This window comes from Strix uralensis, chromosome 17 (genome assembly GCF_047716275.1).
Source record: "Strix uralensis isolate ZFMK-TIS-50842 chromosome 17, bStrUra1, whole genome shotgun sequence".
In the NCBI taxonomy this organism is placed as follows: domain Eukaryota; kingdom Metazoa; phylum Chordata; class Aves; order Strigiformes; family Strigidae; genus Strix; species Strix uralensis.
Genome location: NC_133988.1, coordinates 14,615,101 through 14,722,760, shown reverse-complemented (window position 1 = coordinate 14,722,760; position 107,660 = coordinate 14,615,101). Strand labels below are relative to the sequence as shown.

Below are 107,660 nucleotides of genomic sequence, written 5' to 3'. Positions count from 1 at the left end.
TTTTTGGACTGATGCCCGATCTGGAGAAAAGGTGCCACTAAGGACAAGAGGTATGTCTTAAGCACGTATTGGCTAATGAAATAGGTGCCTAGTGTTGTAAAAGCAATTGTATGTGTCATATATATTAACTACCTAAGGATAAATTCTTCATGTCTTCCCATCACGCTTCTTATCCGCTAGCTAACATCGGCTAAATCTGCCTTCCACTCAGGAGTACACATTCCAAAGTAAAATATTCCACACGTGGAATTTTAGAATTAATTATTCCCAAATAACTTGTGTAGAGAAGCCCAAGGGTACAGCTCAGTTAATGTATTTTACACATGCTTACTGCCAAGTTAGAGGGCTTTACAACTTCACAAGAAATCTTTTCCTTTCAGGAACTGTTTGGAGAAACTTTTCCAATTGTAGTATCCTGTAATGAATGTCTGAATAACTCCAGGTTGCAAACTGAAGTAAAACAGATTGTAGCAGACTGGTGAATAGGTTAAGAAGCAGAAAAGACATGTTACTTTTTGCCGCAACTGAATCATGAAGAAAAATGCAAAAGAGAAAAATCCACTTCCATCTGCTTAAGGCTCAACCCTTATTTTTAGGTTAGTTCTACCGTAGTGATTTTGTCTTGCAAACTCTTTCATGTAAGACATGAAATAATGTCGAGTTACTGGTGTGCCAGCTATGGTATCCAGTAGTTACTGAATATAAACCCAAGTGTTTGCGTTCTCCAAGTCTTTGCCTCAGGAATATCTTTAAACATAATAGTCTCTGCCTGTTGGCTTGCTTTCTCATGGGGAGGGTGACAGAACATTTTGTGTTCTCTTATCTTCAATAGCAATGAAACAGGAGGAGCTCCACAATGCGAAACCAAATCTACTGCTATTAATACAACATCCCAGCCACAGAGAAGAGATTTGTTTATTTACCAAAGCTAGAGATGCCTCTCTGACCTTTCCAGAGCTTGTGTGCTTTAGCTGGGAATAGATTCCTCAGAACTGGGTGCTCTTTTTAAAAATATACAGTAAAAAACATACACACACACCCCCGAAACAGAGCCCAGGCTGTATCCCAAATTGCATGAAATGACACACAGCTTTGAATAGTTAGAATAAGTCTAACTAGGGCACAGTCCATATTCAGTTTTGATTACTTTGCTAGTGCACAGAGATCAGTCAGCTTTCCAAAGCCCACTCGCCTTTCTTACTGCCACTCAGTGACACATTTAGCTGACTATAACCATACATGGGCCCACTTTCTGTCTGAGGCCTAACATCTCTCTGCAGCCTAAGAAACCTGTCAGTATAGATTTTTTCTTCCTTGCATAATTAAAAGGAGCTTCAGACCGTAAGGTATTTGGTTTAAAAAAAAAAAAAATTGAGATTGTCTTCTCTTCTGGAACTCACCCTGCTTTACCTGTGCTTTAAACCAGTGAAAATCATTACATACACAAATCAAAATTTGTTTATTTTTCAGTGGTAATCACTCAACAATATATAAAAGGAAAACAATAGTTATGCCAGCTCCTCCTCCAACTACAACAGAAGGCAGCACACAGTCCTAGGAAGACCCAGTCTTATCTGACAGCTGTCAGATAAGCTCTGAGCACGCTTGCTTAACTGAGCCCTCCAAAGACCAAGGCTATAGCTGGTGTTCTGAAATCTCAGTCTGGGTTTAAGGCGCTGCAGTTGATTCCCTGCTCCTGCTGTCCCTGCCCCTGTGCAGCTGTGTCACCCCTCAGTCATGGTGGCACCAGTGCTCTTGCAGCAGAATCCCAAGCCACATCACAGAGCTCTTCACCCGAAAAGTAATGCAGGGAAAAAAGTTCAGCCAGTCTCGTTCAGCATTCAGTTCACAGCGGGACTGACCTGTCTGTGAGCTGTAGTGGTAACATTGCTTGTAGGGCTGAACACTGAATCTACCTAGTTAAAATCAGCTTTTTCTTTCCTGGATAACTTTCCAGTGCCTGTACCAATACAATGAGGGAGGATACAGGGATGGAGACCGGCAGCAAGGTGGGAGCATGACTTCTTTTGGCAAAAGTAACAGATTTGGGGCAGCTTAAGTTGTTATTTGAACTATGTATTATGTCAAAGTTTTGTTTTAATTATCATATTACTTATTGTTTTCTAGACTTTACATACAGGGTCCTGTGGTTTGACGATGCCAGTCACCTGTAGAATTAGAAATAAAAGCCAAGAGTCCAAAATAACTGTCTTTTCTCTATAACCATTGGACAATATTTTCTATAAATAAAATCTTCCAAATATTATTCTCAATACAGCAGCTTGGAAGGCCAAAAAACTGTCTTTCATTACTCTAGAAACTACTTCACACCTTTGAAGGAACTGGTTTAGCAGTGATGCATCCCTTCATGCTCTGACCAACTTCACACTTCATTTTTTATCGAAATCTAAGTAACAGGCTTTGGGGACCTTGTCTGTATTCCTTCCTACTCAAGTCTGTTCCCATCTGCCTGATCCCCTCAGTGACTTTAGAATACTTCTTTTGTGTTACCAGAACTACTGCTGCTTCCCAGTCAAACTTCCCACACTGGTCTCTAAAACTGCACTCCCTACTTTTGCATGTTCAGTTTCTGTATCTGCAAGTGCATGAATAAGTGCTTGTTTTTATGCACAAAATTTACTATGACCATTTTTACAATTTGTGTTCAGGCAGACAACTCTGTACACATAGACAAGCTCTGTCTCCATGGAAAACTGCCAAAAAGCATCCGATCCTGGTAATTAGGGGAAGGCTTTGTGAGGAACCTGTGGAAAGAGGTCCCTCACCCCACCTGATCTGCAGCTGGGGTTTCTCCCTGGCAGTTGAGACCGGTGATGTGAGAGGTTAGGTGAGAGCGGGAGCAGATTCCTGTGGGGCTTCACCAGACAAATTCTGATCTAGCAAAAGGTTGCTACAGCAACTCTGAGACTCCTGAGATACAGAAATTATTGTAATGGCTGCTGAAATGCCTCCCTACTGCTCTGAGACAGGATAAGGAAAATCCTTCCCTTTGATACAGAACAGTTACCCACTGCCACACTTTTTCCATCAGCTCTACACAAGCCCCAGGTTTCCTGAACTCAGGAACTGATGGCTGCCTTTCCCTCCAAAGCAAGATGTAGTTCCTCATTTGCAGGTAATGCAAACATTGAAATAATAAACCTAAACACCACACAACAAGGACTACAGTTCCAGCACTTTTCTCCCATGGAGACAGCAAGAGAAAAAACAAATCATATGACAAAAGTTAATATACTGCTGAGTGGGCTGAACAGAATATAGAAACCTGTACAAAGCCAAAATATCTATTTTCCAGACTAGAGTTTGTGGTTTTCAAAAACCACATAGATACAAAAAAACATAAACAAAGCAAAAGGGGACAAAACCCCTCATAGCTTCTCAATGACTGTCCAGTAGTTTTTTGGCTGCCTCCAGCCTGCGCATGTTTTCCTCTGGCATCTGGCCCACTCACAGTTCGTTCAGTCCACTGGACTACGTAATGAATACCAGACAGAGATGATGCTTTAGACAGAACGGGAACACTTGTGACCTAAACAGGTCCTGAATCTAGAATGGGGTGGACTGAGGATAATCAGGGCATAGAAACAGCAAATATCAGTGTACGCCATAAGTGGATAAACTTTCTCGAAATTGCTCCCATTTCCCTCCTTTTCACTTTTCAGCAACCCAGTTTGCTCTCGAAGCCAAAGATGAAAACAGCAGAATCAATTGTCTGAAATAGTACCTGTGCTTACCTGAAATAACTGGATGGCTTTTAAAATTATTTCTTTAAAAAAGAAGTCACAACTTTTGTACAGCTGCTCAATTTAAACCCGAGCATTGCATTTCGGCCACAACAAAAAGGATCAAATCCCTCTGGGTATAAATCCAGCAAAATCGATACAGTTACCTCCTGGCTGAATTTGGCCCAACATGCCTAGAACATCCTTTGGGATTGTTCAGTTCAAAGTATTGCACTAATTCAATCTCCCACAGTTGCCAAATGCTGTAATGTTCGATGTCAGCATGCGGCATTTTAGATTTTTTGACACAAGCTTGGTCTTTTGTTAATAGAGTATTTCTTTGGTTTCTTACCTTTTGCCAGGGCTATGAGCTTTTGGATTAACTCTGAAAACCTTAAGAACAAACTATGCTTTCAGTACGTCAAAATAGCTTGCTCAAGTCAGAGAAAATTTTTGTTTTACTTCCCTCAGTTTTGTGTCTACTGTGAAGATGATTCTCAGAGATCAAGAAAAGCATATAATGTTTAAAACAAAACATTCGTTAACTAAGGATTTCCTGTATTTTTCTGCTTTCTTATTTATACTGTGTCCTGGACCTTGTGAAATCACTGTTTAACTTCCAGTATTATTTATGGAAGCCAGCCTGTTGCTGTTTCCAGATCTTACAGAGAACTTTCAGTTTGCAGTTTCAGTACCAGGTGCATAGTCCTGGCTTAAATTAATCAACTAAAAAGTAACACACAGTAAGTACTTTACCTTCTCATACTCTGTCTCAATCTTCACAGGTAGGATTTTTCTGCCTCTAAGCTGTGTCATTAGGGTGAGGATCCTGAGTCCTGAAAGCTCCTCTTCTGCGACAGTTTGGGACTGTATGGCCTTTTCAGTGCAGCAGAGGTGAATACTAGTTTTGGAGCATTTCTGTTGTGCACAAAGAGAGATCTGAAATATTAGCCTCTCAGTTATCAATACGAAAGACTAAGTGCCTAAGCATGGAAATAGATTTTAGGAAATGAATCATTTTTATGAGGCTTTGCATGCTGCTGCTATTGATCAAAACTCTTCAATCCATGATAGAAAGAAGTAGACAAGGAATAATGATTTACCACACTGAGTCCAACTTCTGTGCTGTCGGTGTGACTACTCTGACTTACAACCATGGTGAAAAAAACAGCTTAAAGTGTAACCCTCCTCAGCATATGGGCCCTGGATTTACATGCTGTAGCATTACACGCTACCATTCACAGCTGCATAAACCAAGTGCAAAGTAGTTTTAAAATGTTAGCAAATGAGAAACCAATGTTTTACATTCATTTTGCACGAATAGAAATGACCATGTATATGGTACAAGGCAGTACAGAAACAGGTCGATTAAGTTTCCGTGCCTGCTGTCTAAGCAAGGCTGTTAATGGTTGCACAACACGGAGCATTAAGGAAAAGGATGAGAGACAGCAATAATAAGTAACTTATTTAAAACTGTTCACGTGCTCCCTTACCTTCCAGTCCTCTTGTCTGACACCTATAGCTTTATGTCACGTGACAGACATGGCTTCATTGCTCAGACTTCAACATCACACCAACATCAGCTGTAGCTGCTCAGGAGTCTCCTAGGATGACAGATAAAGGTTACAATCTGAGGATAACCCATCTGGATGTTAGTAGGATGGAATATGATCGTTTTCAAATGCTTTTTTGAAAACCTGGGGAAATACATCCCAAAAGTCTTTATTTAAAAGAGAAAGTATTAAGACTGCCAAATCAAGCACGCACTGAAATTAGAAAATTTTAGGATTAGATAAAGAAGCCAGGAAGCATGTAATTAAAGATTACTTTAGGGCATATTCATGGAAAGGCAACCTTTATTCTGGCATTTTCTAACTTCAGTGTGCTTGCAAATTATTCATATTTTGGCAAAGATTTTGTATATGTAAAATGTATATATTATATATAGAACTGAATTAATCTCTGATATATTTTTGCCTCATAAATACAGTTTCCTGTTTCCATGCTAGAATCTACAGCATTAACATATTCAGATGCCAGTTACTGGATTTATTCACTTCTTGATAACCCAAAGGCTGAGCCTGGACGTGCTCAGCCTCTCCAAATTTCAGTCTTATCTAACATTTTTTCTAAGCCACACGGATAAATTATCTCAATGTCCTGAGGTAAAGTGATTCTCTCGTCCAGGGGCTCTGAATTGCTCCAATATTATTTTTTTGTGCTTCATCTGTCATACATTTATGAGCTCAAGCGTTAAAACTGATGAACAGAAAATTTTTTCTCTATTTCACTAATTCAGTTTTTCAAAAACATATGATGCTGGACGAAGAATTTCTAAACAAAAGAAGTAGCTTTAAAAACACTGCTTTAACAAGAGTGTGGCCAGTTTATTTCAGTGTGCCACAACCCACAGAAAGAAAGACCAACACAGTGAATCTGAAAATAATCTTCATGTAGAATTAGAAAAGTGGAAGAAAGGCTGGAGAGGGAGACACTCTAATTCATCTTCTTGCAAATTATATAAGAATGTGACATATTCATATGCATTTGAACAGATTATTTTGTTCTCCAGAAGAAAGCAAAGAAAATTTTCCTATAAATCTTTTCCTGTAAATTTTTGAAAAATCCTTTGAGTTAATAAATTATAAAAGACAAAGAAAACATATTTAACTTCTATTGCATTCAAATTTTGAATTTGCACACAGTTCGTTTTCATTCATGTCCTCTTTCTGTAATATAAATGTTCTGCACAAGCAGCGAAACTGCTCTTCGTTGCTCTGTAACTGCTCAGTATCTCAAAGCCCTTTAAGTGGAAGTAAGTTTCTCCGAGTATTACGCAAACACTTCAGTCCCATTTAATTCAGTGAAAACTGAGGCACACAGAGTCAGGCATTGAGGCTTCTGTTAAATCTGATAGCAGAGCACAGAGCCTTCAGTATTCCATCTGCACACACATTCCTTAGCCTTCTTCCTTCTTTCCTGCGTATGTACACTTACAGGGAAAAAAAAAAAGGCAGACACTTCACTAAGCATCCTCTGACATGCTTAGAGAACTGATGTGTCCACGGACCACAGAAAACCTGTATTCAAGATGCCAAGAACACTAAACATGTTAGAATCAGGAAATCCTGGTTGCCTCCATTAAGAGGGTAGTGAAAGATAATTGGGTACGTTTGCTGTTTGTTACTCAAATATAACTTCCTTACGACAATACACATTACTTCATCTGCAAAGGTCAACAAATTACTCTTTAGTTCCTTCCAAATGCCTGCACAGTGAACTTTGCCATTTTTAATACACATTTCTCGGCAAAGAACTGGCGGTACAGGTTTGAGGCTTAGAATGCCTCTCAACCTGAAAACACCTTTCACTGCAATGTATTTCTAACACTACCCATGCAGCTTTGTAACTGTCAGGCCCAAGCAGAGACTTCCCTGTAGTGTTCATCCACAATTTGCACAGAACCTAGCACAAGCTAATCACATGAGGAGTTCACTTATCGATTTTTTTGAATCTTCTTGCAATATAAATGATTAGCCAATGTGTTGAACCTGAAACACAAATGCAAAGATTTGGACTTAGGAAAACTGAGATATGCTGTCATCTGAAGTGTGACCATGGTTAACAGCAGTTTGGATGAGTAACTTACTGTGTGTTGGCAATTGCCTCGCTTAAAAAAAGAGGACCTAAGGTGGAAATATTGCAGGTCAACAGCTTGTCAAAGCTGCATATATGCACAGAGAATGGTATGAATGAACACAGTCCTAATTTAGTGAGCTAAACTACACAGCTGCTGACTCCCCTTTTCACCATGTGGTGCCCACTGAAACCAGGCGTGTTTGTAGGGATTCTCAACACAGCCCCCAGGTTTGGGGGTTATATTCTGAACCAGTGTGGATAGTTTGAATAGCACTAGAAATCTCCATGCAGAACCAGGACAGCAGGGTTTAACTTAGCAGGTAGTGGAATGCACAAGCACAGCACAGAGACAAGACTGGGGAATTAGGCTGCTGGCAAGTAGCAGCTGAAAGCTGATTGAATACAACAGATTGGGCTTTCATACTGGACAGATAGGCAGCAGCTATTTAAATGAAGTATTAACAATTTTGCTCTTAATTATTTCCAAACCTTCCTGCTAATGCAGACTCAGTATGACATGTATTTTGGCCTCAATTAATTATTTGCTCTTTCCGTATGAATCCACTTAAAAGAAAGCTGAATGGTTTGTTGAGAATTTCTGCCTATTTAAAATCATTCTTTTAAGTGCTTGGCTTCTTTCTTCAAACAGCTGTCATGGAAGTAACTGAATATATACCTCACAAAAACGTTCACTTTCTCCATTTCAAGCGGAATTTCTTTCTGAAATGACACTGCCCCACAAGCCAACAAATGGTCATCATTCTGGCCCAGTGGCAGGTGGGAGGCCATGAAACTCCAGTGCTAAAAGTGGAAACTTTATGCCTTCAGAAAAGGGAGATTCCTATCTTGTCAGTTAGGTATCATTTACTTTTTGGTCTGGGAGGATCTGAGATTGTGGCATTTCTATGTATAGTACAGCTTTTTCTAGAATTTTCTGAAAGTACATTACTTACAAGTTTTATTTCAGATACTTACATAGTTAGTCATGTGAAAGCCACAACAGCTGGTTTACACCTCAAAGAATAAACAATTACTAATAAAAATGTCAAACCTCTCCCAAACATCTCTGAAATAAGAGAATGACCTTCCAAAATATGTTTCAGCCGACTGTTTTAATGCAGCTGCTTCCAAAAGTGAGCCCCTGAGCTTTGTTTTCATATCTGTATTTTCTATATATCCTCCTTGCCACTCTCTTTGTATAAAGTACCTGGGATCTCTCATCAATACTAATCCAACATGGATCCAGGGTAGACACACAATAGCACTTGTGACAAATAGGACAGAATGTACTATATGACATTTATTCAGCTTGTGAGAGGACAGACGCATAAAGATTATATAGCAGCATAAAGTAAAAAAAGGTTCATGTAGACAACACATGATCTAGCGTAAAGACTGCTGACTGGCACAGAGCCAACCCATCAAAAAATCTGATACATATTTTTACTGTCACGGTGAATTTATAGCCTGAGATTTTTATATTTCCTTCATAAAAAAACCCTTCAAAGTCTGCTTTGTATTTCATCATGCTCAGGAAAGGAAGAATGTCCTCTCACCAAACTGAAGTGAGAATTAATTTAACCGAGCCTCTTCCCTAATCAGAATAATTGAATTGATTCTTCTTTGAGCCAAAACAGCAAAAAAGTAAACTACTGGTATTGCTTTGGTTTACCATGGTCTTCAGGCCTCTTTTTGGGATGATTCAGAAGGAATTAAAATGTACAGAAACAGTAACAAACGACAATCTCATATGTGTCAACCAGGATCAAACAAAAGGATTAACTGAAAAGTCACGGTTTCAGGTGGTGACCACAGCTTTGCAAGCAAAAATTGTAAACGTATAAGAGATAAGGGATTTAATCAAAAAGTTGGACATAGAATTTAGCAACAGTTGAGATGCGTTGCATAAATCCCTAGCCACGCTGAAAGATACAGGTCTTTCTCTTTCTCATCAGCCAAGATGTCTGTGCAGAAAGAAGAAACACAGAAGCAACAGAAGTTGTTAATGGCTCCACCATATCATACTCAGCACAAAGTGGCTATAAAACACCCAATTTTAGTATTTTGAGGCCTTAAGAGGTGTCACAATGTAGAACCACCCTGAACTTATCTCAACAAACAGGATATTGAATGCTCCAAGTTTTCTTATGGATGATGAGCATCCAGAGGCTTTGACAGAATACCTGTCAGATTACCACGGCTCAGTGAGTGCGGACATTTTGAAAAAAGTGGTACTTGCCTCTAAAGGTCTGTCTAAGCAGTGGAGATCTTCCAGCTTTGCAGAACAGCGTGGAGTTCTGCACAGCAAATATGAATTAGCAAATCCGCTTATCCCTTCCTACAGTTGTCATAAACAGGTGCTACATTAATACAGGCCAGAAACAATTCGTGTCTTTACAATTCTCAATGAGATTTTCATTCGTCTTTTCTTCTTGGTCTTTTCTGTGACATTCGAAATGTGAAAATTCTTGTATATGCAAGGTAATCAAGTTCACATTTGGGAATGGTACATGAATTCAACATACTGCCCTGAGGCTCAGACCTGAAGGAATTTCAACTGTGCAGAGATGGAATATGTGAAGACAGAAATGTGAGGAACATGGCAACGTTGCTATCTGTGAGAATAGATGGGCATTATTGGATTGATAAAAATAGCATGGGGAGGTAGAGGTGCATGTAAAATTATATCATAATATCATAACGATAGTGCTTCACACTGCTTTTGCACAGGTATAAAGAGCTACACAAGCATTGTTGTTGTTCAATGCTGCCAGAAAGTCCCCAGATGAAGGCAGCACCAACCAGTATGACTGAGCCAATGTGGGGTAGCAACAATTCTTACTGTATTCTTTCAGTGATTGCCACAAGATTTCTGGCTGCCACACCTAAATTATTCCTGGAGTACCTGGTGCTCCTCCTCCACCTCCTGCATGGCTGATTGAAGCTACATCCTGGCCCAAATAGTGCAGCTAGTCTCAACAAGTACAGTAAACAGTCCAAAGCATTCCTGGCACAGTGAAGCAGAAGTGAGCAACAATTGTCTTTTAGCAGCTGCTATCCAAAAGAGACAGAATATCTTTTCCAGTTATGAATTCTGGATAAAAGTTATGAACTCCAGATAGACAGTTTGTGCTGTACCTTCCATTTCAGCTACAGATGTGAAACGGATTCTTGAATTTGCAGTCAGAACAAGGTAGGACAATGTCTCTAATGCTTTCTCTTTGCAGAGAGTGGAAAAGAAAATCAGTTTTCTCCACAGTGCAGTGAGTTTTAATCCGAGCTTCATTTCACTACTCCGTTGAAGGCAACGTTACACAAATGTGTCCAAAAAGCACAATTTGATACTGTATGTTTTTCACATTTTCTGTGCTATAAACAAGAAAATTTCATTTTTTCATTCTATTTAATCATCCTTTCATACCTCATATTTATCTCTTTGTCTGCATATCACTATATTGTCTTTGAATGTTGTTGCTAAATGCCATTGTTTTTATTTTACAAATAGGGCACAGAAGGACAAAACGCTTATCCACGTGGGCCAGTGTTAGAGCTAGAACTGTGAGGTTTTTTAATTCTAACCCACTATTTGTTAACAAAAAATTCAGAAGCTTCATCTACTATGCACTTGAATTTAAAACATTGTTTTGCCCAGTTCAGAGATACTGTATTATGTCTCCAGCTGGCTTTTTCTTAGAGCTATACAGCTGGAGTACAAAAGTGTTCTGAAATGTCCCAACTGAATTTCAAATGAATATAAGAAATAGGCAAGGATATGCATGATACATGCAGAATATGTATCTAGGGAAATCACAGAAGATCTAGTTTCCACTAGTTGGTTATACATAAATTATTTAGGCAATCTTAGTAAGCCTGTTGATTTGCTGGAGGCAAAGATATCTATTCTGGGTGTACTTAGGGTCAGGATTAACTCATGAAACTTGGATGGCATTGCCCATGAAACAGCTAGAATAATTTCAGCAGCCTCATTCAAAAATTAGGTAGTCTTCTTTTTTTTATAATTTTTAATTTTTTATTTTCAATTTTTTTAGTTTTCCTTAACAAAGAGGACAAGATTTTTGAAAATCATGTGATGAATGTCTTACAAAACTACGCTAGAAACTATTTAGGGTGACTGGAGAAGAAACAGGACTGGGAGCCAGGAGACTATTTCTATTTCTAGTTCTGCCATAGACTGTGTGACTATGACTTTGAACCTCAGCTCCCATTTTTGTGAAACAGGGATGATAATACTTACTGTTTCCTCAGGGATATTGTATAACATAATTTTCATTAAGGTTTGCGAAATGCTTGAGATCCTTCAACCTGCAAAAGCAAATTATTAATCAAGTAACAGTAATCACAGTATCAGCACTACTACTACTATTATTAATAATAATAATGTTTGTTAATGTTATTAATATTAAATTACATGCTCAACAGCATTGTTCTTATAAAAAGCCCAACATGCATGTAGCTCGCTTCTAGGAACAAGAATGCTGCCGGCTTAGTTTCAACATGGGAGTGGAAAAGAATTCTTGAAGTTCTTCATCTGAGCAATTGTAGGTGGTAAAAATTAATATCTTTTCAATGATGCTTTGTGACATAGGAGCAGAAGCAGCTTTAAGAGCTTAACAGTATTTTTAAAATATGACTCAGGAGGGGTTTTCTTTTTCTAACAGAACTGGGGAAAAACCATACCAGAACACCCAGGAGTTAAACAATCTTTTAGAAACCCAGAACCTTAAAATAGAACAAGTATTGTAGGTCAGGATAATTTGAGTTCACATGCAACACCACTGACATACAAGAAATCTATGCATAAACAACAGGGAAAATCAGATCTCTTATACTGGCAGCCTTGAGCTCTGACAGATTAATCGTAAGAATTTTTGTTCTGTGAATGACCGAAAACTACCACAGGCAATTTGGGAGGTTAAAGCGCCTTTGAAAATCTATCATTTTTGTGAATTGTATTGAATGGTAGAAATGAGGTGAGGAAGCAGAAACATGGAAGATCAATATAGCATTTATTCCACTAAAGAAAAATGTGTTCAGATTTGGTTAGAGTCACATTAATAGAGAATGAAGGCAGCCCAGCAGTTTTTCTTTTCCTCCTGAACAGCCCATGTTAGGAAACAGGTGTGAAGACCTTAAGAAAGGTAGGGGAAGGTGACAGACACAGTGTAATTGCACCCATTAATCTTACCACTGAAATATTGCTTTTTTAAAAACAAAACTCATGTGGATTGTAGGTTACACAGGTTTCTGATTGTTCAGACTGCAAGAATTTAACTGGTAAACCAAACAGAGCATTTGGTTTCAATTCCTCATTTTGTCTTATTTCATGAGAGAGAAAAAAATTCAACACAAAAGAATTTTATATTACATAGAATTTCCAAAATTCTATTTAATATACCACATAACCAATCAGAGAGCTTGTCTAATGGTGTACAATAACTTTACCAATGTCTGAGAACTGAAGTGTGTTACTTCACTATGTTGCTAAGATCTATCTATGAGTTTGGAGTAAATCCTCCACAAGAAACACAGAAAGTAACTTCAGCTTGTGTCATATCACAGAATGTCACAAGTCTAATAAGTGGTAGTCATGTGCCATTAGTCCCAAACAATGGCAAAAAATGAAGTAATCTCCATGACTAAGAAAAGCTTTTCAATCTTACATTACTGCTACTCACCTACATGGAGTGCATCTGCATGTCTTCCTTTCAATCTTGAAAAGTCAGAGAGAGTGTGGCTTTTCACTGTGATTCAGTAAATATATGAGATATGGTATGATCACAGCTATGACATCCCAATTAGCCATCAACTGGTTACCGATATAAAATGTAGGGCAATTTTACAACACCTTACAAACAACAAACTCTGCCATTTTATAAATATTGTGCCTGGCCACACAGCCCCCTACAAGCTTGGTAGTATGGCTAGCCCCTTCTACAGAGAGAAAAATTGAGATCCAGAAGCACACAAGGGATATTTACACAAGAAAAAATGAAGCTAGCTGCCAAATTAATCAGAATTAGACCTTAATTAGATGGAAAATTCAGGTCAGGATGAGATAAGAATTCAAATCTCCTGGGCACCGGCTAGTGCTTTATTTCTAAAGATGTGTGTTTTTAAGACAGCAGTCAAGCTGATTTCCCTTTAAGAGAAAAGACTTGGCCATCAAATAAGGATAAATTATTTTTTCAGATATGCATGATGGATCTTGGTTCTGATACAATGTTGCTCTCTCCCATACTTCTAGATCTCCTATTGACATCAGCATGGGATAGACAGAAAGATTTTTCCAAACAGGGAAATGGAGATTATTGTAGCAAATACTCTAATGGAGTCTTCGGTGACAAACCAAGTGACTATCAATAGGATACAGAAATGAAAGAATAAATCTACCAAGCCAAAGTGTGATCTCTTATAGTTACTGTCATTGAGATCAGACCATCACTCGCTGTCTCTTTTACACTACCAAGGCAGCAAGCAGCTGCTTGTGCAGGAACAGCGATCCAGTTCTAGAAATCTCCCAGCAGCAACACTACCCTTTGTATTCACAGTCTCTCAGTCTCAGCGGAAGTCAGATTCTACCTGCTGCTGATAGAGGCACACACATTGCCTAGGAATAACAGTTATTCAGAATAAACTCAGATTATCTTAATGATCAAAATTCAAACTAATATTTTATCACTGATTTTTCTACTGGGTTTGTTTCATCTCAGTATTTTTTGCATTTTGCTGTTTAAGCTATAAGCTTCTTAAAGGGGAAGAGGGGAAAAAAAACCCTTGACATAATACCATGAAATCAAAGAGCAAGCTGACTGGAAAAAAGAGTTCCTATATTTAAACTGCATTATCCTATGACAGAACTGCAGTTTTAAAACCTTTCCACTTTGATACAGCACTTTTGCAGTATTTTAATATGTCTTAGTAGATTTCAAGTGGCTGAAACATTTTAATAACCATAATTTAAGAGGAATAAAATAGTACTGTAGGAGGAAGAAACAATGCCCCCATTTGTCACTCATGAAGACTTGTATTTGAAATCAGCTGGAGTAATAAGAGCAATGAGTTTGGTGGTCTCAACCTAAGCCCCGTTAGGCAACTAGCCAGTCTGCAAAAATCATGACATAATTTGGCACAGTTAAGCAGAATAATATAACTTTGTCTATGACCACTGAAACGAGATCCAGGCCTGAAATAGGAAGGCTATTGCAGGTCAGCATTCAGGTGTATTGGCTCAACAAACTGGCATTTTGTGTAGTGCCCTTCTGTGCTGCATTTAGCTCCAGTATTAATCTTCTTTGAAAATGGAGCTACAAAACATATGTTTTTGTGTACAGCAAGAGACAATTCACATTACGACAGTAACTCTACTGTGAATCTGCTTTGCAGCAATAGGGATGACTTAATGTTATTGCAATTTGAAGGAAAGCATCCTGCAGTCCTCTCTCAGGCCAAATTCCCATTTACTTCAATTAGTAAGCATTACAGGAACCATTTTAATGCTGCTGCCTGATGTGTTGGCTGCTTCTTCTAATATATTACAGCGAAAAAAAGAGAGTAGGCCAAATGTATGAATGGTATACTTCCATTATGTGAATGGAATTTCACCAAGGCCAAAGCTGGCCCATTTTGTCGTGTTTCTTTCCAAGGTAGTGCTCTAAGGGGTGCCACTCTAAAAACGAACTGCAACTTCACTTCGCAGCAGCAAAATAAATTGGTTTCCTTCTTCCTTGAAGATGGAGAATATAAAGCTATCTGTACCTGTTGGAAGTATTAATCACCCGGAAGCTTTCATGGGCTTTTTAAGGCAGAACTGAAGTGCTGTCATTCTGATTTGGGTCAAGATAACCATCTTCTTTAAGAAACAAGACAAATTTCATAGGAAACTTTATGAATCCTTGCATAGTGATAGGAAATAACACTGATTTCAATCCACAATTCTAAATCTGTATCATACCAAGTGATGCCAAAATTAGCAGGTACTGCTTCTGGTGCAGTATCTACATGGGTATTTGTAGTTCATTCTGTACTATGCTGTCTAGACCATTGTATCTGCATATGTTTTTCAAATGTGCATCTGTCAGAAGATCTTTAATGATTTGGAGGGTAGCACCTGCAAAGAAATCCTCACTGGTCAGCTAGCATCGGTCTTGCACATCTGTGGAAAGACAGAGAAGCAATCATGAAGGAAATGCAGTTTATTCTGCTCTGGAAGAGAAAGACCTGTAGAACAGTTCTCAACTCAGTCATTCTTCTCTCAAAATTCACTGAGCCATAACAGAACACAGGACAGAAATAAAAACAGGCAGAAGACTGCTTTCAGGTTCTGTTCTAGATTTTATGTAGGGTCTATGTTCAAAAGGTAGGAAAAAAAGGGAAGAATCAAGGCCTCTATTTGTAGTGGATGAAAGAGAAACAATGGAAGTGGAGTTGTCAAACTGTAGCTGAATGAGTGAATCCCAGAGAATGCCAAGAGTTCGCCAGGTTCACTAGAATGCAAACTCTGTTAGCTTTCCTAGCAGTATTTCTGCCTGTTAACAAGTTAGACTGAAAGGGCACCATATCTACTTTATTATACACTCTGCCAAGCTCTAATTGTACATGCTATGGTTCTGGTATGCTTAAAATAATTTTCCATAAGCCTTTTTGGAAACAGGCACAAAAAGGAAACCAACAATGACATACAAAGTATATCACAGGGAGAAATAATATGAAATATGACCTGGGTTTCTTTCTAATACCAGTTGATTTTGAAAATTGCCACTGATGCTTAATTGTATTGCTCTTTTACATTTTAAAAGTAATACTTAAAAATAGCGAGCAAATGAAATGCAGGACTTTCAAGTCCTTTACAGGTGCCCTTGTATATGAAGGCTAGTAAAATATGCTTGGGTGTAAAAACATTGCTGTGGTATTTTTACAAAAAGCTTACATATAATGCAGGCTGTGTCAACGTGGCAGAAGGGAGGAAACTACTCCTATAGATGTACTGTGCTGTTAGTGAAATATGTTAATTCAAGGAGCTGGCATTATTCCGTACATGATGATTGTCAAAATTATGTATTTTTTAATGTTGCATATGCACATAATATGGGGGCTGGCACTGAGTCTATCATGCAGAGGTGTCTGAACACAGAGGTGCATACGTACATACTTGTGTGTTAAGAGGATACTGAAAACTTAGGTGTGGGTTAGGTGGGCCTGTGACAGGCATCGATCAGCAGTTTTTCTGGCATTGAGTGCATATTTTCAAATATATTCTTTTGTAAGTATTCATTTCAGATGCATGTGCACCTTGTGACTTCAGTTATGTTTTGGGGATGATGGGATCGTGCTCATACAATATAAAGAAAAGTATTAAAACTAGGTAAGAAACAGTAAACTATATAAACCATATAAAACTGTCATGTTGACATTTTTTACCTCTGTAACAGTCAGAGTATGTCTATATGTGTGCAGTGTGGTGGTATGAGAAGCAACATAACTGGATTCAAGCAACATTTGGCCATGCTGATTAATCCTGATGATAAGGAAGATAAAATTAATACGGGCAAGGCATGGAATAAGTAATTGTTACGCCTGAACTAGACCATCAGATCTAACTTGTGGATTTTTATTCAGAACTGCCCTCTCAAGTGTAGACACGCTGTCAAGTTATCCTTCTCTGGACGTTGGCGACAGAGGAGTCTCTTGGGGCAGTTGTACTATTGCTAGAAAGGATATAGGGCCACACATACCTTGGAACATTGTAATTTTACATTGGCTGTCCCCTCTCGTTACTCCTTTTGCTAATAGAGAGGTAAGACTAAGATATTTTCCTTTGAGATCAGACATACAGTTTCTTACAGTGTGGTACTGTGGGTGGCTTGTAAGAGCGATGGATATGCAGATTGTATGTAGGATCTGTATTTATGTAAGCCAGCACACATGTAGAGATCAGCTTTTATATTTGCACACACATATACAAGCACATCGCTCGGCACCGAGTGTTTTTAAGGGAAGGTATTTATATTGTGTACTGAATTGCTTGCTGTGTTGTGTATGCATTGCAGGTGTCATTAATGTCAGCTGGTGCTGATCGCAGTTTGTGTTGTGTTCATTGAAGTTTCTGTGAATTACAGGGTGGGATGGCTAAATCAGTCGGTTTTTGTGTTCTATATTGGTTTGCGAGTCTGTGTCAGTTATCGAGATACCGTGCCGAGGAAAGCTGGCATCTCACACCACACACGCTGCTGAAATCACACTGTGCAGTTTATACCTCCTTACGTTATCTCTGTGCAAGCCCGGGCTGAGGGTGCGTGTCACGGTTCTGCTGGCGGGACAGCGGGCGACGGCGGCGGCGGGAATCAGGGAAGTTGTGCACAAGACACGGCTCAGGGTCAGCGCAGGCCTCGTCAGCGCAGGGGCAGGACCTCCGGGCAACGAACCCCCTCGGTGCTGGCGAGGAGGGACACGGCCCTCACGCCTCTCTCTGGCGCGCTCATGGCTGGATGAGGCTCCTGTCGCGACAGAAGCGAGGGCAGCCCCACACTCACCCTTCGGCTGGATGAGGCTCCTGTCGCGACAGAAGTCAGGGCAGCTCCCACAGGCAGGCTGACATTCCTGTCACGACATGCGCCGGGGCAGCGCCGCGCCGAGCCGCCTGTCGCGACAGGGCGGGCGGCGGGCAGTTTCCCCTCAGCCGGCGCGCGCGCGCTGCCGCCCGGGCGAGCCCCGCTGCCCCTCAGCCACCGCCAGGCGCGGGTTGAGGCCGGGACAGCGGGCGGCCGCGGCGGTTCACGCCGGGGCAGGGAAACGGGGGGGCGGGAAAGCGGCCACCCCACCTGCGGGCCTCTCCCACTGCGGAGCGGAAGCGCCGCCGCCGCCGCCGCCGCCGCCGCATGAGGCCTGCATCACCCGCCTCCCCCGCCGCCGCCGCCGCCGCCTCCTCCGAGCCGAGGGCGGGCGGGCGGCCGCGCTGCGCAGGGGCCGCGCCAGGCGCCGCCGCCACCGCCTCAGGGCCGCGGGCGGGGCCGCGCCTTCCCCCCGCCCCGCACCGCGCGCCCCGCCAATGAGCGGCGTCCACATGCCGCGGCGGCGAGAGGGGCCCGGGCGGCCCGGCTGCCATAAGTTACATTAGAGCAGCCGCCGCCGGTGCGCGACCGGAGCGAGCGGGAGGCAGCGGCGGGGCCGGGCGAGCTCAAGCCGTGAGGGCGACAGCGGCCTGGGCCGGCGAGGGGAGGATCGCGCTGCTAGAGCGGGGGGGGGAGGGAGGGCGATTCCGACCCTTCCCGGCGGAGGCGAGGCGGACGGCGGGGCAACTGCGCCTTTTTCTCCCCCCCCGCCGCCTCTGGAGGCGAGCGGAGTGAGGCGTGCCGTTATCGCCCTCCGCGGGGGCGGCTCGGAGCCTGGGGAGGCGAACGGAGAGGCCGCTCGGCCAGCTGGACGCGGCCCGTCCCCGCGCAGGCACCCGCCGAGCCCCCCGCACGCCCTCCCGCGCCCCTCCGGCGACAGCGGCTCCGGAGGCCCGCGCCTCTCTCCTCCCTCAGCTGCCCGCCCGGGGCCGGGGGGCGCCTGAAGCCCCGCTCATCCCCGGCTCGGCTCCCTCGGAGGGCGTGTGGGGTGGGAGGGGGGCGGGGGCTTTTTTTTTTTTTCTTTTGGTCGGCTTTCCCTTTTTTTTTTTTTTTTAATTTTTAATTTTTTTTTTTCCTCCCCCTCTTGCCTCCTTCGGGAAGAGCGAGGCGCTGAGGTGGGCTCGGGGGTTCCTCTCTGTTGCGGGAGGGGGTCTATGGTGATAGCACGGGAGCGGTGGGGGAGACAGCGAGGGGCTGAGGAGGGGGCTCGCCGCCGCGCCCGCCGCCGCTGAGGAGGAGGAGGAAAAGGCGAGGCACCATTTGCTGCTCCCTGCCCCAGCCATGGAGAACGCGCACACAAAGACTGTGGAGGAAGTTTTGGCTTATTTCGGCGTCAACGAAAGCACCGGGCTCAGCTTGGAGCAAGTCAAGAAGCTGAAGGAGAAATGGGGCTCCAACGGTAGGTGAAGCGGCCCCACGCCGCCCGCCCCCTCCGCCGCGGGGATGCTGTCGCTGGCCCTCGTCGTCTTCCCCCCCCTGCTCCCTTTTCCACCCCTTTCTCTTCTTCGCTCATCCTTCTCGGGGCCCTGTTTCGAGGCCTAACGTGTGTGTATTTGCAAAGCCGGCATCTCTTACAGGACCCGGAATAGGAGCGAGGGAGAGAAGATGGCTGACTTGAACTCCACCTCGTGGGTTTCTTTCATACCCCAAGCTCACAGGGCTGCTTTGGGAAGGAGGATGTCACCTCCGTTTCCTTTCACCTTAAGGGTGGGAAATCTTCTTCTATTCTGAAATGAAGCGCTGTGGGTTGTTTTTCTTTTTTTTTTGTCCGTCTTGACCTTCATTTTTCCCTGCTTTTCAGTGCCTTTCTGTCCCTTATTTTACATTCTTCTCTCGAGTTGGGGCACAGAATTCAGCCGATAAGGTGTTTCTTTTTTTTAATCCTTATTGCTTGGCCTTCCTAGCCCCTTTTGAACTCCCGTGCCGTTGTGTAAAAATGAAAAGCTATGAGAAGATTATACGGTGGTGTTTTTTTAGCTTTAACACTGCTTTTGTGCCTCTTGAATTACTAAATCCAGTTGCGGGGAAATGAAAAGGAGAGCAGAAATAAGAAAATATCCTTAAAATGGAGGAAAGAATTTGAAATATTTTGAACCAAGTTTGGTGGTTTGGTTTTTTTAAGTGAATGTGAAGGAAAATCTTTGTCAGAAAGCGTTTGAAAAGCATTTTGAGCCTTTGACCCTTTGTGTGCAGCAGCAGCAGAAGTCCCACAGCTGGCTGGAGTGATGACTTGGCTGAATTATAACCCTTAGCACATTCCGGCTAACCTGTATGTGTCTTAAAATGCAAAACTATCGGGCCTATTCAGATGCTCTGATGAAAAGAGCCACCTTAACAGGGCTTTCCGTATGTCTGTCAAATCCAACCCAGTTGAGTGTGCAATTCAGGAACAGTATCTGGTGGATGCCTTACAATGCGCTAATGTGTTTCTTCAATGATTTCTTTTCTTTGACATGCTTCCCGGAAAAATCTTCCGCTGACAGAGTTACCGGCTGAGGAAGGTAAGCATGTCCATCAAATCTTCTGCTAATTCTTGTTGATAATTCATCTTCTTTTTAAATGTACATAACTAAATGACTTTGTTACATATTGCAGGAAAAACCTTACTCGAGCTTGTGATTGAACAATTTGAAGACTTACTAGTTAGAATTTTGTTGCTGGCAGCTTGCATATCTTTTGTAAGTATTTCTTTTTTTTTTTATTCCGTAGGCTTCTGTATCGCCAAATGACAGATGTTCCAGTGTATAGGAACTGTACATACTGCAATTGTTTTTCTCAAAAGCTAGAAGTATAAGATGCAAAGTAAATCGCTGTCGTTTAAATTAGTTGTCTTCTGAAGAGGTTTCTATATGCTAGAGAACAAAATTTCACGGAATCTTTCATTGCATGAGTCATAAGTACGTAACTACACTAGACAAGTATTTTTTAAAGTGCTGCTCATTCAGCCCAGTTTGCTTATTTGAGGTGGGATTTCCCAATGCTTTTGTTGGCTTTGAAGACTAACCTTGAGTAAGTGTTTAACTAGACATTCTTCTTGCCTTTGAGTTAATCGTTATCAAGCTCAATGTATAATCATTGGAAGACATTTTTGGATGCAATGCAGACTGTAAATAGAATTTACATGGCGAATATTCCAGTTGCCTTCCCTTCCTGATAATAGCAAGGTGACAGTTGTTGCTTTTGACAGTGACAAGAATGATGACGGCTGTGATGGCACCATTGTTGACCAAATTTGGTAACTGACCTTTGGATAGTCTAGTCATTAAATGGACATCTTGCTTTGCATATAGGATTAAAACAATGAGAACACTTTAAACTTAATTTTTTTTTTTAAAAGCATGTTTAGGCATTTTTACTTAATGTGTGTAAAGGGTATGTACTTGCTGGAAAACTGAGCAAAGGCTAAGTATAGAAGAAAGATGAAGGCTGTATGTCTTGAGGAGCCGGACAACAGAAAAAAAAGTGTGCAGAATATTAAATTGTTTAGGTAGGAGTAAAAGTTTATAGTAGACTTTGCCCTGGAGTTGTAATTAACTACTTTAAAAAAAAAAAAAAATTAAATGCTGCAGCTCTTGGGGGGGAGTGGAAATTGTGGTGACTCTTTAGCTAAGGGCAGCTAATTAGGATGGCCAGAGGAGAATGTGCTCTGAAGCTGTTCTGTTTGATGGGGGAAGGGTTGCCCTGTTGTGGCTGCTGCAATATATACTGTGTTGCTGATCCTCCACCAAGAGAGGCTTCAGCTAGCCCCACACTGACCCTGTTCAAAGTGCTCTGGGTTTTGGTATGCATATGCCCTTACCAGCTGAGCAGTGATTGGCGGCATTGATCTTGACCACAGAGACAAATGTGCTTTACTCTTCTACTTCCTCAGGAGAAAATCAGGCTGGCTATAGAAAATTGAATAAACAGGTCATTCAGAAGCTTTTTTTCCCCTCTTCTTTCCCATTTTCCCCTCCCAGAGGGTGAGAAGGGGATGTATTTTTGTTCCTGGAAAGTCAGGAGTGTTTCTCTCATCTCATGAGATAAACGGCAGTACAGAAGTTTGTTAACCTTTCATGTCAACGTACATGATTTATTTTTATTGTAACCAAATAAGTGAAAAATCAAATTCACCAAACTTTAAGGTTCATTGTATATCTAAGTATGATGCCAGACTGACAGGAGGTCATAGAACATACACTGCCAAGCCTTCTTTGAAAACTTGATTAGTAACTGGATTCAGTTTCTTTTTTCAGTATGCTTAATTTTCCTATCTAATTAAGAGGAGACGGTAGTCTAATGGAGTGTGGGATAGATCTGGGTTCTCTGTTTCTGTGCATCTGTCATGGTATGTGACCTTGGGCTACTGCTCTGCTTTTTCTGTCTCCTATTTAAGTTATGGATACCCACTATAAATTGATGTTAGTAGTAAAGATTTTATCTTTTTGATGAAATATAAAAGAAAAAAAATATAATTTTGGTACTTTAAAAGCACTTCCCCTTTGTGTTTGTTTCTGGCTTTTTTTGTTGCTCAGAAGGTGATCATCTGTTGTCTGTTTTTCTTAGGTTTTAACACTTTTTTTTTTGTGATGAAAGCATATTAGAGGCTTTTGTAGCAACTGTAAAGAACTGTTGAGTATGTTGATGTAAAGACTGTATTGCTGCAAAAATTGGATGTAATTAACATCACCTAAATTCTGGTGTTCTTTACCAGCTGTACAATGTCAATTTAAAAAAAAAAATATTGGAGATTCAGGTATGAGAGAGAGGATCTCGAGGTATATAGATAATTCTGTGTCATGGAAGCTTTTCTGGTGATTGTGTTGTGATCATAAATCATATTAGGTTCTTACTGTTATGACTGACTGCACAGAAACAGCCACCTTTAACATTGAGATCTGCATTAGATTTTTGTGCAGAAACATCCCCTTTTGCATACAGTATAAACTTCTGTGTTCAGAGTGCCTTTTGTGTCCTCTACTCCCACACCTCCTGTCAGGTATGTGTCAGTAAAATAAATCAGACTAACAGCTGAATCTGTGTCACCCTAGCTGATTGTGGGGGTCATATGCTGCCTGGTTTTTGGCTGTAGATACTATGTCCTACATTCCGAGTTGGAATTGCTGTTACAGATGTGCCTAGTTAGTAAAAGCCTTAAGTATGACTTTTAAAGAGAAACCATAGAACTAATTTCTGATGGTGAGTAAATGGATCTACGTATGGGCTTGGACCATGTCTTGGTGTTCTGTTAAATGTGTGAAGCCTATGCAGAAATAAACTTGTAGAGTGTATCTCAGCAGTTCAGGGGCCTTCACAGCCTGACTTCTAGGTGCAAGTAAGAGGATCTTTAATTTTCCATGAACTAGTGCTTTTAATTCTTGCTAATTGTGTAACATGTACACAGATCTACAGTACTTACATAAAAGAACATCTTGCTTTGCTGTATAATGACTGTGACAAGTTGCAAGACGTTAACTGTACATCTGACGTAGAATAATTCTTTGTTAAAGTATATAGGCTTTAATCAGTGATGTATGCTTAACTATGCAGTCTTATCTTTGCATCACACTTAATAGTGAATTTTCTTCTACAAGATGCAGCACAGACTATAAACTCTACCAAAATCTAACTATTAATACAGCATCCTAAGAGCACTTCCTGCCCGCCCCCCCTTATTTCTTTGATTCCTAAGCTGCCTTAGAAGTGAATGTTCTGAGAATGTTTTCTAATAGCAGATATCCATGTTTGGATTAATATATTGTGATTTAGTCCAGAGATGATTGTAGCCTGTAAATTACCATGAGTATAACCTAATCTGTGTTAAATGGTGAGCAAAGTTACTCTTGGAGGAAATAAGATGTGCCAGTAAAAAATGTTGCAGGCTTTGCCCTGAAATCACTCCAAAAGGTACCTGTTAAGGTCAGTAGCAATGAGTATGTGGTACAAGATAAGGATTGCTGTAGAACACTACACCGACATGCTTTTAGCTAAACTTGGATTACTCAATAGCACCTGAGATACCAACTGATGGGTAGGGGTGATAAAAGCGTGAGAAGTAATTGTGGTTCCATTTTACTTTGTAGAAATTAAACTGTGAGTGCTATATATCTTTTTTTCTCCCCCTTATAGCTACACTAAACACAGGAATGCGTTTATTTTCAGAAATAGAGAGTGGCGTATCTGATGGGTGCTTACTATCTGCTAACCCAGTAAAATTCTTACTTTTGTACTTATATGTGTGGTCAAGATCTTTGGTTTTTCGGTTTGGGTTTTTTTCTGCTCTCTCCTTGGGTAGCAAACAAAAATCTCTACTGAATAATGGAACGAAAATTGGAGTTTTTTCTGTAGTGTTTCCTGGTGTTCAGTATAACTGACATGGAACAAGTGTATCGGGACTACTGAAATAGTTTGCATCTGCTTAATTTTTATTGAAAAGAAAAATCACTAAAAGAAGGTTTTCTGAGAGTACTCTGTCCAAAATACACTAAATCTTAATTCCCAGTATCCTGTGAGAAGAAAGCTCTCTTAAAGGCAGTCCATAGTTTTACATGACCTTCTTTAATTAGTTCAGGCTTCTTTTTGTTAGGATGAGATCTTACTCTCCCAGTTTGCTTCTAAGTTTCCATTGTTGAAATGAAAAACAAACAAAAAACCTTGTTAGGTTGCTGACAACAAACTGTTTGCTTTCCCTCTGTTAGTGGTAAGCAGGTATAGCCTGCTGGGCAACAGAATTCTAGCTTGAAACTTCCATTCTTTAATTCTGCTTTTGTTACTTAATGATAGTCATCTGAAACAACTTGCCTCCGTAATTTACCTGACAATTCGGAGATATTTAATTTGTAGAAATGCAAAAAGCTGTAAGGACTCTTCTGTTCTTCTGGCTGTTTTCATCAGTAGTCACCTCATTGCTGGCTGATTTCTGCATTGTACATCTGCCCCCTTTTTACAAATAACCATGAAAACTAAGTGCTATTTGCCTGTCATTGTGTTTTTTTTGGCTTAGTGTCCTGCAGGTCCACCCCATTACGCTTTGATCAAAGTAGACTTCTGCAAGCCATAGCTCTAGCAGCCCTAAAGCAAATATGCTGAATGAAAGTTGTCCTTTAAGCTGCTTATGTTGATGATATGGGACTTCTATGTCTTGCTATTGCTTTCCCTTATGTTTTCAGACTTGCATTTCTCTTGAGCAATTTTTTTTTTTTTTTCCCCCCTCTTTTAAGCTTCTTAAATACATGTTAACTTTACTTGACCGTACTGCCTGAACAGTACGTTGGAGATCAGTGACCTGGAAATTAAGCTGTTCTACATGTGAGTCTTAAAGTGATTAGGGCTGAAATATGGTGGGACCCTTCTGAGTAGTAGTCAATAAAAGATGTCTCATTGTAAACCTCTCCAGGATTTTAAAAGTGTGGAAACTTTTCTAGTGGAAACTTTTTGACAAGGACTCAATGCCTTGGACAAGAATTGTCTAGTCTCTACCAGGCTTCAGCATATGATCTGTTGTTACTAAAACCCCTTAGTTAAATACTTGTATTCCTTGTTCTACTTTCTCTTCAGTTTTTACTGTGGGTTTTCTTTTACTTCAGGCTACTATCAAATAATAAACCTGATCTGTTACAGCAATGTGTGGATCACAAGTATCCTAAATGGAGTGTTAATACAGCTGCAGTCTGCTATAACAAAACCAAAAGCTCACAATGTATTCTGTTACTTACATGTCTGTATTTACTAAAACGTTCTAGAACTAGATCTTAGATCGTTCCACTATTAGTAATTATATGGAAACTTTTGGGGGGAGTAATGTGTGTTGCTGGCTTCCAGAATTAACTAGATAATTCATTTTAATCTGGTCAGATTGATAATTTTGCCTAAAAACCAACAGTGAAGATCTAAAACATCAGCTCTGTACTGTCAGGATCTCCAATCTGAATTCATCTGCTCTTTTTTGAAATAATGGCTTATTGAAAGAAAAGATCCCTTGAAAATTTAATTTTGGTTCTCCTTGACATACTTGCATCTTGCTGTCCCTGTAGCTACTTCCCTTACCTCTTAGAGTTGCAGGCTTTCCCAATGTTATTTTACAACACACGTGGTCTTCAATCTGAAAAGATTATGGTTTAGCATTGCGTAAAGCAGATGTTGGTTTTTCTTCGAGTTAACCTCGTAGGTGCCTGCTCTGTTAAAGAACATCACAAAATGATTGAATTTACTTGCTTTGTTGGAAGCAAAATGGGCTCTACAGAATTCCAATAAAGAAAGGAAGAAACATACTAAGCAGCTTCTCTAATGGCAGTGTGTGACCTTGTATATGCTAAGAAAACTGGAAATGCACTATTAGCCTTTTCTGTAGCTCTATGGGAGGCAACAGTGCTGGTGCAGAGTGAAAGCTGTCCATGTTAGAAGGGGTAATGCATGAAGTGAAGACTACAGAGTAGACTGTATGACTGCTCTAGCAGGTCAAACGGCAGAAGTTGTTACTGGGGATTGGAGATTAGTGGTGTGGGAGGAGGGAAGAAATTCCAAGAGGTAGAGAGCATAAGAGATCCTAACTAAATCTCTTCTCCAGAGGGATTACACAGACCCTCCAAGTGTTGCGTTGCCAGTTGGAACATTTCAGTGTTATTAATCATAACCTAGATCTTAGAAGTTTATCCTCTGTAATAAAAATTTGTTGTTGCATTGTATTTGCTTGACAGTCCGTTTTCTGCTTGAGGCTTTCATGCTGCTTCTCCTTCCTTTTAACATCCTGGAGTGTTTCACAATTGAGCAATAGCTCTGAGCAGCATGTTGGTGGAATTATGGCGCTTGCTTTAGTAACGGCTTGCTCGCTGCAGTCTTCTAGTGATTCAGAGTGCTGTTGCCTGACTACCAGCCCTAATTATCTCAACACGTTGTTCCTATTTACTGTCACTTTCCAGGCTTCCTGTTGCTCAACATGTTGACGAAAAAGCTCTTCCTCTCTGGTCATGTTAGCTTGACTTTTCTTCAGTAACTACAGAACTCTGCAGAGGCCCTGACACATCCCCATTCAAGTCAAGTGAATGGCAGAAGCCTAAAACTAGAGTGTAATTCTAAAGCAAATTAATTAAAATAAAATCTATGTGGAGCCTTTTATGCAAGTCCTCAATTTGATTTACTTTTTAAAATCCAGTTTTGAGTTTTATTAGCTACTCAGCTCAGAATTCAACTTCAGGTGTAACTATACAATTCACTTAGATGCTTCAATAAGACACTACTTGAACACTATTAAAAGACACTATTTAAATACAAGTAGTGTCTTATTTTTCATATCAACTCACGGAAGACTTGTAAAGCTGTTTTCAATTGTGTGTCTCAGTTATTGGTAAGGAACAATTAACTTGGTTAAAATTCAGATTCAGGCAAAGTTTTAGTGTTCTAAGGAGTCAAACTAATCTTCGTGCTGTTTTATACAGTAATGAAAAAAATTTTTGAACTTCACTGTTGTAGCTGTTGTCACAACTTCTGCTTTCGTTTGTGAAGCAAAAGTAGCAATATGTTTCCCAAATAAACAGCTTGCTCCTTTAAAAGAAGAGCAGCCCTGGAAATGAACTTTGTACTACTTTAGTAAAGATTCTTTTTCTCCTTTTCCATTGCATATTGCCAACTCATTCATGAACTGCAAAACTACACTGTGGAAGAGTGAGGGGTTTCCAAAATTGCTGAAGTCTAAGCAGTTGAACCTCAAGCTGAATCTTACTGGATCTTAAGTTTGCGAGGGATCTGTGTAAATCAGTTAGTAATTTAAATCGTTGTGTTTCTCTTACAGGTCCTGGCCTGGTTTGAAGAAGGTGAAGAAACAATCACAGCGTTTGTAGAGCCTTTTGTAATCTTACTTATATTAGTAGCCAATGCAATTGTGGGAGTGTGGCAGGTATGCAGATATTCTTACATCATCAAATCAGAAATGTTTTGGGTTTTTTTGGTTTAAGAGGAAGGACTGTACAGTGTATTGTCAGGTGCTTCATACAATGCAAGTAATATGTGTTGCTAACTTCAGATTTCTGAGAGTCAACATACCATAAAACTTCTGGAAAGAAAGTGTTGACTTAAAGGTAAAATGAAAGTGTTAGAAGTGTTGCCAAAAAGGCAAAGTGTCCATCAGTGTGTTTGGCCACACACTGGTGAACACATGAACTAGGCAGTCCAGAATGAAGGCCTGAATTCAGGAAATAAATCAAATCTTGCAAAGCTAAGAAACAAACAGTTGGATCAGCTTGCAAAAAAAAAAAAGTAGTTTTGTCCCAACTAAGGAGCAAAGGATGGAACTCTTGTAATCTAGTTTCTTGTCTGTTTCCTCTTGAGACAAATGCTATGTTTTAGTACTTTTATTAATACATTTAATAATGTATTAATTTTTTCTATTCAATTACCATATACTTACTAAGTGTACATCTAAAGACTGCATGTCTGTCAAAAGGCAGAAGTTTCTTCTGAAAACATCTAAATACCATGATACTTCTCCTACGTGATCAGCTGTGAGATTAATTACATGGCTTTTTATAAATCATGTCAGCAGTAATATCAGTAACATATTCTAACACTTCTTGAGATGCTAAAACAAAATTGTTCCTATAAATTTAGCTTACTAATTTGATCACTTCAGACAAGGCATGTTTTATTAGAAATGTTTTTCTGCAGATAAAAAGTACGCTAGGATTTTTAGAGCAATTTAAGTTCTTTGTAAGGTTGGTTTTGTTTGGTGTTTTTAAAGGGATATTGTTAGTGTGACATAATTACTTGCTATTTTAGCATGTTAGGTTTCACGCTTAAAAAAAAGAGCAAGCATGTCCAAAATAACAACAAAAATTAAAAGGAGGAGCCCTGGTAACAGGTTAAAACAAGTTAGAGAGGAGCCTACACACTGGAAGCCACCAGAAGTGACACTGAGTGACACTGCTGCACATTCCTGTGCTCTGCTTTGTGCTAGCCCAAGTAAGCTGGCTGAAGACTAACCATCAAAAAACTCAGTCTTTAGCAGTACCCAGCTTGCTGTGCAACCTCCAGAGCTGGTGTGGAGGGAGGAGGTAATGTCGATCGAGGGATGACAGTATTGCCCCCTTAAGTGTCATTTTCTATGCAAATCTTCATAAAGCAATTGTGCAATAATTAATCTTTAACTTGAAACTTTGAGTTACAATTCTGCACAGAGTAATTTTAAGCATGAAATGTAAGGTATCTGTATACTTGAGGGTTTTCTTGTGTAGTTGTATAACCTGTTGTAGGGAATAACCAATTTTTTCAGACATAATAGTGTGCAAAGAATACCTATATATGTATCTTTCTACATGCAGTGAACTTCATTGTGAAACAATTGCTGTACAGTTTAAATGACTCATTCCCTTATTTTAATGGGCATGGAAAATAAGTCACAGTACATAGTCTCCACCCATAAATGTATCTGTTTCTACAGGTACTAGATGTGAGCAACTGAGTCATTGCCTTAGCTCTGCCCTCCTCAGCCTTTCCTCTTGCATGTACTTTTCCCAAAGGGCCATCTGCTAATACTCCAGTGGTTGGCAAGACAATCTAACTACCATAACTTCAAGCAAACTGGGAACAAAAAGATACAGTCTGACACACTGAGCTAGCTGTCCTAGCTGAATCATGTTTAATTCTTTCTTATTTCTCCTTTTTGAAGGAAAAGTTCTGGTTAAGTGGGATTTAGACATTTGTGGTACTTTCTTTCGTACCTTTAAGGTTTTGCCTAATGTTAAGTCTTAGTTAATCCACAGAAAAGCAATATTGGCATTATTATGCTGAGGAGCAGGATTAATTTACGTAGTGGAATATGAGGCTAATATTAATTATAGGTTCATGGGTCTGTGCTGGTATCTCCGCACTGCCTGGCACTGAGCTGTGCTGTGTAAACATTAGGGCTTCAAGGTAGATTTGGTAATGCTGGTTTTCAGCTGCATTATGTGGAAGTACCTAGTACCTCAGCCTTTGATTTTTCTGCAGATTAGGTTTCTGCTTTGATGCATGCAGGAGGAAGCTGTTATTATCTGGAAAGGCTGGTATATATTTGAAGGGCAGGGATTCTAAAACCTATGTGCACCCTTAACCATTGTCTAGAACCATCAGGACTGTGGCGTTTGTACTTGTCAATAGGCTGGAAAATGGAAAATAAGTTACTTCTCCAAGAGCTAGAGAAGGAGTACTGATAAGTCGTTGATTTCTTATGTTGTCCTTTATCTAGGTGGCATCACAATGTTGATATTGATCTCTGGTAGTGCTTAGCTGAGAGAACTGCACTTGAGATAGGAAAGCTATTGTGCTACTCAGTGGAAATAAAAAGGTTGTCATGTGTGGGGATTCATCTAAGTTTGTGAACTGTTAAGAGATTCTGGGGAAGTTTCTAGTCTGCTTTAATTTCACTTTAGTGTGACTTGATTTGCTGAAATGAAGCTGATAATAGGCTGTTTGAACTTTTGTCTTAATTTGACCCTTGATTTCTATCAGTAAGCAAAATTCAGTAGTGCTAGCCCACTCCAGTCTGAGTCTAATCTGCTCCAGCTGGTAAGGTACAACTGAGACAAGATTATATCCATGAGTCTTAATTCTGCTTAGTGCTCTTTTTATGTCAAAAAGTATCCATGTGTTATAGAACTGTGTGGCCTCCCCATAACAAGAGTGGATATTCTTGATGGGAAATGCTGCAGGGTTTGAATAAAGAACTTCTAGGTTCTAAGTGCCCACTATATCTGAATTATGTTGTAATGATTTCCAGTCAGCAACCTCATAAGGGGAGGGGTCACATAACTTTCTGTATTAATGTAGCTGAGCTGAGTCAGTAGTATTTGTATGATAATGCATTTGAAAAAGCGGATCTGACATATTTTTCCTTGAGGGCTTTTAAAATTACACATTTTTGCTGCCTTTTAGGAAAGAAATGCTGAAAATGCTATTGAAGCTCTTAAAGAATATGAACCAGAAATGGGCAAAGTATATCGACAAGACCGAAAAAGTGTACAGAGGATTAAAGCAAGAGACATTGTCCCAGGTGATATTGTAGAAGTGGCAGGTAAGACCCATTTACATGTACATACATGTATTAGTATATTATTGTAAAATTGTTGTGGGGGCCTTGTCTTAATGATTTGAGGCCCTGGGGAGAGGTTTTCAAAGACGCCTGAGTATGTGCTTCACTTACGAACAATCTTGCTTCTGTTCATGTGTAATTACCTTAAATGTACATTTGCACTGAGGGGATTGTTTTTCAAATGGCCTCTTAGTTTAATTGGTAGGTCTAAAAGCAAAGCATCTTAATTGGAGTACAGGTTTTAACACTTGTCATGACTCAAATTTTATTTTCTAAAGTCTGCTTTCAGAGTGTCTTAACTTGCTTGTTTTATATCACAAAATACTCTTTTCCTTGCTTTTAAATGTGTTCAGTTTCCTTAGGTTCTGGAATGCAGAGATTTTTTTTTTTGTCATGCTCTGTTCTTTAAGAAAAGTAATTTCATCTGAAGGTTTTTCCAACTCTTGTAGTAGCAGTGCCTTTCAACTCCTCTTCACAAATGTCTTCCTCTGCCCTCTCAGCTAGTATGACTGGCATGTGACATCATTGTTTTCTCATCTTTCACAATTGCTTATTGCTGTACAGGAGACTACAAGTAGATAACTATACGCAGCAGAGCTTCCTATTTCTTCAGTCTAAGCATTTGAAGTACCAGTTTTAAGAGTGGTCTTCTGCATCAAGTTTCCTAAAAACTTAATTTGCCCTAAAAGGTTATCTTTATTTGAAAGGAGTGCAAGAACAGAAGTATCATGTACTTAAGCTAAAACTCCTTCATTTTGGTGCTAATGCCATACCAACAATTTTTTCTCTAAACTGGACTTGTCAGTGACTTTAATGTTTCCTCTTCCTTCCCAGATAGAACTAGGTAGTTCTTGTTAAGTGTCAGGAGTGATTGCGTACTCGTGTTTTGTAGGTCATTATCAACTGTTAACTGAGGGCTTGTTCCTTTGGGAACAATTCAGCGTGTACATCAAACTTGCTTTCCACTAGGGTCACTTTGCTTTTAGAGGTGGTAGCCGTCTCAAGAGGAGATAAATATATACCCTTAAACTTCACTATCCTCCTATTTTAATTAGCAGGCAGAGAGAGTATGCACTCAGAATGAAGTTGGTGTTGGCTGCCTGCCCAGCTTTCATTCCTTGAGAAACTTTAACATTCGCTGAGCCCTGTCTCAAGCCTCCGTTTTGTGCATAGGATGATTCAGCTGCATCAGCCCTTGGCTAGGGTAATTCAGAGCATGAATCTCGTGAAGATTGAAGCTAGTTTCCTCTTCGCATCTGTTGGTGAAGAACAAGTACAAATACAAAGTGCTGGTAGCTGAAATAAAGGGTGAATTATGATACCTTGTCACTTACTCTGCTGTTTTGACTCACTATTACTGCACTGTACAGTCAAATCTGAGTTCTGCAATGAGATTTTATTTCAGCAGCTGACGTTTTCTGCGTCCTTTTGAGGCAAACAGAACTGTATAAATTACAGATTCTGCAGTAGATGTCTAGTCTAAATCCTTATCCTGTTTTTAAATGTCAGCAATAGAATGGTAGTTTTGGAAGCAGTTTATATCATGGGAATACATTGGGGTTGTGTGTTTTGGTACTTTAAAGCAGTATTGGTAGAATTGCAAGTTGATGACTATGTATTTAGTTCTGGTTTGGGGTATCTCACTAAGGAAAAATGCTGGATTTTGCAGCTCTGCCAGGTGTCTAGAGCGCAGAAAATTTTCCGCTTGATTCTTTGCTATTTTGGAAGAGGTAGAGACTGCGTTTTCATCTTAACAGAAAAAGACAAAGCTAAATTTGTATGTGAAACACTTGGGCGATGTGTGAGCTTTTATGTACCTTGCTGTATATTGTCAGTATCAATAAAATCAATTACTTGTGCCATCTCTTTAAAAGGCTTGTGACTGAATAAGAGAAACGAATTGGAGCTAAACCACTGAGTAGCATACCTGTAACACTAGGCCGTCTTTAACCTAGTAGCATATTTTTCATAGGGTTGCTATTGCATTATTTAAAATCTGCTTCTAGAACAGTGATGGTCCAACATGTGTAGAACTAATTTATTTTTTTTTTGGAAGGATAGACTTAAAAACTACTATGCTCATGTAGAGAAACAAGAATTATCCAACTTCTATGACTGTTCTTTAAGACAGGTGGTCTAGCTGATTGATTGTCTGTAGAAGCTCGTGCTGGTTAAAGTACTTAAACTGGTGGGTGAAATAGTCCCGAGCTAGTCTTAAGCACTCATCATGTTGTTCTTATGTTGGCAAATAGAATCAACTGCAGCTTCAAGCGACACTAACTATGTGTAAGTCCTGTGGATGCTTAATACAGAAATAAGTGCTTCAGTGTGATATGAACTTTGATACTGAAACAATTAAATTCTAACTTGTAGATAAACAATGATGAAATTTTAATTGTAATCAAACTCAGAAAAGCTACTGAGCAAGTAGAGAAGAGCAATACACTATGTACCAGCGTTAGTGTCAAGACCTGGAGGTGAGACAGACTGTGTGCATGCCTGTGCCTCAAGTGTAAGAGTACTGCGATGGCCTTTGACATGGTGTTTGCAAAAAGATGACCATGTAGGGAAGTGACAGAGCACTTCATACTAGGATACATATCTGAGTTTAGAATTCTAGGCAAAGTGCCAGTGACATTTGTGTGTCCAGGCAAATATCTTTCAACCGAGTGGCATAAATAACCAGGTGATAGGTTTCTCCCCTATGCTGATACCTAATTTTGAACAACTTTTCTACAGGTCTTCCATTACAAAATAGTTGTTTTTAATGCTATAACAGCTTTGTTAATTTGAAGTAGCTATATGTGGGTCTGACACAGAGATAATTCTTCGTTGTAGGAATTAGCAGATTGGTATTGCAGTTCAGGGGAAGTGGGGGAATATATTTGCCTCTTTACATTGCAAGAGTTCCCTGAGAATAAGTAACATTGAACCATTACTTTCCAAAGTAATCTGGTATTTTCAGTAGTTTTGAACCCATTAAAGATAATCTGATCACCTTAGTGTAACCCAAAGACAATACAATAATGGTTTATACTATTACTTTTTATTCTGGCTCCTTAGGCTATTTGTAGAGTTTGACTGTGTTTGTTATATAGACTATTGAGTCTGCCTTGCGGCCTTCTAAAATAAAACTCCTGGAAGATATTTCTCTAATTGATCTGTCAAAGGAAATGGATGCTGGTTGATTTGACTAGAAGGAATAAGAGGAAACTGGAGGTCTGCATTGTCACCTTACAGTAAATATGGAGTAACCTGAATTAGATTATCCCTGACATGGTGGATAACCTACTGTCTTAGATGTCTCTCGGGGATCAGTGTGTGCACAGATACTGCAGAACACTTGATGAGCAATTACTGGTCCTTATGCCTGGTAGCTAACAAATGCAACATAAATGCTACACTAAAATTTTGCAGGTGTACTAGCAGACACCGTAGTCCATGTTTGCTCAGAGACTGTGCAGACATGAATTTCTTAACTGTATATGTTAGGAGGGCTTTCTTCCATGTCCAGCAGAGATGGTAGAAAAGATACTGTAGAATCAACAGGAACTCTCTGGGATGAAGTTGGGGTTACAGGTTTGGGATCTATACCTTAAACTTGCTTGCGGACTTCTGGTGGGCATAGTTCTCAGAACTGTGGTGTGTAAGGGTTACTGAGCTACACTGTTTGTTTCTTAGAATTGATGAACTGAAAAAAAAATCCAGATGCTGTCCTCAAATGGCTTTTCAGTTTGCCTGTCTTAAAAAGGATTATCGTGCTGCTATGAAAGCTTAAGTTTATTGGAGGATGCACTCTAAATTTCGAACTCGGGGTTATCTTAGTAGATGAAAGATGTCCTTTGTTTCAGCTGACAGGTTTTTTTGCCTTGGTTAAAGTAACATTTTAAAGAGAAACTTAAACCAACATGGCCTTAGTTCTTAGAAGTTTTGTATGAGGTCCAGTCTGACAAATTGGGATAAACTGGTTGCAAATCATTTAGTTTTAAAGAAGCACATTTGGGAACAGAAAGGAGCTTTGTTCATTTCCGTTGTATTTTCCTGTCTAAAACGTTCTATTTTAAATACTGCATATCTGACTTTCTGTAATTCAATAAATGAATGTTCATTAGTTGCAATCTGTAAATGACAAAACTGGAGTCACAGTAGTTCCTCTTTTCCCTGAAGTGCTGAATGATGGTTCTTGTGATCCATTATATCTCTTAAGTACTCAACTGCTTAAAAATATACACAGAGTTCCCAGAAGCTGTTGCTTATTAAATTAGTCTGTATTCCAGAAGACTTAGTTTTAAGTTTATACCTGGCATGAAGTATGCAAGAACTACTTTGAGACTTTTAATTCTAACTGCAGAGCACTTTAAGACTCTTCCTAAAGCATAGATGTCTTATAATTAAGGGAAGATAAGTTTTGTGGTGAGGAAGATTGGGAAGGAATATTAAGGTGAATTACATCAAACTCCAGTATGGTTATGAAGAGCTACAAGTTCTCCCCGATAGTATAAGCAACAAACATTGATGTTGCAGCAGATCTTACTCCAAAACATCTGGGTCCTTGTGCCTGTGTTCCTTTCCGAATAACTAGAATTGATTTTTTTAGACTCAGTGCTAGAGATGCAGGTTTACTTTTTTTGGAAAAATGTTCAGATTGGGAAAAAAAAATGAAAAGGATGGAGTAAGACTTAAGTCTAGATGGGTGATCTACTGGAGGCTATCTTAAAAGCATACTGCTGAGAGCATCTCTTGATATGGAAAAAAGCTGACTGCAATATTTTGGGCTTTTTTTCTTACCCTAGTGCAAATTGTTGAGTTTGGTTTTTAAAGATTAAGCACTTATTTTGCTTTTTCCATATTTTTTCGTGTTCAAAAAGCAGTATTTTATGGAAGTAAGAACAGTGGTTAATAAATACACATACAAGTAGTGCATAAATCCTGTGAGCTTCAGTGAGCATTTTGGCTGTCAAACTCTAACACATCAGAGGCAGTTTTGAGATAACCGGACGCAGTCCAAACTCCATTCCATACTCCACTGAAGTCTGGAGTTATGTGAAGTTCAAGTCAGGGCACAGCTAAACTTGTGTCACTTTCAACACACATTTGAAAACTTACAAAACACATCTCCCTTTTTTTTTTCCCCCCCAATTCTTGTAGCACTTTCCTCCTGAGTTGCCAGACTGTTAAGTAAAAATAGAGAAACTAATTCTGTTCTATTGTTTGAATTCAGAACATATCTGATGTTCTATACTCTGATTAGAACCGATACTACAGTGGGGCTTTATTATAAGCACAAATAGTACTGAACAAAATGCTTGAACATCAAGATAAGGTTCTGTTAACACGGTATCACCCTGGCAAAGCAAACATTTTTTTAAGGCTAAGGAAAAATTGTACTTGGAGCTGTGCTGCACTTTCAGAATTCTTACTGTTGTGTTACCCAAATGCAGCCTAACTTGGAAACAGGACTTCAGCTTTGGTGTGAAGATGTCATTGTTTTCTACCTGATCTGGCAAAAGTTGAAGCTTAACTTACTGATTTGTTCCTTCTGCTATTAGATATTTATATAGGCTGATCATAAGAGTTTTCAGTCTAGAAGAGAGTGCTATGAATAGATCCACTGATTAAAAGCTAAAGCTAGACAAATTCAGAGCAGAAATAAGTGCAGACTTACAGGCAGGGTACCTGTCCATTGGCACATCTTATTTAATGTTCTGGTGCCCTCTTCAGAGATGACAAGAAGTATGTTTTTACAGAAGGAGAAGAAATAAAATAGAAATATTTCAAGTCTTTATGTACTGTTTAATACAGTATATCAATTTTTCTAAATATAACCCTCAGTTCCAGCTTTAAAATATTTTAATCCCAGAAAGCTAAGCTTTTACTGTCTTTTTGCTTTTCATTTATAAGAATGCAATACCTGTAAGTCTTTTGTTTGAAATCTTTTTACCTTCTACCTCTAACAGTTCTTAGGTTAGGATAATTACACTTCTGTATATACTGCGCAGTAAGGCATGGATATTCCTGTCTGTTCAGAATGCAGAATGGCATATGAGAGAAGGCTAGTTCATGAACATTGTCTGATCTGTAGCATGCATCATAAATGCAAAGAATGAATGTATGCAAATGTAGTTTGTCATCTTGGAAGTAAAACAAATGCTGTTTCACTAGTATGGTTAAAACTTGAATGGACCAGTGCTATTACAATCTTTGTCTTGTTGGAAAATAAATCTATCTTACTGTTTTGGAGTGGAAACTCAGGTTTAAAATGTTTCATAGTCACTCTTGTAATTTTGACAATTTGACACTCTTGGCCTTGTATGAAAGTGTAGATGGACTCAGTAATCTTCCTGTTCTGTAGAACTTCTGATTTTAGGTAGCATTTTATTATACCCTCTTCAGGAAGTGTTAAATACTTAAAACCTGTTACTACGGAAGAAAAATTAAGTTTCTGATGGTCTAAGGAAATCAAACACAATAGGAAGACGAGATTGTATGCATGCAAGGGGGGAAGAGGAGCTAAGCTGAGCTCGTGTTAAGGAAGTTTTATATAAAAACCCAATTGTGCTACAACAGCTGTACTTCTAAATAGAAACAGTCCATTCTGTTCAGGTCTAATTTTTAACTATTACTGTCCCCCAGCAGAAACAATACTCAGTTCTGGTTGATCAAAGTACATAGCATCCCGTATGTGTTATTTTAAGCCTACTTATTTCAATTCTTAAACCTTAAGGTGATACCCATACTTCATAATAGGAAGTTTCAGTTGCCTCACTTTGTAAGTGAATATTCACACAGTGGTGTGTCCTCTAACTTAGAGGATAAAACTTTATTTTTGGGCAAGAGAGGGGACTTTGAAATAACTGAACTTTTAAAAGGCCGAAGATCTCATTAGGACACATGGTTTAAATAACTGTACCTGTAATATCTAGTGTTGAAACAGTTAAAGAAAATAGTTGCTAACTCTCAACGGTTTTTGACAAAAGAATTAATACTTAGTATTCAGTCCATGCATAGTGTATATTGAATCAGAGATGTTTTAATAGCAGTGTAGTAGGTTATATTTGCTGAATTTGATAGTATTTTTACCCTAGCCTGAAAGTAGAGCATCCTAATAAAGTGGGAGAAAGACCATAGTGTGTTAAAAATCAGAATACATGGAATGTGTCAACAATGAACCTTAATCTATTAAGACACTTAGAAGGGAGGAAAAGACACAGTTTTACACTTTGGGGTTTTTTTTGTCCTCCCTATTTGGTGTTTTATGGAAGTTGTTTTGGGGATGGTTTTACTCACTTTCAGAAACTGTTGTTTGTGTTCCCAAATTATTCAACTATATGTTAAAATAGTATCCCAGTTCTTTGGAATTTGCCTAAAAAAGTTACAAGATTGGACAGCAGTGGCAGAATAGTTTAGAGCTGTACTGATAATCTTTATTGCAAAAGTCCAGTTCCAACCCCAACCTGCTGATAGCAAATATAGGTTGACACTAGCTTTGGTTAATGATAAACATGAATAAGAAAGTGTTAGGTACGTGTTGTGTGTGAACAACTATTCCTACTTCTACAGGAAAAATTACTTTTGTTTACTGTGATCACTTAGATGACCTTTTTGAAAAGAGATCACTTTCTCTGCTAAGAAGATGAATTGTTCTTGTAACACACGAACATAAAAAGGAAGCAAAACTTTTCACTTTTTATAATGTACCTGTCTGTAAAGCTCCTCTTAGCAAGTCTTCAGTTGTGGGGGAGGGATTAGAGCAGTTAAGATTGCTGATACTGATGTTTAAAGTACACATTTAAAGTAGTAGTTCTGTTTTGAGGACTCTTGTATATCCTAGTGACTTTTGGGGTGTAAAGTTAATATTGTTTCCTGAGCAATATTAACTTTATTAATTGTCACCAACAATTTTGATTGGAAGATCTAGAATATCATTTGAGACTTGAAAGATAAGTACAGTCCTGTTGTAGTCTAAAGTTCTTTGTTGATACCCAGATGTAGCTAAAGGTATAACAGGGACTGAAATCCACAGAGCTTTAATAGTTTATTTTCCCTCCAGCTTCATTGTTCATAGAATATGTGCCCCATCACTTCTGCTCATCTTCCTGACTGCTTAATCCACAGGCTGATCTAGCCTGCAACATGCTAATAGTGTATTTTGGCTGTAGAGGTTTCCCAGTGAGTGTCTCAAACCATATTCTGACAGAATTCTGAAGTTTGTGTTTGGTATGATTGCTATCTTAGAAGCTGCTAAAGTGCAAGGGATATCAGTGCTCAAATGAAATACCGAAATGAGTTGATCATCTCAGTCTAGGACTTGGTCACCAACAAGTATTAAATTGGGACTAACATTCCTTAATACATTATATATTTGGAGTCGGTTTGGAGACTTGACTTGTTTTGTCTTTCAAGGTAACTTTGCAAATTGAGTAGAGTCGTCTGTATGCTGGTTTGTCCTTTAAAGACTTTTGTTCGTGAGGAAGCTCCTTCATGGGGAGCTTGCAAAAATTTCTGCAAGTGCACACCTGTTTTATTTGATGTGTTCTGTTGGTAAGTAGGGTTGCACTGTGCTTAAAATCGAACATATATGTAAGTGACTGTATGTATACAGTGGAAGTTGACCTATCACATTGGCACGACACTGGGAGGAGTAAGATAAAATGTGGGGAGCTTTGAACTTGAGAAGAAAGGCTAGTGTGCTAGGTATAATTGGCGGGAACCTTGGCAAGATAGCATTGCTCGTTACTTATAGGTAGCTGAAGAACCCAGTATTTTCAGATATTGTCTCTATTTTCAGTGAAAGCATATGGCTTGTTTAAAACAATTGACATAAATTTTAAATTCATATCACAACTAAATACTGCTCCAGTTTCTATCAAGAAGTGAAAATTGTAAATTGTCTGCTTCGGTATAGACTCATGCACAGTTAAATAAAATGGATTTTTTTTTTTTGACCCCCTTATAGGGACCAGATTGTTTTTAAACAGATTCCCTTATTGTGTGCTGAGGCTCAGTATTAAAATTCTAAAACAGTATTCTGTGTATGAATAAAAGGATTCTATGAATAAAGCTGTAATGATTTGAACCAAACCCTACTCTCGCCGTTCCAAGCAGCAGTCAGTTTTATAGTTAGAAGGGCTGTTTTAATCAGTAGTTAAGTATTTGACTGCACTATGCTTTAAGAAAATGTATCTGGGCAGTTTTGAAAGCAGCTTACTTGATTTCTTCAGAGCTGTTGTAGAAATCAAGTGACTATTTAGGTTTAAAAACTTTGGTTAAAATATCAGATGAAAATACTCCTGCAGCTGACTTGCTATTTTAGATGTAAAACTATGGGATTATATCCGTAGGCTGTAGCAGCTCTGTACTGAGCAACACAAATACATACTTACCTTCTAATTTCTTGTCGTCTTTCAAGCCTTGGGTAATACTTTCACTGGTTCTGTGGACTGAAATGTAATTGAATTTAAATAGCTGCCCCCCCCCCCCGCCCCCAACCAACCAACAAAAAACCCTCCCAGTTTTTTTCCTGTGTTAACAGTATATGGAAAAAAGCCTTCTACTGGTAGATGAGATCTGCACTAGACTGCTCACTAAAAATTTCCTGTGGGTTCCTATCTATCACAGGATGATTTCCTATTTATATTCAGTTTCAGTATGCTCATGAAAGTATATTCAAGACTATAAATGACTTAGTGTCATAGCGTTACTTTGCAAAGAGATGATTAAAATAATTCTGTAATTGACCCCAATGTACAGCTTTCCTGGCTGTAGGAAATGCCTTAAATATTTTACTGCAGCCTTCTCAAACTGAGATGGTGAGTGAATAATGTGTCTTATCTTAAATTGTTGAGATAAACTTAGAAAGCTGCAGTGTCATAATAAATTTAACACTTCAGTTCTGGTGATTCAGGCAATTGATAATGATAGTAGTAGTTTTCATGGAAATAGTGGTGCTTGAGTATCAATAGTCTCCTAGAGCGGGAGTCTCCTAGTACTTTAGACCTTGTGAATATTATGTCTGAGTTTGAACAACTTAGAGCTGTTCAGAAGAAGTAGGTTGGAAAATTACTGGTAAACTTTGCCATATGTTCTGTCCAGTTATTTGAACGTTTTAAGATTATTTTTTTAACAGCTTCTTTTTTGTGTTATGGAGTGATTAAGTCTTTAACGGTGTTGTCAAATGTGGTAGTGTATTTGAGTTGGCTGTAACTTTCCAGCTGCTTTAAGTACTTTGAAAATGTTTCTGCAGAGTGACAGGCGTTACACCACATGGCACTGAGGTATTAGCCTGTTGTTCAGTGATATCTGAAAACCAGCTGCTACTATATGTCTGCATATAAACCTCCTCACGACATCAGGAGAGCATATTGAATAGTTTTGCCATTTTTGGCCTAGGTCACCGTTTGTCTAAAGCTATTTTCTCTTGCTGCTCAAGGGCATTGTGGCTTAAATTAGTTTTCACATGCTATAATAATACAAAAAGGGAATTTGTGGCTATTTATTGGATTCCTTCATATACATATGCTTACAAAAACACATGTCTAAGTCTACAAGCAAAACTACATGGTCTTTTGCTGATGTTAATGGTTGGGGTTTCTTTGACCTTATAAAAAGTCACATGGTGCAAGTTTACTTAGTGTTTGAAGTAGTACTTAATTCTCCTCTTCAACATTTTGTTCCACAGTTTTCCTGTGTGAGTAGTTGTATGTTCTAAGGCTGTAACACCACTTTGGAGTTTCTCATGGTATTATTTGTCTGTGTGCATTATTGCTGTTAGTTGCATAAGCAGTTCCTGCAGGAATTGCAGCTTGTTTTAATTTTACTGCAGGGACATAGAGTCCATCTACTGAGAAGATCAGCTCTTTTTAGCTAGTCATTCTTCCATCTTTGTTTCTTTGCATTATTTTATAATAAAAAGGAAGTTGATGCTTGAAAACTTGCAGTGCTAAATTACGTTAGGAATGTTTTATTATATGCAGTCGTGTTGACATGCAGAATGTAGACACCCCCCCCCCATACGAGTCAGAAATGTGACTCTCATTAGTATCCTTAGCAAGTTAATTTGCATGCAGCCATTTATTTGCAGTTGTCACAAAATGGTGGAGCTTTGTTTCATTTCTTAAAAACTAGGAAAAGCTAGATAAGTAGGAAGGTGGAAAAATTAAGTCTGGGGTGATAGAGATGCTGGAGCTAAACTGGCCACACAGCTCTGGCAAGTGACTTCATTACTCTCTGCCATCTTTAGAAGCGGGCTGTTATCTTGTACCATTTGCTGCCTTGGTGTCTCAGACACTTGCCAGTGGAGTTTTGTTTATGGGTTGCTTTTGGGTGGGTTTTTTTCCCTCCACTGTTGTCTTCTGCAAAATAGAAATATATATGACAAGATAAACATAGCATAGAGTCCTGTGAAAATTTTAAGTGGGATAGGGGTTGTGGTATATTTAATAGAGCAGCATTACTGAAAAATAAAGCTAGTGTATGGTCTGAAATTAACTTCCATCCCTGAAACATCTGGCAGTATTCAAAGTATAACATTAAAAGAGCAGATCTGCAGAAGCATGTTATTCTCACAATTGGTGCCAAAGAAAAGGAAAGTACAACTTCTTCTAGTTTCTAAATAAATAAATGTGAATAACATTCTGATCGTTGGAGAGAAGACTGACTTCGGGCATAGAGAAAACAACCAGAAGACTTTCCAGGACAGTTGTTCTGAAAAAGAGACTTGATTCACCTTAGCTACGGGTTTTGATTATTTATAAATACTTACTCTGAAATTGATGTATTTCTCTTGAGAATGTTTTCCCTTTGCTGTCAAGTGGTAGTCATGTGATTGGAAAAGCAATCCAGTGATTTACAACTTCTTTCTTTGAGGTTAGGTGGGAGTAAAGACCTTGAAGGCACATCTAAATTGCTGAAGTATATTGGATACTCAAAAAATTGGAGTATTGCAAACCATGAAAGCAATAATAAGCTGTTAGTAATCTCAGTCATCTGACAGTTCCTGGGAAATCGTTTCCCTGGATGATAGAGGTAATATATGCCTGGTTAGAAATCTCTCAAATGACAAAATTCTAACTTTGTCTTGTTAATTCCTTTGTAGTTGGAGACAAGGTTCCTGCTGATATAAGAATTACTTCTATCAAATCTACAACTCTAAGGGTAGACCAGTCAATTCTCACAGGTATAATTTCTGTGAATTTTGGATAATTATGTGCATAATTGAAAGTGCCTTTTCACTGTTTGTTTAGAATAATCCGTTGGAAACAAGCCCGTAGCTATTCAAATACTATGTTGCATTCAAGTGCAGTAAATTTCTGATGTAGTCACTTAACTGCTAGAGTGGCTGAATGTATTGCTTCATCATTGACGTTACATGTTCGCTTAAGTAGAATGAACATTCTTACTGAGACTTGTAATGCTTTTTTGGTCTTCCTTCCCCCTGCCCCCCCCAAGAGACTCACACTAGTAATTTGTGGGAAACTAAAATAAAAAATTAAGAATTTCTGTTCCCGTTCATGCAGTCTTCTAGGTTTGAACATCTTGTCACTGCTCAAATATGGAAGTATGGAAATCTTACTAAATGTCTTCTGTAACAGTTACCCATTTTCTCTCACGAGAGAGTAAGTTTTGAAATAAAAGCAGCTTTTAAACTGCTGTTACTAAAGACTCAGTACACTAAAACCTTATTTGCTGAAATTCTGTGCACACACATTCATGTGTTTTCTGGTACCGGCTCTCAAGTGCAAGAGCTATATTTAGAGCACTTTCCAGATTTGTTGAAAACAAAACAAAGTAGCAGTACTTCTGAATATAGGAAAGAAGCTAGGAACCAACCAAGCATGGTATAACGGTTTTCTCTCAGCTGAAACAGAGATCTGTCTGCCTGTTTTGGTAGCATAAATTAATGTTAACTAGCCCTGAATTTTAAAATGGTAAAGTATTCACAAGAAACCTATTTTTGATCCTCAAATCTGTCTTGAAACAGGCCCCAAAGTTTCTCAGTACAGATCCTGAATAGCACAGAACTAATCAAGCTTACTTATGTTTAGCATAAGAAAATGTAGGCACTCCATGTTTGTCAAGGTATCAGAACTAAGTAGAAGAAATAATCCACCAGAAGTCTATATAAAGGGAATAATTCCTTGCCTTTATTTAAATAACAGAACTATTTCTTTAAATAAAACCTTTTCTGTTTTCAGTCTACTTTAAGTTGATGCTTGAGTCTCCTAACTAATAAAGTAGGACTGAAGTCTAAGATGCTACTTAGCAAAGCTTTTAAAAGTAGGAAGCTTTGCCTCTCTTGTGCTTACAAAAACCAGTGTGCTCTCAGCTTCAGTCACTGAGTTATCACCTTGTGAAATCTGAGGAAGTAATTAACATTGCCTTTTATAGAAAAGAAACCTTTCTATACCTGTGTGACGTGTTTATAGAAATTGATATATTTAAGGTCTCTATGGAAGAGTTCTCTGAAGGCTTCCAAATAAAGGAGTTAACTAGCAGATGGATGTGTGACACTTAATTTTTTTTTTTTTAAGGTCTGCCAGTATAACTGTTATGTATACCATCACAGATGTATAACTATGGTAACATCTAATTATTTAAATGAGAACATACCTCTTACAGTGCATAGAAAACAGAAATGCTCATTACTGCATGAGAAGCGCACAAAATACCTAATTCATGCAGTAGATCTTGCTACATTAGAAGGAGGAATGGGGTACAAGCTGCTTATTTGACTACTTTTCATGTTCCTTAGAAGACATGGTGTATGCTTCATTAATTCTAACTATATAAATTGTTCACTTAAATCCTTTCCTATTTTTATTAAAAGCCAGCCATTCAATTTTTTTGGTCAGCTGAAATATTTCCTGTTTCACATAAGCAATTAAATCATTTGAGGAAAGATGTTTGACATATTAAAAAAATTTTAGGGCTCAGGATGATAATATTTTGATTCCCTGCAGGACTCCAGATGATACATGTATTTCTTTTTAAAATTATTATCTTTATTTTAGGTGAATCTGTGTCTGTTATTAAGCACACTGATCCTGTGCCTGATCCTCGTGCTGTAAACCAAGACAAGAAGAACATGCTTTTTTCTGTAAGTTATTTGTTCTAAAATTTTCAAAACTTTTATAAAATAATATTAAGGCTGATAAACAAAAATGTGCAGAACTTCAGGCCTTCACCTAAAAGCTGTATTAATTCTTTACTGTATTCTCTATACGCATCTGTATGCGTGTCTCCATGTAAATGGAACTAAATGAATTAAAAATTAGAATTAGCTTTTAATAAAAGCTGTCCTCAGGGAAGATGCTTGTTGAAACCAGTTTATATGAGAAAACTAGGTTTTGTCCTTCACAAGAAAGTCTTGAAGGCTGTAGCATGTGCACTCTTAAAGTGCTTCTACTCTACTTTTCTAAAGTAATAGTTCTTAAGACTGATAAGAGTGCCCACACAAATTGTGGTATTGTGTGGCTAAAATTGAGAACTAGCTTTCTATATAGGAATGAAACAGTTTATTCAAATTTGTTTAAAGGAAGCATTGAATGCCTTTCAGTTAGCAAAATAACAATTCTCTTATTGTTGGTAGGCTCCTTGTAGAAAATCTGTTTTTCTCATGTTAAGTATGTTCCCACAGGGAGCCCCACAGAACACATCTATTACTCATAGTAAATAACATCAAATCTGGCAAAATATAATCCTAATTAAAAAGAAAGGAAAAACACACTTAAGGTTCCAGTTGAAATACATACTGCTTGCTCAGCAGCTGAATTTGACTGTGCTGCTTATAATAGATCAATACTGATTCATTTTGAGCCCAGAATGAATCAGTAAGCAGAAATTCTACACTGGAATAATCTCTTGTAGGTACTGGGGGAATGTCATTCTCTTCCTCTGTACCTTTTTCCATATCCTAGCTGAGACACAGTTTGGAATTGTTTAAGGTGGTTTTTCTTAAGTTTAAAAACAAACCAAAACCAAACCAAACAACAACAAAAAACCCACAAACACAAAAAATCCACCACCAGAACCTGTTCACAGATTGACTACAATGTTTCTCTTCCCTTTTCTTTATTTACATTAGGGTACTAATATTGCTGCTGGTAAAGCTATGGGAGTGGTTATTGCAACAGGAGTAAACACTGAAATTGGCAAAATTCGTGACGAGATGGTGGCTACTGAGCAAGAGAGAACCCCACTCCAACAGAAACTGGATGAGTTTGGAGAGCAGCTGTCTAAAGTCATCTCGCTTATCTGCATTGCTGTTTGGATAATAAACATTGGTCACTTCAATGATCCAGTTCACGGTGGCTCCTGGATTCGAGGTGCTATCTATTACTTTAAAATTGCTGTTGCTCTTGCTGTTGCTGCTATTCCCGAGGGTCTGCCTGCTGTCATTACCACCTGCTTGGCTCTTGGAACCCGGAGAATGGCCAAGAAGAACGCTATTGTTAGAAGTCTTCCCTCTGTGGAAACCTTGGGTTGCACCTCAGTTATCTGTTCTGACAAGACTGGTACTCTGACCACAAATCAGATGTCAGTCTGCAGGGTATGTTGAACTAGCTGCTTCTATTTTTCTTTTTCTCCTCAGCCACTCTGTTTGACTAGTCAGCATTGCTTGAATTCTTTTGGTTGTGAGTCTTTTGGTTCTCATATCATCAAAATCTTGCTTTATTTTCCTAAGATAAGCTTCCACTTTTAATTCAGTTTTCCACTGTGTAGTGTTTAAGGCTTTTATCTCTTCCCTTATTTAGACATGGCCAAAAATAGCTGTACCAGCACTTGATGGAAGAGAAAGTTGTTTGCAAGCAGCTTTCCATTGACCTGTCTGTAAGCCATTCACTCTACTGGTAGTTACTTAGTATGATTTATACCCTGTTTCAAAAGGTAGGATAGTTACACTGTAGAAGCAGGGTGTGTGTAAGTGTAAAACTCTTGCCTGTTTAATTTAGCAACCTCACAATGGTGGAGAAACATAGCAATGAGAAGAAGGTAGATGATTTACTACAAGTAACTTGGATAGTCTAAGGTATTTTCACTACTGAGTGGTTCCACCTCTATTTGGTTATCTTATCTTCAGTGGCTTTTATTGGTCTGTAGATCACCGTAGTGTTTTCAATGTGCCATACTGTATGACTAATCTGGCAACTTGGAGGTGTAGCTGACCCTGTCACCAGCATTGCCAGGATCATCTTCCATGTGTGGCCTGTTTTTAGGTGAGCATAAGTTACGTGCCCCTGCTCCCTTCCCCCCAGTATTCTTTCTAGTGTTGATTAATTTGAGACTCTTATAGCTAGTCACTTAACATGATGCATGTTCAGTTCCCAGTACTCTGTGCTTCCCATATGCTTGATATTGTGTGCAGGAATTTTATGGATAAAACATTAAGTTCTTCTGTTTAATAATTGTAGATGTTCAGTGGCATAGCAACTCTATGACATCACATGTTCAGAGTCATTACATTGGGTTAGAATTCCAAATGTGTAAATGTTGAGCACTGCACACCAGTGGCAAAAGTTTGTAAGCCTAAACACTTCATTCTCATGTGATTGATGGCTTTTTCTTTCTAAATGGTGGTTGACTTGTTCTACTTCCTTATGTATTGTAGTATTTATACCTAAGAGACACAAAGCAGCTGCTCATCAGTATTCCAGAGGAGGTTACTTGCAGTAGAGTTGCATAACTGCCCTAGTCTTTGCAGGGATTTTTTTCATCATGCAGATGCCAAAAGCAGAAGGCTTCCTGGTTAACTCATCATTTAAGTTGTGTTTATTTAAAAGCTTAAAATGCTCTACTCCTTATACTTAGAGGGCTAAATGTTTTTAGATCTTGTGCAGTACAACTTGGTTCCTTGTTAACCTCTGACAGCTACAGAATAACCTTCATTTAAAGTTTTTAGCAAAAATGTAGCAAAATCCTAGTAACTGTAAGCAATATGCTTGTTCTTGGTTTCACTCAGAGATTGCTTAGCCTTTTAAGGCGGCTGGTTTACAACAGTATTTCCACTTGTAGTTTTAATTTTTGTAAGTAGCAACTTCAGAGTGTCCAAAGGAACCCTATACTAAAATGCTTCAGTCAGAAACGATACTGCTTTAGGAGGAGACTTGAGGGATTGTTTTAATGTCTTCCTGTGGTATCTTCCTCTGAGAATGCACTTACTCTGCTTTGGGGGCTTTTAATTTATCAGCTTGTGTAGCTTTTTGATTTTTAAAATCACTTTGAAGATTATAGAGTCTCCAGACTGATGCAGATCAGTTGTGGAACACCTAATTGATAGACTGTATTTTATGAAGACGCCTAAAATACAAGGCAGCACAATGAGGGGAAGGTAACACGTTGCTAAAACGTGGTTTGTCAAAACGGCTTATACTAACCAATGGGTAAGAAGTTCCATTAAGATACACTATCAATTAGTGAGAAATTATTTTTTTTTTCTACTACCACTCCAGCAAGAGTATGACAGCTTCAGACACTATGTTTATCTCCATCTTCCCAGATGTGGTTCTGCAACAATCCTAGAAAGGAAACAAAGACTGAGATGCAGGTGTCTTATGGGGTACAACTGCATGCTTCAAATTGGTGTCTTCAATTGAAAATAACATTTCAGCCTGTGCTAGAAGGGCACTTGAGCTGTCCGAATGTGTTTAAGCTATCAGTGTACTGGATTGTGAAGTGACTTATAACTAAAAAGCCAGGACAGGAAACACTTTCACTTAGTGGCTGGTATTAAGGGAAGCTGGCCATAGTCTGGCTCTTGCCTAAAACATCACCTCTTAGATCTAGAAGCTTCTCCTATTTGTAGATGCTTTTATTTTTACTTTGGCAAGAATTGTCCATTTCCAAGCTGCCCTATGCTGCTTTTCATTGGAACTGCTTTTTCAAACATATACATGAGAATTAATTTGAGTCTGAAGCCTAGGAGGAGCTTGGGTATCGTCAGGATTGTCAGGTGAATGTGAGAGTAGTCTTCACTGCTGGAGTTAACTGTACATAGTTGATGTGTTTTTCAACTCTTTGATGTACTTGTGCAACAATTCAGTTTTCAGGTGAGGTCTCTTAAGCAAAAGTGCTGTTTTCTGTACTTGGTGCTTCAGTGTATGGAGCTGTTCAAACACACATGGGATCGAAGTGCAGAGTATCGTATCTGGTTTTCTCCAGCTTGTTTATTCAACCTGAACTTGCCTCTTGTACCTGCTTGCTTAAGGCCTGTTTAAATCTCTTGCATTAATTATTGTTCAAAGGTAGTAACACTTCTAACTCTAATTTCAGATGTTTGTCCTGGACAGAGTAGAAGGAGATAGCTGTTCTCTGAATGAATTTACTGTAACTGGTTCAACATATGCTCCCATGGGAGAAGTGTAAGTGTTCTGTTGAAGTTAAATATTTGTCTGTTTATGCATTGACTATTACTTTAGGCTTGAACAGTGATGCATGTAATAATAGTGATTGTTAGTAAACGAAAGCTCAGCCAGTGAGAATGCACACTGAAGGGCTAAGGGGACAGTAATTAATAGTAAAAATGTTAAATTCTAGAAAAGTAAACCTTCATGAAACTTAACAGAGTCTTCAGTATTGCAATGTTCCTTTGATAATCTAAAAATAAATTAGGGGTAGGTTGAGAGGATTTATTTTACTGTAATCTTACTGGACTGACACAAGCTATCACAGTGCTTCAAAATGGGGTTTACTTTTTTATTTTTAAAAAAACTGCATAAATCTGAACAGGTGAGCCTCTGTTAATCTGTGAATTCAATGCTTCCAGTTCCCCTGGTAGGAGATTTTTTTTTTTAAAGCATCTTATGAATGTGTTGAAGTTAATTTTTAAATTAACAAATTTACTGTAAATTCCTGTCCCCCACCCTCAGTAATTTATTTGATTTAAATAGATGTATGTGTTTGTCTCAGCCTTTGGTATTTGAGCTGGTGTGAAGCCCACTCCCTTAGGAAAGGAATGGTATGTTCTGTTTACTTGCAGTTGCAAGTCTTTACTAGTGGGATAGGTGGTTCATCTTGACAACTTCAAGTTCTGCTTCTAGGAGAGCCCCTTCTTACTGGATTGTTACAGCTCCTTTTATTTGGCCAGTTTTTTGTGGTTTTTATCACTTCAGTTTTACTTGCAGAATAGAATTCTGCTATGTATGAAACAATTAAGATTCAGTTATTGTAAACATCTCAACCTTGTGGAGTTTCACATGCATGCCTCTGACTCCATACAATCTTCACCAATCTCAATAGTGATTATCTCGGTTTAATTTTCATAGCAGTTAAGACCATGGTGTTCTCAGCAGCTGGAAATCTTAATTTTCCAATTCTCTTGTTTCAAAGCTAATTGCTGTCAAAAGCTTATGCTTTCATTTCAGGAGACAGCATTTACTTAGACAAGGTCACATTCTAGATCTTGTAAAGCACCCAGCTATTATGCTTTAGCTGGTCTCGCAAGAGCTCTAGATAAACAAAATAATAAAATATAGTGTGGTGGCAGATGTTGAGTATAATAAGACAGTCATCGATGTATGTTAATGTTCTATTTTTACTTGCTGAAATTGGGGAAATGTGAACAAACATGCATTCAGGTACGTGAAGAACATTCCGCAAATGGGAAATTACCATAGAAAGGCATAAGGAGCATAAGGAAACAAATAGCTAAATTCTCAAACCTTTAGGGCAGATTTATTTCTGCATTTATGGACAGCTTTTTTTAAATGGGTGGCTTTGTAAGGATTTTAAGATGACTGACTTCAGCTTGGATTGCAAACTGTCACTGGAAACAAAGTTTGATGGGGACCTTAAGAGGCAGTGTAGTCCATGGCACTGCCCCAAAGCAGGACCTGCTCTAGATAGGAACCGTGCCTGACAGGTGTTTCTTTGTACTTCAGATTCTGTTGTCTTCCACAGCTTTGTAGGCAGCCTACTCTATTTCATAACCATTAAGCATTTTTGCAAAAAATCAATAATTTTTTACGTCTTAAAGTATTTTATACCTAACTTTCCCCTAAGATGCATTCAGAATATAAAATTATAAATATTTCTTACTGAAAACCTAAAATTTCCTACTGACTGATTGCCCAGGGGTGTTAGGAGGTTGTCAAACAGTTTGGAGTAGTTTTGTTGGGTCTTAGCACGTACAGTGTGCGTGCTTACTTGCAAATGGAGAGCATAAAGCTAACAATAATTAAGAACTGTGGCAAAACCCAGCAGATTGCATTTGACTTTCAAATTAGTTCATCTTGAGCTAATTGAGAAGCCTGAAGTTTAAGAAAAAAAACCCACCTTTATCCAGAACTGACCCTAGCAGCTTAGACTCCATGCACACTTGCCATTCTTCAGAAATAGTTGATGAGGAACACACAGGCAAGGGTTCAAAAAACCAAACAGACAAACAAAAAAACCCACCAAAAAACACCCTGGTATAACAAGTTGTGGATATTCAGATATGTTCATTTTCAAGTTCAGAACAGATGAAAACAGGAAGTATTACCTGTGATCGATGAGGTGACAAACTGGGAGCTGCTGGGAAGTTGAAAGAGTTGAGAGTTTAAAGCCACTGCTTATGGTTGTAGAATTATATGCAACATGAAACTTTAAAAACATACTTGTGTTTTTAAAATGCATTTTGTTCACATGCTGTGTTATACAACACTGGAATTTGTTTGCAGTACTACAAGAGACTGAACAAAAGCTTACATAATCGGACATGTCGTAGTCGGCGTTACGAATTCTAATGGAGTAGTGAGCCACGTCTTCCTACCACTAGACCTTTTTCCCCTCTCTGAGAGCTTTAATGAAAGATGTTATACATGAGTTATGTCTTGCTAATCTTGATAGAGGGGAAAATAACAATATTGGACACTGTCTTGGTTCTTTTATGCTTACTCTAGAAGTATGGTAATGTTGCAGAAAATGAATTAATTTACTATCTATTTCTAAAAGAAGTTGCTTCTTATTTGTGATGTCTAAATGGTGCATTACTTCAGGAAAATTACCTTTCCTCTTTCTAAAGACTTCAGATATTCATCATTTATTGTATACGACTACGAGAAAAGAATATTTCTTCCCTAGTGGAATTTGTTTTGTGAAATGACTTAGGTTTTCATTAGTTTAGGAGGTTTACATATAGTACAGATTATTTTTTAAGAAATTAGAGGCCAGATCTGCTTTTATACCTGCCCAGTGCACGCATCTTGTGCGTGGCAGTAAATCTGCAGAATATGCAGCAAGGCTGAGGAAGCTAAACTCCTAAGGTATCCAACAATATCCCTCTCCTACTTAGAACTCCCTTCCAAGTCCTGTGCATGCTCTAATGCTGCTTTCATATGCCTCTTCACGGAGCTCATTACTTCTCTTCTGTGTTGCTGTATGATTGTCACTGGGGGAAATGAGGTTTTGTAATTGAGGTAGTGATTTCATTGATAATCATGTCATTCTGTTCATGACTCTTTGATCTGAACTTCAGAACTCGCCTTTATCAAACCTGCTCTTGTCAACAATTCCTGATTCTGTAGTTCCAAGTCCATAACTAATAAACATTGTACTAAACGGAAGTACGGTAAAGGGATTAAAGAAGGGGAAAAGGTGAGATGCTAATACTAAATAACTAACTTCAATCTCCCCCTTTCTTCCTTTGGAAAGGCATAAAGATGACAAACTTATTAAATGTAGCCAGTATGATGGCCTTGTGGAACTTGCAACGATCTGTGCGCTCTGTAATGATTCCTCTTTGGATTACAATGAAGTAAGTACATATCCTAGAACAGAGGAGCGTGTGAGAAAGAGGATAAATGTTTGTTCTCATCTGTCTGTGTAATACCTTTCAGTGGTAAATCCTCTTCTAGTCAAGGGGGAGAGTATTTTGGTCTTAAATATTAGTGCTGGGAATGACTTGTGTGTTGAACACAGAGAGCTAAAGCCAGGCAGCAAGTGTACTCTGGGACTTGGAGATCTCCTGGTGTGTAGAATGCACTGCTACTTTCTTGCTTTGACTCACTTTCTATAGGTTGCTGCATCTCGTAATGACTTAAATGCTTGATGATAAAGTACTGCCATTCTTCTCTGGTCTGGAGAGTAAAGGCTTAAAATTTCCTACAAATCATACTCTCCAAAGCTGCTTTTTGAAAATAGTTTTGCTTGTTTCATAAGCCATAGTAAGTCTTGCTAAGCTTTTTTTCCATTGTGAAACAAACTTTTTTCTCTGGTAGTTTCCAGGTGAAGTTTAAAGTTAACTTCTGTGGTTTTGTTTGCTTTGTGTTAACTAAAGGCTAAGGGAGTATATGAAAAAGTTGGTGAAGCCACAGAAACGGCGCTTACCTGTCTGGTTGAAAAGATGAATGTATTTGACACAGACTTGAAAGGACTTTCTAGAATTGAACGTGCAAATGCTTGCAACTCGGTCAGTATTCTTTATCTGGAATTCATTGGGGAGTGAGTTTTGTGGTACGTATTATCTAAATGCATTTTTATGCTATTGTGTTTTTATTAGGTGATAAAACAACTCATGAAGAAAGAATTCACTCTGGAATTCTCAAGAGACAGAAAGTCTATGTCTGTCTATTGTACACCGAACAAACCAAGCCGCACATCCATGAGTAAGATGTTTGTTAAGGTCAGTTCCTCACTTGAGAAAGTGTAGTTATGGAACGGCTGCAAAGGTAGCACAATACTAAATGGCACAACTGACTGCAGCTTGAAGAGGAAGGAAGGACTTTGTAATTTGAGCAAATGTTGTAATGGGAAAAGATTTATTAAGCTAAATTACTACTTTTTTTTTTTTGGCCTCTGCAGGGTGCTCCTGAAGGTGTCATTGACAGATGTACACATGTCCGTGTTGGAAATGCTAAAATACCATTAACCTCAGGAATTAAGCAGAAAATAATGTCTGTCATTAGAGAGTGGGGAACTGGTAGAGATACGTTGCGTTGCTTGGCTCTGGCAACCCATGACAATCCACCCAGAAAAGAGGAAATGAATCTTGAGGACTCCTCAAATTTCATTAACTATGAGGTAAGTTTAGTAAAACATCCTTTTAATGCTTTTCCCTCTCCCAAACTGGAGAACAGTGACTCCTTATGTTTGATTATTTCCTGAGGAAGTTACGTCCAAGAATTATCTGTTTCTGGGTATTTTTGATGTTGGACACAATAGCTGACCACATGTGTGGAGGAAATGCTCAGTTTAAGAAGAGACTATACATGTCTGAAGAAACTGTGTTCTTAATGGCTGGTATACATGCTGCTACTTGGCTAAAAAAGTATAAAAAATCAGTTAAACAGCTAATTGTATTATTTTATGTGTATACATAAGGTCCTCAGGATCACAACACCTTCAACTGTTCTCAGAGGCTGACTTTGAAAAATACTGCAAAAATTGCATTGTGGTTTCAGCTTTAAAGGTTTTCAGTTTGATGTTGCTCAACTGCAAGACCTCTTTGGGGATTTTGTGATGAACCATACCCACCATTTTGTGCTCTGAGAGTCAAGTTCACTTCTCTGCCTCCATACAGTCAGCTGCAAAAGCTTGGTCCATGATTATCATCTTAGCTACTCCGTAGTCTTCCAATGAAATCTGTATCTGGGATTTAGAGGGGGGAAATGACAACAGTTGTGTGAGTTTTTGGCTTGTGCTCTGTGCTCCTGGCACTGATTACAAAAAAGAAAGACTTGACTGCTTGTAGGTTGAGTTGCAAGGCTGACAACTAGAGCACATTTTATCTAATAAAACGAGTGCATTTGAAGCAAGATATCTTTGGAAAGGTAGGATCCCATTTCAGAGTGTGGTGATGCTTTGGGAATTAACTGTGTCCTCCCATATGGTCGTCATGTAGATGGTACTGTGTGGCATTGCGATTCCAAAAGCATGAAATTCTTACTTACATCCTCTTACTTGTTGTGGGTATAGATCTGACCTTTCAGTTCTTCTCCAGCTGTCTGAATTCAGTGTCGGAGCTAGACTGCTGTGAAGACTTAGTATGGTGAAACAGATAACCTCTCTGAAGTAATCCTTTCAGGAAGAAAAAACCTGACATAAGAGCAAATATATCAGTCATAATACACTGGTTTGACCAAATGACAGGATGTCTTAAGTGCTCAATGTAGGGCCACAGACTATTGTGAACAAGGAGTAAAGACAAATGTCACTACACTGAAAGACACTTCGCATGCAAGCAGTGTGACTTTTGCTAATGATGAGAACTCTACAGGATCTTGCACTAAAACTTGGTGCTGTCTTGTTTCAGACCAACTTGACCTTTGTTGGCTGCGTGGGCATGCTGGATCCCCCAAGAATTGAAGTAGCTTCATCTATAAAGCTGTGCAAACAAGCTGGTATTAGAGTTATTATGATTACTGGTGATAATAAAGGCACAGCAGTAGCTATTTGCCGTCGCATCGGTATCTTTGTGGAAGATGAAGATGTTTCTACAAAAGCCTTTACTGGTCGTGAATTTGATGAACTCTCCCTTGCTGCCCAAAGAGATGCTTGCCACCATGCCCGTTGCTTTGCTCGCGTAGAGCCTTCCCACAAATCTAAAATTGTTGAGTTTCTTCAGTCTTTTGATGAGATTACAGCTATGGTAAGTAATTGAACTTTTACTTGGTTTGAAGGGATGCATTGTGTTTAAACCCAAGTTATGCCTTTTCAGACTAATGTCTCATTCTGTAAAACACTTGCTTCCACATTTCCCTGAACTTAAAGCCTCAGAATAGTTCTGTACTTACGTGATTTTTTTTTTTTTTTTTTTTTTAAAGATTCAAAACCATACCCAGTGCAAAATTCCTTTCTGGTCCTATATGTAAGTGCCCAGTCTGATTTTTTTTTTTTTTTTTTTTTTTTAACTTCAAATTCTTGTTTTAGACTGGTGATGGTGTCAATGATGCCCCTGCATTGAAGAAAGCAGAAATTGGAATTGCTATGGGTTCTGGTACTGCAGTGGCTAAAACTGCTTCTGAAATGGTTTTAGCAGATGACAATTTCTCAACTATTGTAGCTGCTGTGGAAGAAGGACGTGCAATTTATAACAACATGAAACAGTTCATCCGTTATTTGATCTCCTCCAATGTTGGAGAAGTTGTTTGGTAGGTTTAAAATGTTGGTTTGGGGTTTTTTTCTTTGAACTAGAGTAGTGATGATGGAGTCTTTTGTTAGTTATTTATTTACTTCCAGTATTTCTCACTAAAACCAGAGAAACAGGTTCTCCAGGTAATTGATCACTGTGATTATGCAGAAGTCTGCATACTTCTAGCCTAGTCTTTATTGGAGAATATTAGCATGCCACAAAACATTCACACTGCATTGTATGTAATATTCTAGCTCAGTAGGTGGCTAAAATTATTTCCCTATTCTAGAGAATTATTCTAATCATAGAAATAAAAACCTTATATTACAAGATGTGGTATTTCAAATAACTTAGGCACAGAGACAACTTAGATGTTTGTTTAACCTCAAGTTACAGAAGAATGTGTCTTCTGTATCTTTGGAAGGAATGGTGACCCAGTGCCACAGAATGCATTTTTGGTAACAGTGTAAATATTGATCTCCTAACAGTTGCTTATATCAAAGCATACTTTCTCCGAGTGGAATATAACACAGCAGTTGTCTTGCCTTGTTTCTTGTAAACTTTAAAGCTGTCCTTCATATGGCTCTTGCTGCAGCCCCTGCTTCTGTTCTATTTATTTACACAGGCTTGGGGCCATGAAAATTACATGCTCATTAAATTTTTGTGGGGACTAACAGTAATCTAGATAAATGAAGCTTAGTCATTTGAGCTAAAACACTGTTACGTCTGCAAAAGTTCTAGTGTCTTTTACAAAGTGGCTTGCAAGGCTTTACTTGTCAGTATAGGTAAATATACACATACATGCATAGAGTGGGGAAAAAATGAGGGTAAAGCAGAAACTTCAATTCCTGAACTTACCAGGAGATGATAATGCTTCAAGACTTACGTATAAGTGGTTAGAAGTGTTTGCTCTTGGATATGTTTTCAGTTTTATGAATGTTGAATATTCAGCTTGTGATATTAAATGGATAGCTCTGTACAAGAGAACAGAAGTGATGCTACAGGCTTAGGCTTAAGCGTTAAAAGGAATTATTTACATGCACAAGAATAAGCTTGTAATTGGTGGGTTTTTTTATAGTATCTTCTTGACTGCTGCCCTGGGTTTTCCTGAAGCTCTAATTCCTGTCCAACTGTTATGGGTAAACCTTGTGACGGATGGTCTCCCTGCTACTGCTCTGGGCTTTAATCCTCCTGATCTTGATATCATGAATAAGCCACCACGCAACCCTAAAGAGCCACTGATCAGTGGATGGCTCTTCTTCCGTTACCTAGCTATTGGATGTAAGTAGTAATAGCTCTTTTTTTTTTTAAGAACTTAGGCAGGTAACTTTTTTTTTGAGATCCACTTGAAAGCAGTTTGTCTAATCTCCTTGTATGCTGAAATCTTGAAAGCTAGCAATAGATGTTCTGTGGAACTGGTGCTATTTCTTTATTTTGTTCTGAGATTCACACCTTGTTCTGCACATTTGCAGGCAGTGCTGTGATAGGAACAGTGAAGTTGTGATTATTTTTTTTTTTTTCCCCATTGGTAGCAACTGAGACACCAAAAGCCCTAAATGTTTTACATCAGTATGACATTCACCACTTCATTAGAATCTTTTGATTCTGACAACTAGGAAACCATTAGAAATTTTAACTACTACTGCCAGTATGCAGTTATAGTGTAAGTACAGACACACTGGGTTCTGGGAGGAAAAAAAGACAAATTGCAGGCTGATTACTCCAAAGTGATACTGTTGTTTGCCTTAAGTTCTAGCTATTGGCTTCCATAAGCAGATACTAGAATCTGTCTCAAAGTACAGTACTTAATGGTTATTTAACTTACAACTGGTTGAGCAGATTTCTTGCACAGGAGATAGATAAATTGCAGTCTATTTTTTTTTTTTTTTACAGTACTGGAGGTCTTGAGGTAGAAGTTTAAAGTGTGGCAAGTGAGATCTTCTCTTGCCTACAGTTCACAGCACTAAAAAATGCACTTTGTTTTCTTCAAGGTTATGTTGGCGCTGCCACAGTGGGTGCTGCTGCTTGGTGGTTTATTGCTGCTGATGGTGGTCCAAGAGTTACCTTTTATCAGCTGGTATTTGCTCGGCTTAATATCTTTGGGGGGGAGAGGGGGAGGTACATGCTTCTTTCATATTGCTACTTGAAATGACTGTAGAAAAACAGTAGGTTACAGAAATGTATATAATGAGATGGTTTTGGACTCGTTACTGTAAAACTTGATCATGATTAATTAGTCTTAATATAAAGGTTAAAGGTGGGATACCTGAGCTTCTAAACAATTTGAAGGACTGATTGTTGGAAGTAAGACTAATGGGGATTTTTCTGATGCTGGCAAAAGTTTAAAACCAGCACTTAAAGGAGCCATATTAGAGAGTTTTGTTTTCATAATACTCACTGCTTAGTTCATAACTGCCTTTTTTACATTTTAAAAGTTAACAAGCTGTGGAAGTGAGTTCACATTGTTCTGTTCTAGAGCCATTTTCTGCAGTGCAAGGAGGACAATCCAGACTTCTCTGGTGTCGACTGTGTGGTTTTTGAGTCTCCATATCCAATGACAATGGCCCTGTCTGTACTTGTCACCATAGAGATGTGCAATGCTCTCAACAGGTTCGTATGTCCAAACAGGAAGGCAAAGTTTCTGCCCAGCTTATCCAAAATCCTACTTTTTGTGCAATTTGATTCTTAGTGCATGGACAGCTCAACTAATGAAGAATGAGTCATATTTCCTTTCTGAACCCTGGCAGTGCAAACAAAATGACTCTCTTAGATAACGTTTGAGATCTCTTATCATAAGGTATATTTTTAAGACTGTCAATTCACTCTGGTATTGTACTAAGCATGAGCAACTGAAATATTTTCCGTTATTTCTAATCTGAGCTTAATCAATCAGATTATCCCTCCTATGTTGGTATAAAGTGATATCAAGGAGAACTAAAATAAGAATGCTGAAGATATGGAAAATTGTTTTTCTTGCCCTAAGGGAGTGTGGGTTTAGCCAATTAATATTAGATTATAAATGGAAACTACTAAATAGCACAATGTCAAGGGTATTTTTCTTCAAATAGCTTAGAGGTCAGTTAATTTAAAAACAAATAAACTTTAAATACAAGTGTACTGCGGTAGTCCTACATAGTAAGATACTGCTCTACATCTGGTGTTCTGGATCTCGGCCTCTCCTGCAGCACAGCCCAAATGCAGATTGAATCTGAAGAGCAGAACTGAAGAACAAGTGTTAGGAAGGTGCAAGTACTTGACCCTCTGTGATCTTCAGAGGTGGGTGCCCTGGGTCCCCAGGCATACGACCGACTGGGGAGGATTCTGTTTTGTGCTGCCATGCCTGTCTGCCCCTTACCCCTCCCAGGCAGAGGATGTTGGGGTCTTAGCAAAAAAGGCAGACTAGATCAGGAACGAGCAGAACACATAAAAGCTTTCAAAAATAGACTTCAAGGTAGTTTAAAGCTGCAACATACGTATAAACCATCTCTTGGTATCCTCTTTCCTTCGTGACTGGGATAACTGTGGCTTGCGGTGCTGCTTTTCTTCCCAGCTAGTTTTCTGACTTACGGAATTTCCTATTGGTGTCTTATGTACTCACGAACCATGTTTCTGTTGCAGTCTGTCAGAAAATCAGTCCTTGATGAGGATGCCCCCGTGGGAAAATATCTGGCTGGTGGGCGCTATTTGCTTGTCCATGTCACTCCACTTCCTTATCCTTTATGTGGAACCGCTACCAGTAAGTGTCTGCATCTTACACCCATCCCTGAGCTTGGAGATAGAGCAAAAGCTTGTCTAGAGCTTAAGGCAAGGGATGGAGGGGAAGAACAGATGTAATGCTTGGCTCTTCTTTCAGATTATCTTCCAGATCACGCCTTTGAATGTGACGCAATGGCTGATGGTATTGAAAATCTCACTACCTGTCATTCTGCTGGATGAAACACTTAAATATGTGGCCCGTAACTACCTGGAACCTGGTAAAGATAGTGTGCGGCCTGCCACCAAACCATGTTCTTTGTCAGCATGCACCGAAGGAGTTTCCTGGCCGTTTGTGTTCATTACTATGCCCTTGGTTATCTGGCTTTACAGCACAGACACTAACTTTAGTGATATGTTCTGGTCTTGACTGACATGGTGACAAGTTTTACATTCAAAGAAAAAGTTTAACTTAATTTTTTTATTGTTTAGAGCAACTGTCTATTTCTGCTGAATTTTCACATGAACATATTTGCCGGTGATGGAGGTTTCATAATCTAGATTTTGGTTTTTTGCTTTTTCTGACTTCAGTGGGGGCAATATATTCCTCTTTTATACACAGTTAAAGTGTCCATTGACATGTACAGAGAACTAACACTATTTTATGCAAATATTTTTTTGTAGATGAAAAGCATGTACAGTGTTCTGTTCAATAGTCTATTCATCGTGTAAAAAAAAAAAAGTAAAATTTTTTTTGAGCCAGCGGACACTATCAAACTAAATTGGCAGCAGATTTTAGGGAATGAATGTGTGTCGTCTAAAACTAAAAAAGCATGTAACTGTTTGTCTTCTGCATGATCATCCAAACTTAATTTGTCATAAAGTCAGGTTTTATTCATAAACAGAACTTTCTGCACTGGGTAGAGAGTACTGCTACCTCAGTCAGGATTTCTTCTTGGTTTCCCCTCTTCCTGTTCCTTCATTCTCGGTTCTTGACTGTCCTTGTTTACACCAGTTTCTGTATGAGGTATGCCTAATCTTGCTCGTGCAGAAAATACCATTCCAGGTGCAGCCTGCTGGGGTTCTTCCATACTCTCAACACACATAGGGTTGTTTTTTTAAGATTATTTATTTGTCTATTGTATTTTATTGTAACAGACCTTATTTTGCCAGTGTTGCCCATTATGCAGGGATAGGGAGAGCTACTTCTGTCTACTTCAGTGTAAACTAAGCCTTTTTAACAAACACCGTCTGTTTTAATTCAAAAGAGGGCTTAAGTTGGGTTTTAATACCTTATTTACATGTGTCAGAGCCTTTCTTTTTTTCTTCTCCCCTGCCCCTAAAATCAAAATTTGTAATGAGACCTGGAAAAATAACTTGCACTGCATAGCTAGAAATTGGATTTCCTACACTTAGGGCACTAATGATCAGTTGTATACATGGAGTTACTCTGCTGGCCTGTTGTTAGCCTGACTTGAAGTAACAAGCTCGTGTGTGTTTTTTGTAAAATCTGTAAATAGCACATGACCAAATTGAACATATTGTATAGAACTATTTTTATTTTAATGTGGCACTAACCACCTTCATTATTACGGTAAATGTTAAAGCATGTTTTCAAATTCAGTCCTGTATCAACAACGTGTAAGTCATTAACAGTCCTAACTGTGGTGTTTTTCTCCAATGCCTTCCAACTTTCATCGACTAAAGTGAGTATTTCTCTTCCATTTCACCATGCCAGTGGTGACTTGCTGTAAAATAGCATATGCTGTATACATGTTGAAGAATAAATAGTAATTTCCTTCATTCCCATGCTGTGTTTTGTCAAACTCTGCTGTGCTACATTATTATCACCACTTTAGACTCTTTGTTTTGTGGTCTGAAGCTCAAATTACCGATTTCAAAGGCAAAGCACTTGCTTTTGGTTTAGTGTATTTTAGGTCTTGTTTTGTAGCACCCAGGAGCCTTAGCGCCCCAAGATCTTACAGCTTTTGGTCTTAAGTTTGAGATAAAAGTGGACAAATATGTAACTTAAGCCAGCGACAGCTATTCACATGAATGTTTAGTGTCCAAAACGCTCTGGTACTTGTGGTCAGGTGCTGGTTTACTCCAAAGCTTTTTCCTGCTCTGAAATAGGGGATGCCCCTCTGAGCTGACTAGGGTCTCTGGTATCTGCAGTGCTCAAAGTGCAGGAGCTCCTCTTTGCAAAAACAGCTTATTAGCTTATTGTTTCCAGTAAGTGGAAGCACCTTGTACAGTGGTCATAGGAAAAGAGAAAAGAAGTCTCAGCTTAACAGGATGATCTTTGAGAATTGTACCGGGGTCAGTATGTCTTTGTAGAGTAGCAGGTGCTGTGTTATCTTGTGCTGCCTCAGTCTGCTTTAATAACCAAATTCAAACAGCTTCCTGATTCCTCATAGAGGAAAATGATAGTTAAAAGCTATGTTCTCTTGGTGGCAGCTGGAATCCAGTGAGCACGGATAATTCTCTAGGTTTCAAGCTTTCAAATATAGATGCTAACCTCAAAATGCACAGACCCTATCTGAAATTCCCCTGCACTGTGAATACTTGCTGTTTATACAGACTTTGACTTGTCCAAGTCGATGTTGAAGTGACTCAGAGGAGCTGGACCTGATGATGTAGTAGTTGTGTTGCCAAACTGTAAGCATTTAAATCCTGTTGAATGCCTCTTTTAGTGTGGAAGAACCTGTCTTTGCCAAACTAAGGTTCTGCATACCACAAAACCAACGGCCAGTGCCAGCCATTTGCTGTATCAATAATAAATGAGCAATATGAGACTTGTCCCTGCTTCTTCAAACAGAAAAATAATAGGTCATGTGACTTAGGATTTCTCGAGATCAATGTGCAAGTATGTTATTTGTCAGAAACAAATTCTAGCAGGTTAGTTCTGTGTGCTCCCAACATTACTGACAGATGTTTTCCAGGGCAGGAATGCCACTGAGTCTTTGAACACCGGTTCTCTGTGAACCTCCAGAGCACCACGTCGGTGGGCTTTTTAAAACCACCTAGCTGACTGTCGCCATGAACACTTCGGCTTCTTTTACAATCCTATTTCTGTCTATTGTGCCAAATAATCCTGCTATACACCCCCTTTTTCCCTGTCTCTAAGAAGCTGAAGGGGAAAATGGCTGTTAATAAGTAGAATTCAGTCTTCAACAACTTCTTTGTTGGATCTCTGTCTGTGTTGAAGACGAATCTTACTGCTTGTCATGGATTTCCATACTGAGAGCTCGCTCGTACCGCATGTCTCGGGGACACTTGCGTTAGGGCCTGGTGTTCCCTGGTGTTTGCCTTTGAAAGCTGAGTGACTGGTGGGGAAAGGGAGCAGCATTCACCCCGCCAGGCTCCTGGGGTTACGGCAACAGTCAGGCTTTTGTAAGGTGCTCCTAAAGAGCCCAAGCAATCTTCGTATACCTTCTTTTTCTTTTATTTCTCCCAGTCTTGCTGTCCAAATTTTCCTGTAGAAATGGAGCAATAGGGTTCCCTAAGATCAGCACTTACTTACCTCGGGTTCCATGGCAGCTGTTGCTATGCTTTCGGTACTTCTGTTTTCCGAGTGTTGCCACTCCATGGCAAATCCCAGCCTTGTGTGGTCTGGACTGGCCAAATGATAAGACCTACCATGAGCTTCTTCCTAGGCAGCAGAGCACCCTGCCCTGAAATCACAGCTGCGAGCTTCCGCGTGATCTTGGAGCTGGAGTGCTGTGGATCTGGTCTTAACCCTTCTGAGTTGAGTGGCTGTGGGAGATGGCTCGAGTGTGCTTCTGGCATTAAGAATAGCACGAGGCAGCTGATGGCTTGGCTTTTCAGTTACAGAAATTATAGAAATACAGTGCAAGGTTAGTAACACACTGCAGGAACATGTGTTAACTAAAATGCTTATCCTTAATTGGGAGATCCTGTCATTGTTTAGCTATCAGTCCTTTCATCTAGAGAAGCCAAGAATGGAGGACTTCTCAATTCAGAATAGACTTACTTGCCAACATCTCAAAGTTGAAACTCTCACTTAAGTTCTTTATTATCTATGTATTTTCTTCTCAACCTCCCTCACTGTACTAGGGTCATCTGGGGATAGAAATAGCTTACTCCTATTTTAATGTGTTAACCCTGGGGGTATATAAATGGAAGCACTTATTTAAGCAGAAATGAAGTTACCCAGGCTTTATCACCCACCCCATTTTTAGAAAATAACTATATTTTTTATTTCCCTTTGCTCTCATCTCGCTGAGCTTTTTCATCTCCGCTGTTTTCTGGATTCCTTAGTGTCCCCACACATTGCTACTTGTTTTCTAGTGTGAGAGGTGTGTGTAAGAGTCGCATCAAGGATGTGATTGATGCTACCTTACGCTAGGAACACCAGGAAGGACATTGGCTTATCCTGGGAGACCAGTGGGGTTTGGTGTGAGAGCAGCTCCTCCTGCATTCAGTGTTCTGTAGCCTGGTCCAAATCAGAGCAAAGAAAATGGTCAGGCAGCTGCAGTCCTACGTCAAATATTTAGACAAGGGCTTTTATCTTCATAGTGCCTCAGGCCCTCTCTGCTTTCAAATGTGAGTGATTCAAAGTACTGTCTGTGAGCTACACAACGAGCTGCTCCTTTTTGCTGGCATCTAAGCAATAAAAATAGTTCATACTTGGTTTCCCAAAATATTATTGCAAATAAGTATGAAAGAGGCTGCAGAAAAATATATACCAGTCTGTCAAAATGCTTAGGAGCTTATGTTTGTAGGGAGACTGTTTTGGAGAAGGCTAATGGTCAGAAAATGAGTTTTTAATCTGATGATAAAATGCAGTACAGCAGTCCTCTGTCGCTGCTCCAAGAGCACAGCCGATGCACAGAATATACATGGTAAACAGCTTAAAGATGGTTGAATTTGCTGAGATGAAGGGAGGTAAAACTGATACAAGGTTGTCTGTCTCTTGCACCTGTCTTGTTTACTTTTTTGCACTTCTAACCATTAACTGTTTCCCTAATCTCTGCTAATTACATCCTTAATTACATTAATATGCATTTTCAAATCTTAGCAGGAGAGCCTAAATTTTATAGTGTTTGAAGCAGTGTTTTGAAGAGCCACCATCAAGTTCTAGGGAATCAGAGTACACTGTTTGTCTCTCCTGGTCGCAAGGCTAACCTTACGCTGTATTTTAGGGGTAAAGTACAGTAGTAGCTTTATTATGTTGTACTCTACCCTTTGCCTATGCATTAATCTGTGTAGTTTAATGACTTCTTCAAAGCTTCCCTACTGCTTCCCAGAATAAGCGGCATAACTTGGAAAAGGGACATTGTTAGGTCACTTTGGGGCCAAACTTGCAATATAATGCTTATAACTTGAGCTCAAACTGTGTAGTACGGAACTTGAAAGTAACAATTATGAATAAGTGAGGCTTAGCTTTTGCCTTTCTCTGCCTGACTAGTGGCAACAGACATCTAAACATGTCTTAATTCTTTTTCACTGCAGTCCTCTGTAGGAAGCGCTGGCTTTGCTGATGCTAAAGGGAGCTCTGCTGCATTCAGAAGAGCTGAGCCATAATCCAGAGGGTTCTGGGCTTTTAAGAACAAAGTAACCTGAGAGTGTCCCTTCAATGACAGAGCAGCCAGTTATCAAACTTAACATTTCTTTCTTCTGTCACTGTTGATCTTAGTCTTGCTTGTATAATGATACTTAGCATTCATCCTTTCATTAACTGATGCCTTTTCTTTCTTTCCTTTTCAGCAATACTGGAGTAATCGCTTCCTAAACAATTTTGCAGAAATGTAAGGTTGTTTTGTTGCGTGCATGTGTTTTTAGCAACACATCTACCAAAACTTCTGCATGTATCATGTGTAAAGATTCTTTGCTTTCCCTAAAACAAAACTCATTGTGTTCTCTGTGGAAGAAATGTGTGGTACCATTAGGACTTCATTATACAGATGTACAAACGTGCAATATAGCTTACCGACTCGGAAACTCTCTCCAGAGAAGTTTGGTTTCTGTGCTGCATGGAGAAGAGTTTGTTTATCCTTGAACAAGAATTGTGGAGCTATCAGCCAATTTTCCATATTTCTGTATGTAAAATGTCAGTTTATACAATGTACAATATCAAACTAATGCATGCCTTCGGTTGTAGACAAATCTTTCTCTGTATGGTATCATCCCAACATACTCCTCTCTAACAGCTTATGTACAATGCTATGCTATTTATAAAATTCATTGAAAAGATTACAGATGAATGTTAAAACTGTAAGCCTCCAGTTCATAACTTTGGAATTTTTTTATCATGTGTGCAAATCAACCTCTTTTGCACTGTAACGTAACTTATTTAAATCTAAGGCAGTAAGACAGATGTTGGTGCAATACAAAATATTGTGATGCATTTATCTAAAAAGCAAGGACCGACTTAGCCAGTTACCACGACTGCATGTATGACCTTTAGAAGTTGTAAATAAGATCAGTTGTCTATTTACATGCTGACAGTACGAAGCATCACACCTAGTTTCATTTGTATCAGGTAAATAAATTTATTCTACAATACATACTTGGCGTGTTATTTTATGCACTTTGTTTTCTGCAGGTACATGCGTACATACTTCAGCGCTCTCTTATATTAATGCCAGGATGACACTTATTAGCACCAACACCATTGCAATCTTTCCTCCTAGAACTATGCAGATGCCAGCTGCTCCTCCGGCAGTATCGACCTCCTCGCGGGTGTGATTTCCTCTGTCCAGGGGCTTGTGTGTGTGTTTAAGGGACACTGTCAAGTACTTTGATCACTCAATTTTTTTAAAATGCTCCATTGTTTGTAAAATCCCTCTGAGAAACTTAAAATAAACATTTCTTTCCCAACTACATCTTTATTATTTTTTTGTCCTTTTCTATTTTCTAAATTGCCCCAACCTGAAATAGTCAGGTCTCTTCCCCCTTCTGTGGGCAGAAGGAAGATTAACCAGCTCTGTGTGCTGCTCCCACTTACAGCTTATCCCAGGCCCCACACCAGGGGCTGCCAGCATCTGTGTTAAGTGTTAGGCAAGACTAAAGCACTCCAAGGGTAAAACCTGCATTTTCCAAGTGTCCTGTACTGCTCTGCTCCAAAGCCCATAAGCTTTGTTTGGAGTAAGAGGAGGGGGAGCCTCTCTCCGTACCCAACTTCAGTGCCATGTTTTGAATTCAGCATCGTGCCTCTTAACCTCCGGCCCGTGATAGCAGCACACTGCTTGCAAACAGCGTTATCCAAATGAGGTGACACGTCTGAGCCCCTTCAAACACAGCAGTGTGAGGTTTAAAAATACTAGAGTTGGATTCCACTGTTCAGCTGAACTATAGGATGCGTTTATACGTGGGGCTGAACCGCTTGTGTCTGCTTCCTACTATGGTAGTGTTGTTCTAAGCAAGCTGAGCTCTGCTCCTAACCTCTGGGCTGAGGCTGTCAGAACCCAGTTCAGCACTCAGCTGTTATCTACAACTGCAGCTCTTCCCGCTGGCTTATTTATAGCCTGGCTCCAGCCCACGCCAACAGCACTGTCACCAAACCTTCCAGCGGCTCCACTGTGGCCAGCGCAGGCAGAGCCAGCACCCAAGGCAGGGGCAGGTGTCCCGTTAACGCTCTCCACAGACACCTCAGCTAAATGACTAAAGTCATTTGTCCAGAACACAGTGGAAAAAAACTGTCCCATTAGCACCTCTTCCCTTGTCATAACCTCTTGCCTTGCTTTAAGTAGGAAGAAACAACAGAAGGCAGCTGAAGTCCAGTTTCTCAGACCTACACCCTCAGGTGTTATCCCAACACCTCTGTGTGAAAGTTACTCCTGCTGATCTGCTGCCCCTTTTTTCCAACTTGCAGAAATTCCTGTCACCAACACTGGTACCAAATGTAAAGATTAGTGACGCTGGAAAGTCATTATTCAGACAAACGGCTCTCGCTCCCAGTCTGCACTGCTGTCATGGCGAGTTACATTCCACGGATGGTTTCAGCATCTCTGCATTCAGACAGCGCCTCGCTGGTGAGCAAACTGAGACCAAACTCATAACTTATTTTTAAACGTTTCTTTAAATTATGATCTGCAAGCTTAACTCATAACTAGTCACCCAAATGAACTGCAAGCGGCACTTTGGAGTGCAGCCATATGAAGAAAATGTGATGCTCAGCGGGTTGCTAGGTACTCGAGTGCAAGAGTATGTGGTAAGAGATGCTGAGATAAACAGCTTCATCTTCCCCCTCCTCCTCCTCTCGCTGCAAACCCCTGGCTCTAGAGCATTCCATGGATGAGCCCACTGACAGCCATAGAACAAGGAAACAGGTCCCCATAGCTCAAGTTATAGACATATTATAGCAAACTAAATACACAGGGCAGAAAATAGCCCTGGTTTTGCACTGAGGTGAATTTATGTATGATTAGAACCCGCGTCCACCCCCAGGAGGGTGGGCGAGAAATGAGAAAAGCCTCCCCAGGGGGGAGATGGCAAATTTTCTTTGCAACCTCAGCTAGGAAAAAGCCACAGGAAAAGTCACAGGACTGGAGAGGAAAGACCAGCACTCCACCCTCTGCTCAGTTTGCAGAGCGCTGAGCACCTGAAGAGATCTTCTAAAATATTCCATCGCAGCAATTTAACCACATGGAAGAGCAGAGAAGCCTTCAGACATCAGTTTAGCAGGCTCAGTTTGCCTAATCGGCTCGAGCCTCTGCTATTTGTTTAAATAGAGACAGTGGGATATCCCCTTATAGCTGAATGTATAAGGATTATCTATCCCCTTATAACGGAGAATCTCTAAGGGTTATCCCCTTCCCCTCCTAGAGCAGCCAGCAGGGACTGTGTGGGGTGATGGGAGCACCTGGACACTTCCATGTGAATTGGTGCTTTTATCATAAACCTGACACAGGATTTTCCTGACATCACCAACGTTAAGAGAAGAGGTAAAAGGTACCAGGCTGGCTCCTGAGGCACAGCAAAGAGAAAGGGCCCATTTTACATGTGCAGGTCCAGGAGGCCAAGGAAGCAGCTGAGAGGCGGGGAGCTTTCAGCACGCGCGGTGTGAGCTGCCCTTCACCCGTCACTCAGCCCAAAGGGACTTGGCGGCTCTGAACAGTGGTCAGCCCCCAACAACCACTTGGTGTGTCCCATTCAGCCTCTCCTGGAGGCAGAGAGGATACCAGAATTAAAGTTCAGAAACAACAAGAAACTCCCCAAACCCAGTAAGCCCAGGCTGCTACAAACCCCCTGCTATTTATGCAGGGGGCAGAGTCAATTTTTCCTACAGAGGCAGGCAAGGAACACTGCTTTACTGCTGGGGTAAGATAACATCAGTGGCTAACACCAAGCTGCAACCAGCTCACACCTTCGTAACAAAGTCGCACAGCTCCAGCGTACAGTGATTGCAAAACACCGAGCGTTTCGATCTTGCTGCTGCCCCGCGTGCAGCGAGCCAGGACACCCCAGACAGAAGTCGTGACTTAAAAGAAGTTTCTCTTGTCATTGCCCTTTGCTGTGACTTAAGCACAAACGCAGACCTTCGGTTCAGTATGAGACTGACCTGCAACAGGCAAACCACGGGCAGGGAAGCTCCCACCACCCCTTAACTCAACAAATGTGCGTCCTTTCCTCCTCCTAGAAGAACAACCTCACTGTCCAGAGTAACAACGATTCATGGTGGAGCTCTTCGGCTGTCCAAGGGTTCCTGCCAAATACTCATCATCTCACCATGCTGCAACCAGCAATTCCAGTCCTGTTTTACAGTGGCTGCTTTGCTGTGGACACAGTTCACCTCTGGCTATAAGTTATGGGTACCGAGTCCTGTACCATTCTAAAATCTAAGCCTCTGGTTTGTGGGTGCTGTCAGCTTCTTGGGACATCCCACCGAGGGGCTTTATACCTTCAGTGAACTGATAGCACAGAACCCAAGCCACAGCCACCCACCCGTGCTCACAAACCAGCCGTCACGTGCTGGAAATTTCAGCCTCAACCAGAGAGTACGGCTTCATGACAGGCTGCTTTCCAAACCCCACGCTGCTCCTGCTCACAGCTCCCAAATCTCTCACAGATCAAAAAAAAAACCCACCAGCAAAAAAAAACCACAGAAGGAAATCGCTATAACATCAACTCAATCTCCACTCTGCCAGATGAGGCACGCAAACTGCAGGTGGCCTGTCGGAAACCAAGGCCAAGTTTCCAGAGCACCCAGAACCTGCTTTAACAAGTCCTCCACCTCCCAGAGCTACAGAACCTCCCCAACCAGCACCGCTGACATTTCTACCCATATCCCAGCATTGTGTCAACCAGATTCCACAATAAAACCGCAAAAAGCCGCATGCGACGTGCCAAAACGAGCCTGAAGAATGAATGTGCGTGCTGCACAGCACCAGACATACCTCAGGACACGCAGCTAAACCAGAGAAAGGCTACTGCTGCTGGCGTCTGGCTACCGCAGCGGGGAACCAGGCACTAGTTCCCTTAGTCCAGGTTGAAGGACAGAGCGAATGAAGGTGTTGAAGTGAAATTCAAGCACCCAAAATCAAAGTCCTAAATTCCTTTCTCAAGTTGGTACTGACCCTGGAGCACACACACTTCCTGAAATACTTCTCTCTTCCTCTTGGAAATTGCTCTAACTCCTGAAGTGGCTTTTCTGCATCTACTCAGAGTTGCAATGGTAGGACCAGCTCAGCATTTTGCTCTTCCCTACACCTAATCAGATTCCACGTGCTCATTAGAGAGGTCTCTACCTAAACCAGAAGAGCTTTTATCCAACAGATGTACTTTGACAGACTAACAACATCCAACCTTTCACAAAATAGAGCTGCTGACACTCTGATCTTAAAGCCCAATGGGATTAAGCTGCACGGCAGATGGTGGTCTTTGAAGTCTTCACCAAGACATGTCCACTTCGGTGAAAGCCCCGCTGGCAGCGTCCCACCAACCTCCTCAGTTCCTCTTTTACCTGTCGCTAACAGCCCAGTGGAAAGTCAATCCTCACTGGGTTGGCACTGGGACTAGGCTGGGGTTAGGAATGGACTGTAGGCTTTCCCCTCCTCCCCAGGGCAGGGGAGAGGAACAGCCAAGTCCTGCCTGCGATAGGCACCACTTCACTTCATGCCACGGCTGCACGCCCAGCAGCTTGGTGTCCTACACCTATTTAAGGCCAAGATGATGGATGTTCTTCCCTCCACCACATAAAGCCTCTGAATTTATAGCATGGATGGTAAATCATAGCACAAAAGGAGATGAAACCCATCTGTTTCCTAATCACCCTTTTTGGGCAATAGAAGCACAGCACAGGAAGGGTTAAATCCTGTTTGCAAAATCTCAACTATTTCCAGCATTACTGGGTGGAAGGTCCTTAAAACTTCTCAGAGCCCAATATTTCTGTGAGGGAAGCAAACACTTGACCTCCAGCCTTATCGAATTGGCTGAGTTTCAGTGTGACATTATTCTCCACAGAACAGACACCGAAAGGTTAGCGAGAGCCGCCACCTCCTTTCTTACCTATTAAAAGCTGTCCTGGCGAGCTGAGGAAAGGTTAAGGTCTGTCTCCGTACCCTGTTCCTCCTCCTGTAACAGTCAGCAGCAACACCAGAACCCAGTTGCTATCCAGGCCAGCTAGAACTTAGGCATATCAAGAATTACTGTTTATTTCAGAGTCATGCCAAACTTTCCCTGTGTTAGTTAAACAGATTCCTGCACTCCAGGCCATGTGGGGACTACCAGATGATCAACAGAGACAATTCAATCCATATGAACATTGCCCCCATCTCACTTTCACTATGGGCCTCAGCAGGAGGCTGCTGAGGTTACACCATCTTCCCACTCCGTCACTGGCTAACCAGGACCTCGTCAAGTTTTACAAGGCAAAAAAGCTCCTTGGTCACAGATCACAGCTTTTCACTGGCTTCCCGACAGACAAACATTTATCTTAAGAACCACATGGACAGCAGCTTATATGGACCAGTCTAAGGAAGATGTGTATCCACAGATTGCTGTTCTTGCTCTGCTGATGTCATCACACTTAAGTTTCCTGGAAAACTATTTACTATTTCAAGAGGACGAAGCCAAGTGACCAGCTTCAGCTCATCAAACCATACTGCACATCAGGGAATAACACAATATATTATACACTAAACATTAGGAAAAAAAGCAGGAACAACAAAAATTCAGGGAATTTTAAAATAGTTAAATAGTTCAAGCTGGCATCTTAACGGCCTTTATAGCAAAGCACGGGGCAACGCGCCGCCTCTCCAGCACAGGAACAAGCCCTTTTGTGCTGCCAGATCAACCCAAGTTCTTGGATCAACTGCCAATGTAAGTAGCTCACTTCTGCCAACCATTAAACTCTCCCAGCCCAGGGAACCCAACTGGGAGATGTTCCAAATCACCGAACCCCCTCAGTTAAGCAGTGTGCTGCTGCTGGTGCCTGCCCGTCCAGCCACTTCGATGTAACTGCACTTTTTGTTCTCTGTAAATATTTAAGAAATTTATATCAAGTCCAAGTCTCAAGATACGGGATTTTTAAATTTTTTTTTTTTTTTCTCTCCTTTGTCCTCTAGACAAGGCTCACAATGCTCTGGAACAGACAGCTGACAAAAAAGATAGCCCAAGAGTCGACAGGGAAACATTCAGAATGCAAGGTCAGTGCTCCCTGCCACGCCACGCTCCGGTCAAACACACCGCGGGCAGGCCACGCCGCAGGGCAGGCAGCTCAGTAGAAGGCAGCTGCTGTCCTTTAAGAAATGGTTCTGTGAACAGCCAGATGTAGAAAATTCAGTCCTTTTTAAAACTCCTAAGTCAGGAACTGTACTGCTCTTGTTAGATTCCCAAACCATCACTCTTTTTGCATGCATCAGTGTTTTGACAGGATGATAAAGAGAAAGGAGGAAAAGGAATCTGATCTCCAAACTTACAAAGCCCTCGGCCTCTCTGGGGAAGCTATTTGCAAGGGAGGCCTTCACAGTGTAAACACCCGTCAGCGACCCACCGCAGCGGAGGCTTCCCCTGCACATTCCATACCCAGCATTACACAACCATTAAGGTTCATAAAGTAAGCACAAGGCTCAAGACAGTAAGTGAAAACATAGATTATTCTTTCTTTTTTTTGTTGTTGCCATCAACAGTGAGAGACATGGACTAGCCAAAGGGCTTTACTTAGTATATAAATTGTTACACTGAAGTTCCCCACATGAACATCTTACTTTTCCCTGAGCTGTGTTTGCACCAGAATAACTTTTTTTTTTTTTTCCCCACCCAAATACGCAGCCCTAGACATCTCCCTGCCTTCTCTTGGGAGCTTCCGAAAGACATCCTAACCAGCCTGCCAGTCCCAGGAATGCAGCAGGAATTGCAGCAGTTGCCCCGTTCCTGCCCTGCCCAAGCCAGCATTCCTCCTGCGTTACCTTTCCCTCCAAGATCCGGTCACTGGACCGGCACAAACATGTTAATGATCACCCAAGCCTTAGGCCAGGGCAATTCAACAACAGCTTTACAGTTCTTGCCCTCTCCTTCTCAACATGCTTAAACCAACCAACCTTTTGCAGGGCTATTAAGTGAGCAGATGAAGGATATAAAAATATAGTAGAAAAAAGCAGCAAAAAGGTTTGCAGAGTTAAAAAGCAAAAGAAGGATGGGAGCGGAGTGGGGGTAGGTTCAGGCATCAATCCACAGAATTAAACTGTCACCCTGGCAGCACAGGGATGTAACAGGTAGGGGGAATCATTTTTTAGGCCCACACTGGATCCTTTCGATGAAGAAACTACAGCAAAATCGACTGCAACGTACTTGAGTTCTGCCGGGCACTGCATAAAATTCTATCAATTTACGGATGGGCAGTACTGAATACACATTATCTTGAATATGCTACTTTAAGCCCTGCCTAAGGCTGCTTAGTTTGAAATTACAGGTTTATACTGAGTTTAAGCCCACCTAGGGGCACTAAATTTAAGATACCTGGAGACCGCACTGATTTAGATCTGTTTTTTTAAGATATCTGGTTATTGTATATTTGTGTAACTTGAAATTACAGTGGCAGACACAGCTTTTGAGATTTCCTTACCGCTGAGATCTAAAGTGAGGAAAGAAGGTTTGCTGAATAAGTACTCCTCCCTGCTTCTGCCTTGGATGGATCAGTTTCCACATCACTGAGCTCCTGAAAAGCAAGGAGGGAGGAATCACCACACAAAACCAGGCCTAATGAGGAAGACGGTTATTGAAGGGGAAAAAAAAAAAAAAAAAAGTCCTAGTTAATCTAAAATCTCTCTATAATCAGGAGCAACAGAAAAGGAAAAAGCACCTCAATTAGTCAGAAAACATTTCTATTGGCCAGCAGTCCTCAGTTCCTTCTATTATCTCTGCTTCACAATTCTTAGATTCCCAAGATCTAGAAATCAGAATTAGAAACTCTCCCAATATTTCAGGTGCTATCAGCACATTACAGGATAAAGCATGATCAAATCACTTGCTACAGACCGTGCATTATTTAGATAATTCCTAGCCACATCATGAACGTGTGCTGCTTTTAGACTCTGGTAAATGAAGTCTTTCAGCCCTTACCCAAGTCTATGTAAGGTTTGAAGAAATTCTGTTCCCTTGCATCAGTTCTGTGTCTTTCCTGTCTCAAAGTAGGGAAGAATTAAAACTCACTAATGACATCTGTGATTTAAATTCCAGGATTTCAAGCCAACACAGGCACTCCATCCGTAACCAGCCCCAGACACCAGCACTTGCAGAATGCCAATGCTCTAAAATACAACTGGATGGCAACAGCCTTCTTGCCTCACCTACAAATTGCTTCACTTTGGAGAGCTTACATCATGGATTCGACACAGTCTGAACTTCAGTTTTTGTCTTTACAATCTTTTCTTCTAGGGTGCACAGCACATGATTAAGGGATGGAATGAGGTCAGCTGCTTATTATGGGCTAATTGTTACATTCCCTGAACTAGAATACCAGTAACTGAATTTGAGAGCACAAGATCTCTGCAAAACCAGAGATCACATTCTAAAATTAGAGCGCTAATGAAGGCTCATTAATAGGCAAGAAGAATCCCTCTAGAATTCTGAAGCTAGTGCTAAATATATCTATCTATACAACCTCAAATGCACTCGACATGTATGGCTTCTTAAAGTTCCTTACTCACTTGCTGTACAACTATTAGCAGACTAGACACAGGATATATAACCCCAGTACATCAGGTACTCGCAGAGGTACTATTTGCAGGATCTGACTGAACTTTTCACTTTCAATAATGAGCCAAGTTATCAGAAAAACAAAGCAGCAAAGATACAACTCTATTTTGACAGCTATCTTAAGGTGTTCTTAGGTGTACCTGGAGTTGTTTGCTAAAGCCGCACGTAAACACACCGATGTTTTCTTTACAGCACACTCATCTTGAAGTAGTTTTAGTTTCCCGTCTGCTCTAAAAGGAGAGATTATCAGATTATCTACATACTACAGAATGGTTTTAGTAACACTGTGGTTCTCTGATTTCCTGTTCTATGTAAATGTTTCAGAGAAATGCATAAGGCCAGTGGTTTCCATCTGCAATTAACGACCTATTTAAAGGAATCATTAGAATAAAATGACTGAGCAGCTTGCAAAATATACATCACATACCTCATGTACTTCTCTCATCAAAATTAAATGCATCCTTTCTGTAGTTTAATAACACCAAGAACTCCTTTTTTTTTCATCCACAACAAAGGTTTGGATTACAACTAGAAAGCTAACGAAGCTACCCAACTTTCAGATGCAGAATACAATCTGATGAGTGTGCAAGTGTGAGGAGAAAACAAATCAGTTTGTTTTAAAAAAAAAGATGCTTTGAAGCTGCTTGTACATGCGTATTTCTTTCTGTTATGAAAGACATGCAATGAGCTGAAATCTATTCACTGCACCACACCGCAATGGTATACAGATTCTTCATAAAAGATCAGGCCTCTCATCCACCAGAATGCAACTAACACAATGTTTGCTCTAACTGAAATACAGCCATTTGGTGTATTTGTTTAACGAAGGAGCAGGAACAGCTTACGCCAACTCAATCACCAAGACAGCAGCACATGCTTTTCTGTTCTTCCCATATAGTCTTCAAATAACCCTAATTGAATTTGATATTTTGGAAAGTCTAAAGCCCACAAAATTCCAGAGAGAACAGATAGCCAGCTGTTTTCTTTTCTTAAATGGATAAACTATTAAGACTCCTCCTTTGTAAGATGTGACATACCAAAACATTTCCAAAATAGACTATAATAGAAGTAATCTGCTTATTCTTTCTGTTGGGCATTTTTCTAATTGATATAATGCACGTCACAGATGGATAGATATTTTACCCTGATCTGAATTATACATTTGCAACTAGGGGGAAGCTTGTTTTCCATGTCTCGTATTTGCATCAAACAGCCATTTTTCCTCCAACTGATACTCAGAACTGGTTTTTAGCTTTGTAAAAACAGTCTGTGTGCTCCAACATACCTGTGGTAACAGAATAATACAAAAGGAATTAAATTGCTAATATAAAGATAAAAATACATGTTTTAGTAAATCAGAACTGTAAGAAAAATAAGAGCAAGAAGTAATTCCTCCTCCCACACATCAAGCCCACAGAACTGAAACAGTTTCTAGATTACACAAAGCAGCTCACCCTTGAAACGCTCATGTTAAGAATTTGTAGGTGAAGCAACACAACTTTCCTTCAAAAGGTGAGGGAAAACATGTGAACTAAGTATTATCTGACAAAAAAAATGAAGTATATAAACATGGCAAAAACAAGACAATATGTGTATTTGCATAATTTAACAGTTCTACAGCAATGCAAGTGAAGAGGCATGAATTCTTTTTATATCATTTTAAATGTCAGTGCTGTATACAGAATGTGAAGTGCTTTGAGTCACCGCTGTAAAACCTTTTGGTAACATACTCAAATAAAACTAAACTGCATTTAAAAATAAATGTTCATGTACAGACTTTAAGTGATTACAGGGTTTAGTAGGGATTGATGAAATGACTGTAATTCTCCAACACTGGCTCAATTCTGTACACATAGAAATCAGTCAGCTACAAAAGTGTTCATAGGTCAAAGTTGCCCAGCGTACCAAACTTCTCCTTTACAGCACATGTAATGCCTTATAAAAAGACAAATTAATTCAACAAACACAGCAAGAGAAAAGTGCTGCTTTCAGCTATATCCAAGCAACTCCTTCAGACTTCACCAGGAGCGTGAGCTCAAATGGTAGCATACAAACAAGAGAGGAAGACCTTTTCCACAAAGGAGTACAAACCACTGTATTTACAAATCGATCAAGCACACTTAGCCCTGGACAGAATTTAGATATTGTTTTCATCATAAACAACAGGCTTATTACACATTTCAGATTCTAATGCTTTTAGTTTTAGCAGGAATTTTTTGAAATGAAAGTTGCAAACAACCTCCAATACAGTTAGTCCTTTACACTTAATAAATAAGAAGCATCAAGAATCTTCATGGCATTGAGATGCATAGAACTATTAAATGGTTTCAGTCTATTTAAAAAAAAAAAAAAATTAAAAAAAAAGTCCTTTGTTACTGCAAAAATCATAGTTTATGTTCTTCAAAGAATGGCCCTAGTGGTATGTTCAAGTGCCAAAACAAGCAGCAGGACGAGGGGCCGTTACTGCATGCCAAACCACTGTTCTTGATCTGCCCACTGAGCTGCTTCACTGTCACTGCCTTCCAAGTCCCCCTCTTCTCCACTTCCCTCCATATCATCCACATCTTCTTCCTGGGTTGCATCCGTTGGACTTTCCTCTTTCTCCATTTTCTGCATTCCTTCTAGTGACTTCTGATCATTTGGATCCAAGCTGAGGAAAGAATCAAAAGGAAAGCATTGTCCTAAAACTTTTTTCTTATATTTGACATTATTGTAAAGAAAAAATAAAAATTTTTTTTAAAATCTCATCTTGTTGCCTGCACTTCCTGTTTAACATCATCAAGAAGTTCAATTTAGTAGATGATTCAACTTCACTTCAGGCTGACCATAACACTGATGTAACACCGAGTATTACATCTTTATATAGAACAATTTTGATCCTCAAGCATGCGCTTATCTAAACATCACACTCTTCCAGAAAACTTAGTCAACTCTTCCTGACAACAGTAATTATAAAGTAACGTGAAAGCAGTAAAAATTTAAATTACTATGACTAAATATATTATATGCAAGCAAAAAACAGCTGACCCATTTAAGCTATAGAAGTTTATAGTAGACATAATGTGCTAGATTTAAGGCAAATTTAACTTGCTGAAACCAAAACATGGTAACATCCTAAAATAACATTTAGGTTATGTTAAATTGAATCACACGATTTAAATTTACTTAATAGCTCATTTTTATATAGCACCTTCTAGTCTAAAGGAATGGATCTTAAGGTGCCTGACTATATAATTAATAACTATAAATAAATCCATGCCTTAATCCTTTCCTAAGCAAGGAATCACATGCCTAGGGACATGTTTAGCATTAATGCAGTCCCTAAATTTTGCACTTCTCAGTTCAAAGCCTTATGACCAAGTAATTAATTTACAGGACGTCATTTGTAATGTTTTTGTTTGTTTTAAGGGAGAATGATATAAAGCTACCTGCGATGCATGTCCTAATCAATTAGTGGCTCAACTTTTTACTTAGTCAAGTTGATTATTGGTTCTCAGAAATATACTGTGATCCCAGAGTCTCTGCTTTACCTCAGGGCAATACTGTACTGGTCCATCGCTTCCTGATATTCATTGACAGCTACAAGAAAGTCTCCCAGTATTCGGTGCAGAACACAGTCACTCTGGTTAGCCAGCGCATTCCTCAGCAGAGCAATTCCATCTTCATACTTCTGTTCTCTACCTGTTTATATGCAAAACTACAGTTTTAATTAATAGTTTAGATACATCTATAAAAAGTCAAGTGTACACAAAGAGCCATCATAAGACTATTTCTGCCTTCAGAACTGTCAGCGTGGGGGATAGCAGTGACATAATTTTTACAAGATGAACTCTGAACAATGGCTTTTTATTGCAATACTGCTACACTCACAATTACATATACTTTGAAGTCAAAAAGTTTTGTTTGCAATTGTTTCAAGTGCTGCTGTAATATCAGTTGCTAGATACAATTAATTCCTGTGATTTTTCCTTCAGGATAGAACTGATAAATCCCTGGGCTGTAACATCACTGTTACATTCCTCACATCAACGAGGCTGTAGAACACTCTTCCATGTAAAACAGTGTGCTTTACATAAATCGACATGGGGAATAAAAAACCCGAACTTACTAAGAAGTTCTGCTTTCTTCACCACAGCTTTAATGTAATCAGGTCTTTGCGTTAGCGCTTTGTCCAATAATGTTTTTGCTTTTTCCTGCGTGACTGGGTCCTCGAGACAGACTGTTGCTAACAGAGTGAGTGTCTGTGCATTTGCTCCCAGAGTTTTATACACATTATTCGCCATAACCATAGCTTCGCGGATACTGTTGGATGCCAGGTAACATTCAATGAGACCTGATGATACAAAAAGGAAAACATTTCAGTTTTTGTGTTAGCACTACAGACACTCAACCCTCCTCCATCAGTTGCACTTTAGTAGCACTCAGATTCTGAACAACTGACACTCCAATAAGCAAATACAAACTGCAATCGAGAAAGTGACTCTATACCCAACATTTATTAAAATATATCAAAGAAACTTGCAGATAAGGAAACTTGGACACAAATATTAAAATGGCACAGAGATCTAACAGGGAAACTAAGACAAAGGTAGGAGATGGACAACTGTCTCCCAGGACCAACATCTGACAAAAGACTAAGATGTGACAGTTTACACGTTTCTTCCTTGATTGCAAGAGAAACAAAACTATTCAAGCAAATATAAAACTGCATTACAGTGCTTCTAAATGCATGCATTTCACTTTAGCAGAGAATCTACAGCACTGTGCCCACCACAAAGCACGAGATATGGAACTGGAGCAGCCACGAGAATCAGATTAACACTCTCCATTTTGAATAAATGAAGAAGTAAAAAACAAACCAAATTTTCACTGCTGAGTATTACAGCATAATCAGTTTGGTTTTACTTAACCAATAATTGCACAGAAGACAGACAAGTACCACTGAAAAAAACCTGAGAACCAGGGAATCCTAAGAAAATAGACCCTAGAACACATCATCATGTTACAAACTGGTGCAAGGTTTAACATCTCTCATACAATTCTTTTGTGTATTTTCCACAAGCCTACATTTCACCACATCCATTCTACAGATAATTGACTTCATCACTTTTATTTATGGGTGGGTACTAAAAATAAAAAAAAAAACCCTAAGACTAAGTACACCTAAGATTTTTGTCCAATTCCAATACCAAGGTATTAATACTTTGCCTGGACTCTTCACAATTCACTATTTACTTGAAGCTGCTGTTGAGATCAACAAGATTTAAATAGATATGACGAAAGCATGACAAAACAAAGCTTCCAGTGGAACGAACCATATGGTTAACATCATCATCCAAAAGTGATTTGCTCAAAACACCCAAGTCTGTTTATATCCAGATTAAACAAAGCAAAAAAAGCCCTTTTTGAAAATCATTCTTAGAAATACATGCATTCTCTAGTATGCCTCATCTGACTGCTTCTAGCAGAGCGGGTGATAATAATTCACTTTCTAGAAAGTCAGCAGGAGAAAAGAATTCCTGTCATTCCCTTGCCTAATCCTCACCACGACACCAACCCTCACACCAAAGCACAACTATACGTGTGAGTAGCTTCCCTTCACTCACCTTCATAGCAATCCAGCCTGCAAGGCGCAAGACGTATTGCTTCACGGAAGTGTATAATTGCTTCCTGTACTCGGCCCATATTCCTAAGAGCAGCTCCTTTCAGCAGCAGAGCTTGAACACTGTTACTATTAAGCTGGATAGCTTTGGCTCCTAAATATAAGGCACGAGAGTATCGTTTACTGTAGAAACTATGACACCTATGAAAAGACAAGAGGGATTGTAAACATATACTGCCGGTGGTGCCTGTGCACATTCACAGAGGTTTAAAAGCAGAAAGAAAAAAGAAAAAAAAAGAAGAAATTACAGGCAACTGTTGAACTTCTTGAAGTTAAGAATGCATGTTCAGGAAAAAACTCTTCAGGAGTTTAAAAAAAAGCAGTATGAATATTAATTGCTACCGCTATTTAATATATCCTTGTTATTGTACAGGTGCAGTAACTCCAATAGGTTTAAACATACAGAAAACAACCAAAATAGTTATTTATGGATAGCTAATTTAAGTTACCCCAAGAACAGAACAGATAGGGTAGAAAAGCACCTGAACAAAAAAGCTGAATGCACTCTATCAACTGTAATCTACCACATCAACTGTATTCCACTGCATGCAGCACATCAAGAGTTGAGGTAAGAAAGAAAACTTACCCAGATACCACCCAGGGTTCCGCATGTTGATCAGAAATATTGAAGAGACGGCAGCCCAAGTTCTCCACATCCTCTAGTCGACCTTCACGGGCCAATAAGTAACCATATACATCCATTCCTAAAGAGAAACATTTGAAGATCGATCATCGAGAAATGGAAAGTTCATTCACAAGAAAAAACAAAACAAAACCCACAAACATCCCCTTTAAACTGTGCAACCACCAGTAACTGTTCAAGATACACAGCTTTTGAATGTAAATTCTGAATTGAAAGCCAGGTACAACAATATACAATATTCTGCTGCATGCTGATCACATGTAGCTGCTACTCTAACGTTACTCATCAGATCATTACAGTAGGTAAACTTTCTTTTAGGATTTACTCACCTTTTATCAGGTAAGGATCCAGCATTTGTGCTTGTTCAAATTTTAGAATAGAGTTTTTATTATCTCCAGCTCTGAAATAGAGGTCTGCTAAGCTCCCCAGTAAGTCTACATTATCCCTCAGCAATGACTTTTTCTCTAAAGAGCTGTAACAGAAAAAAAACGCCTGTTACTTATATAATGCCATTTTAAATATAATTATATATAAATATATTACTTTATTACATCGTGCTCTTTGAACTCTTACCAAATGGTATTTATGGCTCTTGTGTTATCTCCAGTATGCACAAAAGCATATGCCTTGATCCACACGGAAAGCCAATCCAAGTTAGGAATACTCTGAATTACGTTGATTGTCATAGAGGCCACTTCTGCACCTTTCACCGACAGCGAGAGCAAGCCTATACAGAATGGTATATACACCAATTTCAGCCACCATAAACGGCTCTTAATACAAATTAATTGTAAGAAGACCAGAAATTCTATCCCTTGACAAGCACAAACAAGCAGCTTGTTACAATCCTTTTTAGAATTTGTATAATGTAGGCATTACATATTACATGCAAATGCAAGACAGTTACCTAGTCCCAAGCATAATTCAAATTATAATACTGTTTAATACTGAAATGCTAACAGTGTGAAGACACCTACCTAGTATGGCATCAAGTGCTAAAGGGCACTGTCTCAGTACTTCTTTGTAGCTCGTAACAGATGAGCGTTCTTGACCTGCTTTCTTGTATAGATTTGCCAACATCATATTGATCTACAAGCAATAGAAATGTTGGTAGAGTCAAGTATGAGAAAGGAGAAATCCTCACTAAGAAAAGGTCACAACTTTGTCTTCAAGCACGTCTCCCTCCCTCCCGTTCTAGGCAGAAGACAAAATTACCTGCTTTTCTTCTGAGAACACTGTAACATACCATATAGTTTAAAATTAAAATTGTTGCTTGTTTCTCAGTCCAAAGATAAAATTTACGCTCTTTTGTATTTGCAAAGTGCATCTTGAAATCTCAGTGTTTTGCATACACAAAGTCAAAAGATAGGCAAACACTTAGATATGACCCCAAGAAGGGCCTGTACATCCATTACATCAGCCTTCTTTCAGTTGATCTCTCTGAATTGGCTTAGGAAGGCAGAGAAAGTTTCCATTTTGTTTCTGCATGAAGTCATGACTGATGAAAGAACAGAAATCATTTGAGCTCTACACAACACAAGTAGCTGGTTTCTGCTACACTATTTTATTTTACTAGCATGTATAGGTAAAAAGTTTGCACTTTTCTCAATCTTTTCTTCTTTTTCTGTTCTGTAAGTTGGTCTTCAAACAGAATACTTTGATGTTACTAGAGTCTCAGTGACATACACTGTTAGCACAATACAGGAATACCGTTAACATGAAACACAGCTGATTGACCTGATGTGTTAATCTTTTAAGCCCTTACAACATAACAGAGCCAGCAAGCAAAGACTCAACATATTTGGCACTGCAGGCCACAATGGGATCTAAATATTTAACATTATCTAAACTGTTATTAAAAAGGATGAGAAGATTTTAAAAGGTGGAACACTGGCATTCCTTCTACCTGCCGAAGTCTTCAGCCTGTCAAGGATCTTACATTGCTCAGACTATACAATCAGACATGAAGTGCCATTCCATACACATTCTGGGTTCAAGAATATATTAAAACACTTGCTCAGTTTAAGCAATCACAATTTAGCAAGTTATGTTGACTGGCTAATAGTGAAAACACCACAGAACAGTCAACCTTGTGAGACAATGAGGCTACAAGTCAGCTCTAGCAGGTGACAGCATGCCTTTCCTCTCCAGTGATACCAGCTCTTCCACAGAGACTAGGACTCCACTTTGTGGTTATAACCAGGCAAAGTACAGTAATTTAAACAATTGCTTTGGCTCTCACATTTACATGTTTGACTCAGAACTGCAGAAGATTATTCAGTCAGGTATATGGTAATCACTAACTTGCAGCAACTCAGCCGTTTGCAATCACATAATTTTTTCTCGTAGTAGATGCTTTTGTTAAGACCAGCCATTATCCTTTGCCCTATGAAAACTATTCATGATAACATGCAAAGAACAACCATCAAATGGATGATACAAATTCAAAGCCTTATGTATAGATATACAAATACTTCACAAACTTTTAGAATTAAAAAATAGCATTTCTTCATCCTTTTACAAAAGCAAAATTCTGTACCTGCCATGTGCAATACTAAAGAGTTAACCAGGTAATTCAGACAAATTAATAAAGATGCACACAAACATTTACTTCTTTTCACTTTTTAAAAATTCTTTCTAACAGAGGCAATACAAAATTTGTCTGATTTTAAAGAAGCCAAATAAATTAAGCTAATTTAAACATTAGGAAGTGTTTCCAAACAACATTTAACTAATACAAAAGCAAATACCAAGACACAATGATATTATACCTATAGGCTATGCTGGTTTTGACCAGATACTGGCCTATACATTCAAGATATGCTGACCAAGGAGTTGTGACAAAAGTCTGCCAGAACTCACCTTTGGGGTCCTCTGTCTGGAAGGAATCCCATCAAGAATAGCAATTGCATCTTTATCTTGCTTCAGCATTGTATAACATTCAGCCATTTTATATTTCACTTCAATTTCAGATGGTAAACACTGAAATAAAAAAAACAAACTTTGAAGTACAACGATGTCTTAGCCAAGTAAAAAGCCTGAATAAGGTTTCCTCATTAAATGCTTACACTATGTTGAAAAAATCTAATGCAAAAAGTTAACAATGCAACCTACTACTAGCTGGTATCGCTCCCATCTTCAAATGAAAAGCATGAACTACAAATACAAAAAAATCTTATGTTCAAGACTATATCAAGTTTTGCGTTAGAAAATATCACTCTGATATTTTCAGAACTAATTATTCTTAAATGTCAGGTTTATTTGACATGATAAATTCACAATCTAATGTTATCATATTGAGTCAGCAACATTAATTGTAAGGGGAAGCATGATCATTTTATGCAGCATATTAGTCAATTTTTAAATACCTGGCTCTGGGGAGTTGATGCAGCATTCCCAGTAGAAGGTCTTACTTTTGAAGTTTTACTTAATGCTTTTTTCTGCTGCAAGGCCATTGTATACTTACTTACAGCATTTCTATATTCTTTATCATGGAAGAGAGAGTCTGCATGATATACAAGGAGCTGGTATTTCTGAGATGGTGAAAACAGTTCCCTAGAAGAAATGCAAACAGAAAGGCTGAGATCAGCTAACTGCATAAGAACAAAAAGTATTTGTAGCTTTGGTTTGTCTGGCTTCAACTTTCGCTGCTTCTTATGGAAGGGCCCTTGAGTAACAGGTACAATCTCCTCACAAAGGTATTATCTTGCCAATTTCTTTTATCTGTATACAAACAAATGTAATAGCTGCTCCTGACACCTCATCAGTGACAACATCTCACATTTAGCTGCTTGGTCACTCCTTTCCATAACAGAGCAGCCCCCATCCTCACCATAACAAACCACAGGTTACCAACATCCATTAAAGCACATTTTGTTTGAATGGACTCAAGCTTACAAGGCAACCCACCTCCCCGTACACCTATTCTGTTCCTAATCCACGTTTCTACATTTTACAAACTCTCTTTATAACGCCTGCAGTATGCTTGCAAGAAGTGTTGAAAAGTTAGGGTTTCAGAACAGGATTTTGACTTCAGTCAGTTCCTGAAAACCCATCCACAATGTAAAATGATACCTTACAGGGAAGTCCTGAAAAATAAAGTGAATCACTTGAGTCAGGTGAAGAACTGTGACCTACACAGGGCACCCTTGGAAGGAGAAAATCACTCCACCACTACCAGGACGCTCGTGTTGTACCATGTAACCCCAAAGGGTACAGGCTGCGCTGCTCATGCAGAACCCCGGACAGAGGCGCACTAACAGAGCCGGGCTTTAGCCCCTGCAGGGCCGGGGACAGGAGCCCGGGGGCCGCACCACAAAGCCCAGCGGGAGAGACAGCTCTAAAAGCGAGCCTACCTCATTCTCTACCCTTAAGACACCCTCCACCACCCTGCGAGGTCCCGCCGGGCCTCTCCCTCAGCACCACCGGCCCTGTCAGCCCGCAGCCACCCGGCGCGCCCTCTCGCGGGAGGGCCACTCACGGGTTATTGCCGCTCATCGTGAGGAGAAGCCCGCTGAGGAGCCGCACGTTAGAGTGGAGCCCCGCGGACGCCATCTCTCGTACGTGCTCCACCACACTCATGCTGGCAGCGGAAAGGCGCGGAGCGAAAGGGACAAACGGCAAAGAACAAGACAACGCCGCCGCCGCCCGCCGGCACTCCAAAATGGCGCCACCGAGGGGGCCTCGCGCGCCGCCGCCTGCAGGCGCCCGCGACATTGCCTTCACGGCGGACGCGCGGCCCGACAGGCGTGCGAAAGGGCAGCCCGTGCCGGTGCGCGCCGCTTCAGGCCCCCGACAGCCCCGCGCCTGCGCGGTAGTGGGGCGGGAGGGATGGTGGTCGGCGCTGAGGGAGCGGCACGGCGTGAGGAGTGACACAGCTGTTTGGAGTGTCGGAGGGGTCACTTCGGTTCAGTGTCGTTTTATGGAAGAGTCACTCCCTGTGTCTGCGCAGCACCTCAGTCCGGTCCTTTTTCTCCTGACACTTTATTATCTGCTGGTTGCAGCAGCAAAGTGCGACAGGTCTCAGAGATAACAACACTCCTGCCTATAAATATGGGTAACTGAGGAGAAAGACCCTTCAAAGCCTAAATTTCTTCTAGGCCACAACCAGGGGAAACACCTCACGAGGGCCACTATTAACTACAAGGCATAGACTGAAAGGAGAGCTGAATCATACTTTTGTAATAAAGGGGGAAAAAAAAAAGAATGCAAAATGTGGCTATCCTATCATTACTACCACAAATCACATCGATTTCAGTTTGAACACACCATCATGGCTGTCTGGAGACAAATACACCTCTCAACAGACAAAACACGAGCAGCAAAACTACTTGACTTCAGATCAAGTAACATTAAAAGCTTGTTGGTGCTGTATGGTGACAGCGAAACAAGTATTGCCATGAAGACAAAAATGGGAATAAACCAAACTTGGATTTGCGGTTCTTCAAGAAGCCATCTCACTGATCAAAGCGGTCACAGTTTTTGCCAGTTTCGTGTGATGGTTGTGTTGGGCTGAACCTGCCATCACAAAGGCAGCCTCAGACTAAGCTGTACGTAACGTGCCTGCGTTACCCTGTGAAGGCATTTTAGTACAATGGAGCACTGCTCCGCAAAAGCAGACCTGCTAAATAACCAGGTGCGTTACTGCAAACTACAGCCCCTGTATTAATCCCATTTTCAGTGGGAATGATTCACTTCCTGCTGATTACCATTACACAATAATGATGATCTTTTCACAAAAAAAAACCACCCTCTGATTTCTTTGAAGGCTATGTGTGAGACATAAAGTAGTTACCACATTAATTACAAGCTAAGTTTATTGAAAACAAGGTAAAAATCACTGCACTCGACAACACAGAGTGAGAGGTATGTTTTCCATGGACATACAATACTGACACTCTAGCCAGTAGAGCAATTACACAGCTCTCCCTGCCCCACAGACAAATCCATTTCTTCTCTTAAATACAAGCCCTGCAGCTGTAGCCACTGATAATAAAGCAGCTTCCATCTGAAACAGCATGTTAGAAATCACTTATTAAGCACCAGCTTAATAATATTTGCTTACACAAATTATCTTTTTGCTTTTCCTCCCTCTATCCCTCATTGACTGGTTTGTGGTTTTTTTTTTTTTTTCTCCTTTTTTTCTTCATAAGCACTTAATTCTTCCTTGGTACAAAACGTATCCAAAACAAAGGCAAAATACCTAAACACCTTGCTGTGGAAATGTTTAATATTGTTGCTACTTTGCCTCTTCACTGCCCAGGACCTGACAGACTCTTGTTCATGAACTGTCTCTTCACAAAGCAGATCCACCACTGCAGACAGAAGTACAAAGTCAGAAAATATGCAAAAGCAGTTACCATGCAATAAACAAAATAGTGACTTCAAAGTATTCAACCTCTGACAAATAACAAATATTAAGGCTCCACTTTTGCACATACAGTTTTCCACACTGGTTTCTACCGGGATTTAGCTGAACAAGAGGACAGGAATGGACCCAATGAATTTACAATATAGGACTCTCAATCAAATTCTACCTTCTCTTCTTTCTATTATTTTTTTAATGTTTATTCAAATATAATTATAAACAAGGGAAGCATCAGAAAGCTACATCTTTGAAACTAAATTAGCCTAAATAATTTCAATATTAAACGCAGTCACATTTGCACATGAAACATATGAGCAGTCGGGAGGCAATTCATTCATTGATTAGCTGTTTTTTTAACCTGGATATGAGGCAAAATGGTCTACTTCAAAGAAGCTGTGAAATCAGAACCTCCTGAGAAGATAAACAGCATCTCTCATGCCTGTGAATTTCCATTTGGAAACCCAGCCAACAGCAGATGTGCAATACTTTGAAGAGTTGAACCAGACACCACTTATTACTGACCTGCTTTTTAAAGTAACCCAAATTGGCATTCACTGTCTTACCACATTACAGATTAAATTTATTGATAACTTGCAGCCTGCTATTTCACAAGCCTTATAAAACCAGGGAAGCTTGTGCCAAAATTACCCACACCTGATCCCTCACCCCATCATCTCACTTCTCTCCACACATTTCTGAAAAAACACACCGAGCCTCTCATTACATCTGTGATGATCACTCTAAACTCTTACCTTACTAGGCTTGTCACTTTGAGGATCAAATACTTTTTCACAAAGGCGAAGACCAGTTTCTTGCCTCAGCTGCTGCAGGTAGGCCCTCATCACCTCTGAAACAGCACAGGAAAAACCAGCGTGAACCGAGGCAGCACCACGTCAAACTGAATTTAACAAGGAAGCATCAGATATCACTGCTTAATTGGCTGGCTGAGTTGGTTTGCTCAATTTACAGTGATACTTGGGATTTTTATATTTATACCAGCAAAAAGGATCATCCAAACTGTTTTCTTCTCTCAGCTACCTTTGCTCGTTATTGTGGGCTTTCCATTCTGCCAGTGCAGCAGTTGGCTTGGGTGCCATTACAGGTTTAGATTTTGTTGATGCAAAAGCAGACTCAGACCCCTGTTAATTTGTTTTGTTGGATCTATGGATCCAGAGGGATCACTGGGCCTGCGAGGTTAGAAAATCCAGCTTCTGCTGCCCTCAGAAGACAGAACTGAAGATTTAGAAGATTCAGTTTTAACAGTAATTTTTCTAATTGCTGTCACAAAAATGCAGTTAGTAAAGGATGAGCCCAAGGAAGCCTTCAGAGGTCCTGGATTAGCCTTACCTTCCTCCTGCTTGTTGGCAGGTTTGGCGTAAATGGCATTAAGTGGAAAGCCAGGCTCCCCGGGGATTGGGAAGTTAGTGATTCCTAGTGTGTACATTTCTTTCTCTCCTTGGCCTTTGGAGTTACACTGGAAGAACCAGGCAAACATGGATTAAAAGTTATAAACAAAAGCTGATGGAGCGTTAGACCCATTTTACCAATCTGTAACACATAAAAACTCATCAAGAACAGCAACACAATGTATCTTCAGAGATCCACAGCCCTGGAGTATCTGTGGCTCTGACAGCAGGGACAGGGGTGAACAGGATTATTTGTGCCACTGGGAGGAGAGTACCAGCAAACCCTTTCCTGAGTACAATCCCCCTCCTGCACAGAAATTCACTTTTCTTACCTTTTGCAGCTTTTTCAAGCACTCAGAAATGTAGAGGGTTACATAGATCAGCGTTCTGTCAGCCTCATTCTGCAAACCAAGAGCAAACACAGAGCCCAGCCACTCTTAGATTAAGAGACTTTACAGAACTGATAAAAAGTTTGAAACAGCAATAAATTCAAGCCATTTTGGTCTACAATTTCCCCATGAGAGGGACTATCAATTAATGACATTTACCCAGCTTTAAAAATTAAGTGGTAGGAAGGGGAGTTTTTGTTATCTAGTAGAATTATTTCATTGAAAATAAATTCGTATTCACAGCATCAACCCTCCAAAGAACTACTATATTCACAGTATCTCAAAAAATTACCTTAATTTCATAATTTTTGAAGAAAACATTAGCTTTGAAGTAGTAGATGGCTTCGTCTATAATATCTGTGTCCTTAGCTAACAAAAAAGAAATACAGAGTTAAACAGTGCCCCATTATACTACATTGTGTCGTAACTTTTACTCACTGAAATACATGAATAAGGATTATTGCAAAAGCAAAACCTTGATATTTACAAAAAGCAGAAGACAGCACTATGTAATAGAAAACAGTTGTTGCCATGTGAAACACTGGTGATCTCAGACCGTAACATTTAAGCTTCCTACTCCGAGCAGAGGCTTTAACTCCCTTCTTCTCCTCCCCCCATGATTTCTCACTTCACAAAAGGCAGCAATTCAGCAGTTCCCCACTTTTCTACCAGTTGAGTAACTCACAGTTACTCAAGTTTTAACAGCATAAAAGTCTTCTCAGGACATAAAAATGTTTTTGGAGAAAGGCCACCACCACAATCAGACAAACTTCATTGTCCTCTTCAAAAAAAGGGAGGGTGAGCAGAACACATAGTGGCAACCATACTCATGACTTTCACCTGCTTTTGCTACCATCCAAGACTGCTTAAATCCAGAAACATTTGCTTTACATTTCCTTTCTCAAACTGAACTGCTCCACTATCGGGGAATAACATGCCCAGGAAGTGCTACTTTACATGCTGAAGGGGAATCTGTACCAGGCTGCCTGTGGACTCTGTTGGGATGCCCGTAACTTCATCTCAATTTCTGAAGCCCCCTACCCTGCAGTGCTGGCTATCCTACTCCTCGTCCTTCAGAGCAGCCGAGTGTCTTCAGCTGCAGACGCAAAGCCTAAGTTCTCTGTAGTCCTCCACTTCCTCTGACAGCAGAGGGTTTACATCACCACATCCTCCTCAAAACCTACTGAAGAGCGCAGTGAGACACAGGAGGAAGCATGAGAATAGTAACCGTAGGCTTTAATTAATGAAACAACTGATTTAGCTGGAGCACGGTGCATATTTATCTGTGCATAACTGTCTTCTATGATTTGCACAACTCAAGCATTTGAAAACTTTTTTTCTCCTCTATAAACTGCAAAGCACTCCAACCTGTGACTCCTCTTGTCACTCTCACTAGGGCTGGCTTGGAGCAAACCGTGAGATGATGATGAGCAGGTTTTCAGAGATTATTATAAACTTACTTTCCCGAGGTGCTGGGCCTTTGAACTGGCTTCTGATGGGTAACAGCGCCATGTTCCCAACTAGCTTGGTGTCAGAGTCCATTAAAGTTGAGTGGTAGGCCTACAGATGGGGGGATGGCTGGTTATTAATGGTACTGAAAATAGACATTTGTGTGTCCAAGCATGTGTCCTCTGTGTCTTCAACAAATAGGATTCAGAGCCTAGTTCATTAGTAGTGCTTCCAGCAATTTTTCCTCGCACAATCACTGTTTTCTAATTAGGCCCAGATCTCAGTGCCACTCTGGTGAAGACTGTGAAAGCATCACCACTGGCACCATTTACGGTTGTGGTGGTGGGAGACAGGATAAAATTGGTACGGCTGGTCTGCAGGCGTTGCTTCATGCCCAGGCTGCCTAACCCCATTCTGCACAGTGCCAGGGGGTAACAGCCCTGCTCTCCTGCCTGAGTTCTGGGGCACTGCACAGTTCACTGAAAGTTAGTTGGTCATTAGAAAAGACTGTATTTTATTTCCATGTCTGGCTAATAAGATAATAATAAATAAAGCCAGGCTTAACACATACCCGCACAAAGAAAGACTTCTATGCGCTCTAAAATTGGTCTAAGTAAAAAGAAAAATAAACCTTTCTGCACATGACAGACTCTTCCTGGGAAACTGATTTTTAAGAACTGGTGAGTTTAGGTTTAAGCATTTCCCAGACATTCCCACTGTGCTGTGCCAGGCCACTGGGAAGCCTTCACCTCCTCACAGCCGAGGCTTTGCAGGGAGAGAGGGGGATGCAGCTGGAGGTGGATAAGCAGAAAAGCAGTTTATTTCAACCAGAGGAAGGTGGTATGAACAAAACCAGGGCAAAGCATAGCTTTTACCACCCTCTTCCTCCTGGAGCCGGGGGCTGCCACCCTCCTGACTGCGAGTGGATGCCTGGCAGGAGGAGGAAGAGGAAGAGGAGGGCGGTGGCCTTGCAGCGGCCTCCCATAAACAGCAATCCCCTGCTCTCACCATGGCTCCCCGCAGCTGCAGCCCCTTTTCTCCCCCATGTAGCTGCCCACGGCCAGCCCCCGGCAGCAGAGCCCCTTTCCCCCAGCCCAGGCTCACCCCCATCCCGCCCGGCCCCCCGCCCCCCCCCCCCCGCCCCGGCCTCAAGCCCTCCTGCCCTGGCCTCCCGCCATCGGGGGTTGGCCAAGCGCCGGGTGCGAAGCCCCCTCACCGGCATCTCGAAGGGCGGGACGCAATTCGGTGGGGCCGGGCAGGAGGGGAGCAGAGAGAAGCTTGGCAGCAAAGCTTCCTCCTCTGCCTGCGCTGCAGGAAATGAGGCAGCAGAGGCGGTGCGAGGAGGGGAAGCCGGCGGAGGCCCGCGGCGTGCACCGCCCCAGAGCCAAAACTCCAGAGCCACCGCTCCTGCCAGGGCACTGCCAGCGCCCAGGAGGTGCTGTCAAAGCACGTTCTAAGGGGGACTTGGTTGCTTTGCCCCCCCACTCCCTCTGCCTTTGCTGTGGCTGGCATTGCAAGTAACCCCTCCTCAGCCCCTCCATGCCACCCTTTTCCTTTCCAGCCACCCTGACATCTTGCTTCCTCGCTGGCAGAGGCCAGCGCCTGTCCCCTGCGAGGGTCAGCCCTTGACGAGAGTGCAGGTGAGGATCCTTTGGTTGAAGCCAGTTTTCTCTCTGGCACATTTGCAGCGTTCCTGGGCATCACTTGCTTAGACCCGACGTGCAAAGCGCAGCTGGCTGCACGGGGCACTTGGTGTAAGGAAGCACAGAATGGGTCCAAACATCTCACGTTTGGAGGGATACAATATTTTGAGTGCACACTCCTGCTAACTATCAATCCATAACCTTTAGTGTGACCCAGCAGGCTCAATTTGTTCCCTGGTAAATGATTCATGCCATGAGTCACGGGAGAAAAAATGGGAGATTTGGAAGGTGAGTCAAAGTAATCTAACTGCAGGGCTGGGGTTTGGCCTTTCCACAGGTGTGACTCGTCCCAAGGATGCGCCAGTGCGGGGGTGAGTTAAGCGACCAAAGCTTTCCTGACATTTGCATGGTTCAATTCAGCCAGATCAGCTCCTGCCGTGATGTGATTAGCTCTGTGTGGGCATAAAGACTTGCCCCATCATGAGGTTAACTAACACCATAACTATTAAAACACAAAGATACTCAGGGCTTTTGGCCCCATGTTTTAAAGCTCTGAAGAGCTGATTTTTTTTCACCTCTTCCCGGTGACTGCAATGACTATCTTGAAACCGAAGTCTCAGCATTCACTAGTTATCTGGGAATAAGGTTTTAGTAATGCTGAGTATCATGAGATCTTGTAGAGGTCGTAAGGCTGGCAATTTTTGGAAACTTGGTGTTGAAAAACCATTTTAATAGCTCTTAGGTGACATCTTATTTCCCAGTTTTTCATTGTTCCCATTTAAAAGATCTCATGCGATCCTCCCTGACCTCCACATACAGATTCTGGGGAGCCCTTTTCCTCTAGACATGCAGGATTTTCTGGTCTGTTGAACCTCTCTCCCTGTTCTGGCTCTGCTTTGGAAAAAGCAGATCTTTACTTCAAAAATAAGCACCATATCAACGGTATGACCATTTAACCATTTATTTAAGACAGGAAGAACAACCCACTGATAAGAAAAAAATTAGACCTTCTGGACTAGAAGCAAAAAAACTACGAAACTGAACTCTGTGCCAAACTGTTACCACACCCCAGGTTTAGGGAAGTTGCCTCCGAGTGTTCAATCCTTGGTTTGGTTTGCATTAAGGGGTATCCTTGCACTCACACATCTGCTAACTAACCAAGCTGCTCCTACCAAATGACATCAGTTGTTCTTATTCTACCAAAATACTTGGCTGCTCATATTTTGTGAGGATGGGGTTAATCCCTGATACATTAACTATATATAGCCAGATGATATGCCTACACACGCACAAGCATTCACTGATGTTAAGCATTTCACACCGTGAGGCCCTTTTTGGAAAATATTTTAATTCAAGGACTCCATGAATAAATCCTGTTCCATAGAGTTAAGGAAAATGAAAGGTTGGTATGTACTTGGACATAAGCAGCAAAAAAACACATCCTGAAATTCAGCTGAATGTAGATAATAAATTAGACTAATAGATTTTAGAAGCAATAAAACATGTTTTGAAACACTCAAGATGCCCCAGGAACAGTCTGTATATATAAAGGAACTATAAACAATGAAAGGTAAAGTCAGCAGTACGTTTTCCCATATGGCTTGAATTATCATCCAATATGAAGTCTGTTAACAGCTACACCCAATTCCAGAACTGATGCTACTCGCCTGAAAAATTCCTGACCATTTTTACATGTATTTAGTTACTTAGGTATGTCCTTTGGAGATACTGTGCTAAAGTTTTGCTGCTCTAAAAGCACCACCACTCATTGTACTATAGAGGTAACATATATCCATAGTAGGAGTATGAGTTCTTTATTCAGGGGTAAAAAAAGGAGCTTACTTATTTGTGTTAATTAATGAAGAATTTGGCAACATTTTCTAATGTGATTGCACAAGACCATCACTGAGTTGTATTTAAGCTGATTTTAAGTGTTGTGCTGTGCTTAAGATGTTATCGATGTATAAACCACTTAAAGCCGTGTGCAAACTGTACAAACACCAGCCTTAAGAAGGCTTAAAATCTGGGCTCTTTCAAAGTAAAACACTCATGTTCTTCAAGAAGGGTGAGAGACCACCCACTGACCAGGTGTCCCTTTGAAGTTGCCAGTTGTCTCTTTGTCTAATTCAGGTTCAGTTCATGAAGTACAATTTTCACCCCTTAGATCAATTTTTCTCTCATATAATAATGAAAGTAACTACTCAGTACTGGATATAAATATTTATTGCAAGATACTTATATTTGGCTTTGTCTCCTTTGCAAATCATTAGATTTTTTTCAAGCATTCCTATGCTTAAATGAGATACATCTATATGTGGGAAACTTTTATATGTACTAATGCTAGCCTATGTATTTTATAACACACACGCATAAGAATAAAAATTGTTTATTAAAATAGTTATGAGGTCATATAGCTCACTCTCCACTATAAATATTAGTTATCTTACAGATAAAATATCGAGTATGTTTGTATAAGGGTGGATTTTTTTTTTTTAATTTTTATTTTTTAACACGAGCAAGGTATTTTCCTCCCATTTTTTGAACATCTGTTTTTTACTCATCCACGTGATCTTGAAAGTATTCATCCACAAGAGCAGATTTATCTTCTTCACATTCCTGCCAAAAAGAAAACAAAAAAGATAAAACCTGACTTTTCCCTAGTGGCTACTATACATTGTCTGTTCTGTGACATTTTATTTTAGAAACCACAACAGGAACAATGTCTAATATGGTTCCATAAAACATGTAGCAAAACCTTCTAAAAAAAGCAGTTTGTTTCTAAAGCTATCACAATTGTATAGGTCAAAATCTAGATCCAGGTATTCTGTATACTTAAAAGAGGACAAAAGTGAATTCAAAAATGGGATTAAAAGCACTGGACTTGTTCCTTAGGATTTATGAGCTGAATAATGAAACTAGACAGGGCTCGGAACAGATTTTAACACAGCAGTCTTCTATCATGTATTTTACATGATAGAATTTATTCCTAGTCTGTATCTCATATGCAAAACATGGGTTTAACACAGGAATTATCTGGGGAATTTGAACAGTCATGTAGGAAGAAATCTTAGTGATCTTAATAGTCCTTTCTGACCTTTGAAGTTTAAAATGCCACTATTTTTGAAAACAAAAGCATTAAATACAACCATGTGATCAGTCTGCATATGTGAGATGATATTAAAGAATTCAACTTTTAAATTGTAAATGAAGACGATATAAGCATTGTCACTAAAAGACTAAACGTGGCTTATTTTGAACCATACTAAGGCAATAATTTATTAGCGAGGCAAAGAACATATTTTATATTACAATTTATACTATGGACCCTTTTACATTTTTCATCCTATCATCAGAAGTACCTTACCTTTGGTTCTTTAAATTCAAGATCTTCTCCATACTGAATGGTAAAGTCTATGTGCTGCAGAACTATGTTTATACTTTCCTCATCAGAGCGATCAAAAGGTAGAAATCGAACCATACCGTAGTCATCAATCTAGAGAAGGGATTCAAAGGACATTAGTAAGAAAATGCAGTAAGTTAGTTCTCAATCACTCTAAGCTACTTCCTTAAACCAAACTTATGTATTCCTTGTCTGGACTGCTAAAATGCCGTTTAAAGCCAGACTGCAAACCAATGGCAATTCCCCACGCGGAACACCTGGCTATCAGTCCTAGGTTCTACACAGTAGAAAAAGCCATTTTCCAAAACTGCTAATAGAAGAGGATTCACAGAAAAATGTATTGGCTACAATCCAAATGTTAGTATCAAGAATCTTATGGTAATCTGAAAAAATAAAAAACTGAGTTAAAATAGGCAAAAACTAAAATGCTCAAGTGCCTGAGAATCTTTTAGATCCTGGCTTTGTAAGTTTGGTAGGTAAATACAGTTTTGGGGTGAGGGTGGAAGAATTATTATAGTACGTACAGTATCTGTAACAGCAATGAAGCCAGGAACCATACAGTACGGTTTATAAATACAGGACTGAATTTAAGGGTACCAGTTAAAAAGCAATATACCTACCAATCCACATATAGATTTAGTCAGTTTTTTAAACATTTTGCTTTTCAATATATTTGTAGAATCTTCAATCATAGAATACATATCTGGATCCAAGTACCTGGGAGAAATAAAATCCTCATTATCATCAAAAAAATCCTTGGCCACAGAGCAAATGAGTCATTGTGCTTTTATATAGCTACCAAACCCATCTATCATTCTGTGATCTGAATGAACTAACTTCATATCAGGAGAACTTAAAATGTTTAAAAATAGTTTCTGTAAGTATTTGAATATCTCAGATTACGATGCTAGTAGAAACAACTGAAGTGGTTTTTCTTTTCTTTTTGCTAATATACTTGTATACAAGAAAGCTTTGAGGAACACCACAAGGAAAAACTTTTATTTTAGCAAAAATGTAAAAGTAACATATCAGTAATTCAGTATGTTCAGTATCAAAAAACTGATAGGATCACCTCTGGTTTAGGTTTTGAAGTACAGTACCCTAGAACGTCATTCAGAATGACTTAAGTTATCCAAGATAATTATTTACAGAAAAACCCAGAGGTATGTACAAAGATGGAGCTAGCCTTTTGACTCCAACTAAACTGTAAGCATCCTATCCAGACATTTAAAGACTATGTTCAATATAAAACAAATGCATCTTCTCCCATTTGAAAAGAGTATGTTTTAATTGTGGGAAACATTAGAATGAATTTTGAGTGAAGTGTACTGCAAGATATTACACTGCAAATTAATTTTTCGGAACTTACTTTTCTATTTCCTTCTTGGCTTTCTTGCTCAGCAAATCCATTTTGGTCATAATGTTAATCTGTGGAATCTCTAAAGATATCATTGCACTGAGTGCAGCCAGAATTCCAGAGATAAACTTAAGGAATATGAAAAATGATGTAGTTAAGTACAGAAAAAACACAACGCCAACACACAGGACACTCAAGCACAGACCAAATCTAACTAATGAATATATGAAACATGGACACAAAGCCATATGAAGAGTCATTCTCTCTGTTGGAAAAGGGAGGGGCCAAATATCCCATCTCCCATCTACTTCCAGAGCCTCAAATCTGGATCTGCCACTGAAAAGGGCATTAAGAAGATCCAAAGCCCTTCTCGGGATTCTTATTCCTAGATGGGGAAAGCAGCCTGCTCTCTCTCTAGATCTGAGAAAGCTCTCATAGAGTCCCTGAAGAATTTAGGATTTAGGTTGGAAGGGTCTTTTAGAGGTTACCTGTTCCATACCACTGCTCAAAAGTCAGATCAGGTTGCTGAGGGGTTTTGCCCAGTCAAGTTTTGAGTAACTTAATGAACAGACACTACACAATCTCTGTGTGTCCCTCTTCCAGTCTGACCATTCTTGCAGTGCAGGATTTCTTTCCTTATATCCAACTAGAATTTGCTGCAATCTGTGTCTGAGGCAGCTGAAGACAGCAATCAATCTCCTCCAGTTTAGCATTCTTTCCTCTGGGCTAAACAAACTCAGCTGCCTAAATTGCTCAGATTTCTTATTCTTTATCAATATGAACTTTTACCACAGATTTCAAATGGATACCTTGAAAGATTCCACCATAAACTGAGAATCCACAAGAAAAACTCCACAGACGCGGAATTCCCACTGCTGAAGCTGCTCCACCAGCTGTTTCATCACTGGCAGATGTGTATAGAGTTCGATCTGACCTAGGGCACACTTAGGATATTAGTATGCAGAAATGTGAAGCCAACAGGAACAGTTAGCAGTTACATAAATATGGGTATTGCAATTAATGTGAATGAAAGCTGATAAAGAAAGTATCCTGCTTTTCAGACAATTCTGACTTATGATGAAGTTATACTGGTGAAGTGGAAAAGAAATAGAAGGGTTTTTTCCTCCCTTGGCCTCCAGTTAGCATTAGTTAGCAGTTGCCATAGCATTCCCACACCATATGATGCTATTAGAAGTCAGTGCAGGCCTCCAAATTATCCTGGGACCAAGTTCACTTCTGAAACATCTGGAAGTGACTCTGACAACTGTTAATAATGCAAAAAAAGCGTGAATGGTGATCAACAACAACAAAAAAGCACCGCAGATTTTATATTGTGTATGAAGAACAATGACAAAACATAGATATTTGTTTACCTGGGCAATCAAACAATATATAGTCATCCTCCACATGCCCAAGGCTTTCCTCTAGCCAGTTAAAGTTATTGGCAAAGTATTCCATGCAAAACACCAGGCCGCCATTGGGACCAAACCTTAACGACTCATCTTCCATGACGTCGTCCACTTCTATTAACTCACGGATGTCTGGAACAACAGACACACGAGGCAGTGTGAGGTCTTTTCCCTACAGTCGGTGCCCGCAGGTTGCTGCCCGCGGCCTCCCGCCGCTCACCTGCCATGACGGGGTAGCTGAAGAGCTCCGCCGCCGGGTCCAAGTTGACCACCTGCACGGCGCGGCCCAGCGCCTCGCAGTGCTGCACCATGGTGGAGCAGTACGTGCTCTGCAAGGCACACACACGCCGTCAGGGACACGTTACCGCCGCTGTCACCTACCCGCTGCCGCCCGCCCGCCTCACCTGCCCGCCTCACCTTCCCGCTGCCCGCCGGGCCCATCACCAGCTGCGCGTATCGCGGCATGGCGGCGGGCGGGCCGGCGGGAACTGACCGCTCCGGCGGCCCGTAGCTCTCCTGGTCACGTGCCGCGGGTGGGCGGTGGCTCACACACTGGCGCCAGCGCGCGCCCGCCCCGCTACGGAGAGCCGGTGGGCTCAGAGCGCGCCCCGCCCCGCCCCGCCCCGCGGGCCTCCGGCGGGCGCGCGCGGCTCTCGCGAGACGGCGGCGGCGCTGGGGCGGGCGCACGTGCCGCGCGGTGTGTGGAGGGAGACGCCGCCGCCACCGGAGGAGGAGGAGGAGTCGCCGCCTCCCCGCCACCGCGGCCTGAGGGGCCTCCCGGGTAAGGCCACACTGCTGCCGCCTCTGGGCTTCCCCGCCCCTTTCTGCAGGGAACCCCGCTCCGCCGCCGCCCCGTCCCAGCGGTGGGTGGCCTGCCCCGGCGTCCTGCCGGCCGGCGGGCGGGCGGCCTCTCGCCTCGGCTACCAGCATCCTTCCCCCAGCGCTGACGCTCCTCCCTCTCCTCCGGTACCGCGGCTCTGCCTCCCCTCGCAGTGATCCCCCTCGCCTCTCGCACCTCAGCATCCTCCCGCCTCAGGTATCCGGCGCCCTCCTTCCCCTGGGCTGTGCCCCGCCATCCCACCATGGCGGTGATCCCCATCACGGCCGCTCCCCCAGCACCCTTCCCCTTGACCTGCCTTCACTTTTACCCCCGATTACCCAGCACCCTCCTTTCCCCATTTGGGATCTCCACGGGTGCTCCAGCACCCTTCCCCTCACTATGACCGTCTGCTGCCTTTCCCCGCGGTCCCCCTACTACGAACCCCACCACCTCTGGCGCCCTGACATTTTCCCTCAGCTCTTTTCACTGCCCAGGAACAGCTTGTACAGCATCCTGGCTCTGATTCTTCCTCACGCATATCCTGCTTGCTCCCATGATCCTGGAGGACTTCCTATGCATTGCAAACCCCTTCCCTGTTGACGCCTATTTTCTAAGCCCCTTGCCTGAAAATTTGTGCGTGTAAACCATTATTAAATGTATTAGTGGGTTGAGTTTGGTTTGTTTGCTTTGTGGTGTTTGTGGGGGTTTTTTTTGCCAGTGTCCTAGAATCAGATTGTAACTTTAGATGCTGATTTAAATGACCCCTTTTCTTTGCTACGATATTGGCAGTACCTCCCACAACTCCCCCAGTGCACGTACTGTTCATATGCCACTGATTTAAGGTGTTACTTCACATTTTGCTTAACCCAGTATGTTCTGTAATTCCATGTGGTGTTCTTGCAGAGCTTTCTTAATTTTATGCTGCATTTTGTGGCACTGGGGTTTTTTTTCCCCTTATGTGCTAGAATTCCATACTTATTGGTATCTTTTGCAGCTATTTTCCCCGTATTTTTTCATTATTTCTTGACTCCTGTTTTTTCTTCCCTGATTCCTCCTGCTTTTCTTAAAATTGTACCTGTTTTCTCTGGGATTCTTGTTGGGTTGGGAAAGATGTGAATAACTTTAACCCAGAACTTGGGTCCTGATTCTTTTGTTCTGTGACCTCTAGGCTTGTGACATGGCCACAGATGTAGCTGAGCCTGTGGTCCCTGACTGCAGAGGAGACGTAAGGAGCGGTGCCAGGTCAGATGCTGACTATCCTCTTCGGGTTCTCTACTGCGGAGGCAAGTGCTGAAGGGGCAGTTGTCCATGATTCTTACAATGTGCTGTTTGTGAGGGCAGCCTGACAGAAAGAATAAGAAGAATTGGAGATTTTCTTTTGGTTAGCTCTTATTGAGAAGCTTGACCGTGGTCAGCTTGACCTTTCTGATTGTCTTTCTGAAATAGCTTGTGTTATGTATTTTATCTAAAGCTTTTTTCGTGAAATGTAAGGGTCTTCCCTCTGAGAGATGGAAGTACTAACAACTTTCTGTGTGCAAAAGAAGCGGGAGTGGTGCTCAGGTTGTGAACTGTTGAGCAGAGGTATCTTCCTGCAGAAAGCCAGTAAAGCCTTTAGCACAGAAAAGGCCTCTGAGCACTAGTATGGCAGTAAGAAATAGATGAAATTTAACTGAAAGTAAATAATCTTGACAGGTATGTTTTTTTAGATAGGTTTGTTATTTTGCCTTGGGCTTGAATATGGTTGCAGGGGATTAGGAAAGAATCCCTGTTGTGCATGAAAGTCTGCACAATTGGTTTGGATTTGTTCTGGGGCCGAGCCCCTTTTCTGGATATTGGCAGTTCTTGGAAAAAGGAAAGCTAACCAAATCACGTGGTGATTTATTAGGTATATCTTTTGCCTCAGGTGGAACCGGTGTTTCTTTCCATAACTTTTCCCAAAGCTGTAGGCATCTCCTTCCCTTCTGTCACTGACAGGCTACTCTGGCTGTGATAGTCTTATCCTAATGCAGAGCATCTGAGCTAATGAGAGAAAAATTAAAATGTGGAGTGGTATCAATGAAATAATAATTTTGAGTCAATGTGTGGTTACAACCAGAAGTTATGATGTAAGAAATCAACCCTAACTTTAAAATACCATTTTGAATTTAACACTAAGGCTGTAAGAGGAGAACTTATTTTTGTAATCTCTTCTTTTTTTTCTTTTTTTCCCCCCCCTCCCTTCTTTCTCCAGTCTGTTCGTTACCAACAGAGGTGAGTTAATTTTTTTGTTGTCTGAGTTTCCACTTTCTGTCCTATGATTCCTGACTTTGATGATTCTTTCTGATCTTTTGTTAATTGTGGCAGTTTTGTGCTTCAGCCTTTGTCATCTTTGGGATGACACGAGGTTTCTTCTGCACTAGTGTAGTATTTGTATTCAGTCATCTTAAGGAGAAATAGCTGATCTGAATAGCAAATATATTTTGGTGTATTTGTGATGTATTTTGAAGTTACTCTGCTAACAACTTTCATATGACCTTTCTTCTCTAGTACTGCGAATACATGCCTGATGTGACTAAATGCAGACAATGGTTAGAAAAGAATTTTCCAGATGAGTTTGCAAAACTTACAGTAGGTAAGAATCTTTTCTACTTTCAAACTGATATGTACCCTTAGACATATTCAGAAGTCTCTGAGCTTATCCAATTCTGATCTCTTTCCTTTTTCTGCTGTATCAAGTGTGAGAGTTAATAATTTCCTTAGGAGTCTACCATGCTTTTGGATGCTGTGAAAACATATTTGATGATGTCAGAGAACACTGAATAAACAATGTGTAGATTCAGAAATAATGTTTCAGCTTTCTTAAGGTTCCTACTGTAACCAGTCATCCATGTACTTGTTTCCCATCAAAGTTAGTTTATTAGATTTTATGTGTGTGCAGTCTACTGTGGGTGGCTGGAGGAAAGGACATTAATCACAAGGAACTTGTTGATTTGCATTTGGAATGTCAATATTAACATTATTAATTTCTCTCTGTGGAAATTATGTGAAGAGACTGTATTGAAATTGTAGCTGCATCTTTGAGCTAAGGCTTCTCTGAAGTTTAATTTGCATAAGTACTATCATGAAGGTGTAACACGCATCAGTCAAGGGGCTGCTGCACTTAAGCAAAGAGTTTATGGATTTAGCAAAATATCCCTGTACCTTACTTCCTGTAAGGCTGTGGTTGTCTGACCACTAATTTTGTTCTCATTTTTTCTCCCTGCTCCTTTCTGATGTATTTAAGAAAATTCACCTAAACAGGAAGCTGGGGTTGGAGAAGGCCAAGGAAATGCAGGAGAAGAAGAAGAGAAGAAGAAGCAAAAGAGAGGCAAGGTCTAAATAGTTGATTGTGGTACTGATTTATAAGCAGTATGGGGCATCCCTTTCTCACCTGCTGCTCTGGACTATGGCACAGATTCCTTGCATTTTGGTTGTTAGCTACACTTTGACTCTGCACAAAAGATACCAAATATCTTTCTTCCAGTGGTAGCAGAGTTAGTGCGGTGATTTATGCTGATGAAAGAATTGGATAGTAGTAACAGCAAGTGAAAGATGACCTGCATCACGTGTCTCATTGTTCTGTCATTGCTATTGCACCTATTCAGGGAGTAATTCTTCTCAACCTAAAATCAGCTGGCATGCCTCCCAGAATACTTGTTTCTGCCCTGTTTAACAGCAGTTTATAGGTTGCTTGCAGAGTAGAACAAAGGCTGCTTTCCTCTGTTAATGCCACATGACACTGCCTTTGCCTTTTTTCCTTCCACCCCTCCTCTGTATTCACGTAACAGGATTTGGTTTTATGCTTTTAACGCTATCACGTATGTCTTCATTAACAGCTATGTCTCTTTCCAACCATACTAGTGAAAAACATTTTCAAAAACCAAATTTGGAAGGTATAAAATACAGGAAACAATTTAAACACACTTTTATCTTCTATCATTGGAGTTCTTTCTGTTTAATTAATTAACATACTTTCCCCCATAAATCAGAATGCTGGTGCTGTTAATATGCATCTGCCTGTAGAGTGTCAGTTGTGTCTGTAGAGCTTCAGAAATTATGGTTAATAGCCCAGTAAGATTCAGATTTTTAAGCCACATATCACTGCAGATGTTTTATTTTTGTGTTGATGTTTTATTTTTGTGTCTTGGTAACCAGTTGTATTTACCTTGTCAGTAGGCTGTGTGTAGTGACAACAGTGATTTACGTTCTGTAGCTTGCATGCCTTTCCCAGAGACTTCAGGACATTTTGTTTCAACATTAATTTACTGTGTGGCATGGTATGGTTAGTTTTCAGTCCTGGTTTTGGTTCTAAAATAATAGTGTTTAAAATATTTAGGGATTTTCTCTTAGAGTCTAAAATTTCATGAAAACTTACAGTATGGTGTTACATATGACGGTATAGGATTGACTGTAAGAGAGGGGGTAAGGAAAAACAAACAAAAACTTACTAAGACACTGCAGAAATTTACTGAAGATATTTTAAGACAGAAATTTACTGCCTTAAATTATCAGACATCAATTCAGAGTAGTGTAGAATTGAAAGTGCTGCATGTTAGAAAAAGAGGTGTAGTCACAAGGGGTTAGTTTGCTTGTCATAAATTCTTGAGGTTTTCATGCTGAGAAGTCTCAAGAACATGGAGCTTTGGTTACCCTGGAGTAACTTGATGACTGTATACCAAGTTAACTGAGATCTTATTAGGATTCTTCAAATCAGATTAAGTGGCATTTCTTTTGCATGCTTTACTCAGATTAATGTCTGATATGTGAAATGCTCCCTCAGGTTGGCGTAGAAACAGACAGTAAGAAAGAAGATGTTAAATCATGTGGAAGTTTGGCAGTCAACTACTGTAGCTGACTTCTGTTTCAGAGGCGGGGTGTTTTCTGTTAGCTCATGTACAGATACGTGGTTCATACTGGGGTCGTGCACAGATATCTAGAATTTAATCTGCTGTTTAACCCAGCAGCCTGAGCAGGCACGTCCTCATGGCCTCAGTGAATGGACAGACACAAACCCTAAGGATGTTAAACTCATGAAAAACATTAAAGTAAGAGTTTGTTCCTAGGATTATGACCAAAGAGCAATTCCTGAAAGAGCAGTTAAATGCAGACCAAATGCAATGATTAGTAAAGTGTGGGGAAAACCCCTTTTTTGATAATAATGGGGTTCTGCTGTGCAAGCTGTACTTTAATGCACATTTGATGTGCGTATATATCGTTATTTCTTGTAATATTGAGCTTTGATGATATGGGACCTTTCTTAAATAATAATAAAAAAACCCTGAATGTGAGACAATGTGCAGAATAGATTTGTTTACCAACACAGATGAGGAGATAACAGTTTCTTTGTTTATAGGGATGAAATCTGGCCTTATATGCTTTTTTCTCTAAGTATGACATCATTTAACTAATTATGTAACCTTATGCTCTCTTTTAAAGGTGGAAGAGGTCAGATAAAACAGAAAAAGAAGACTGTACCACAGAAAGTTACAATAGCTAAAATTCCTAGAGCAAAGAAAAAATATGTCACAAGAGTATGTGGCCTTGCAACGTTTGGTGAGTTGACTTTTGTTATGCATTTTTTTGTTTGTTTTAGATGTGCTTGCCTTTAACCTCATGATATTTCTTCTGATTATATTACATTGAATGATCTGCTTCCATCTGTGCGAGTTGGCAGTCCCAAGGTGCTTTTAGCAATTCCAAAGCATGCCGAAGGTACACTGACTTCCCTCAGTGATAAGTTATTAAAGTCTTTATTTCCACGGTGTTTGCAAACAAATAGGGTTGCAGTTTATTTTTCAACAGGGCTTCCAATAGCAGTCCACTTATTAGACTTCAGAGTAGTCTATTCCCTTTAATTATAAGCATATTTATTTTCAAAAAGATGCTTATTTCCATCAAACTTGTAAATATGTTCCTGACAATTATTTTTACCTATTCTTGAGACTGATTAAGTAAGGCTTTAGCTGCCTTTCTAGTACAGCAGTCAAATCATTACCAAAGTACGCCAGCAACGCTGTCCTGCATAGCTTTGGTTCAGCTGCAAACAGCCCCTTGGTGTTTATATCTATAACAACATCTTACTTCACACTTTGATCATGAATCCTGTTAAAAAGGTAAGGTTTCACCTTGGTTGTACTAACAAGATACAGAACATATTTCCTGCATGAGAGTGTCATCAGTTTTTTTGAGGGATCGGTAATAGGCACTAGCTCGATCTGAACTGGATATGTATCTTTGTGCTGGAAGCCAATCTCAAAAATTGTTGGGACATGTTTCTGAAAAGAACATACCGAAGTACTTCTATGGAGAAACTTGTTCAATGACTGTGGGAGTTACTCAGAACTGGAGGTGCTTTCTAAACAGTTTTGCATGTGCTTTTCTGCTGAGTGCATGTAGCTTAGACCTGCGTAAACAGAATGTGTAGGGGACATTCAGCAATTTTTTGCCTTAAGAGTTTGCTAGATTTGTAGAGTCAGTTGTTTTGTATGTAAATAGCACTTTTGCTTTCAGTGGAAATTGTAGCAAAGCTTTGTAAACCGCCACTAGTTTTTCAACAGTTAAAAAAAGATTTTGGTTTTAAACTTGAGAAAATACTTGTTTTAAATGACTGTACTTAAACTGTCCATTTTCCCATCAACAGAAATTGATCTTAAGGAAGCACAAAGGTTCTTTGCTCAGAAATTTTCCTGCGGTGCCTCAGTAACAGGAGAAGACGAAATCATCATTCAGGGGGATTTTACGGATGACATTATCGATGTAATCCAGGAGAAGTGGCCTGAGGTAACAAACCTTTCTTCTGCCACAACTCTGGTTTTCCACAGTAGCTTGTGACTTTCCAATGGTTTTGAAAAAAGGGTTTCATCTTTGACAGCACAGGTTGTTGTGCAAAAATAAAAGACCGGTTGTTGCGTTCCCACTTATGAATGACTAGGTTAAGGAGTGATTAAACTTGAAGTCAGACCTTGCTTCCGTTGTCCAAGAAACATTAATTCTCATGCTGGTACTGTGGGTACGGCAGTGAGGAAGGCATGTTGGGATAAGTCCAACTGTCAGATACCTGTGGCTCCTTTGTGACCGTTTCTTAACAGTGAATACCTAAGTATTCTTACATTGCCATCCTATTTTTCAAAATCCCATAAAATATTGCAAAATTAAAAAAAAAAAAAAAACACAACCAAAACAAAATCCCCAAACCAGAAACAAAACCAATTGTACTTCAGAAGAAGAGATTAGCTAATTTTGGGCTGGTTGAGGGGTTTGGTTGCGCTGTTGTAATTGGAAGCGGTTTCTTTGACTCTCCCTTGTTCTGGTATTTCTGGTATTGGAGTTCTTTCTGAAAGAACCCTGTAGGCCTGTCTTTATTCAGAGCCCTATAGGTTTGGCTATGTCCTGTAGGCATGTGTCACTGCCGTGGAATTCACAGCAGGGATCTCGGATGGTGCTGTATACTTCTCCCACGCTTCATTACGTGTACGGTGGTGAATATTGAGTGAGACATTTAAGAAGAAAATATACTTAACATGCTGTGTTTTGGCCTTTTCTTTTTCCCTAGGTGGATGATGATAGCATTGAAGATCTTGGAGAAGTCAAGAAGTGATAGTGAAAGACTACCTTTATTTAATGATATGGTTATAAATGATGTAGCCAAAGTGAGGCTTCTAAATCCATTTGCTCTGCAGTGAAACTGTAGAGAACCCGTATCCTTGGCATTTTCACTGTTCTGTATAGGCTGCTTGGTTTTTTTGTTGTGATATTTGCCAAAGTTAAATTGGGGTTCTATCATGCTTATGCATGAAGTAGATTTAAATAAAATTACTGTTCCTCACTGAACACAGTTTCTGTTTTCTTTACGGCTACTTTCCTCTAACAATCTTACAGTAAAATAATAATTTAAGTCATTAAAAGCTTATTTTTCATCTGCTGTCCTTTCTGCTGACCTTAAGTGAATGAAGCATGTGGCTAATGTAGAGAAACTCATACCTCTGATTTACCTGTATATAATTTCAGAAATCAGAATGGGAGAAACATTCTAGAGGTTTGTTAACAATTAAAGGAAAATGAGTCCTGGAGCGGTCAGGCAGTTGGACTAGATGATCGTTGAGGTCCCTGCCAACTGAACTATTTTATTCTATTAAGTGGAAACACTGA

At 40.1% G+C, this 107,660-nt stretch overlaps 5 protein-coding genes across 10 annotated transcripts; 2 read left to right on the top strand and 3 right to left on the bottom strand.

Annotated features, from left to right (window-relative positions):
• The first annotated feature begins 18,527 nt into the window (after positions 1-18,527).
• ATP2A2 (ATPase sarcoplasmic/endoplasmic reticulum Ca2+ transporting 2) lies at positions 18,528-66,635 on the top strand. Of its 2 annotated transcripts, none has more exons than XR_012631347.1 (21): positions 18,528-19,409; positions 20,494-20,511; positions 20,606-20,688; positions 27,777-27,881; positions 30,893-31,031; positions 43,144-43,224; positions 45,059-45,144; positions 46,132-46,596; positions 49,317-49,405; positions 52,677-52,779; positions 53,302-53,433; positions 53,524-53,646; positions 53,826-54,044; positions 55,276-55,611; positions 55,893-56,113; positions 57,173-57,375; positions 58,086-58,171; positions 58,571-58,704; positions 59,713-59,830; positions 59,948-61,493; positions 65,518-66,635. XR_012631347.1 is itself a non-coding variant. In XM_074887678.1 (21 exons), the coding sequence occupies exons 1-21, from the start codon at positions 19,292-19,294 to the stop codon at positions 65,529-65,531; spliced, it is 2,994 nt and encodes a 997-aa protein (XP_074743779.1). In that variant the 5' UTR covers positions 18,530-19,291; the 3' UTR covers positions 65,532-66,635. The 2 variants fall into 2 exon arrangements, 1 of the variants encoding a protein (XP_074743779.1); XM_074887678.1 differs by having other exon boundaries at positions 18,530-19,409; positions 59,948-60,068.
• A 9,884-nt stretch (positions 66,636-76,519) lies between these two features.
• ANAPC7 (anaphase promoting complex subunit 7) lies at positions 76,520-85,936 on the bottom strand. 3 transcript variants are annotated; one of them, XM_074887234.1, is made up of 11 exons: positions 85,735-85,936; positions 84,623-84,809; positions 84,117-84,236; positions 82,232-82,343; positions 81,828-81,981; positions 81,584-81,726; positions 81,198-81,315; positions 80,556-80,752; positions 79,058-79,282; positions 78,480-78,630; positions 76,520-77,599 (listed from the first exon to the last, which is right to left on the bottom strand). In XM_074887234.1, the coding sequence occupies exons 1-11, from the start codon at positions 85,833-85,835 to the stop codon at positions 77,410-77,412; spliced, it is 1,698 nt and encodes a 565-aa protein (XP_074743335.1). In that variant the 5' UTR covers positions 85,836-85,936; the 3' UTR covers positions 76,520-77,409. The 3 variants fall into 3 exon arrangements, with proteins under 3 accessions (XP_074743335.1, XP_074743336.1, XP_074743337.1); XM_074887235.1 differs by lacking the exon at positions 85,735-85,936 and having other exon boundaries at positions 84,721-84,809; XM_074887236.1 differs by lacking the exon at positions 76,520-77,599 and having other exon boundaries at positions 78,509-78,646.
• A 1,116-nt stretch (positions 85,937-87,052) lies between these two features.
• On the bottom strand, positions 87,053-92,172 carry ARPC3 (actin related protein 2/3 complex subunit 3). Its single transcript, XM_074887368.1, has 7 exons — positions 92,082-92,172; positions 90,877-90,976; positions 89,709-89,785; positions 89,360-89,428; positions 88,969-89,095; positions 88,374-88,468; positions 87,053-87,568 (listed from the first exon to the last, which is right to left on the bottom strand). The coding sequence occupies exons 1-7, from the start codon at positions 92,085-92,087 to the stop codon at positions 87,506-87,508; spliced, it is 537 nt and encodes a 178-aa protein (XP_074743469.1). The 5' UTR covers positions 92,088-92,172; the 3' UTR covers positions 87,053-87,505.
• A 2,706-nt stretch (positions 92,173-94,878) lies between these two features.
• On the bottom strand, positions 94,879-99,250 carry GPN3 (GPN-loop GTPase 3). 2 transcript variants are annotated; one of them, XM_074887078.1, is made up of 8 exons: positions 99,092-99,250; positions 98,895-99,003; positions 98,639-98,806; positions 98,075-98,199; positions 97,278-97,393; positions 96,529-96,625; positions 95,873-96,001; positions 94,879-95,124 (listed from the first exon to the last, which is right to left on the bottom strand). In XM_074887078.1, exons 1-8 carry the CDS (start codon positions 99,137-99,139, stop codon positions 95,062-95,064), a joined length of 855 nt encoding a protein of 284 aa, XP_074743179.1. In that variant the 5' UTR covers positions 99,140-99,250; the 3' UTR covers positions 94,879-95,061. The 2 variants fall into 2 exon arrangements, with proteins under 2 accessions (XP_074743179.1, XP_074743180.1); XM_074887079.1 differs by having other exon boundaries at positions 99,079-99,177.
• A 43-nt stretch (positions 99,251-99,293) lies between these two features.
• On the top strand, positions 99,294-107,342 carry DENR (density regulated re-initiation and release factor). Of its 2 annotated transcripts, none has more exons than XM_074887080.1 (8): positions 99,294-99,455; positions 100,663-100,777; positions 101,725-101,744; positions 102,021-102,105; positions 102,757-102,840; positions 104,949-105,065; positions 106,153-106,292; positions 107,065-107,342. In XM_074887080.1, exons 2-8 carry the CDS (start codon positions 100,672-100,674, stop codon positions 107,107-107,109), a joined length of 597 nt encoding a protein of 198 aa, XP_074743181.1. In that variant the 5' UTR covers positions 99,294-99,455; positions 100,663-100,671; the 3' UTR covers positions 107,110-107,342. The 2 variants fall into 2 exon arrangements, with proteins under 2 accessions (XP_074743181.1, XP_074743182.1); XM_074887081.1 differs by lacking the exon at positions 99,294-99,455 and adding an exon at positions 99,581-99,710.
• Positions 107,343-107,660: the final 318 nt, after the last annotated feature.

Coding starts and splice junctions, on each gene's coding strand:
- DENR (XM_074887080.1), top strand. CDS start 100,672: ATGGCCACAGATGTAGCTGAGCCTGTGGTCCCTGACTGCAGAGGAGAC. Junction 101,745..102,020: donor TCTGTTCGTTACCAACAGAG/GTGAGTTAATTT, acceptor TTTCTTCTCTAG/TACTGCGAATACATGCCTGA. Junction 106,293..107,064: donor TCCAGGAGAAGTGGCCTGAG/GTAACAAACCTT, acceptor CTTTTTCCCTAG/GTGGATGATGATAGCATTGA.
- ARPC3 (XM_074887368.1), bottom strand. Junction 89,786..90,876: donor AGGCCCAGCACCTCGGGAAA/GTAAGTTTATAA, acceptor CTTTTTTGTTAG/CTAAGGACACAGATATTATA. Junction 88,469..88,968: donor TGCCAACAAGCAGGAGGAAG/GTAAGGCTAATC, acceptor GTGCTGTTTCAG/AGGTGATGAGGGCCTACCTG.
- GPN3 (XM_074887078.1), bottom strand. CDS start 99,139: ATGCCGCGATACGCGCAGCTGGTGATGGGCCCGGCGGGCAGCGGGAAG. Junction 98,200..98,638: donor TATATTGTTTGATTGCCCAG/GTAAACAAATAT, acceptor AGTGTGCCCTAG/GTCAGATCGAACTCTATACA. Junction 96,002..96,528: donor CTAAATCTATATGTGGATTG/GTAGGTATATTG, acceptor TCCCTTCTCTAG/ATTGATGACTACGGTATGGT.
- ANAPC7 (XM_074887234.1), bottom strand. CDS start 85,835: ATGAGTGTGGTGGAGCACGTACGAGAGATGGCGTCCGCGGGGCTCCAC. Junction 84,237..84,622: donor CATCAACTCCCCAGAGCCAG/GTATTTAAAAAT, acceptor TTTTTATTTCAG/TGTTTACCATCTGAAATTGA. Junction 80,753..81,197: donor GAACCCTGGGTGGTATCTGG/GTAAGTTTTCTT, acceptor GTCTTTTCATAG/GTGTCATAGTTTCTACAGTA.
- ATP2A2 (XM_074887678.1), top strand. CDS start 19,292: ATGGAGAACGCGCACACAAAGACTGTGGAGGAAGTTTTGGCTTATTTC. Junction 31,032..43,143: donor TGATATTGTAGAAGTGGCAG/GTAAGACCCATT, acceptor ATTCCTTTGTAG/TTGGAGACAAGGTTCCTGCT. Junction 53,647..53,825: donor TGAGTAAGATGTTTGTTAAG/GTCAGTTCCTCA, acceptor TGGCCTCTGCAG/GGTGCTCCTGAAGGTGTCAT.